The 124,753-nt window shown below is 53.5% G+C and overlaps 1 protein-coding gene across 2 annotated transcripts; it reads right to left on the reverse strand.

Annotated features, from left to right (window-relative positions):
• Positions 1-35,254: 35,254 nt before the first annotated feature.
• FOXP4 (forkhead box P4) lies at positions 35,255-86,412 on the reverse strand. 2 transcript variants are annotated; one of them, XM_079934447.1, is made up of 17 exons: positions 85,796-86,412; positions 67,379-67,613; positions 55,705-55,800; positions 49,547-49,669; positions 48,963-49,049; positions 47,287-47,404; positions 46,949-47,159; positions 46,569-46,673; positions 45,724-45,811; positions 44,585-44,668; positions 44,275-44,446; positions 44,118-44,194; positions 43,223-43,324; positions 39,673-39,794; positions 38,200-38,266; positions 37,635-37,804; positions 35,255-37,196 (listed from the first exon to the last, which is right to left on the reverse strand). In XM_079934447.1, the coding sequence occupies exons 2-17, from the start codon at positions 67,595-67,597 to the stop codon at positions 37,049-37,051; spliced, it is 1,989 nt and encodes a 662-aa protein (XP_079790573.1). In that variant the 5' UTR covers positions 67,598-67,613; positions 85,796-86,412; the 3' UTR covers positions 35,255-37,048. The 2 variants fall into 2 exon arrangements, with proteins under 2 accessions (XP_079790573.1, XP_079790572.1); XM_079934446.1 differs by having other exon boundaries at positions 44,275-44,482.
• Between the last annotated feature and the right edge of the window lie 38,341 nt (positions 86,413-124,753).

Below are 124,753 nucleotides of genomic sequence, written 5' to 3' on the forward strand. Positions count from 1 at the left end.
CGGCTAGTGACCACCTAGCATCCCGTGTCCTAGAGCAGCCCTAATTCCCCCACCTCCACCAGCCGTGCGTGGGAATTTGGTCAGAAACCCAACTTTGGAGGCAAAGAGAGGTTCTCGAGTTCAGCCTTTCTTTTGGCTCCAGACAGGAATCCGAGGCCTTCCAAATTACGGGCGCTCGGGAAAGGGGAGACAGGGAGCCCCTCCCGGCGGGGGCAGCGCGGCGACACATCTGGAATTGTGAGCTGGGTCCCTCCTCAGGGCCGGGGTTAGGAAGGAGCCGTGGCCAGAGAGTCGGGGTGAGGGGAGTTCAGGGACCCTCAGTGTCGCCCAGGGAGCAGGTCCCCGAGGATGGGGGAGGGCATGGAGCCTGCGGCCCGCTGGGTGGGGGTGGGCGGGCCCATGGGATGATCAGGTGGGACCGCCCGCTGTGGTGACAGCTAGACCAAGGACTCCTCGGAGCCGAGTATGGGCTCCCCACCACGAGGGGCCGTGAGCAATTAGGGAGGCGACGGTGGCGCCAGGCCTGTTCTCCCGGTCCCGCCTTCCAGCCTGGGCTTGAAGCTGGGGCTGGGACGCGGGGGCCGAGCTAGGGACTCGGGGCCTCTCCTTGGTGTCCCCCAGTCCCCGCAGTCGCTACTTACGACGCTCGAAGGTCCTCGCGGCGCCGTCGAGGCCAGGACCGCTGTGGTCCCCAGGGCTTTCGCCACCCGAGGCCGCGTCCCCGCGATGAGGCCAGGTGGCTTCGGCCGGAAGTGGGGGGCCCCCCGGGCCGGGAGGAAGGGGTCCGGCTCCCGCGGCCGCGCAGCCTGGTGCGGGGCCCGGCCTGGAACTCCAGGAGCCAGCCCGGATCAGTCTGTTGTATGGAAATTCTGGGGAGCGGGGCGGACTCCCCCTTCCCGGCAAGGGCTGAGTCACTGGGACGCGCCCGCGGGGCTTGGCGACTGCAGCATTCTGACCAGCTTACCTGGGTCCGCGAGCTTGGCCTCATCCGCCGCCAGGAGTGGAAGTGGAAGGGCGTAAGGGGGCGGGGTGGTGGACAGGGTCCCCAGTGCAGTCCCCACCGTCGCTCTCCGTGCTCTCCTGAATGTGGGGCCCCCTCCCTAACCACAGACCCTAGCCCTACACCACTAACCCGCCCCGCCTCCTCCCTGCTTCTCAGTCTCTATCCAGGGCCCCTAAACTCTGGATCGGCCCAGTCTCCCAGCCTTACTGTCCGAAATCAGCTGCTTGGGATCCAAAGTCCTCGGAATCTGGCCCAACACTAATTAATATGTCTGGTTTGTTGGAAATGTAAACTAGTTACATTTAATGCCACATACCGGTTATACAGGTGTGCTCAGTTTGAAAATCCAGCAAGCTGAACATTTAAGGTACGTACCCTTTTTTATATGGCTACCATACTTGAATAAAATGTTTTAAAAAATCAGCACTCATTAAAATCAACATTCTAGGGCAAAACACAGTATGGTGTGATGACCAGGCAAGGGACTCCAGTTCCAGATCCCAACTCCACCGTCCACGTGTTTCCTTGGAGAAGTCCCTTTACCTCTCTGAGCCTCAGGAGGGATGAACATTGGGGCCCTCCGTGTGCAACCTAATAGTTTCATTGTTATCCAGGACCAGGCCTAGGGTGAGGTAAGTGGGGCGTTCCTCTGGGGTGCAAAATTTAGGAAGGTGCCAAGATGAAAAAATGTTTTAATTCAATATTTTTAAAAAGCCAAATCAGCAAATTACAGCCCTGTCAGCCAGCTGCCTATTTTTATTTATTTATTGGCTGTGCCTCACAGCTTGTGAAATCGTTTTTGTTTTTTTAATTTTATTTTATTTAATTTATTTATTTATTTTTGGCTGCATTGGGTCTTCGTTGCTGTGCGCGGGCTTTCTCTAGTTGTGGTGAGCGGGGGCTACTCTTTGTTGCGGTGCGCGAGCTTCTCATTGCGGTGTCTTCTCTTGTTGCGGAGCACGGGGTCTAGGTACGTGGGCTTTAGTAGTTGTGGCACGCAGGCTCAGTAGTCGTGGCTCGCGGGCTCTAGAGCGCAGGCTCAGTAGTTGTGGTGCACGGGCTTAGTTGCTCCGCGGCGTGTGGGATCTTCCTGGACCAGGGCTCGAACCCGTGTCCCCTGCATTGGCAGGCGGATTCTTAACCACTGTGCCACCAGGGAAGTCCCAGCTTGTGAAATCTTAGTTCCCTGACCAAGGATGGAACCAGGGATTGAACCCAGGCCCTCAGCAATGAAAGCTCCGAGTCCTAACCACTGGACCACCAGGGAATTCCCCTGCTGCCTATTTTTATAAATAAAGTTTTATTGGAAACAGGGACAGGATTAGGGTGAAGCCAGTGAGATGGGATCATGCAAGTTCAGGGTTAGATCCTGTCTTTATTTAAAATATTGGCATTTTGTTCATTATAGATTTTTTTGCATTAATTTTGATTTTTAGATATATTGCAGGAAAATATTGTTTACCGAGTACTTACCGAGTAATTGTAATTACCGAGTTTTCTGATGCTCCCTTAAGTTTTGCACCTGAGCCTCACTCACTCTAGGCCTTACACACCTCGCCGTTGTCCCTGGCCTATTCCTGTCTTCTCCTGAAGGACCTGGCTAGGACCCCAGAGTAAATGAGCGGGAGGCTGAAGATGCTTCCACCCCCCTCACCACCCCCCTCAACACCAGGTAGGCTCTGCATTCAAGCCCAGGCCCAGCTTTCCTGGGGCCCACTGATCAGTTCAGAGTCAAATGCAAAGTCCTTACAATGGCCTTCAGGCTCCAAGAGCTGGGCTCGACCTGCCTTCGCCTTCATCTCCCCTCACTCATTTCCTTCCAGCTTGCTGCTCCCTGAGTTTGTGTTTTCAAATTGCCCCATGTGCTTGCCTCAGGGCCTTTGCACTTGCTCTTCCCTCTGCCCAGAATGTGCTTCCCCTAGATATTCACTTGGCCCCCTTCCTTGTTTCCTCTACTTATGTCACCTTCTCAGAGAGGGCATCCCAGACCGTTCACTCTCTGTCCCTTCCCACCACTTGATTATTCTTCATAAACCTTTCACCTCTTGTTGATTAGTAGAATGAAAGCTCCAGGAGAGAGGAGACTTTGCTTTGTCTGCTAGGGTATTCTCTAGAATTGGGTCTGACCCAGAGAGCTCAATAAATATTTCGTTTCACAGATGGAAAACAAGGGGCCAGAGAGGGGAAGGGGCATTAGCAAGTCACGCAGTGAGTTGGTGGCAAAAGCTTACTAAATCCCATGGTTCCAGACTCCCAGCTCAGTGCTGTTTCCTGCCTCCTGGGGCTTATCCTCACCCCCTACCCCCACAGCCCTCCAGACAGCGAAGGGTGACCCTGCACAGCTCTCCTGTACGCTCCCTTCCACACAATGTGATTACAGAGCCTGGCCAGGCTCCAGACCCCGGCGTCCACCCCTCTCCAGTGTCCAGCAGGCAGGCACAGCTCTTCCTGGCTTCCTGTCTGTGGCACAGGGCTGGTCAGTGGCTGGGCTGGGTTCCGCAGCTGGACCATAGCTTTGGTCTCCATACCCTGGAGAATGGGGAGCAGGCCATTGTGGCGCGACCTCCCTGCAGAGGGCTGTGTTGAAGGGGGTGTGTTTGTGTGTAGTGGGGGGAGGGGGATGCTGGATAGGAATCGAACAACTAGATAGGAACACCCTCCATAATGAGCAGAGTGGAGAATGGGGCTGTAATCCCCCCTTCCTCAAGGACATGGCATGCGACCGTGGGAGGGCAGCTCTGGGCCCCAGGCCTGATTCTCTTCTTTTCTTCTATTCTTGGTGATCAGAAGATGGTGGTGTGTCACATTCGGTACACACGAGTTGGGTATGTTCTATATGCCAGCCCCTTGCTGGGTAGTTCTAGATTTGTTGCTTCCTTTCTTTTCTTTTTTTAAAATTTACTTTTTTTAACATCTTTATTGGAGTATAATTGCTTTACAATGTTGTGTTAGTTTCTGCTGTATAACAAAGTGAATCAGCTATACATACACTTATATCCCCATATCCCCTCCCTCTTGCGTCTCCCTCCCATGTTGCTTCCTTTAATACCCACACAGTCCGGAAGGCTATTATCCTCATTTTACAGGTGAGGAAGCTGAGGCGCAGTGAGGTGAAGTGACTTGCCCATGGCCACACAACTAGTATGGGTTGCAGCTGGGACTTGTACCACATCTCTTTTTTTATTTTTTTGGCCGTGCTGTGTGGCATGCAGGATCTTAGTTCCCTGACCAGCGATTGAAGCCATGCCCCCTGCAGTGGAAGCGTGGAGTCTCAACCATTGGACCGCCAGGGAAGTCCCTTGTACCACGTTTCTGAAGCCCACTGCAGTGCTCATTCCAATCCCTGACATGGCCTTTAGCACAGAGAGAGAACTGTGATATTCTTCAGGATGTGTCCCCCACCTCCAAGCTGGCTGCTGGAGATGGAGGCATGGCCCTGGCCCCCCTCCTCTGTCTCATCGGTAATTGGCAGCGTAGAAAGAGTGGGGCTTGGTTTGGTATCGTGGAGACCCAGTTTGCATCCTGGCTCACTCACTTCTACCTGGGTCTGTGATTTGGGGCAAGTCATTTGAACTCTCTGAGCTTCCAGTTCTGTTGTGTAAACCCAGGAGGATGGTTCCCACTTCACAATTGGGAGAAATTAAGTGGGCACCTGGTACAACACCAGAGGCTTCAGTAAATGGTAGCTCCCTTGCCCGGGTCTGCCCTCCCTGACGCTTACCCAGCAGCAAGCAAGGGGAGCCTCACACGGCATGTGTCCAGCACCTTACCTGGTGCTCTATGCGACAGGCACAGTTCACAGCACTTTACACGAATTAACCAGTTTAATAGTCACAACATTAAATATCAATTAATATTAAGTACCAATATTTCCCCCATTTCACAGGTGAGGAAACAGAAGCACAGAGAGGTTCAGCAACTTGCGTAAGCCTCACAGCCTTCCCTTCAGCACCATCTTCCCCGGGGGGGAGGGAGGGGTCTCAGGGCTGATCCTCTACTGGATAGATCCTCTTCATCCCCCAGGGAAGTTAATGAATTCTGAGCTGCTGTTAATCAAGTATAAATGCCCTTAGGCACTGGCCTCCAAACTTCTTTTTTTTAAGTAATTCAACTTTATAACAATTATAAGTAAACCTCTTAAAATTTTCTGGACAGTGCCAGTCTTAAAAGAAAAAAAAGACTTATTTTTTAGAGCAGATTTAGGTTCACAGCAAAATTGAGTGGGAAGTATAGAGAGTTCCCGTGCACCCCCTGCCCTACACATACCCAGCCTCCCCCATCACCCACATGCCCCCCAGAGTGCTACATTTGTTACAACTGATGGATCCGCACTGTCCCATCATTATCACTCAAAGTCCATAGCTAACATTCAGGCTCATTCTTGGCATTGTACATTCTGTGGGTTCTGACAAACATATAACGACATGCATCTACCACTATAGTATCGTACAGAGTATTTTCACTGCCTAAAAATCCTCTGTGCCTCACCTATTCATCCTTCCCTCCCCCTAACCTCTGACAACCACTGATTTTTTTTTTTTTTTTTGGTTGCATTGGGTCTTCGTTGCTGTGCGTGGGCTTTCTCGGGCTTTCTCTGGTTGTGGTGAGTGGGGGCTACTCTTCTTTGCTGTGCGCGGCCTTCTCATTGTGGCGGCTTCTCTTCTTGCGGAGCACGGACTCTAGGCACGCAGGCTTCAGTAGTTGCGGTCTGTGGGCTCAGTAGTTGTGGCTCACGGGCTCTAGAGCGCAGACTCCGTAGTTGTGGCGCACGGGCTTAGTTGCTCCGCGGCATGTGGGATCTTCCTGGACCAGGGATCGAACCCACGTCCCCTGCATTGGCAGGTAGATTCTTAAGCACTGTACCACCAGGGAAGTCCCAACCACTGATATTTTTAACTGTCTCCATAGTTTTACCTTTTCTAGAATGTTGTGTAGTTGGAATCATACATTATGTAGCCTTTTCAGATTGGCTTCTTTCACTTAATAATATATATTTAATGTTCCCCCGGGTCTTTTCATGGCTTGATAGTCCATTTCTTTTTATCACTGAATAATATTCCATTATCTAAATGTACCACAGTTTCTTTATCCATTTTTTTAATTGAAGGGTATCTTGGTTGCTTCCAAGTTTTGACAATTATGAATAAAGCTGCTATAAACATCTGTATGCAGGTTTTTGTTGGACGTAAGTTTTCAGCTCATTTGGGTAAATACCTAGGAGCATGATTGCTGGATTATATGGTAAGAGTACGTTTAATTTTCTGAGAAAGTTCCAAACTGTCTTCCAAAGAGGCCGTACCAGTTTGCATTCCCACCAGCAGTGAATGAGAGTTCCTGTTGCTCCATATCCTTGACGTCAATAGCATTGACGTTGTCAGTGTTTTGGATTCTCGTCATTCTGATAGGTGTGTAGCAGTATCTCATTGTTGCTTTAAACTGCATTTCCCTAATGATATATGAAGTTGAGCATCCTTTCATATGCTTGTTTGTACCTGTATATCATCTTCAGTGACGTGTCTGTTCAGGTCTTTTGCCCTTTTTTTTTTTTTTTTTTTTGCGGTATGCGGGCCTCTCACTGTTGTGGCCTCTCCCGTTGCAGAGCACAGGCTCCGGACGTGCAGGCTCAGCGGCCATGGCTCACGGGCCCAGCCGCTCTGCAGCATGTGGGATCCTCCCGGACCGGGGCACGAACCCGTGTCCCCTGCATCGGCAGGCGGACTCTCAACCACTGCGCCACCAGGGAAGCCCCTTTTGCCCATTTTTAAATTGGGTGGTTCATTTTCTTATTGTTGAATTCTAAGAGTTCTCTGTATATTTTGGGTAACAGTCCTTTATCAGAAACATCTTTTGTGGGACTTCCCTGGTGGCTCAGTGGTTAAGAATCAGCCTGCCAATGCAGGGGACATGGGTTCGATCCCTGGTCTGGGAAGATCCCACATGCCGTGGAGCAACTAAACATTTGCGCCATGACTACTGAGCCCGCGTGCTGCAGCTACTGAAGCCTGTATGCCTAAAGCCCGTGCTCTGCAACAAGAGAAGCCAATCACAATGAGAAGCTCACACATTGCAATGAAGACCCAACGCAGCCCCCAAAAAATAATAAATTAATTTTTTAAAAATAAAAAACTTAAATTTAAAAAAAGATAGGTCTTTTGCAAATATTTTCTCCCAGTTTGTGGCTTGTTTATTCATTCTCTTCAAAGTGCTTTTTGCAGAGCAAAAGTGTTAAATTTTAAGTCCAGCTTATCAATTACTTCTTTCATGGGCCCTGCCTTTTGTATTATATCTAAAAAGTCATTGACAACTGCCAGGTCATCTAGTTTTCTCTTACATCATTTTCTAGGAGTTTTATAGTTTTGTGTTTACATTTAGGTCTGTGATCCACTTTCAGTTAATTTTTGTGAGGACTGTAAGGTCTGTGTCTAGATTATTTTTATTTTTTTGTATGTGGATGTCCAATTGTTCCAGCACCATTTGTTGAAAAAAGTGTCTTTGCTCCATTGGGTTGCCTTTGCTCCTTGGTCAAAGATCAATTGACTCTATTTATGTGAGTATTTCTGGGCTCTCTATTCTGTTCTAATGATCTATTTTTCTATTCTTTGCCAATACCACACTTTCTTGATTACTGTAGCTTTATAGTGAGTCTTAATGTTGGGTAGTGTCAGTTATTCGACTTTGTTTTTCTTCAATAATGTGTTGGGTACTCTGGGTCTTTCACCCCTCCATATACAAACCATTTTTTAACGGCTTTATGAAGATATAATTCACATACCATACAATTTACCCATTTAAAGTGTACGATTTAGTAGGTTTTGGTATATTACATTACTAATTGTTTTAAATTATGGTAAAACATTTATAACATACATTTTTCCATTTTAATAATTTTAAGTGTACAAGTCAGTGGCAGTAATTACATTCAAAATGTTGTGCCACCGTCACCACTATCTATTTCCAAATCTTTTTCATCACTTTAAATAGAAATTTGCAACTGCTAAGCAGTGACTCCCTAGCTTCTTAGCTTGGCCATGACAAAATACCAAAAGCTAGATGGCTTAAAGCAGTAGCAATGTATTGTCTCATGGTTCTGGAGGATAGGAGTCTGAGGTCAAGGTGTCAGCAGAGTCACGCTCTCGCTGACGGCTTTAGGGGAGAATTCTTCCTTGCTTCCTCTAGCTTCTGGTGTTTGCTGGCAATCCTTGGAGTTCCTTGGCTTGTAGATTCATCACTCCAGTCACATGGCCATCCTTTCCCTGTGTCTTCACATCACCTTCCCTCTGTGTATGTCTGTCTCTGTGTCCAAAGGACACCAGTCATACTGGATCAGGGCCAGTTCTAAAATGACCTCATCTTAACCTTGTTCAATTTGCACAGACTCTATTTCCAAATAACATCACATTCTGAGGTACTGGGGGTTAAGACTTCAATGTATCTTTCGTGGGGGGCATAATGTAACCCGTAATGCTCCCCATTCCTCCCTTCCCCCAGCCCCTGGCACTCTGTAATCTACTTTCTGTCTCTATGAATTTGCTTATCCTAGATAAGTGGGATACAATACTTGTCCTTTTGTGTCTGGCTTATTTCACTTAGCATAATATTTTCAAGGTTCATCTATGTGGTAGCGTGGATCAGAACTTCATTCCTTTTTATGGGTGAATAAATAGTCCATTGTATGGATATGCCACGTTTTTTTTTTACCCATTCATGTGTTGATGGACACTTGGGTTGTTTCCATTTTTGGCTACTCTGAATAATGCTACAATGAACATGAGTGTTCAAGCCCTGCTTCCTCTTAAGTATTTTGACAGTGCACCTGTATCAAGTTTTTAAAATTGCCGATGCAGGGGACACGGGCTCGTGCCCCAGTCCGGGAAGATCCCACATGCCGCGGAGCGGCTGGGCCCGTGAGCCATGGCCGCTGAGCCTGCGCGTCCGGAGGCTGTGCTCCGCAAAGGGAGAGGCCACAACAGTGAGAAGCCCGCGTACCGGAAAACAAAACAAAACAAAACAAAATAAAATTGCCCATCAATCCCCATGTGTGTCATTTACTTATAAATTATATACCTGTGCTATTATGTTATATATAGTGTACATAATAAATATGCTTAAAAGTGAAAGGGTGAGACAAAGAGTAAATAGGAATGAATCCAATATAAATGAAGTAAATATAAATAAGTGTTTCTTCGTGAATCCCGTTTTGGAGACAATGCTGTACCGCTCTGCCTGAAAGAATATATGTGATTGACAGATGGCCTTGCCTTAACCTCCTGGTTGTAGCTTTCTCAGGATCTCATATTTCTTTGACAATCTGGTGAAAATTATGGGCACTCTCCAAAAAAACTTCCCTCCAATAAACATAGCATTTCCAATACAAGTTTGGGAGATCCATAGTTTTGTGTTTACATTTAGGTCTGTGATCCACTTTCAGTTAATTTTTAATTAACTAACAGTTAATTAATTAACTGTTAATTAACTAACAGTTAATTTTCAGTTAATTTTTTTCAGTTAATAGAAGCCCAGAAAGCCTCATTTAAGATGACTTGTCTTAATCTGAAGGACTGCTTCAGCGGTGGAATTTCAGATATCTGCATAAGGTGACATTTGAAGGTGGGGAGAAAGAATTTTATTCACCTCCGCAGCCCTGTTTCTGAGTCTATGGGTTTTTTAGGATAGCCTGACATTGCTGAAGAGAACAAACAAAGCAAAATATATGGAGATTGGAGTTGCATCCAATAATCAGAAAGTGCTTCTGAATAGCCGAGAGACTAAAACAGAACTGCAGGTGATGAAGGTGGTGGTAGGAGTGGAAGGGGGGTTGTTGGGTGGGGGTTGTGTATCCTGGCCCCTGAAGATGCCCATGGACCCCCACTGGGGTGATAGACAGTCTGGCTTAAAGTCGCCAAGCTGATGGGTGGGATAATGTCAGATTCTCACTAAGGGGAAAATCACGGCGAGTTTGCATTTGGGTTTCCTTTCTGTTTCGGACCTTGCAGTAATAAGAAGCAAGCCATTTTCACATTCTCATTATCATCTCACTTATTGCCATTCGTATCAATTAGTGTCCAAACAGGAAAACAGAAACCATTCTAGGTGCTTTTAGCAGAAGGGGGTTTAATACTGGGAATTGGTCACAAATGTCTTAGAAGGGAGGAGGTGATGCTCAGAGGCTAGGAAGCTGCTACCATCCCTGGGCTGGAACCCACAAACCCACACTTGGGGTTGAGTAGCCGGAAGTGTTGCCACTGGAACAGCTGCCACTGAGCAGCAAGCAGGGACCCTTCTTGCCCACTGATGCTAAGGAAGTGCCCACCCCAGGTGCCCACGCTGCTGCTGCCAATTCAGAAGTAACCTGCGGAAGCAGAGAACTCTGCTTCTCCCTCCCTCGTGCCTTCCCATCTCTCACCTGTCCCTCCCATTCGCAGAACCTAACTGGAGTTTGGGAAGTGTAGTTTGCTAGCTTCCAGCACCTGCAGAACACAGAAGGGAGGACATGAAGCTGGGAGCCAACAGAGCACCAGCAAGTCACAGCAGCCATTGCAGACTCCACCAGAAACAGACCCATGTGGACCACTGAATTTTCTGTCTCCCCTCCCCTGGGGTGCCCTCCTTAAAGACAGGGTGCTGTTTGTCCACCACACTTTCTCCAGCACCTTGAATGGGGTACCTGCGTCAGTGCTCCATAAAGCTGTTTTCCCTGACCACTTTATCCTCCCACGGAGACAGAGTGAGTGTTCTCTGCTTTCAGTGTATAAAGGAGGCAAGGTCCAGAAAGTCATGACTTGCCCAGAGGGACCCAGCTGCCATGACATGCCTGTCTGACAAGTCTCGGGAAGGTTTTGGGCGAGGACAGGGCTGACTTGGCAGTTGTCGGCGCCCCACTGCCTTCCGGTCTGGCTGCCCAGAGCAAGCTGTGATGTGGATGTCTCTTTCAGGTCTACAAGCGCTCTCAGAGCTGAAGCCAAGAAGGACTGGCTCAGCTGTGACCTCCTCAGGGCTGGGAACTTCCTCCTGCCCCAGGAAATAGGGCATCCTGGCACCTCTCTGCCAAACGGGCCACGCTGGAAGTCAGGTAGGCTAGTCAATGGAGACAGGGGCTGGAAGAGGCAGGAGCGGGACTCTGCGTGGGACCCTCCCTCCTCTGTTCCCCAGGGTGGAGCTCTCCATCGCAGAGTCTCTGCTATACTTAGAGTGACAAGATTTCCCAAACCAAAAATTGGTACATGTGGTTAGACACATATGACTGTCTTTATGAGGAAAATGGGAGAGAGTGTTAGAAATAGGGTCTGTCTCAGGGTTTCTCAATCTTGGCACTCTTGACACTTGGGGGCCAGAGGATTCTTTGTTTTGGGGCTGTCCTGGGCACTGTAAGATGTTTAGCAACATCCCTGACTTCTACCCACTAGATGCCGGTGGCATTCCTCAAGTTGCGACAACTGACAATGTCTCCAGACATTGCCAAGTGTCCCCAGGGCAGGGTAGAGGGAAGCGCTCCAGTTGAAAAGCAATGGTCAGAATTCCCTGGCAGTCCAGTGGTTAGGACTCCATGCTCTCACTGCCAAGGGCCCGGGTTCCATCCCTGACCAGATAATAGGATTCTGTGCGGCGCAGCCAAAAAAAAAAAAAAGCAATGGTCTATCCCCAAAACTCAGGTTGTATCTCTACACTGGACATGGCCAGCGGCCAGGAGATGGTGCCCAGTCTGGCAGAAATATAGTCCTACCCCTTGAGGAGGGAGGCACAATACTGGCCCTAGTCTGAGGGAAGAGACAGATCCTGACCCTGGGGAACTTCTGGACTAATGGGGGAGATTAGACAGCCCCTAGAGAAACAGGAAAACATGGTGGTTAAGAGCATTGAACTTTGAAGCCAGAATCCAGTATTCAAATCCTGGCTCCACCATTAATAGGATAAGTTACCTCTTTGAGCCTCAGTTTCCTTATTTGTATGATGGGGATAATGATGGCACCTATGTTGTAGAGTTCTGTAAAATTATTTATTTGTTTTTATGATCAACTTTATTTTTTAGAAAAGTTTTAGGTTTACAGAAAAATTGAGAAGCTAGTACAGAGTTCCCGTATATCTCATGCCAGTTTTCTCTGTTATTAACATTTGTTATAATTAATAACCCAACACTGATACTTTTTATTATTAACTAAAGCCCATAGTTTATTCAGATTTCCTTAGTTTTACCTAAGGTCTTTTTTCTGTTCCGGGATCCCATCCGGGACAGCTCAGTATATTTTGTTGTCATGGCTCCTTAGGCTCTTCTTGGTTGTGACGGTTTCTCAGACTTTTCTTTTTTTATAAATTTATTTATTTATGGCTGTGTTGGGTCTTTGTTGCTGCGCACGGGCTTTCTGTAGCTATGGCGAGTGGGGGCTGCTCTTCATTGCGGTGCGCAGGCTTCTCATTGCGGTGGCCTCTCTTGTGGAGCACGGACTTTAGGTGCATGGGCTTCAGTAGTTGCGGCACGTGGGCTTCAGTAGTTGTGGCTCACGGGCTCTAGAGCGCAGGCTCAGTCGTTGTGGCGCACGGGCTTAGTTGTTCCGCAGCATCTGGGATCTTCCCAGAACAGGTCTCGAACCGTGCCCCTGCATTGGCAGGCAGATTCTTAACCACTGTGCCACCAGGGAAGCCTTCAGACTTTTCTTGCTTGCGATGACCTTGACAGTTTTTAGGAGCACTAGTCAGGTATATTGCAGGATGCCCTTTTACTGGAATTTGTCTGACTCTTTCTCGTGATTGGACTGGGATCCTAGATTTGAGGAGGAGAAGGTCACAGGGGTAAAGCACCCTTCTCATCGTGTTGTCTCAGTACTACATCCTATCAACATGACGTATGACTGATCACCTGGCTGAGGTGGTGGCTGTCAGCTTTCTCTGCTGTGAAGTCCCTCCCTCTCTCCTGGCTGTGCTCTTGGGAAGGAAGTGGCTGAGCCCAGTCCACGCTTAAGGAGTGGGGTACCTCATAAGGAATTTGTGAAGACTGAATCAGTGCAGAAATACATGCTGCTTAGAACAGTGCCTGGCCTGGGGTAACCCTTCTGAACCATTTGGTGTTATGAGGACGATAGGGAGACCCTCTGAAGAGGAGATTGGATGGTCCCCACACAGAAAACATACTCAGGGCAACTTGGAAGACGGTATGCTGGGTTAGGCAGAATAATGACCCCCTACCCTCCAAAGGTGTCCCAGGAATTTATGAATACGTTGCCTTACATAGCAAAAGGGATTTTGCAGATGTGATTAAAGGTATGGACCTTGAGATGGGGAGATTACTCTGGACCATCCAGGGGAGCCAATCTAATCACATAAATCCTTAAAAGCGGAGAAGCTTTCCTGGCTAAAAGTACAGAGAGAAGGGCTTCCCTGGTGGCGCAGTGGTTGAGAATCCGCCTGCCAATGCAAGGGAAAAGGGTTCGAGTCTTGGTCCGGGAGGATCCCACATGCCGCGGAGCATCTAAGCCCGTGTGCCGCAACTGCTGAGCCAGTGCTCTGGAGCCCGCGAGCCACAACTACTGAGCCAGCGTGCTGCAACTATTGAGGCCCGCGCGCCTGGAGCCCGTGCTCCGCAACCAGGGGGGCCACCGCAATGAGAAGCCCACACACCACGGCGGGGAGTAGCCCCCCCTCGCCACAAATGGAGAGGGCCCGTGCGCAGCCACGAAGACCCAACACAACCAAAAATAAATAAATAAATTTATTAAAAAATAAAAGTACAGAGAGAAGGTACACAAGGTCAGTGGCTTTCGACATGGACGGCAGAGGGTCAGAGAGATGGCGGCATAAGCACTTGACCTACTGTTGCCAGTTTTGAAGGTGGATGGAAGGGCCCCAGGCCCCAGGAAGGCATGCAGCCCTGCCAACGCCTGGAGTTTAGCCCCATGAGACCCGTGTTGGGCCTCCTATCTACAGAACCATAAGGTGATACACCTACAGTATTTAAAGCCGCTGACGTTGGTCAAGACAGCGATAGGAAACTAATACGTGTACCGACAAGCACGGGGCTGGAAGTGGAAATATAGTCCTCGAGCAGAAATTGCTGCTTACCAACTGCAAATGAATCAGCTTTCTGGCCCTCTTACCCTGCGAACTCAGTTCTTCCAGAACAATAACAACAACCACCAAAAAAACATTGGCGCTGATGCTGCCATTTCTTGGGGGCCAGCTGCGCCCCAGGCACTCTGCTGGGGCTTTTAGAATACTGTGTCGTTTAATCTTCACACCGCACCATGCTGTCTCCAAATTTACAGAACAGACAGAGGCAAGGATCTTCTGCCCTTCTTCATTCCTGGGTCAGCTCCCTGCTAATAATTAACTCTTTACAAGTTGGAAGTGGATGTTCAGTAAGTCAAAGTCCCTTTCAATCCAAGGGGTCAATTAGAGGAGATGTGTTTGCTATCTTACAGGCCTTGGTTCAGGGTCCTGGTAGATGTATCAGACATTGCCAGAGCATCTGGAATATCCTGCAGGCATTCATTCATTCATTCAATAAGTATCCATTAAGCACCAAGTATCCCCTGCCCTCTAGAAGCTCCAGCCCGATGAGGGAGAGTGGGCCTTGGACTGGCATAACTGTAACCTGGGCAGAGTAGGGCTGTGGCCTTCAGGAAGCATGTCATAGGTGTTTAACTGGGGAGGAGGCACCAGGATGTGGGAATCCAGGAAGGCTGCAAGGAGGTGGCACGTTTAAGTTGGGTCTTGAAGAATAAGTAGGCTTCACTAAGCAGAGATGATGCCAGTGGCATTCCAGGTAGGACAAAAAGCATGAGCAAAGGCATAGAGGAAGAGAAGTGGAGGCTGTGGGTTAGATCTTTTACTCCTCACAGGGTGCCCATGGAGTAGGTACTATTATTATCCCCACTTTGCAGAAGAATAAACTGAGGTAGAGAGCAGTTAAATGACTTGCCCTGGAACACACCGAGCTTACAAGTGGTGAGAGGGGTGTTTGCAGCCCGGCAGTCTGACTCCAGAGCTCCTGTTTTTGGTCTTTTCATCACGTCCGCTGGGGAAATGCAAGCTTAGCAGGGTGAGCGTAGACGCTCGTGGGCGAGAATGAGTGAGCTTCATTTATCCATTCCCTTTGTCATTCAACAAACATGGATGGAGCACCCACTGGGTGCCAGCTCTGGGTTAGGGGAAACAAGGGGACTCGAGGAGCTCCCATCTGGAGGAGAAGGCAGACATGCAGTTGCTGAATCCCCTCGCTGTACAGTGAGCACCCTGAGAGATGGGCAGAGGAGGGAGTATGGAGGCCAAAGGCCGGCTCCCGGGAAACCTTTTCCAGGAGGATGGGAGATGGAGCAAAGTCAGCGAAGGAGACAGGGCAAAGTGGTCAGAGAGCTTGCAGGAGAGTCAAGGGGGCAAAATCAAGCCCACCCCTGACATCTGCAGGGCCTGGGAAATGCAAATGGCTCCTGGCTCCCAGCCGGCCCCTCCCCCTTTCTTTTCACACTTTCAGCTTGTCCTGCAGAGTGAGGGTCTCCTATTAATGGAACGCATGCACATTCCAACCATAAACCCCAGCTCCGTCTGTGCTCTCCACCTGCAAACAGCTGCCCGGAATTGCCCCTCAGGGCCTGGGCACATGCACCCGTCATGCTTCACCCTCAAGAGGACAAACCAAGGCAGGAAGCCCTTGCAGGCTCTGGAAGTGGGCCTTGAGCTGTTGGGGCAAAGATGCCCAACAATTGGGTACCTGGAGCGTGGCCTAGAAGACAAGTCACGTGCTCCGGGGGTGGGGGGGGCATGCTCTTTGGCCTCATGAACTCCTTATTCTGTCAAGGACTCTGGTTGTCTGGGTCTAAAGGTCACTTTGCAGACAACTATGGAAGCCCTAAGAAGAGGTTTCCTCCGATGTCACATTCTCCAGGGAGGTTGAGTGAACAGGATTAAGAAAAGGCCACTGCCCGAGAAGGTGGCCCTGGGCTTGGTGAGAGCGGAGTCTGTGTAGGGCGGGGTGTGCAGAGATGTGGGGTGAGTGTGAGGTGAGGGATGGGAGGCAGAGAGCACAGAGCTCTCTTTCAAGAAATTTGGCAGAGAAAGGAAATAAAGCCGGAGGAAGGGAGCGTGAGGGGGAGGGAGACGAGAGGGAATGTTTGTGTTCCTTGGTGTTTAGAAGGCAGTAGACAGGAATATGTTTTAGTCGGAGGAAAAAGAGTCTGTGGAAAGAGAGACAGGCTGGGAAATCAGGAGAAAATATGTCCAGGAAGGATCTTTTTAACTCATCAGACAGGGGATATGATGGCCTTAAAAAAAAAAAAAGGAAGGATTCCTCTTTCTCTGAGTGAAGATGGTGGGAGGAGATTGAGAGATTGAGGGAGCCCTAGCTGCGGGGTCTAGATTGTCCCTGAAATAATCCACATTTATCAAACACCCATTCACTATGTGTCGGGCACTGTTTTAGGGGTGCTAAGCATATAAGATCTTACCCATGTCTCACGACAGTCCTTAGAGTCAATACAATTATTGTCCCCTCCATCTGACCATAATGAGAATGGGGGCACCAGGAGGACTAGTAACTGGCCCAAAGTAACACATCTAGTTACTAGTGATCTCAGACTTAGGCAAAGGGGCCTCCGACCAGGGATCTGCAGTTTCAAAGGCTCTGCATGTCACAGCCACGTGGGAAAAGAAATTTACTAACAGAATGAGACTTCAGCCTCTGGCCATCATGAAGTGACAGGGGCTAGGTTTACTCTCCTGCCTTAAAAAACTAGGACTCCGGACAAAATAGCTGAAAAAATGATTTTCAGACTTTGGACAAAGGCAACACGGGACTGGTCCCTGGGGAGAGGGAAACAAATGAGGTGAGCCCTGTAATTAGCCCAGCTCCCCGCCCCCGGCAGCTTCCAGGCTTCAGTGCAGGGAGGAGGGAATGCAAACAGAGCTTGGATGTCTTGCTGATTGAGAAGACAGATTTAGAAAGGTGCTAGAAATTCACAGGCCAGAGTCCCAGGGAAGTGGAGCTGAACATATATCCAGAGATCTGCAGAGGTGTCTCCCTGGGTCCAGCTGAGCACTGATTTGCACACACATGAAAGGAAAGGCTAGGAAGAGAGCCACTGAAGGCAGAGCAATGCCTGGAGCTCACACAGGGCAGGGATTAGTTTGTGTTCCCATCAGGCAGAGTGGAAAGACCTCATAATACACGGGGTATTGAGAACAGTCCTCAGAAGCGTAGCCCCTTAGCAGAGGTCTAAATGAACCTTCGACTAACAGCTACTCTGTATCTGTCCTAAAAATCTTAAAAGCAAGCCTCAAAAGTATACATCTTACTTCAAGTATGTTAGCTATGTGCCAGAACAAAGACCAACCCTGCTTAAAGGAATGCAACGAACTCCTACACCAAACAATGGAAAATTCACGATGTCCAGCATCTAATCAAACTTCAGACCAATGGCCCTCACGAGCATAGATGCAAAAATTCGCAACAAAATTTTAGCAAATCAGATCCGACAATATGGGGGCTTCCCTGGTGGCGCAGTGGTTGAGAGTCCGCCTGCCGATGCAGGGGACACGGGTTCGTGCCCCGGTCCGGGAAGATCCCACATGCCGTGGAGCGGCTGGGCCCGTGAGCCATGGCCGCTGAGCCTGCGTGTCCGGAGCCTGTGCTCCGCAACGGGAGAGGCCACAACAGTGAGAGGCCCGCGAACCACCGCAAAAAAAAAAAAAAAAAAAGAAGAAATCCAACAATATATAAAAAGGGTAATAATACATCATGACAAAGTGGGGTTTATCTCAGGAATGCAAAGTTGGTTTAATGTTTGAAAACCAATCAATTGAACTTGCCATATTAACAAATGAAAAAAGGGAAACCATAGGGTCATTTTAATAGACGTAGAAAAACTGACAAAATCCAACATCCATTCCTGTTAAAAACTTTCAGAAGACTAGGAATAGAAGGGAAAGTTCCTCAGTCTGATAAAGAACATCTAGAAACAGGGAATTCCCTGGTGGTCCAGTGGTTAGGACTTGATGCTTTCACTGCCATGGCCCTGGATTCAATCCCTGGTTGGGGAACTAAGATCCCACAAGATGTGCAGAGGGGCAAAAAAAAAAAAAAAAACCAACTAGAAACAAACAAACAACAACAACAGAAGGACATGCTAACAAGTAGAAAGGTATGACCCACAATCAGGAGAAAAATCAATCAGTAGAAACAGATTTAGAAATGAAGAGATGAAGTAATTAGCAGAGGAAGACACGGAGATAATATAATTGTGCCTCACTCATATGTCTCATGTATTCAAGAAGGTAGAGAAACATATGAACATGATCAGGAGAGAAACAGAAGTTATAAAAAAAATCCAATTGTAATGTCCAGAAGTGAAATATATAATATCTTAAACAAAAAAATACACTGAATGTGATTAAGAACAGATTAGACACTGTAGAAGAAATGATCAGTGAATATGCAGTTACAGCAATAAAGAACACAAAAAGAAGAGGGGGAAAAAAACATAAATAGAACATCAGTGACATTTGAGATACTACCAAGTCATCTAACATATGAGAAATTGGAGACCCAGATTGGGGCAGGGAAATAAAAAATATATATTTCTCCAAAGGAGAAATAATGATAAAAAAATTTTCAGGTTTGATGAAAACTAAAAACAACAGAGCCAAGTGGCTCAATGAACCCAGGCAGAAGAAACATAAAGAAAACCACATAAGAAGACATCATAATCAGATTGCTGAAAACCGGTGAGAAAGGGAAAACTGTAAAAGCAGCCAGAGGGAAAAGAACACATCTCAGACAGAGGAACAAAGAAAAAGAGCGACAGCATATTTCTCGCGAGAAACTGTGCGAGCCATCGGACAATGGGAGACATCCTTAAAGTACTAAAAAAAAAAAAAAAAAAAAGAAAGAAAAGAAAGAAACCATCAACCTAGAATTCTATACTTAGTAAAAATATCTTTCAAAATGAAGGCAACCTACCTAGACTTTCTCAGACCTAGAAAAACTGGGATCTGGAATAGTCAAAGCAAATTTGAAAAGAAGTAGAAAGTAGGAAGACTTATACTGATGTCAAGACTTATTATAAAATTACACAAAATTCAGTGACTTTTATATTTTTCTGTCTGTCATCGTAGAAAAAGCATAGCTCTGTGTACACACGCTTACACGTTTTTGGTTTTAAGGAAGATATATTTGTCAACCTAGGAAGCTGGAACTTTTTTTTTTTTTTTTTTTTTTTCTTTGTGGTACGCGGGCCTCTCACTGCTGTGGCCTCTCCCGTTGCGGAGCACAGGCTCCGGACGCGCAGGCTCAGAAGACATGGCTCACGGGCCCAGCCGCTCTGCGGCATGTGGGATCTTCCTGGACCGGGGCACGAACCCGCGTCCCCTGCATCGGCAGGCGGACTCTCAACCACTGCGCCACCAGGGAAGCCCCTGGAACTTTTTTAATGTAATGGTTTGTTAGCTTTATTTGCAGCTTTTAACTCTCAAGTTATGGAACTGGGGATTCTCCTCTGCACTCTTGCCCTGGGCTGCAAACATGAAATGTGGGACTGTGTCTAGGAGGTGATAGACCCCAGACCTCACCAAAGTGGTCTGACCCCAAGTGCTCCCCACTGCACCATACTGCCTGCCAGTAGAGAACGGGGAGAGTATTGGGGAAGAGTAAAGCACAACTCTATAGCACAGGGAACTCTACTCAATACTCTGTAAAGACCAAGTGGGAAAAGAATCTGAAAGAGAGTAGATATATGTATATGTATAACTGATTCACTTTGCTGTACAGCAGAAAGTAACACAACATTGTAAATCAACTATACTCCAATAAAATTAATTTAAAAAATAAATAAAATAATGGGACTTCCCTGGTGGTCCAGTGGTTGAGAATCCGCACTTCCACTGCAGGGGACATGGGTTCGATCCCTGGCTGGGGAACTGGGATCCCGCGTGCCGTGCGGCATGGCCAAAAGAAAAAAAAATTAAAATAAATAAATAAACAAACTACTGTATTCAAAAATAAATAAATAAATCGATTCCCACTATATTTCAGTAGGGGGGAAAAAAGAATAAAGCACAGAGGAGTTTCTGAAAAAGACCTGTAAAGATGCCAAGGAATGTCTGTGGGAGTGGAATTTAATGTACAGGAGGAAAGTTTAATGGGTGAAGGAGGTAAGGGCGGTGGGGATGCTGAGGGCTTTTCTTCTGGGGACAACAGACTCACTGGAAGTAGGTTTTCAGGAGAGAGCTTGTAGCCTGGAGCTGGGAAGCACTTGGGTTCTGACCACTCTGTTGAGATGATTCTCCTTACTTCAGCCAATGTTCTATTACCCTCAGGAGTGGAAAGCCAGTTCACTTGATGATTGTAAAGATAAATGCATGAGGGCTTCCTTCCCTGGTGGCGCAGTGGTTGGGAATCCGCTTGCCAATGCAGGGGACACGGGTTCAAGCCCTGGCCCGGGGAGATCCCACATGCCGTGGAGCAACTAAGCCCATGCGCCATAACTACTAAGCCTGCACTCTAGAGCCGCGAGCCATAACTACTGAGCCCACGTGCTACAACTACTGAAGCCCACACGCCTAGAGTCCATGCTCCGCAACAAGAGACGCCACCGCAATGAGAAGCCTGTGCAGTGCAACGAAGAATAGTCCCTGCTCGCAGCAACGAAGACCCAACGCAGCCAAAAATAAATAATTTATTAAAATAAATAAATAAATGCATGAGAAACAAAGCAACATACTACGTTCTGGCAAGATACTTTGCCCGCCAGATACCACTAATGCCGGGCCAGCAATAGCTAGCGGTAGAGCGTGTTAGACACAGGCTAGCACTAAGCCAACAGCTTTCTCTTTGATGGTATCAAAAGGATTAAAAAAGACTCAAAGTGCAAAGTTACTTTTTAAAATATATTTTAATTAATTAATTTATTTTTGGCTATGTTTATTTATTTTATTTTGGCTGTGTGTGTGGGCTTTCTCTAGTTGCAGCGAGAGGGGGCTACTCTTCGTTGTGGTGTGTGGGCTTCTTGTTGTGGTGGCTTCTCTTGTTGCAGAGCATGGGCTCTAGGTGCGTGGGCTTCAGTAGTTGTGGCGCTCGTGCTTCAGTAGTTGTGGCACACAGGCTTAGTTGCTCTGCGGCATGTGGGATTTTCCTGGACTAGGGATTGAACCTTTGTCCCTTGCATTGGCAGGCGGATTCTTAACCACTGCGCCACTAGGGAAGTCCCAAGAAAAGTTACTTTTTGCCATCAAATCATCTCTGGGACACCAGTGATACAGCCCGCATCGTCTGGGAAACATTGCTCTGGGCCAGACTCCTGAGGGTGCAAAGCCGAGTGGTCAAGCCAGACTTCCCCATCTACCACTGACCTAACGTTATGTGCTGGTACCTTGTCTCCAAAGACCGCCCCCAACAATCTCTCCCATCTCTGTGCCATGTTGCTCCTCCTACCAGGAGACAGAGGCTATCTCCACTCCCGTGAGTCTGAGCTGGTCTTGGGACTCACCTTGAACAATAGAATGCACCAGAAGTGAAGTGTGCCAGTTCCAGCCCAGGCATGAACTGATGGCTTCTGCCTGGACTCCTTGGGGCCCTGGGCTGCCATGCGAGAAGCCCACTTTGCTGGAGAAGGAGGTCCAGCCACCACAGTTGAACTTCCAGCTGAATGTAACCAAATGAGTGCCCCACTACCGCCACAAGGAGCACAGGTACTGCCCAGCTGAGCCCCCAGAATCATGAGAAGTAAATAGCTGTTCTTTTAAGTCACTATGTTTTGGAGCAGTTTTTACACAACAGTGGGCAACTGACCATATGCCAAGCACCGCCAACAGCCTTACACATGTTATTAATCCTTCCAGCATCCCTGGGAGAAATGTTACCTTTCGCTCCATTTTACGGATGGGAAAACCCAGGCTCAGAAGGGTGACATCACCATGCCCGCAGTCTCACAACTAGAAAGTGCTGGAGTGTAGGCTGGACCTAGTCTGTCCAACTCCAAGATGGGCAGGACAAGGGGCTGGCTGGGAGACCGGGGGAGAACCCGTGTTCCCATGCCAGGAGGGAGAAAGAGGTGCTGCCCAGCTTGCTCTCGTCCAGGACCGTTCTGGTGCCCTGGCCAGAGTGCAGCCGGCTGAGGGGGGCACTGCAAGATGGGACAGGAAGCCAGGTTCTGCACTGGGGGATAACGTGGGGAGAAAGAGGCTCCGTGACCAGGAACTCTTTGACTCAGACGGATCCCAGCCCCCCACCCTGCCTGGGACACCACCAGACTTCACGTGGTCCCAACTGGATACTATCTCTGAGACAGTCTCCTGGCTTGTCCAGCTTGCCAACCCCGGGACCCAGGTGGCCAGTCTCCTGCTACCCAGTGCCCATCCTGTGACGGATACGGGGCTGCCCACTGTGGGCATTTCCCTGGCACAGAGGTCCCGCCTGCCTGTTTGCTGGCATCCTGCCAAATAATCTTTTCATGTCACAAAGTAAACCTGAAATTCCCCTCCCCCCCCTTGATCCTGGATGTTTATATGGCCGAGAGGGGACATTAACGACACTAGTATCTCCTCAGGCCCGTAGAGCCCGCACTGTGATTCCGAGCTGGGTGCCCAGGGGTCCCTCCAGGCATCTGTTTGCATGAATTTACTAACAGACAGGTGGGCATTCCTTGGAGGCCTGGGAAGAGAAGGGATGTTTCTGGTGCCATAGCCTGGGACAGAGCGAGACAGGAGAAGAGTGACGTGAAACCAACAGAGGGGACTGTGGAGTGTCGCTCTCAACCTCCAGTCCACCCTTCTCTGGAGACGTCAGAGAGCTGAAAGCCACATTTCTCAGACCTCGCTGGCAATAGGGATCCGGGTGCAAATTAGTTTCCCCCTAATGTAGGTTTACTGGGTGGTATTTGGAAGCAGCAGTGAACGCCCTTTTGGGCTGCTTTGGCTCCCGGGAAACGTGCAGGAAATGGGCCATTTTTCTGCTACAGCCTCCCAGGGGCCACTCTGTAGCTTCCTGGGTGTTGAGAGGCCGGTTTGGCAGAAGCAGTAGCAGCTTCCTGATCCCTGGATGGCAGCCATGGGGTGTGACCTTGAACTCTGTGCTCCAGTGGGGCCTCAGAGGGAGAAGTCCCTGGTGGGTCCCAGGTAGTCACCTCCTCTCCTGGGAGATGTCGTTCTCCTGACTTGGGCAGGGCCCCACCTTTCTGGTAGGAGCCACATCTCCCTCTGCCTGGACGCTTGTCTTCTCTCTTCTTACTACCTCTCCTCCCTCTTTCAATCCTCTCCCCATGAGAGCAGCTCAGTTTCCAAACTGTCACTTATTCTGTACATTCGAAGGTGCCCCTGGGCTTGCAGGAGGATGGACAAAGAATCCAGAGGTTGACAGTGTAGCCTTGGAGCTGTCACTCACCACCTGAGCCCTGGGGAACACGCCCTTTCTTTTGTGGGCCTTGGTTTTCTAACCTGTAAAATGATAGGGTTGAAATGAAAGTTCCCTCCCAGCTTGAACCTACGATGATCCATTCTACAAACACGTAATTGAGGGTCTGCTGTCTGACAGGTACTGGGCTGGGTGCTGGGGCAACAAGATGAATAGGGCCTGGTTTTTGCAGAGCTCACCTTCTAGAAGACAGGCAGGTGAATAAGCACGGAATTAAACCATAGAGGGCTATGTGCTGTGCCGTGGTTGAAAGAATAGAGCTCTACCAGTCTTGTGAAGAAAACATCAGTGTCCTGGCTCCCTGCCCCCCACCTCCACCCCTCCACCCCACCCCCAGTCCCCCCACTCTCAATTCTTTTAGATGATTCCTTTGAGTTTTAGCATCATACATATCTGTAGAAAAGAGACTTGCATCGCTACTTTTTGACTTTTCAGTTTTTGTTTTTGTTTTTTTTATGGTACACGGGCCTCTCACTGCTGTGGCCTCTCCCGTTATGCGCAGGCTCAGCGGCCATGGCCCACGGGCCCAGCCGCTCCGCGGCACGCGGGATCCTCCCAGACCGGGGCACGAACCCGCGTCCCCTGCATCAGCAGGCGGACTCCCAACCACTGCGCCACCCGGGAAGGCTGACTTTTCACTTTTAAGTGCCAATGAAGTTCTCACTTTATAAGATGTAGATTAAATTCCCTTTTATCCATCCTCCCCATTATAACCTTCCCCAAGAACCCCTTCTCGTCTCCCCATTCTCCCAATATGGTTACATCATCCTCTTGGTTAAATGCGATCTGTGTCTTCATTTTTATGACTGAATGTTATTTACACCTAAACCATGTAGTTAGTATATTATTACTATTTCAACATTTTTTTCTCTCTAGAGTGAGCTGCCCGTTTTTATTTGCTTACTTTTCCTCATACATATTAGTGATTCGATCTCTAAATCTTCCCTGGGAGTGTGGATCTCATCTCAATATGTCCAAATTTTAGGCATTCTGTGCATATCATCTTCTTGAAAAAATCTCTCCCAGAGCCCTTTCCCTTGTCCAGGAGGACCTGCTTGCTCTCTACTCCTGGCACGGATCCTAACCTCTCTCTTATGTTGATTTTCTGCTTTCTTTTTCTTGTGTTTGGGGGAGGGAACACATCCTCCACCCTCCCGCTGTGAGAAACGGTAAATGAGAGTTGCAGTTTGGGGAGAATTTGCATGTCTCAGCATGTTTTTATTTTACAAATTAATAGTTTAGCAGGGTATGGAATTTTAGGTTGGAAAAAAATCTCTTAGAACTTCTATGGCAATGCTCCATCATCTTCTATGACTGTGCTGTTGAACAACCAGTGGTGTTTTGAATCCTGATCCTTTCATGTGACTCATTTTCTCTCTAGAAGTTTGTAGCATCTGTGTCTCCAGTTCTGAAATTCCATGATGCTGTGCTTTGGTGAGGGTACATTTTTATATGCTCATTGGCCTGTTCCGTTTGGAACTCATGTTCATCAATTCTGGGAAAGGTTCTTGAAACACTTTTTAAGGGATTTTCTCTTCTCTGTTTTTTCTGTTTTCCTTCTTTGTTTTTGTTTCTTCCTTTGCTTGCTACAGTTTGGGAGGATATCTTTAACTGCCAGTCTTCCTGTTTAATTTTCATTCCTCTTACGTTTTAAACTTCTGAGACCTCATTTTGTTCTCTGAACGTTCATTTTTATAGCATCTTATTCTCATTTCATGGATGCAATATCACATTTCTCTGAGAATAAATAATTTTTTTTAAAGTTTCTTTCTGTCTGCATAACAATTTCCTCCAAGTTGCTTTCATCTATTTGTTTTGACCTCTGTTTTTCACATTAGATGCTTTCTTTATATGTCTGTGAATCTTTGGGTTTCTGGATTTTTTTTTAGTTTATTTATTTATTTTTGGCTGTGCTGGGTCTTTGTTGCCGCACTCAGGCTTTCTCTAGTTGCAGCGAGTGGGGGCCACTCCTTGTTGCGGTGTGGTGGCTTCTCTTGTTGTGGAGCATGGGCTCTAGGTACATGGGCTTCAGTACTTGCAGCACGTAGGCTCAGTAGTTGCGGCACACGGGCCCTAGGGCTTGTAGGCTTCAGTAGTTGTGGCTCGCGGGCTCTAGAGAGCAGGCTCAGTAGTTGTGGCGCTCGGGCTTAGTTGCTCCACAGCATGTGGGATCTTCCCGGACCAGGGCTTGAACCCATGTCCCCTGCATTGGCAGGCGGATTCTTAACCACTGCGCCACCAGGGAAGTCCCTGTGTTTCTGCTGAAGCATGGAACTCTAAAAGCTTTGCAACTTAGAAACCCTTGATGTCCGAGTCCTTCACCCAGTCCCCTGTAGTGGTCTTGCCTCTCCTACATCAGTGTTTCCTCCAGCCCAAAGGCCGTCCATTTTACTCACTCCAGAATATGCATCTCCCATCATCTACAGTGCTACAGGGAGGGGAAGGGACCTGCCTGCACAGAGCAGGGGAGGGATCTGGAGGACTAACTGCTCCTTAAGCTGACTTTCAACTAGTTTGCTTTTTTTTTTTTAATAGGCTTTATTTTTTAGGGAAGTTTTAGGTTCACAGCAAAATTGGGTAGAAAGTATAGAGCGTTCCCATATACCCCCTGCCCCACACATACCCAGTCTCCCCCGTCATCCACACCCTCAGCCCAGGGGACATTTGTTACAACTGATGGACCTACAGTGACATATCATTGTCCCCAAAAGTCCATAGTTTACATGCAGGGTTCACCCTTGGTGTTGAACATTCCATGGTCCCATTGGGTTGGGACCAATGTATAAAGACAAGTATCAACCATACAGTCTCACAACGAGTATTTTCACTGCCCTAAAAATCCTGTGTTCCATCTATTCATCCCTCCCTCTTCACAGCCCCTGGCAACCACCTACATTTTACTTTTTAAAATTCACCTTTAGGGCTTCCCCGGTGGCGCAGTGGTTGAGAGTCCACCTGCCGATGCAGGGGACACGGGTTCGTGCCCCAGTCCGGGAGGATCCCACATGCCGCGGAGCGGCTGGGCCTGTGAGCCATGGCCGCTGAGCCTGCACGTCCAGAGCCTGTGCTCCGCAACGGGAGAGGCCACAGCAGTGAGAGGCCCGCGTACCGCAAAAAAAAAAAAAAAATTCACCTTTATCCCTAGTTCTAGAGGTAACCAAGGTAACCCATGCCAATCCTCCCCTGAGCTCTGGGCCCTGAGTGTGGAGCGGGGGGAGGCAGGGAGATTGCCTCTCAGCTGCCCTCTTCACTGGCTGAGGACTCAGCTTTCTCTGCCCATCCTCTCTCCAGCTTCTGAAACTTGCTGTTGTCTTCTCCCTTGTTCTTTTTTTTTTTTTTGCTGTGCCGTGCATCTTGCGGGGATCTTAGTTCCCCAACCAGGGATCGAACCCAGGGATCTTGCAGTGAAAGCAGAGGCCTCACCACTGGACTGCCAGGGAATTCCCTCCCTTGTTCTATTCTATTCATTTCTATGAGTCTACACCCTAAAACAAGTCCCTCTGCTGTAGCTTAGCGGGGCTTCAGATGGCTGGAAGGGAAACGCATGAGCCCAACTGGCCACCTTTAATTAGAAGCTGCTCCAGCTGGGTTTTCTGTTGTCACCTCCAATTCGACTTGACCCAGACACCCCTCCCCCACCCGCCCCATCTTCTCCTGCAAAATAAGCTCCTTCTCTTAGGAGATTCTTAGTAGGTTCTGATTTCTGCCAGTGGCTTCCGCTGCTCTGTTACCTAAGGCTTAACACCATAGGGTCCTCTCCGCACCCGTGCGTCCCTTGCCTCCTGTTCATGAAACTAGTCTCCCCTCTGGTGTCCTTCCCATTTCCCCTCCTCTGTTCACAGAGGTGGCCAGATCCAGCGTCTCACACCCAGGCCTGAAGGAACGGCCTGTTACTGATCTCCAAGCATCCTCCCTTCACGTTTAACCTATGAAATGTCTTCAAACAAACTTGCCATGGTCATGTCATTCACGGCTCAAAAATATTTTGTCTAGAGTAAAAAGTGCCAATTTCTGAGTTAGGTAGGGGAGTTTCTACAATATGACTCCTATCTGCCTCTCCTGGCCTCATACTCCTGCTAGGACCGCTGGGCATGGTTACGGCCACTCTGAACACACTGGCCCTTCCTGACTCTGTTCCCTCTGCCTGCACACCTTTCAAGACTCAGCTTAAATGCTGCCTCTGACACAAAGCTTCACAAGTTATCCCGGGGAAGTTGCCAACACCCTCTTCTGTGTTCCCAACCTCAAGTCGAATGTCCTAGTGCCATTTTTCTTTCTTTTTTTTTTTTAAATTAATTTATTTATTTTGGCTGCACCGGGTCTTAGTTGCGGCATGCGGGATCTTTAATTAGGCATGAGGACCTTTAGCTACGGCATGCATGTGGGATCTAGTTCCCTGACCAGGGATCGAACCCGGGCCCCATGCACTGGGAACGCGGAGTCTTACCCACTGGACCACCAGGGGAGTCCTGCATTGCCATTTTTCGGCTTACATATCTGTCTGTCTTTGGGGTTCTCTGAGGGGAGGGACTGTGTCTTATCCATCTTGTACATTCAGGGCTTAGCTGGGTGCCTGGTATACATTGAGTTCTCAATAAATGTTGAATGTATGAATGATTGACTTTATAGTTACACTGCATTATTTGTGTCTATTCTTTTCTATGCTGCTGCCTTCATTATCACCATATTAATAACCCTTTGATAGGAAGATCGTTTTAATAATTAAACTCCCTGCAAGTGTCATTAGAAGGACCTTCTTGGTACCAAAGATTGTTCACAGCAAAAGGGAAGAGAGTATGTTCTTTCTGCATGTTGCCTAGCTTCATTTATTATTTAACTTCTTTACATCTCCGTGTTCTTTCTCCAGCTGCTCTGTAAGCCTCCCGAGGGCAGGGCCTGTGCCTAGCTCTTCCTTCCAGCATTGTCCATAGCACCGAGCACCAGCCTAGGTAGAGAGTAGGGGCTCAGAGAAGATTTGTAGATGGAACGCGTGTGCTCTGAGGTCGGGGAGGATAAGTGGGCCGGTCTGGGGTGACTCTGATGTGGAAGCGAGATCGGGAAGCCCAGCTGGGCCTGGGTCAGGCCTGGGAGGAGGGAGATGGCAAGGACCAGCGTGGACCATGGGAGAAGGCATCTGGGAACAGCCCATCACAGCCAAGTGTTCTTTGGGAAGCAGGGAGGAGAGGGAGATGAGGAAGGAGGGAGAGGGAGGGAGGAGAGGAATCTGTGTGAAGCGAGTGGCAGTGGGGTGGGAGGTGGCCAGTGCAATGGGGGAGGAGCTAAGTGGGTGGGAAGGCCTCCGGGCTCAAGGCCTCAGGGCAATTTCTTCACTCTAGGGGCTGACCAGCCCCGGTCCCCCCACTCCCCTGCCTCCCGTTCGCCTCCGTAGCCCCACTTTGTAGTGTGGGCATCAGAGCCACCTTCAACTTCATTGCTGCTGAATCTTCCCTGCTCCCTCCTCCCCTCCCCTCCCTCCCTCCCCTGGTGAGTCCCATGACCAATTCCAGACTCTCCCTCCCAAAGGGGGCCCCACCCCTCTTCCTGAGCAGCTGTGGTCGAGTCCTGGGGGAGATACTGAGAAAGGAGATGTGAGAAACACCTAAACTGATGGAGCAAGGAGGGTCCACTCACAGGAACTCATGGGAGAATCAACCTGAACCTCTGCTGCCCTCTCCCCACCCCGCTTAAATATGTATCAGAAAACACAAAATCATTACAGCCGAGAAAACTGATAGCAAAACCTTTTCTTGACATTCCATGGCGGTGTCTCCTCCCCTCCACCTCTGGGGTCCTTCTTCTCTCCCTCCCTTTGCTGCTAAACTCAGTGAGAGAGAGATTCCCCCCTCGCCTCTGTTTCTGCTCCACACGGGGACTCCTTCATGCAGCTCTCCTGTGCTCTTCCTCTCCTCGGAAACTATGCTGTCCTAGGGTGCCAGGGGCCTCCTGTTGCCAAGTCCATGTTGGTGTCGGTGGCATGGAGACCGAAGCTGTCTCTGGCCTTGCCTTCCGTGAGCACTGCAGCCCTGCCCCTGCAGAGCCCCTGCCTTGGCCTCGGGACCCCCTCTCACCAGTTCTCCTCCCTCCTTGGCCCCTGACCATCTCTGTCTTCCTTCACAGCCACGCCTCTTGCCCCATGACCAGATGTGGGCCCAGATGTGCTTCACCAAGGTCCACCTCTCCAGCCCCTCTGCACAGGGTCAGCTGGCCATCCTGCCCCTCCCTGCAGGCCCAGTTGAACATCGAACCTCTTCCTTGGCTCTGTCTTGAGCCCAGAGGGGCTGAAAGCATGCGATTTCTTCCTCTGGCCCAGGACCCAAACCTTGGAATCATTCCTCTTTTGTTTTTAAATGAAATATTCCAGCCACACAAAGGTACAGGGAATGATGGAATGAACCCCTGTGTTCCCACCAGCTGGCTCAGGAATAAACCATTATCGATATACTTGAAGCCCCTTGAGTGCCCCTCCTCATCGCATCTCCCCTTCCCCAAAGAGGCAGCCACCATCCTGAATTTGTTATTTATCATTCCTACAAATTCTTTAAATGTTCGCTACATGTGCATGTGCCTTACATGATATATAGCTCTCATATGCATGGCTTTAAGCATTATGTAAATGGCAGCCCTATGTATCTTTCTTCCATCTTCTCCCCTTCAAATGTACCCTGCTGCTGACAAGTAGCTCTGCTGTATCCCTTTTCTCTGCAGTCTAATATTCCATTGTGAAAATGTGCCACGCTTGATGTCTCCCCATCCTGTGAATAGACATTTCAGATAACACTCAGCTGAGGTCATTCTGGACCTCTCTTCTCTCGTGCAGTCACCTGGTCCCAGTTTCTACTCTGTTGTTCAAAAAGCTTCCTGATGTCATTTTCCAAAGCAACCTCCCTATTTGGGACTCCTTCGCCCATCACCTGGACAACCCCAGTAGCCACCTAATGGCCCCCGCAGCCCCAGCTTAGCCCACTCGTCCCACAGCTACTTTCTCCCTGCACCTGATGTCAGTCGGTTCCCCTCTGCTCTAAATCCTCTCCTGAGTGCTGCCCCTGGCCCCCAGCCTGGACTCCCAGCTTGCCTTTGGACCCTCCAACAGTCAGTCACTCCCACTGGCTTTCCAGTATCATCTCCCAGTCCTGCAGCCTCTCTGGCCTTCTTGACTCTCCCCTAAATGCCCTAACCCATCCCGCCCCTGCTTTCTCTAGGTGGTTGCCCCGCTTGCCAGGCTCTCCTGCTGAGCCTTATCTTTCCCTCGAGTCTACTACAGTGCCGTATCCTCTCTGAGAAGCCTCCTCTGAACACCTGTGCAGGCCACAGCATGGCGTGATGGAATCACGGATTTCGCCCCTGCCAAGCTCACTTATGTATTTATTGAAGTACCAGACTGTCCCCCTCTGATGTAAGCTCCTCGGTGACATGGGCCACAAGTTTGAATCTTCATCAGCATCGCTGCTGACAGCGTATCAGGAGGCGTGGGCCCGTCTGCGTGCTTCACATCCACGATTCCATTTAATTCTCCCCTCGATCTCCTGAGCAGTCAGGGATTCTGGTCACCACTTTATAGATAAGGACACTGCACCACAGTTCACGTGCCGGGGGTCTAGCCCAGTGCCAGAGGAGGTGAGTGTGGGGCGGCAATGACAGCGGTGGGCTGGGCTTCTGCCAGTCCACTGGCTTCTCTGCCCCTGCCTTTCTCTCCTCACTCAGCCCTTTGTTTTCTGCCACGTGAACCTTCCCAAAGCTCCATCTAGGTCTCCCTACAAGCTTAGAACGTTTCTCCTCTCCCCGCTTCCTACCCAAGTTTCCCCCTCCCAGCTGCAGCCTCTCTTCCAGGGAGTCCTCCAGGAGTGCACCGGTCCCCTCACCCCCATGGTGATTGGCATCCAAGACCACATTTTGTTAACAGCTATTATGTGCTGTGGGCCTAATATGCACTAGACATGTTTTGATATGCTGTATAATTAGTCTTCTCAACAAGCCAGCAATGATCGCCCCACCCCAGTCTACAGACGAGGAAACTGAAGCCCAGAGAGGTCAAGACGTTTTCCCAAGGCCACAGAGTCAGCAAGTAGCAGAGGCAGGATCTGAACCCCTGCAGGCCCTGAGTTTTCTCCCCTGCAGTCCCCGGCACTTGGCTGATCACCGTCAGTTTCCCAGCCAGAGAACCAGCTCTCTGAGAGCCGAGTCCCGTGCGCCTCTGGTGTCTGCCCACCCGTGTTCCTGCGTTTGGCCTGCTCCTGAGCCCAGGCGGTGCCCTATGGAGACAGTCTGAGTTCCAGGTCTGAGAGCAGGAAGGGCCCTGACCCCTAGCAGGGGTAGAAGCCTTCTACTCAGGGCCAGGAGCTCCAGAATGCCCGCCCCACCCTGCACCCATCTTGCTAATTTGACCCATCTCCCAAAGGTGGCCAGTGCCCCCTCCCCACACCCCCTCCCCGGCCCCTCTTGGGTAGGACAGAGGGCCTTTCAGCCGTGGCTGCCACCGTGACCCCCTTCTTGGGAGGGGCTGTTTTTCTAAACTTTTGAACCTGAGGTGGAGGCAGACCGCAGGCGTGGAGGGGACCTGGGCCTGTGTGATGGGATGTCACTGTGACTACCGTGTGGTATGTGTCCCTGCCCTGGCTGGCCACAGGATAATTGCAGGCTTTCAAGATGGAAGGGACCTCTTGGTGTAAACGTAGCTAGCTAATTAGCAGCACGTGTGTGTGTGTGTGTGTGTGTGTGTGTGTGCGCGCGCGTGTGCGTGTGCGTGTGTGTGTGCGCGCGCGCGCACCTTGTGACTCTGCACCCACTCCCACCCCTGCCCAGGGGCCTCTTTGCCTTCACTGCTCAGACTCACTCCGTTTTCCAGCAGAAGGCCCCCCAGTACCCCCCTACCAGCCTGATTAGTTTTATAGAGCGTTTCAGCCTTCTTTCTCTGGTTCCCTCTGTCCCTTAGTGACATTCCAAGCCCCAACTTACCTCATTCTGCCTAGAGAAGAACAGCATCTGGGGAACTCTGAATTCAGGGCCTGATTCCTGGCTCTGAGGCACTCTGTACCTCAGTTTCCCCTTTGGGAGCCTCCAACAAGGGGTGGGAGGCAAGCCAAAGTGTACAGCGTCGCTAGAAAGCTGAGACTAAGGCACGGAGCCGCTGTCTTCCCTTCCTCCACTGCAAACCAGATTCCTCACTCATAATGCTTCATCTGTTAGCCTCTGAGTCCCTGAGTCTCAGTTTCCTCATCTGTCAAATGGGGATAATAACAACATCTAACTCAGAGCTGTTGTTAGGATTACACAGAATATAGGGCTTCTAGAATAGTGTGTGGTATGCGATAAGAACATTAAATGTTAGTCATTATTGTTACCATTAAAAATCTTTACTGAGTCCATTGTGGCGCGCAGTGTACTAGGCTCCAGAGGCGTCATCTCTCCAGATCCCGCTCATCTCTCTTCTCCTGTTTCTGCTCAGGGTGCTTCATACGTCACAAGTTGGAGGGGGTCTGGAAGCTCCCAAACAGCAGGAGGAACCCTTTTCTGCCCTAGGTTAGAGACTGCTCTCGGGGACATGGGGTGGTAGGGCCGTGGTTGTCACAGGAAGTTGAGCGCCCTCTCCCCACACCCCCACCTCCCATCCTCCCCTGGACGGCAAGTTTGCCCAAAGAGGAGCAGAAGCTCGGCTTTGTCTGAAGCGCCCTCTGCTGGCCATCGGCGAAGGCCTTGGTCAAGGGCAGCGAGTTAAATAGAAGGTTGGGAGAGAGCAGAGCCTTCTGAATGCGAAGGGAAGGGGACTTCTGTCCGATGCACAGCCCACAGTGCCACCTTCTCACCCTCAAAATGCCTGGCTTGGAGTATTTTTTTTTTTTTAACCAGCCTGAGAACAGTTTCCAAAAACAGCTTCTCTCTCCCCTGGTAAATGCTGAAATAGACCAGGGCAAGCAGCCAGCCAGAGCTAACCACCTGCCCCCCAACAGCTGCACAGAACAGGAGGAAGGAGAGCAGCTAGACAGCATGCAGAACTTCCTGACAGCAAAACATGATCGGGGTCGGGATGTGGGAGGTGGTGCTTATTTAGAAGAAGGTAACGAGGTAATGATGGGGAGGAGTGTCCCGCGTGGGATCTGTCAGATCAGAAAGGAAATAATTATGGAGTCTGTACTCAGAAGACGGAGGCCCACAGCAGCCTCCTGTTTCTCAGATCGTAAGACCTTCTTCTCTGCCAACACCTGGGCTAGATCTTCACCCCATGTCCAAATGTACTGACCAGACATTTGCCGGATCCCTGTGGGACGGAATCAAAACAATGGACTCAAGTTTGAAGCAGGAGTTAGATCACTGGAAGGACTGTCCTGGAAGTGAGGCTGGGTGTATCCTTGTCCCTCTAGAGTCTCCCATGTGGGAAGGATGCTCCCAGGGCCAGCCTAGAAAACAAATCTTCTTCCGTGGGTGGAGTAGGGAGTTTGGCAGCCAACACCTCTGGATTTTCTAGAAGGCTGGTGGGTTCCAAGGGGAAGGGGGGGAGGGGAAGCGGCGGCTGCAGTGAAGCTGAGGGTGACTGCTTTATGGCGTTGTAGAGAATGCCGTCGTCCACACCAATTATAGTTCTACCGTACAGAGCCCTGGCGGCCTCCACGGAGGGCAAGGTGGGGCAGATTATTATCAGTGCCACTTGCTCATAGCGTCTGGTGGGCGAGCTGGTGGGTGGACGGTGGGGATTCTGAGCCCCCAGGCTGAGCTCCCCTGGCCTGACCCAGCCGGGCCCCTCCTGAGATGCCCTCTGAAAGGAGGGACAGGGGATTCACCCTGGGCTCTCCAACAATGTCCAGAGGATTAGAGCAGGGGGAGGAGGCAGGGTGGACAGAAAGTGGGGAGAGTGAGACAGGACACAGACGATGGCTGAAAGGAGTAGGAAAGGCCTGAGACCCATAAGTCAGCGGAGACTCCAGCTCCAGCTCCTGCTGGCTCTTTTCTGCTCTACCTCCCTCAAGCTTGGCTTTCGGAAAGTTCCAGCAGTTTGGTGATGTGTGGGGTTACTGATTCCAGTTCTGCTACTTTCTCAACGTCTTCCCCCCTCTCTCCGCACTTCCGCCAAGTACACACACTCCTTCCTTCGCCCTGCTCTGGACGAGGGAGTGTCTGGAAGGTGAACACAGTGCGGGGAGTAGGGGGCTGGCCGATAACCCAGTAATGGCACTGGGGTCTGAGGAAGGCGGAGGGGGCTCCCTTGTTGGGGTGGGGCAGCAGATGGGGAGCCAGGACTTAATGTGGGCTGGTGTGGTGATGCCCCCCACCCTCCCCCTTTAACAGCCTGCCCCTTTTCCTCCCCCAGCTGTCGGGGTCCAGACTGCATGGGCTAGAATAACCTTTTTCGACCTGAGCCCACCAGTGCTATGACGCTGCACACAGGGGTGGGCGAGCATTTCAATGCCCCCCACACACACCTATCCAGGTAGCCCCCAGGAAGACACCGGTGATGGGCCCAGAGGACACCTGGGCATGCGGTCCTGCAGCAGGAACTCTCTCCATCCCCAGAGAAAATCTACTCCCGGATGAAAACATCCAGGCCAGGAACCTGGATTTCAAACCCACGAAGGAACCGGGGCAAGGAGCTGTGACTTTGAGAGAAAACAGGAGAAAGATGGAGAGACCTGGTTTGAAATTTCCGAGAATGCTAAGATGACGGATGGAAAAGGGGGCCAGGCGGAGCAGAGAGGAGCCAGAGCCCTGGCTGGGATGAACGTGGAGGTGTCGGTGCCCGGGGCTCAAGCCCACTCCCGTACTTGCAGGAAGTGCCCCTTCAGGAGCCCCCAGCTGTCCAGAGCCATCCTTGTGCTTTCACGCCCCTGCCCTCCCTCCCCTTGCTGACACACGCAGGGCCCTGTGAATAGAGGACGTTTAATATTTCTGTGCTGGTCAAACAGAACACAGGTGGGGAGTACATAGGGGAGGGGGCGGAGGGCCCCCTGCCTCTTGGGAGGGGTGCCTTGTGAAGGGGTGTATGTGGGGGATTCTTGGGAAATAGTCCAAGGAGTCTTCTCAGCAAAGGGGCCTGGCCTGGGGTGTCATAAGCATCAAATACACCCAGTCCTTGGCCTTAAGTTGGGGTCCCCCATAGGGGGTCTGTGGAGAGTCTCACTTTTCTTCCAGCTCCTTCGCTGGAATCCACACTCCCAGTGTGATGGGGGACTTGGTCCTGGAGAGAGGGGTCTGGAGAGCCCCCAGTAAGCAGCCCAGGGTTGGGAAGAGGGCTCCCGTGCCCACCGCCCAAGGGGCCAAGAACCCCGCGGGGTGCCAAGGGCTGCCCACCTCCTCCCCTCTGCCTGCTTTTCTTCCCCCGGGCCGGGCAAGAGCAGAGGGGAGGTGAGCAGGGCCGCCAACCTCTACTGAGTCCCAGGGTCCTCAGGGTGGGGTGGAGGGAGGCTGGAGAGAGAGGGTCTTGGCCACCAACAGACACTGTAAACTTTGGTTTAAAACAATAACTTAAGTTGGGGAGGGCTTCCAGCCTGGGGCCGGGGTGGGAAGCGGGACGAGCAGGGGGTACGGGAGGCGACAAAGGAAAAAGCCAACAAAAAGTTTTGGTTTTTGCTTCCGGCATAAGAAAGGTCTTTGGTCATCTGTGTAACTGGGGGGTGGGGGCGCAGGGAAGGGGTGCTGAGGGCGGGTGAGGGAAGACTGCGACGGGGCACCTGAAGGCTGGGGTGGGAGTCCTGTCGGGTCACAGCAGCCGCCGTGTTCATCCCACCCGCCCCTCAAGCCTGCTTTCAGCCTGGCCTTTCCCGGGACACAGGCAGGTGCTTCCCGCAGTCCTGGCGCCACCTGGGGCCCCAACTCCAGCCTCAAGGGCAGCTCGGCCGCCTTCAGCGGGTCCACCTCTACGAGTGCACCGGGCACAGGCCTCTGTGGAGGAGGTGGGCACCGGGCCACTCTCCTATGCTCCCTGGCCTGGGGGGCAGCACCCAGCAAACGGGAGTGGAGGCCCAGTTCGGCCTGGGGGGGACCTGGAACCAGGCAGCCCTGCTCCCACGGAGCCCCCAGGGCACTCCACTTGTCCCCCCTCGCCAGCTGTGCCTCTTGATCGGGCACAGCTGAGGGGCAGGTTTTTTCTGGAGCTGCTCTGAGACTTTAGCTGCCCCCAACCCAGGCCAGGGCAGGGGTAGGAGCGGGGGGTGAGCTACTTCTTCACAGTAAGGACAAGAAGGTGGAAGGGAGCACAAATTAGGGAAACGGGGGCCTCTGGCCAGAGAGTACTGCCAGAGCAAGATGGGGGGGCCCTGGGTGTGAGAGGGTGGCTCAGCCCCGCCTGCGGGTCTCCATGGCACTGAGGGGCCCTGCGGGGGCGAGCTGGTGGGGGAGGAGGGCCCTGCTGCTGCTGCTGGTGGTTGGGGGGCGGCGGAGGCGGGATTCGGATGTGGGCGGGGGAGTCTGAGGAGGGGTCTGGGCCCTCCGTGTCCTCTGCCAGTCCCAGACCAGGGGTTCTGTGTCCCCTCGGGGGCGGCCGGTCCCTGCCCCCCCCACTCCGAGCGAGCGTCGTCGTAGGTCAGGTCACCTTGGGAGTTGCTGGCCCAGCCCCCCCATCTGAGTCCTGGAAGTGCCTTGAGGTTGGGCGGGGCGAGGAGTCGGGGTAGGTGGGGCCTGGCTTCCGGGGGAGGGAGGGGTCTCACCCCTGCCCTGCCTGCCCCTAGAGGCCCTTAGGACAGTTCCTCTCCCGGCAGCTCCTCCTCCAGGTCCCTGTCTTCTGGAGGCCCCGAGGTGCTGGGGTTAGGGGGCCCCAGGGGGGGTCCCGGCCGCCTGTCTTCCTCCGCCTCAGCTGGCTCCTCTTTCACCTGCACCTGGTGGCTGTGACAGAAGGGATAATGTGGACACCCTGGAGGTCCTCTCCTGCCGGCCCAGCCCAAAATGCATCCAGGATCTGGGGGCGCAGGGATGTGTCCAGAGTTTGCCTCCCCAGGACCCCCTCATCTCTGAGCCGCTGAGGCCTGACGTTTCAGGTCTGGTCTCCCTTCAAAGGAAAGGAGGTCTTGGGATGAACAGAGATTGCCTTTGGTTGGGAAGGAGAGAGGAAGGGAGATGACAGAGGATGGAGAAGGGAGGGAAATAAAGAGTGTAGGGCGGGGAGGGGAGCAATGAGAAGGAAGAGAGGGGCCACCTGCCCTGGGAAGAGAGCTGTGCTGAAGGCGACAAGATGGGGATCCCAGCTGCAGGGGGAGAAGATTCTGCCTTCCTGATGCTTGCGGGGGGCACGGCTGTGGGCTGGGGTCCATGCCATGGGCTCACCTGTACTGGGGTGGGGAGAGGCGAGGGGGGCTGCTGCTGCCGTTGCTGGGCAGCGGCTCCATGGGGGCGCCCATGTCGTCATGGCTGAGAGGCACGAGGCTGCTGGCGGAGCCAGGGTTCAGCATGCCAGGGCTGTTGAGGAGGGGGAAGCTGCTCTCGGCCAGGGCAGCCTGGAGGGCACAGAGTTGGGGCCTGTCAGCGGGCTCCACCCAGTCAAGTACTGTCCCTTCCCCAGCCCTAGAGAGCCTCCCGTGTGTCCACGGGCTGGCAGATCTCTGGCACCCCCTCCCAAGGCCAGCGCTCCGAAGCTGAGCTGCCTCCCAGCTTTCCTGAGAACCTGGGCCTGACTTCCTCCCTTCCTGGGAGACAGAGGACCCCCACCCCCTGCCCCCGCTGCCACCCCAGATCTGTAAGCCAGGGAAGGGATCACCACTGGCTATGCCAACCTACCCGCTCTGTGCCCCGTCTCTGCCAGGGAGGGTGGGGGAATGTCTCTTCTGAAGACCAGTGTGCTGGAGGGAACGTGAGGGGGTGGGAGGACACTGGGCGGGGACCAGTCCACTACCTGGTAGCTGGCGTTAAGTGCTCCATAACTGAGGCCCGAAATCATGTTCTTCACCAGCGTGGGGCTCCTGGAGGAGAAAGAAGGCAGCGTCTGCTTCATTCATTCGCTTGTTCCTCACTCAGGTCTGGACCCTAACTGAGGGCGTGCTCTATGCCAGGGACTGTCCCATTCATGAATCCTGGGAGGCCAGAGTCGGCTGTGCCCCATCTTATTCAATCCTCCCACTGACCTGGCACATCTGGGACTGAAAGCCCCCTTCACAGGTGAGCTGCCGGGGCTCCTAGGGGCCCTGGAATGTGCCCAGGGTCTCAGGGCTGAGAAGTAGGACCCAGACCCCTTCCAGTGTCTGTCTCCACGTCAGGTGGCCCAGTATTTTCGCTCCAGTCTAGATTTCCCGATGTCTGGCAAGGTCCGAGTGATAACCTCCATAGTCCCCTACTATAAAATCCACTTTCTTGCCATCCTGAATTTTGGGACATCCAATAAGCTGTGTGCTCAGCCTGTCCCCACATGCTCCACACCAAAGGCTTTTCTGCACAAAAAAGTGATTAGGAGTTGGGTCAGGAAAAGCAATGGCTTAAGGCCATCCTTTCACAGTGACTATCCCCAGTTTAGAGGGTGTCTCAGAGAGGTTAAGGAACTGGCCCGAGGTCACACAGCTGGTGAGAAGCAGAGGTGTAATTCGAACCCAGGTCTTCTGATTCCAAGCTGATAAGGGGACAGGAAGATTCCAACCATTGTGCCTGGCACGTGGGGACACTGAGAAGGGAATGGCTTTCCTTTTCGGGTCCCAGCCCTGCCCCAGCACCCACAGCTGTCTGAGGGTAGAGAGGCTCTTGTCTGGGGTGAAGGAATCTTTGAGGGGCACAGGCGCCCACAGAGAGCCATCTAACTTGCTTCAGAGGCCCAAGATGCGCAGGCAAGCCCATGTGGGGTGCTCGGTGCGGGGAGGTGGTGGTGCTGGAAGGGAGGCTGAAAGAGGAAACCTCCCCCAGGTTCCTCAGTTTCCACTGGAAGTGCTACATGGTAGAGGTCAGAGACCCAGCTCTGCCAGGAATCTGCTGTGTGACCACCCTCCAGCCCCTTGTCCTCTCTGGGCCTCCTCTCCCTGTAAAATGAAGAGGGGGGGGGCCTGGAGATCTCACAGACTGGCTCATCCTGCAATAAGATGGGGGAGAGTGGCCCTGGGGATGGCAGCCCCCTCCCCAACGGCCACACTGGCTGCCACCTGCCCACGCCTCGGCTCCGGCCGGGGCTACTTTGGGCTTCTGTCTCTCTCTGGTGCCAGGTTCCCCTCAGCTCCTTCCCTCAGTCAGAAGCAAAAAACAGAAATGCCCTCTTCCTAATCATCTGAGATCCCAGGCTCTCCTGGGCTCCTTCACCCCTTTCCTCCCCCGACCCCCGACCCCACAGTGGGAAGGATCCGGGGCAGAGAGGTACCCTGGAGAGGTCTGGGGGGGTGGGCCCACGTACCCCGTCATCTTTGGTGGTCTCCGCTTCTGGTACTCCCGCTCGTCCACAGTCCACACGGCGCCCTTGACGTTCTCCACGCGCACGAAGCACTTGTGCAGGCTGAGGTTGTGTCGCACTGCATTCTGGGGGCGCAGCGACAAGAAGCAGACGCTCAGAGGTGGCCCCTCCTCCACTTGGGGGAGCACAGACAGGAGGGTCCTCAAGTCCCACCTTCCCCAGCAACAAGCCAGGGGAGGGCTGGGCAGGAGAAGATGCCGCTGGAGCCGAGGGAAGACCCCTCTGGGCCCTTAGAGCCAGGGGCTCCGGCATCCTCACCACCGCCAGCCCGTTGTATTGTCTGCTCCCTTCTCCCTGCCACGTGTTGGAAAACTCTTGTCTACCAAGTGAATGATACCTCGTTAGCGATAATCTGTTTTCTCAACATCGTTAGTCCGATGCATGTAGCTGTTAGGGCTTCTGAGCGGCACGAGACCACACTCAGGTCCTGGCACCTCAGTGAGCCTGGGACACCTTACCTCAGGTGCACACAGAGTTCCCATTAAGCCTTTGAAAGTTTTGGGAATAACTCAGGAAGCCTCACTGCAACCTTCCTTGACCTTGGAGCGTGGGAGCCTTGACTTTGGGCCGTGGCTCAGAACAGACGGCTTACTGAGAGCATGAGGTATACACAGAGGCCTAATACATACTTGTTAACATAAGGAAGCTGAGAGAAAGGAGAGCCTGGGTTTAGTGACTGTACAGCAGGAAGAGGAGGGACAAGTCACCTTGTCGGTCCCGCCTCCTCCCAGCAGGATAACTTCAGGAATTGAGGTCATCCGGTTTGTAGGACACTTGGGTGGGGGCAGGGGTGCTTGGCCCAATTCCCCCCGCACCCCGGGAACCTGGGCTAGGGCCCTAATCCACCCCACCACCGCCCACCATGTGCCTCGCCCTGTCCCCACGCTCTCCTCTCTCAACTTCACAGCCCCAGCCGTCCCTGTCCCTGTTACCTGTCCCCCCTCAGCCTCCCGCACCTCATCTCCATCCTTGTCTCCTCTTTACATTTCTAAACGGGGAGGAAAGCAGGCTGGGCAGGCAGCCCATGCCCCTGGAGATCGATCCCCTCTCCCTTTCTCCCTTCCAACTCTTGCCACTTGCAACTGGCCCGATTTCATTACCAATTTTAATTTGCCTCTAATTAAATCCTGTGTATTTTTCCGACTCGCTTGCTAATCCACGAGGGAGGCGGGCGGCTGGAGTGGAATCTCTTGGAGCGATAATTACAAAGGGCCTAATCACGCCGGGGCTCCTGCCTTGGAATAAATTTGCCCGCATTACGGGGCTCCGATCCTCTGCTTTGCAAATGAGAATGACCCCAATTTCCGAGGATGGCCTCACTGGGGCTTTTTTCCCTCATTTCGAAGCCTGATTCGTGATGAGAGACTAATTCGTTACGCTGAAACATTAACGGCAATTTAAGGGGTCTGGCAGGGGCTGCGTAAACAAAAGGACAGGCCCACAACATGGGCCCTGGGAGGGGACAGACACGGGGGGAGGGCTGGCGAGTACCATCAGCTTGGCAGATGGCAGCTCTGTCCCCGGATGAACGGCAGCTGGCCTGGCCCACGCCAGCTCCCAACCCTTCTGCCCTGGTCTGAAGTGGACAGCATCCCAGGGTGGGGGCCCAAGAGAGTAAAGGAGGAGGAAGGAAAGGAAGCTGAAATAGTTGAGGAGAAGAGGAGGGACCTCAAGGGGCAGATAAACGGGTCGGAAGTGGGGGTGGAAAGAAAATAGAATTGGGAGTAGACAGGGTGCATTTCCCAAGTGACGTGAATGGAAGCTTGGCGGCAAAAAATCCTGAAGGTCAGAGTGGACCGCAAGCTGAAGTGAATTCTGCTGGGCCACAGGGAGGGCGCAGGCAGTGCCCCCAGTGACAGAAGCAACAGCAGAGCACAGTTAAATGGGAAGGTCACTCAATGAGCTGGCTGCTTGCTGGGACCTAGACTAGGGGAGGGGAGATGGAGGTGAAGACCTGGGAGGGAGACACGCCGCTGAGATGACCAACGCTGGGCCACCAGTCGAAGGTGGTATGAAGGCCCAAGGGGGCTGGGCTACAGGAGAGGTGGCTTCATGATGCTCATCGAGGGGTTTAAGAAAGTCACCTAAACTAGCTCCCGACCTCAAGAAAGGAGAGAAGTAGAGATTGCAGAGGGTGATGCAGTTAAGAGAGAACAAGAAAGGAGGGTAGGTGGATGACAGGCACTCTGCCCCCAAGGAGGAGGTTGTCTAGGGCAGTGAGGCTCCACACTGACTCCCCTAAAGGTAGAGGATTAATATACAATATTAAAGTAAAGATTACATAACAATTGTAATGATCCCTAAAGTTTGTACAGGACTCTATCATTTACGAAACGTGGTATCCAAACTGGCCTGCAGGTTGGAGACTGAACCAGGTGGCTCCAAGAAGGCCCTGATGGCTCAGAGAGAGGGCAGGACTGTGGTTGGCAGGAAATGACGTCACTCGCAGCCAATCACAGCAGCTGTCCCAGCCTTGCAGCCTCTTTGCCAAGCTTTGGGAATTGGGCACGGGGATACAGAAGGCCACGGAGCAGTCTCTCCTGCTGCACTTAGCACAGAGAAGGCAGAGAAGGCTGGGCCCTGTACAGACCCCACCTTGTCCTGGTCACTGGTAGGGAGGGGGCCCTAGTGACACTTGTTGAAACCTGGTGGGATCGGGGAGGTAGGCTGTTTAACTGCAGCTTCTGCACTGGCCAGCAGAGGGACTCAAGAGCCAGGGATCCAACTCAGGTCCTGAGATGTGGGGGACTCCTTCCCGGGTGTCCATCCTTTCCCACAGGGCACCCACACTCCCTTCTCCTTCCCCTCACCCCCTCCCACCCTGCTGCACAGAACCTAATATTCTCACCCATCAGACAGCCAGACTCGTACCCCCCATGCTGGCTCTAGAAAAACAAAATGGCTTAGCGTCCCAGCCCACAACTCTTGTGTCCCATTTTCCTAGGTTCCCTCCCTTGTCTGTTTCTGATCCCCCAGGAAAACTCTTATGGCTGAAGGTGTTAAAATGACTAATTGGATGAAGACAATTATCTTCCTGCTACTGATGGCAGAGCTGGGGAGAGTGTGAGCGTTTGTGTTTGTGCCCCAGTGTATTACAGTCCAGGGTCTCGGTCCACCCACGTGTCCAGGCCTGCGAGCCCCCTCCGTCCACCCATCCTGGGCTTCAGAGCATGCGCCTTTAGCCGAGGACTCTGAACCCTGAGGGTCTCCTGTGAATGTAACCCTGGCCTCCCTACCAGGCTCAGGCACTACCGACTCCCGCAGGCCCTACTTCAGGGGGCTGGGGTTTTTGGGCCCATGGGGGGCGCGCTCCAGAGAGGTGGAGGTGGAGGGGCCCAGGGCCCAGGGCCCAGGGCCCAGCCTGGGGCCTGGTGGGGCCACATCTATAGAACTGCCACCCTGAGGGGACTGTTAGGCAACCTTGGTCTCAAAGGGATCTGGAGATGTCCAAGGCCGCCTGGGGCCCTGGCAAGGAGGAACGGGCATGCCTCACCTTCCAGGTGGCCGTGTTTCTCCGGAAATAGGCGAACATCCTGGTGAACCAGTTATAGATCTCATTCAGGGTCAGCTGCCTGTCGGGGGTTTCCAGGATGGCCTGTGGACAAGGAAGAAGTACAGAGACCCTCAGTCTGGGCCTGCAAGGGCCACAGGCCTGTGTGCTCTGCCCCAGCTCCCCTCAGCCTGGCCCCTAACTCATCTGAGAGCAGAGAAGACCCGCTGCGGAAGCATGTGGACAAGACTGGGGGTGCTTGATGGTCCCGAGAGGGGCAGGCTGGTTACAGCCCAGCCAGAGGCCAAAGGGAACACGAGCCTCGAGGGCCGTGCACTTGTGCGAGGAGCACGTGAACTTCTGCTGCAGGGAAAATGGCTCCAAGGGCCCCTGCCCTAGACTGGGAAGGAGAGCAGTATTCTTGGGAGAAAGAGGTCCGGGGGTGGGGACTGTTTGGAATTTATCCTGGTTTTTGTAAAGGGCACCCTAAACATGAGATGGCATGTGGGTGGGTGGGGGGGGGTGTGTGTGTGTGTGTGTGTGTGTGCGCGCGCATCTGAGAGAGACAGACAAAAGGAGACAGACTACAAGTGACCATAAGTCTATCATGGGAGTGTGTGTACGTGGAAATGAGGGTATGGATGACACGGGGTGTAAGTGGCATCAACAGTGTGTGTGCTCCCACAGACAGGCCTGCGTGACCAGCAGGAGGGCTCGGCCGAAGCCCATGTGAGGGGCCGTCTGGCTGAGAAGGAAAACGCAGGTGTGAGTGGGAGAGGACAAGTGTGAGATGGAAAGTTACGTTCTCTGGTCCCGGGACCTTGAGGGAGGGGTGCAGACTGTGTGCCTCCCACCCCCACCCCCACCCCCCGGACTCTGTCTACCTTCCCATGCTCACCTGGCGGATGAGGGAGGCGTAGGTGAAGGGGGGCCGGACGTCGGCGTTCTTGTAGAACTCATGATTCTGGGCCAGCTCTGGGGGAGACAGGCAGAGGCTGAGGCAGCCAGAAGTGGGGTCCGGCTTGGGGAAAGACACCCCTCCCCACGGCCCTTACCTGAGGAGATGGGGGAGCAGAACTTGTCGCTGGTCCTCCGCCGGGCGGGTCCCCCACTGTGCAGGGAGGCAGAGCCGAGGCCAGGGGGCCGTAGGGGGGTGACAGGGGCAGCGGCCGAGGTGGGGGGGTGTACGAGACCATCCGGGAATGAGTCCGCTGCGGAGACGGTCACCTTGGAGAATGAGGAGGAGCCGGGGACTGGGTTCAGCTGTGAGCAACGGGGAGGATGCTGAGACCAGTGCCGACAGGATGAGGGGTCCCGTGGTGGGGCGGGTTCTTGGAGGGCCGCAGGGAGGGGAGAGTCACTCACTGGCTGACTGAAGGGCTTGGGCTCCGAGGGCCGCATGTGCAGATGGGCCATCATGGCCTGCAGCCGCTCGCTCTCCTTGGCGAGCTGTGGAGAGGCGGGAGGTGAGCAGGGGTTGTGCCTGGTGGCGGGGAGGGGGCGGGGGGGGGCAGTCGGGCCCTCCTCCTCCACATACCAAGCCCGTCACCACCATGCGCCCCCACCCTTGGTACCCCAGCTCCCTCCGTCCCTTGCTCCTGGAAGACCTCGGCTTCTCCCTGCCCCTCTGGCCCCTCACACCCGCAAAGCCAGGACTGGGGGCTGCCTGCTCCATGAAGCCCTCCCCGCTTCTCCAGACTGTGTGTCCCCAGCCTAGACCCCCGCACAGCCGCTGCACTCTGGTGGCCCTTCTTCCCAACAGCACACGCCTTGCCTCCCGATCAAGAGCAGAGGCTGTGGCTGAACAACGCCCAAGTTCAGTGGCACCTGTGTGTGAGGGTGCCCTCACGCACTGAATGGAGAGGCAGGAATGGATGAATGATTCATTCACCCCCATTCATAAATTCAATAGATCTTTTACAACCACCCTCTCACGCAGGGAGCTCTGCGAGGTGCCAGAGGGACACGGGTAAACATTGATCGGCTGCCTGATGGCCTGTCCTGAACAGCCTCCTGAGTATCCCGTGCTGCAGAGTGTAGACTCCGGGGCCAGACTGCCCTGGTTCCAATCCCAGCTCTGCCACCCACTGGCTGAGTGATCAGAGGCAAGTTACTTCACCTCTCTATGCCTCTGTTTTCTCTATCTGTAAATTGGGCATAATAATAGTAGCTACCAACCAGATAAGGTTGTTCAGAGGATCCCTTGAGTCACATAGGTATTTAGTAGAGCACAAGGTAAGGGCTCAGTATGTTAGCTATGCACACCATTTTTGTTGTTTGTGTTAGTATGAGTCCCTTCAGGACCTCGCATCAGAGAGGCCCCCAGCCCTGGTTTCCCCCTCAGAATCTGGCTGCCCTCACCTTACAACCATGGTAACGAGGACCTAGAAAGCATTCGATGACCCTTCCATGAGACCCCCCAAATCCCTCCTGGAAAGTCAGTGCTGTGGGTGAGGCAGGGGTGGGAGCCCCCCACGCCCCTCTCCCGCAGCCGGAGGCCACACCTGGATCTCCAGCTGCTGCACCACCTGCATCTGCACGCGGCACTGCGCTGTGCTCCGGTCGTCCAGGGCGTGCTCCGTGTTGAGGTGTCTTCCGGGGGAGGAGGGGGTGGAGAAGAGAAAGTTGGCCCTGGTTCTGCTGTCACCACCCACCCCAACCCACCCTCTAATCCCGCCCACAGCCTGGAAAGCAGACAGACCAAGAGATACAAAGAAGGGAAAGGGATGGGGAAAAAAACAAAAACAAAAACGGGGCATCGGAGGAAGCCGCCTTCTCGTCAGCCTCCTTTGATGTCTTTGCTAAAACCCCAGCTACAGAGAGATCTAACTGCAAATGAACTAATTAAGTAAACCTCTGACGAAGCGTGAAAACAATTTGTTTGACCCTGATGCTGCGAGGGTCTGGGAGACAGTGGAGTTAATCAGTCAGTGACAGAGCCTGGCACAGCTACGGCAGCTGGCTGCCTGCTGCCAGCCGCCTGTCCGCCAGGCCCGAAGGCCGTCACTAGGCCGTCGCTCTCCGGGGCTGGGGCTGGGGGAAGCCGGGGAGGGCGGTGGGGGAAGTCTTCTCCTCCTCCTTACACCCCCAACCTGCTGGGCTCAGCAGCCTGGGGTTGGGGTGGGGAGGCTGCTGGCCCAGGAAATACAGACCGCAGACGGGGTAGGAGTGACCGGGGAGTTGATGGGGGGCAGAGAAGGAACGAGGCCCCCCACCCCGGGGTGAGGATGGCAGGACAGCTGGTGGCTGAAGGCGCAAGAAGTGACAAGCTGGGTGGCAGGCTGGGGGATGAGGGGCCCTGTTAGGGGAGGCAGGCTGGGGGGCAAAGGAGAGTGGGGCTGACACCTACTTGATAAACTGGCCCAGGTCTTCACACAGGGTCTCACAGCCTGGCCACTTGCACTCTCCGTGTCCGTAGAGGGGGTGGGAGCCGGGCGTCTCCTCGTGGGAGGAGCTGGGAGGGCAGGAGGGAGATGGTGGTCAGGGACCCTGAAGACCCCGGCAGCCCTGGGTCCCGCCCAGCCGCAGCTCCCCTACTGATGACGTTTCTGTCCCTAATACAGGTTCCCCAGAGGGCAGGCACAGTTGTGCGTGCCCCGGGAGAGGCAAACCTGCCCATCCCTGAGCTCCACAACCCCACCCCAGCCTCTACCACAGGTGCCAGCCCTCAGGGTCAAGGCCAGTCCCCGGGCAGGTCTGCAGCACCTCCTCCCAGCCGGAGCCCCATACCTGTCTCTCCGAGGTGTGAGCACAGTGGGCTGTCCGTTGGGCAGGGTGTGGTGGGAGAGGGGGGGTGAGACTTTGGGGGGGGCGGCGAACGAGGTAGCGGTGGTGGCCGTGCCGGTGAGGTCCAGCCCCTCCTGCTTAACGCTGTCCTCGGCGGGCTGCCCGGGGGCACCCTCGCCCTTCCACAGCTGGGGCAGGTCCGTCGGGCACACGGCTGCGATGGGAGGGAGAGACAGGGGAGGCTGGCCGGGCCCCAGGAATGCACGGGGCCCCCACCTCACTCCCGGGAGCGGGGACAGCGAGGGCGTGGGGCTGGGGCTGGCTGAGGGGCGGGCACTCACCTTGGCCGGGCTGCAGGCTGACCAGCCCCTGTCTCTGCAGGTTGAGCAGGTGCTGTTGCTGCAGCTGTTGCATTTGCAGGAGCTGCTGCTGGAAGGCCAGCTGCTTGTTCCCCAGGGCCTGGTGGGGGGCCCGAGGGGGCGGGCAGAGAGGGGTACCATCAGCCTCAGGCGTGCCATCTGGCCCCCACCCTGCGGCCGCCCCCTCCCAGGGCCTGTCGGCCCCCGGAGCTGTCGTTGTGGTGTCCGCAGCTGCAGCCTCCCTGCTCCCGGCCCAGCTTCCATAGGGCTGCATGCCTCCTCGCAGGAAACACGCACGCACACACACACACACGCACGCACGCACGCGCGCAGACACACACGGCCAGACCCAGACACGCAGCACGACGCCCTCCCCGCTCCCGCCTCCCTCCTTCCGCTGCTTCGGCTCCCGCACCACAGCTGTGCTCGCCTGGGGGGCGCGGGAGGCTCTCATCACAATGATGGATGAGCCTGTCAGACTCCAGGGGCCACTCCCGCCTGGCGGGCACCCTTCCCACATGCCCGGGGTGCCCCCCTTCCGCTCTGAGGAGGGGGCCTTCTCTCCTCCAGCTCCTCTCCTCTCTTGCTTCTTAGATACAGAGAATCAAGGCGTCTGACGGGACTTTCAAAGATCAGCATCGACAGGTCATCAGGACCCAGGCTAGGGAACAGTCACATCACTGCTGCCCAGGTGCCCGCCGCCTGCCCGCACTTGCTCACTCTGCTCTTAGTGGCTCCCTCTCTCCTGCTCTGGCCCTGCTCCCCCCGCCCCCCCACCCCCAGATTCAGTACTTCACACAAGCACTGACAGTCAGTCTGTCAGCAAGCCTTTTCTGAGCCCCAGGAGCTGAGCCTGTCCCGGGCTCTGGAGGCAGGGATGGCTCAGCCCACCTGCCCTGGAGGTGGGGTGGTGGGCTGGCTATTCAGCCTAGAGACAATGCAGAGAAGGAAGCAAAGAGGAGACCTTTGAGGGGGAGGCTGAGGGCGGGAGGGAATGACTGGGGGTCAGCAGGGCAGCCTCCTGGGAAGAGGCAACTCGAACTTGGCTGTGGTTTGGCCAGCAGGAGGGAAGTGCGTGTCTGGGACACGGGGTGGGGGGCACTGCAGGGCCTGGTATGGAAGCTCAGAAGGCACTGTGGCCCAGATGGGGCAGGGGGTGCAGGCTGGGGAGTTCTCTGGAGATGCAGGGCAGGATGTTACAAGAAGCAACAGAAGTTGGGGCAGGGCTGAGGGGAGGGACTGAAAGATTTTCAGAACCAGGCTAGAGGGCTGAGGTGCTGGGTCACTAACAGACAAGCAGGCAGGAAGAGGGCATGACCACGAGGCAGCCGGTCATGAGTGCGGACCATCCAACACTCACATACCCGTCTACGCGTATGTGCTCAGGTAACACAGGGCTCAGCCCTTCTGCTCTCCTAATCCAACAACACAGAGCGAGGAGAGGAGGTCTGAATGGGGTTGAGGGGAGGTGGTGGAATGTGGGCCTCCATCCCCCCATCCGGTCCCCCAGCCTTTCCTGGTTTTTCTACTATCCCCACAAGACCATTCTGTCCTGACCACTTTGGGACTCCCAGCCCCTGGCTAGGAGAGGGCTGGCGCTGCAGGCGAGGGGCGGGGGTCCTTTGAGGGGCACATCCGGCCCTGCCCGAGCCCCTTACCTCTTTGGGTTGCTGCTTCCCAGCCTGCTGCTGCGTGAGGAGTTGTAAGTGGAGCTGCTCTTGCTGCTTCTTGTAATATTCCTGCAGCTGGGGGTCGACAGCAGGGTGGGAGTGGGTTAGCACAGGCGGGGGACTGCTGACCCCAAAGCAACGGCCAACCCTCTCGTGACTGGGCTGCTGTGAAACAGATGGTCCAGCAGGGAGATGTCTGCTCCGAGAGAGGCTCTCCCAGAGCAGAGCCTGGACGGAGAGGGAGCGGAGAGGGGAGAGGGGAGCCTCCCCCTCCCTTGGTGGGTGAGGATGAAGTACCAGCATGTTCTCTGTCCTCCCCTGGGGTTTGGAGATACAGATGGGGCGCTGTGAGGCCGTACGGGGGTGTGTGGGCGAGGCCTGACCTCTGACCCCTCCCCAGCTGTCCTGGAGGAATGCAGGTCAGTCCGGCCGGAGCGGTCTCTCTGGTTTCTGCCACTGCTTTGGCCTTTGGTGATGTTGGTAGTAAACAGGGTGGGAGTGGGGAGGCCAGTGCCTGGAACACCTCACCCTCCTCTCCCTTATCTCCTGGGCGGCCCCGGGGCCAGACTCACCTGCTGCAGCATGAGCGCCTGCTGCTGCTGGAGCAAGGCCTGCAGCTGTGGGGGCGACAGGATCTGCTGCATCTGCTGGGGGGTGAGCATCTGCGGCGACATCATGGCCACCGACACGGGCACCTGTGAGATTCGGCCGCGTCAGCCCCTCACCTCTGCCCCACCCCGGGGAGGGTCCGCGCCCAAGCCCCTGCCCACAGCAGAGCAGAGCAGCTCCGCAGTGAGCTGCCTGGGCTCACATTCTGGCTCTGCCACCTGCTAGCTGTGCGTCTCTGGACAAGTGACTCACCTCCCTTGTTCTTGGTTTTCTCGTCTCTGAAATGGAAGTAGCGATAGCGCCTGCCTCTTAAGGTCATCACGAGGGCTAATGACTTAGTACTTAGAACAGAGCCTGCAGCGGTTGGACATTATTGCAGGATGTGCTGTCTTTGGTGCACAAAGATTAGACCCCAGCGACACTGGTTAGTAGAACCCATGCTTTGCAGGGTTTCTCCCCCAGTGATGGGGAGGGGCAGCACCTAGCCACTGCTGACTCCAGCTCAGTCTGCTCTGAGAACACGACCCACAAGGTGGGCCTGGCCAGGAGGGCAGCCTGCAGCCATGGATGGGAAGGTTGCAAACTGTAGCCCACATGGCATGAGGACCTGGACTTTGGCCCCTCTCACATGCGTGTCACGTGCTCCAGCACACCTGTCTAGACGGCACACACAGTGACCGGGAGCTGACGCCCAGGGAGCACCGTGACGGCCACCCTGTGTGAGTGTGTACGTGTCATCACCTAACTAGGTCCCAGTGGGGTGGAAAGAACGCCATGCAGAGACGCGGGGAGAGGCGGGCTGCTCCTCCTCGCTCTGCAGTGAACTTGCCAAGTGACCTCCAGCCATTCACTGGCTGTCTCTGAGGTGTCAGTTTCCTCCACCATAAAACAGAGATGCCTCCTTCCAGCAGGAACTTGCAGGATTCTCATAGTAGGGCAGCTGTCTGCCCCCTGCCCTGGGTGAGGCCTCTGTAGGAGGCCCAGAGAATCTAGCTACAGGCAAAAGGTTCAGGGAAAAGCAGTATCATCATTCTTTTCCCAGTTCCCACCTCCCCTGAAACCCCTAGCCTGTGCAGTCATAGCCTGGGTGGTCCAAGCTGCAGCACTGTCTTGATGCCCTGTTTTAGCAGGACAGGTGTCCTGACAGGGCGATCGGCCACCCCCGTCGCACTTCAAGCTCCGTGTGCACAAGTCTGTAATCTCCCGTCTCACTCCCCAGCCCCAGCAGAGCTGGCACACGGCAGGCACTCACCAAGTGTGTGCTCCCCCGTGTGTGCTCCCCCGAGTTGAGTTACCTTCTTGGCAGATCAACCCTGGGGCAGGGAGGGAGGGGTGCCGGTGGGCCAGTCCAGGGGGAGTGTCTTGCAGAGACTTGTCCTGGTCAGGACAGCACAGGTTATGTCCCCAGTGGATTCCTGGGCCCTTTCACCTTCCCCCAGCCCCACAGGCGGGGCAGAAGAGGAGGAGTTGGTTCCATTCAGGATCCCTGGCAGGGGCAAGGCTCAGCCTCAAGCCACCAGTGAGGGCATCCCCAGGCAGGGGAGCAACGGGGGGAAGGGCAGTGGCTCCAGGGACATCGGTAAGTCTCACTGCCCCCACCTCTTCTTGCCCCCCCCTTCACTAGTGGCTGAGCCCCAGCCCTGGGCTCCCCTCCTTTACTGCAGCCATCTCTGTGCAAACATCCCTGGAAGGGGCACCTAGCTTTTTAGCCACGGCCACACCGTGTGAATGAAGGCTCTGAGGGGCCTCTAACGACGAGCCTTAAGCGGCAGCGTTGGGACTCACGTGCAGGTCTGTGTGCTCTGCAGTTCCCTATGTTCCCACATCCCACACCGCCTGTCCCCCCGCCGCTCAGAGCAGGTCTTGAGAAGGGTTAGGAGAGGGTGTGGAAATGGAACCATCCAGGGAGCTCAAGGGTTCGATGAGGCTAGAGATCCCAAGGGCCAACCTCTCTCTTTACAACTGTCTCCTGGGGAGGCTCGGGAAAGCCAGGCTGCAGGGCTCTTCTGGTTCCCACTCTCGGAGGGGCAGGCCATGGCACACATCCAGCCCCCCCTTGCAGAGCCAGCCTGTATCCTTTGCTGGGTGCCCCCGAGGCAGCTGCCTGTCCTTTGACACGGGGGCCCCCAACATGGTGGGGCTCAGAGCCCTGGATTTCTGAGTCAGATGACCCAGGTTCTTGTCCCTGACGCTGACTATCTTTTGAAATTGCCTCACTTTCTGCATCTGCTAACTGGGCTTTGGCACAGCTGCCCTCCCCGCTCCACAGGACTACTCAAGATGATGTTGGTGGCGGCTGACTACATGCCAGGCGTGCCAGGTGCCTGGCTAAGCCCTTTATGTGTATTATCTCCCCGAATCCTCACCGCAGCCCTGGGAGGAGGGTACCATCGTCGTCACCATTTTAGAGGTGAGAAAACCGAGGCCTAGAGGGACAGTGGGGGAAGAAGTAAGTGAAAGTGATTTGTATGGCCATGAAATTCTACACAAATGTAAAGAAAATTACTTTTTAAAACATTCTGGATTTTCCTTTCCCCTTCTTTCCCTCCCCTCCTCCACGAGTGCACCTTAGGCGCGCCAGGGCCCCAACGTTCCGGCCCCAGGGCCATTACGTGGCAAGGGTCACTTGGGGCAAAAGCTCTGGGCCTCCCATGCTCACGGCTGTGAGAACTGAACTAGAGGAGATGGACAGGGCCCCCAGCCGAGGAGACTGAGCCTAGACACCCAGGAGGTCTTTCCAGGCACCAGGGGTGTGAGTCACCGCGAGTGGCCTGCAGGAAAGGATGTGGTATTTCCTTCCTTGGGGCTTTCCTACTTGGAGGCAGGGGAATGGAAGAGATGACCTTGGAAGGCCTCCCCGGCCCCTGCTGCTCCTGCCAGTTGGCTGAGCTGCAGGCTGGAGAGGCGGCTGCGGTAATCTGGATGGATTACCTTGTGTGTACTTGTCTTGAAGGTGGCCCAGCAGGGTCAAGAAAGGTCAGTGAGGTGGCGGCTGCCTGCTATCTCCTGAGCTGGCTGAGCCCATCCCTTCCCCTCACATCCCTTGGGGGTTCTGAGGAGTGAGCTGGAGCTCCCCTGGTGTCCCCACTGACCCCTCACCAGGCTGGGATGTGTCAGGATGGGCACCGTCAGCTAGTCAGCCCAGCGAGGCCCGTGAGTCACCATCTGGAGGGCGGCCAGGGCAGCTAAATGCTTACAAAAGCCCTGGCAGTGTGAGCCCCGGGCAAAATGCCGACAGCTGCCTCCAGCCCCTCCCTCGGGGACCCTGCTCAGGCCTGGAGCTCTCCGACCACCATGTAAATCATCACCGTGGGGCAGACACTAGGTCATTTACAAAATCATCTCATTTTATCCTCACCACCCTAGGGGATAGATGCTGTTATTACCCCCATTTTGCAGATGAGGCAACTCAGGCCCAGAAAGGTTAAGAAACTTGTCCAAAGTCACACAGCTGACAAGGGGCAGAGCCAGGATTTTAACCCAAACAACCAGCTCCAGAACTCACACCTTCCTGCATACACTGTGATGCTGCCGCGTGCTTAGCATAGTAGTGAACTGCAGTCCCCAGTACAGAGCCCTGGCCCGATGGTTCTCTGGGCTTGGCGAGACAGGGGTTCTTGGGGCCATGTCTGAACTTCTCCAGGAGCCTGGAGCCCCAACCCTGGATACCTTCCTTGCCTCTCATCCCCACCCTCAGGTTCATAATCTCCAATGAAGTGGGGCTTCTGACCCCGTATGGGGTCCAGGGCCTAGAAATAGCTTTTCTAAGAACTCAAGGCTGGTGGTGGGAGAGGGGAGAGCATATTTTGTTGATCTGGGGCCTGAATCAAGTGGGTAATGCAGATCGATGGCAGCCTCTTTCCCAGTGGTCCCCAACTCAAGGCAGGATTGCTTGCCCACTCACCTCCCAGCCATGTTCACCACCCCTCTCTTAGAGCCAGCTTCAGAAGAGTTTCTAAAACCATATTAGGTCTCCAGCTCCAGCCTGGAGACTGCCTGGTTTGTCCCTGCGCCTGGGCCCCAGGCAGGGAGAGCTCAGTCACAGAAGGCAGCACAGGTAGCTGGGAGTTTGGGCAGAAGGTTGGCTAGGGCAGGCCCCTTAGCTGTGCCCAGTCTTCGTCTCATCTTCTCAGCCCCCTTGCCATTTCTAGAAGTTCTTCTTGGTGTCTCACCACGATCTTTCTTGCTGCAGCTCCAGCCAGGACTGAGGACTACCTTCTGGTCATTTGCAAGGGAGTTGAACCTAAACTAAGCTCTGGCCTAGTCTCCCCACACACCCAGGGACCCCGATCCCCATACTTAAGAGGTTGAGTTTGGGTCCTTGATGCTGGCACCAAATTGTATCCATCCCAACCCTCAGCCTCGAAATAAGCTTCCTCCGTGTCAGGTACCATCCCTGCTCCTCCCAGCCCATCATACATGGTAAGCACTCTGCAAACGTTGTCAGTTTAGGAAGTACTGAGTAAGTGTTTGTTGAGCGACCCCTCTCGTTTTTTGGGGGTGGGGGTGATCTCCGAAGGAAGACTCCACAGCCTCCTTTCCTTTCTTAATTATTTCAGATCCTACCCTTCTTACCCTGCTGCAAAGTCCTTCTTGATGTCTGACCTCAGTCCCTCCAACCACCATCCAGCTCCCTCCCTCTTACTTGGGTCTGGAGACCCTCTCTGGGCTGGGGAACATTCCTACTGTTCCCCAGCCTACCCTTCCCTGTTCTTAGAAGCGGGTACTAGGCTGGGCCCAGGGTAGAAAATTCAGAACAGATTCAGAACAGTAGCCCGAGGGCCACTTCAGACCCAGGGAGTACATGGGGGGCTCCCGAATTCAAAGAGACCCAGTCCTGACACTACGGGGGCATGAGAGCCTACTACCTCATTCCCGTTAGTGGCTTATCCGAACTGTCCTCCCCTTCCCCGCCCAGGCCACTACCCCTCTTTGCCCAACTCCTCCCCCTGAGGGCTGTCTCATTAGGTTGGAGACTTTTAAAAGAGGGTCACCGCTCAGGCCCCACAACTGTCCTGTCCAGCACCTTCAACTTCTGGAAAGTACTTTCGGAATGTAAGCTTGTTTCACAGAAAACCCAGATGTGCCCCTGGAGCCACAGAGCACTGGAATCTGCCCCAGGACAAACCCAGTCCCGGGTCCTTCTCCGGCCACCCTGTACCCCCTCCCTGCCCTGCTCCTCTCGTCGCCCCACTCCCTCAGCACCCCACCCTTCAGGCTTCAGCGCTTTGCAGATCGGATCGTGCTCACCCTTCCTCCCTTAGATAAACTTCCTTCCAAAGCCCCGCTTAGTCCCCTCCCCAATTTGGAGCCACCACCCCTCTCCCCCCACCCCCCCCAAGAGGGGTGGGGAGGGCGAGGAAGCCCGGCTGCGGGGGGTGGGAGGGGGAGGGGAGCCAGGGAGGGAGGGGAGCTAGGGGGAGGGGAGCGGGCTGCCGGCGGAGCTGTGACCCACCCCGACTCAGACGGCAATTCTCCCAAGTTCTTTGTGACACAAAAGGTAAACAGAAGGCCTGGCTTACCCCCCCCCCACCCCGGCCCCCAACCCCATCTCCCCTCCCCTCCCCCAGCCAGCCAGATGGGCCGGCACGCTGCGGGGAAGGGAGAGGGGGACAAAAAGGGCAGACTGTGCAAAGGAAAACAAAAGAGACACAGAGACACCAAGAGACAGGAAACGTGGGGAGACAGAGAGAGCTGGTGGGTGAGAGACGAGGAGGTGGGGGGAGGGCGTGGTGGTCTCAGCAAGTGAGACAGCCTGGAGGGGAGCAGAGAGGGACGGGCCCAGTGACCCGGAAGTGCCAGGGAGAGGCCCTGGGCGCAGAGCCAGGGAAGAGGAGGCAGGCAGACAGGTACAGAGACAGAGGGCTCAGGCAGACTCAAACTGAGCGACAGACGTGAGGCTTGGTAGAGGAAGGGCTGGGCGGTCAGGTGCAGATGAGAAGGTGGTGTTTCTTCACCTGCCCCTGCAGCGACTGCAATCCCCTCTGGAGAGCCGCCCCCTCCCTGGCACTGGGGATGGGGCCAGAGCAATTCTCCAGCCGGTCCTTCCCCTCCCTCGGTGCCAAGCCCACCCTCCGACCTGGCCCCAGCCCAGCCCAGTACAGCAGGGCATCCTCCTCACCTGCACGGCAGAGGCCGACTGCTTGCTGTCATTGTTCCCTGGGGAGCTCAGGCCCGAGGCCTGCTGCAGCAGGAACTGCCGGGCCACTTGGAGAGCCTGCAAGACAGGGAGGAATCAGTGCTCCGGCTGCCCCAGCAGACGTGGGAGGGCAAGGGTCAGTGCAGGATCCTGGATTCAGGGAGCGTTTGGAGAGAATAAAGGGGAGGAGGTCAGGGTCATGTAGAAGGTCTTGGGGATGAGTGAGAGGGTCACAGGGTCCACCTGGGCTAGGGGATAAGGATAGAGGTAGGAGTCACTGAGAGAAGCTGCCAGGCTTTGGGGATCAGAACCTGTAGGGACTCACTCTGGGACCTGGTGAGGTTTTGTTGGGACTCAATGGGGTCAGCAAATGGGTCAGTGGTCAAAACAAGGACCCAGGAGAAAGTACAGTGGTGGACCCAGCCTATTAATAGTAGGTCCAGTTTGTCGAGCATCTACTATGTGTCAGGCACTTTACAGGCAAAATGTCACTTAATCCTCTCCTGGGAGGGTGTGAGGTAGGGATTATCAGTCCCATTTTGCAGATAAGGAAACGGAAGTTAAGTAATACGCCCAAGGTCACACAGCTAGGAAGCGCCAGAGCCAGGATTTGAGGCCAAGAAGCCTGGCTCCAAGGCCATCTGCCTTACTAGGCGGTCGGTCTGGGGGCTATGGGAGTAGCATTCACTCGGAGTCAGAGCACACGGTTGGGGGGATGAGGGTGGAGTCTCAGGGTCTGAGCGCTACGTGGCTTTATGAGTCAGGGCAGGAGGTCTGGGAGCAGGGCCTTGTGGCACTGGGGGAATTGGATCAAGTCCCGAAGGGAGTGTGTGAGCTATCAGTGAGTTACACTGACTGTAGTGGTCGGGGCTTGGAGGCCACGGTGGCTCAGACTGGACTCTCAGCTGGTGGGATCATGAGAATGGGAGATGCATGGAGTCTGCAGGAGGAGCCTCTCCAGCCAGGCAGTGGGCCTAGGAGGTGGGCGGACGAGCAGTGAGAGGTTGAGTAGGAGAGGTCAGGTAGGAGACAGAGGCCAGGAAGTTCTCTGTAAGGTCAGCCAAGCAAGCCCTCCATCCCCGGCCACTCCAGGTCAGTAAGGGGCTCAGAGGCAGGGGATGTGGGGACCCGTCCTGAATCCACATTTCAGGAGCACAAAATATACCCAGGTTCCTCAAAGATCTCCTTGGGGGCCAGAGCAGTTGTGTCCAGGCCTTTGACAGGGGGGCCTGGCATCAGGCAGACCTGGGTTTGAAGCCCAGTTGTGCCGCCTACCGGTAGTGTGACCTTGGGCAAGTTATCCCCTATCTTTGTGTTCCAGTCTGCTCTGCAAAACTGGGCCACTACCTAACTCTGAAATACGTGCGGGTGGGGGTGGGGTGTTAAAGGACCAATGCCTGGCACTTGGTCGGCATTCGAGGAGCAACGGCTTCCTTCCCTCCCGTATCCTGAATCTCTCACCTCCTCCAGCCTCTCCCCAGCGCACCTATTAAAAGCAACAGGCCACCTGCGGCTTCCTCGCACATCAATCCACACACACTTGTCTGTCCTCACGTGGACTTCCACTCTCCTACCCACCGCGAGCACCACCAAGGCAGACCTATAAGGTGGGACACGGATGCACTCAGAGCCCCCCACCCCGCCACTCAGCAAACACTTAGGGGGCGCCCACTGTACACCAAGCATATATACACACCCCCTTCGCAGCCCTTTCGTTGAATAGCTGAGCCTCCCTGAGGCTTAAACCTAGTTTACCTTAGGACAGTACCTAAATACACCCTGGTGTATCTATGGGAGCGGGTCCCAGGGCAGACCTGGCGTCCAGATTGGCATGCCCCTCACCAGCGCCCCAGATCCCAGGCCTCTTCCACACCCCTCCTCCCCGGGACCTCACACTGGGAGGAGTGGCCCGGGGTTGCTTCTCTTCAAGATTCACATCAGAAAGTAGAAATCTGACCTGAGTCAAGGGCTCTGAGAGGCTGTGGGAGGAGGTGCAGGGTGAAGAAGGGGAAGGAGGTGGCCAGCTGCTCATCCGGAAGGGGCCCTGCCTCTATGTGCCTCGTTTTTAGGGACCGCCCCCCACCCAGGTCTAATGACACGGGCTGGACAGATGCTCTCTGTCCTCCAAAGGTAGAGATGGGGTAGAGGGGTCAGAGATCAGGGGGCAAGGTGGGTGAAGAGGATGGCTCAGAGGGGCTGGCAGCCCAGGTGACCCAGAGGGGATGCTGGTCAGGGTGGGGGGAGGAAGCCCCCCCCCAATCCCTGGTGGGAAGAGGGGAGCCACAGGGGAGGGTTTTCCAGGGGAAGTTGGAGGGAGTCCCGAGCAGTCTCCTGGTGGGGGGAGTGGCCTGGGGGGCTGGATTCTCTCCCCACTGACTCACTTACTTGGTGGTCCCCTGGAGCATGAAATTATAAGATTTACAGGAAAAAAATGACAGGGCCTTGCAATCTCATTCCTGTGAGACCTCCCTGCGACAGGCCCCACCCCTCCCATCACTCTGAGCCTTTCCTCCCCCGTTAGGCCAGGTGACGGGATCAGGTGAGACTCTAGGCCTGGCCAGGTTGTCACCTCCTCTGACCTCCCACCCTTCCCCCCACACTCCTTCCTTCCGCTTCCTACGTGCCAGGGACGGTGCTAGGTGCTGGGGATACAGAGAAACAGAACTTGGCCCTGCCCCAGGGCTCAGGGCCTGTGCTGTGATGAGATGCCCGTCACAGACTGAGGTGGAGATGGACACCAGCACCGGGGCCCAGACCAGGTGGCAACACTGACTGGAGGCTGGAAGGGCAGGCTCACCAAGTGGACAAGAAGGGTGAAGGGTTCAGGGCGTTCCAGGCGCAGCGACCCTCAAACCACAGACGACCGAAATAGCCGGTGAGTCTGGGGGCCTGGAAACCACTTGCAGGGACAGAAAATTGAGCTGTGTTGGAGGTCAGTAGCCAGAGAGGCTGGAGGAGCCCAAGGGGTCTGCTCCTCTAGGCACTTCATTCATTCATCCTTCACTCATTCCTTCATTCACTTTCATGGCCACCCACCTCATACTGGCTTGGAGAAGAAGGGGAGGTGACAGTGGGCAGCACACGCTCATTTCATGGACTTTGCTTACAGCCCAGCCTTGACCCAATTAGGGACTTGGTACCACCTAAAGATCACCCTATAGATGCCCAGGGGTGAGGGTGATGGGCAGACCCTGGGTTTGGGGCCCAATCTCCCCTGCCCAGATGGCCTGGACATGTCACTGACTGCTCAGTGCCCTGTAATGCTATGCCATCCCCCACCCCCATCTGGACCCCTAGCCAGGGATGGTGCTCTGGGAGGAGGGGCGGGGGAGGCCCTCTGGCCTAGGATGTCCTCCTCCAGGGTGGTCACCCAAGGGATCAGGTAGGTCTAAGACTTTCTAAAGCCCCGAGTCACAGTCGCCGCTCTGGCACACCAGGCATGTGTCTGCACTGCCTGCCGTGGCTGGGGCCTGATACACGGGGTTCAGTTTCTCTTCCTTGTGGACCAGATACAGCTTTGAGTAGGAAGAGGCATTGAGAATCCCACCGGGGAGAAGGCATGGGGGTGCTCAGGGCAGAATGGGAAATTGGGAGCCATTTGGCCATTTATACCATATTTTCCTGCTCCCTCCACCCCTCAGACTGAAAACCAAATGCCCAGCTCTGTGGTTTGGGGAATGAAGTCTAGTTTTCCTCTAAAGGAAGCAGTACTGGTCCATTCAGGGCCTGGACCCTGGCCAAAGGGATCTGGGTCCAAATCCTGGCTCCACCAAATACTGAGTGACCTTGGGTAAGTCACATCACTGCTCTGAGCCTCAGTTTCTTCCTGTGTAAAATGGGAATAACCCTGTAGTCAGCTCACAGGTTTGCTGTGAAGAACACATGTGACAGTGTACACTGAGTACTCAGCACAGTGCTGGCAGTGGGTCCTGGATGGACATTAACTCTTGTGATTGTGATTACTGATCTTTCACCTGCCCAGGCAGCTCCTGATCATTTGTCCAGTGCCACCCAGAAGGACTTGTTAACCAAGCCCTTTTCCATCTACACCCACCCCCATTCCCCCTCAAGCCTAAGAACTCAGTCTCGCTAATGAAGCCGAACTCTCCTCCCCCAACCGCCCATTCAGAAGTCATTAGCAGGAGCTTCACAATTAGGAACAAATGGCTTATAACGGATGGCATCCAGGGAGGGCGGCAGGGTTGGAGGGGAATGAAGCTAGTGCTTTGAGGGCAACAGGGAGCTGCTATGAAAAGAAAAACAAGTCTTGGGGCAGATGCATCTCTCATCTGCAGGATGAGACTACACCCTCATTTCTGTCTTGGAGAATTTGGGGGAGGACCAGCATCCTCTCTGTGGAGGCCAGGTGCAGGGCTGTTTACTGGTTCTTTCTCCAGGCTGGAGGATTCCAGGTCTGTGTCGGGGTCCCAGCCTTACTCTGTGCGTCTGGGAGGGCGGGGACGTGGTTCTCAGGGAGAGACAAGACGAAGGGCTGAACTTTGAAAACAGAGAAGCAGAGTCACGCAGGTCACAGACCTGGTGAGCTGGAGTGTTAGAGGGTATCTAGTCTAGTGTTTTCCCAATTGCTGGTCGTGAGCTAATGGTGGGTCATACAATATCAATTTAGAAGGTCAAAAAAAATAGAAAAAAATACACACACACAAACACACACACACACGAAAACATCAGAGTTACTAGGTAAGCGTAGCATTGTTTCGTGAAACTCTTGTGCGCTGCCACTCCAAATAAAAGGCATCGCTTACGGCAGATCTCCAGCAAAAAGGTCTGTGAAACACTTATCTAGTTCACTTTATCGATAAGGAAACGGAGATCCGAAGAGGGGCAGTAAAGCGCCCCAAAGTCACACAGCGGCAGCAGCAGAACCTGAGTCCCCCTGGGCCTGACACGGGGCTCTGCACAGGGACGAGGAGCCAGGAGCTGGGTAGACAGGATGGAGGAACCCCCGCCCCAGCAAACTCTGGTCTAATCCCGATGGTGGTGAAGAGGAACCAAAATAAACAAAACCCAAACTTCTTTTGTCTGCATCTCGCTAATTTTGGCAAAACTGGGATCTCAACTGTCTTGATCATTTCAACTGGGAGCTGGCTCCATTTAGGGGAAGGGGCCCTAGAAGGGTGTGTGGTGGGCCGGCCCACCCCAAACCTGAAAAGCCCTCCCAGGAAGGCCCATCACCTGCCCCCCACCCCCCCGGAATAGGACTTTTGATTCATTTATCTATAATTCAGCGAGTATTTGTGAAGCCCCACAGGGCACTCACACGGTCCTAGACACTGGGGACATGGCGTATTTGCTTTAGTGGAGCTCACGTTCTAATGGGATGAGACAGACCCTACAACGAAGCGAAGCGAGCTGTGAGATGGTGGCCAGCGTTACGCAGAGGACGGCTGGCTGGTTCCTTAGGTTGTGTGGCCAGGGAAGGCCTCTCCGAGGACGCATTTCGGATGAGGGGGCTACTCTTTCAGGGGAGGGTAGTCACGGTTGGAAGGAGCTGGTGCAAGAGCCCGGAGGTGGGCATATAAGGTTGGAGCATCACGAACCAAAAAGGCCAGTGTGGCCAAGCTGAGCGGCCTGAGAAGAAGTCCCAGGGGTCAGCAGCGGCCACATCACTGGGACGATGGCTTTTTATTGCTTCTACACTCAAGGAAAAATTGCTGGAGGATTTTAAGCAGGAATGGATACAATCTCTTGAGAGGAGATACTTAACCCACTGCTAGTAAACAGTAGGTACCTAATAAGTATTTGTTGACTTGAATTAAACAGGAAATGTCTCTCCATCTACCCCTTGAAATACAAGTCCTCTGGGACCAGAGTGTGGAGGGAAGGGGTGCAGGGAGAAGGGTCAGGGGTCAGGGGCCCCCACCACTAAGGGTGCTGACCTGGGGAGATCCAGGTCCTCCACCAGCCAGGCTCTATCCTCCAGCAAAGAGACATAAAAATGAAATTACACAGAGAAGGGGGGCCAGGAGGATGGGGGAGAGGAGACCATAAAACCCCCGAAGTGATTCTACACCTTTTTCCCTTGAAAAAAAAAAAAAGCTTTTTGGAAAAGGCTGTAAATTTTTTTACACCAACCTCGTAAAAATGACATCGGCGCATTCTCAAATTAGAACCATTAAAATGAAAACCAGCAACGCGCAGATACAGACAGGCCCACGTGGGTGGGAGATGCACAGACCGGTTTTAGGACCCCTTCACCGCCAAGCGAGCATCTTGAGAATGCCTCCTCTCCACAGAACAGAATTAACAAATGAACCCAACAGTGCCCCAAAGGGCAAGGCCCTCCCCAGAGGCTCCTTCCTTCCCTCCCTTCGGGCCCCCAGTGGGGAGCAGCCCCAGGCCCATCCAGCCCCTCTGGGCCCAAACCGGCTCCACCAGAAAGGTCCAGCAGTGGCATCTGGGAAGGAGCTGAAATAGTGCGGGGCAGTCGCGGGATGGTGGTGCTTCCCCTCAGAGAGACTCCTCCCAGATGCGTCCCAGTAACTGGAGTTCTCCAGAAGGAGTTCTATTCCCAGGCTTGGGTTCAGCGCCACCCTCACGCTAGCCGTTCCGCAGGGGCTGTAAGTGTGGGGTTTAGAGTGGGGACTGTGGGGGCATGCAGTTCCCTCCCACAGGGGCTCCTCAGAATGAAGGGGCTCCAGTAGGAGAAAACCTAGCTCACCTGCGGAAACACTCACCCCCTTTCCCCAATTCTCCCCAGTCCCCAAACTCCTATCAGTAAGTACAAGAACTCTGGTAATAAAAAGGGGGTGAGAGGGGGAAAAAAGAGGGGGTGTCAGAATTCCACAGCAGAAGGGAAACCTGGGAGCACAGTGGACTTGCTCTTCCCTAGTCCCAAGGAAACAGGGGTCTGAGCAGCCCTTTCCCAGGCCCCAGGCCCTCTCCTTGACCTTTCTCTCCCCTCTTAGGGAAACTTCCTTTTTTGTTGGACTAGGGGGCAGACACACAAAACAGGGTGGCCTTTGGTTTAGTAACCCAGGAAGGGTAAGAGAAGGGGGGTTACGGGCTTCCCTGGTGGCGCAGTGGTTGAGAGTCCGTCTGCTGATGCAGGGGACGCAGGTTCGTGCCCCGATCCGGGAGGATCCCACATGCCGCGGAGCGGCTGGGCCCGTGGGCCATGGCCGCTGGGCCTGCGCATCCGGAGCCTGTGCTCCGCAGCGGGAGAGGCCACAGCGGTGAGAGGCCCGCGTACCACAAAAAAAAAAAAAGAGAAAGAAGGGGGGTTAGGTCCTCTCCCCTGAGGCATCCTCTCAGGACCCTGCCTGTCCCCTTACTACCCGGGCCCACCTCTCACCTGCTCTGTTCCCAAGCAGGAGGGAGAGGTCGGTCGTTTCTAATGCCACCCCACAACTGTCCCGGGTCAGGGACCTCACCCACGGGAACTTTCTAAGTCTCGCCTCTGAGGAGTTCGGGTCCCAGCTCTCCCTCCAGGCCCCCAGTACTTCCTGGGAAGGGGCTCATTCTACGGAAAGAAGAGGGGAGTCTGGAGGGTGTAGGACTAGAGATGAAGAAGCAGAATCTGGGGCAGGAGGGTGGGAGTCCCAAAGACTGAAAAAATGGGCTCCAGATCTGAAGACGAAACGCGTGTGTGAGGTGTCTGGGCTAATTCACCTCTGAAGCCTCCCCTTTCCACCCCATCCCCCTAGAGGAGAGCCAGATGGGGGAGGAGAACAAAAATCTCTTCCATTCTTCTTTCCCCAGCTCCCTGACACTCCCCTCGCTCCATCTCTATGGAGGGGGGTGAGTTAAAAGCCCATGAATGTGCAGAGCCCCCAAACCATTTTGAATCTCCTCACAGGATGTGAACAGGGTGGGATTTGGCCCCAGTTGCCAAGGCAACTGCGGTGGGAGTTCCCAGACGCTAGGCAACCCTCCTGTGACCCCCGCTGACCTGTCACCCCCGCAACCAGAAGACAATAGGAGTGCAGGCTCCGGAGGCCCAGGACGCCTTTCAGCTCAGCCGCAGAGCCGGCAGCCCTGCCCACCCCCACTGTCTGGCCCAGTCCTCCTGGCCCCAAGTCCGGCGAGCATCCAGCCTGGTCCCCAAAACCTCCCCAGGCCCTCACCTCCCCAGAGCTGGCACACACTTCTCCCAGCCCTGGCTGCCCCCATCAGGGATATTTGTGGAGTCTATGGGGAAAGCCCTACACACTGGGAACATTTTCATACAGGTGAAATTAGATTAGGAGAAAATGCAGGGGCGACCTTCAAAGAAAAAAGCCATCCTAGAGGGGAAATGTGCGGCCGGGGGCCACTGAGGAAGGAGACTTTGTCTTGGTGAAGGAAGGGAGGGGGTTGGCGGGCAGCTGGCACGCCTGTTCGGTTCAAGGCATTCTTTAACAGCAGCTGGGGATCACCAACTCCAGCGGGCCAGCAGGGTGCCAGGTGCAAAATAAGGTTCGATGCGTGTTTGCTGAGTGAATGCACGCTCCAGGGCCCACAGCGCTCTCCTCTCCACGCTTCCTTCTCAGGGGTGAGTCTCCAGGAGACTGGAGACCAGATGAAAGCCCCAAGGACAGAGTGGAGGCAGTGTGGCTCTGTCACTCACCAAAAAGAGGGCTGGGAGGAGGGAGCGGGAAGCTGGGGCCTTGACTGCTGAAATGGGGCAGCCAGAGGGGGACCCTCTCTCCAGTCAGACAGAGCCTGGCAGCTGAGCCCTGTCTCCCCTACCCCGCCTCTGTTTAAACAAGCTCCCGGCCTGCTGTTGCATGGAAACAGGCGCCTGCTCTTGTTCCAAAGTGACGTGGCTGCCCTCTTCAGCACTGTTTGTTTCAGCCTAAGTCCTGTCACCAGCCTGACTTCTGACTCGCCCTGTTTATCTCTCTCTCTCCTTTGTCAACTCATTACTCCCAAAGGCCAAGACTGCATTTCCAGGGCTTGTTTATCCAGAGCAGAGGGGCAGGGACTAACAGACCAACCGACAGACGGACAAAGAGGAGCCGCGGAGGCACGAGGAGGGGGGACCCGGGCACTGCCCGAAGACCCACTCACACCCTCTGCCTCTGGAGTGGCCACTTAGAGCCAGGGGCCATTGCTGCTTTTGTTGGTTTGTTTTAAGAGCGCTTTTAGATTGGGAGTGGAGTGCTCTCATTCACTCACCAGCAGTGGTTAATTTAGCACCTACTACGCGCCAGGCCTTGCTGCCTCCATTTCCCTCAGGGGACTGTGAGTGTGGTGGGAGCTGAGCCCTGCACTAGGAACCGGGAGACCTGAGATCTAGCCTTTCCTGTGTCACCTGGACAAGTCAGTGCCACCTCTGGCTGCCCCCTCATTGTGATACGGGAATAATAACACCCATCTCCCCAGGATGGTGAAGCAATTAAAGACCCAAAGCACCAAACAGAGGTAAGGTGTTTGTTTGTCCTCAAAGGACTTCCTGGTGGGGGTCGAGGAGGAGGGGGCACTCGCTGGGCCACGGCCCTCTTTCCTACATTCACTCTACCCCACAAACAGTCAGAGACACTTGTTGGGGGGGGGGGACCAGAAAGTGTTACCCTCAAGCTCCCCCCAAAGCCTCGCTCATATATTGGAGGGAGAAGGACAGCCCACAGGCTGTTTCCTTTTAATTGAAAATTTTGTAATTTTAATTTTGCAGGGTTCTTTTCATAGTTTGGAGCCAAGAAAACCTTTTTTAAGTCTCAAATATTTTCCTTGGCCCCAGGCACTACGCCCATAGTGAGCCCAAATGGATAAAACAGCCCTCCCTCCGCCCGCCTCCAAATCTCCACCCCAGTTTATTTGTGAAACAGATATAGGATTTTCCAGGACTTTGGGATATTCACCAAAACAAACAGGGATAACTGGAACGTGGAATATAGATGGTAGAACGTGGCCTGAGCGCAACGCAGAACAGAGAAACCTGATCGGTACAGACAGTTCTGTCCCTCCCCACCCCACACCTCTCCCCACTTATCCTGATATCTGTGTTCAGTCTTCTCTTTAAATAATTTTTTTCAAGAAACTTTCCAGTTTCAGTATTCCTCCCAGTCCTCCCCCGACAGTCAAAAATTTTCACAGCTCTGTCTGCATAGAGGTGCAGGAGGGGAAGAGTTTTCACCCATACAAAATGGGTGGCCTTAGAGATTTCTGGTGGGGTGTGTTCTTATTTTGATGAAGGGCAGGGTTCTGCCCTTTGACCCTCTGTCCCCCGCAGGTGGTACAGATTCTGTGGGTCTCTTCCCCAGAGAACCTGTTTAGGAGGGCTTGGGAGATACCAGCAAACTCCCAAAGACCATCTCCCTAGAGAAAGGAGACAGGCCCTTACTGCTCAAGTTTCCACTGTTTGCAAGAGGAAGGAATTTTTTAAAGTCCTCAATTCTGTTCACATCCGTACTGACCAGGGATTTTACACCCAAACTGCATCTGATCCTAACAACCCCTGTACTTTAGGTGCCAAGAGGTAAGGGAAGCCCAGGACTGGCCAAGGTTGACAGCTGGGAAGGGGCAGGCTGGGGCTTAACCTGGGTTTGTTCAGTTCCTGCATCAGTGCTGGCTGACCAGCCCAGCGCAGAGCGCGGGGCTGGGCTTCTGACGGTGCTGCTTCCAGTCTGACCTCTAGCTTCAAGAAGTGTGGTGGTAAAGGGCCCCTTAGGGGCTATGGAGTCGGGGAAGGAGCCCCAGGGCAAACCTGGGAGAGAGCATGAGGGCGATGTGGGTACACACACCTGTGTGCACGAGGTGGGGGTGGGGTACGGGCAGGGAGGAACATGCAGTACCCGAATTTTCCACATTCCCAGCAGAGCCCCCAAGGGGCAATGCCACCAGCAGTGATTCAAGGAGCAAAGTCAAATAAGAGGAGCATCCCAAGGCCAGGGCTGGCTGGGCCGGTTCTCCTGAACTTGTCAAGCACGATTCTCCCTTTTTCCCCGGGGTGGGGCCAGGACCTGGGGCCCCTGCTCTGTCATAAGCCAGCTAGGCTTCCCCACCCCCTAAGGCCTCTGGATCCTCAGAGAGGCTGGTCTTGGACTCCTGAACTCTGCAGTTTAGGGTGGGAATGATGAAGGGGAAGAGGGCGGGGGACGCAGACAGGGCTTCCAGTCTGAGCACTGAAAATGGAGGCCTGCCTCTGCCTACTGCTCTGGACCTTTTCCCAGCTGCCTTGACCCTTGGTGCCTGGAAGTTTAATCTCACAGCTAGCCTGCATCAGGGGCCCAGGCAGAGGTGGAGGTGGGGAACATTTCATAATACAAATAAAATGAAGATACCACTGTGCACAGCCCCCCTCCCCCAAAGAGCACACACCTAGAGCAGGGTCTCCCTACCCCAACCCTGTTTGTTAACTTGGCAGGGGTGCGGGAGGAGAGCCCAGGCGCCCACCCACGCAAGACGCACACCCTCAAGCCTGCTGCCCAGGCGTCTGTCTGCCCTTGTGGGCATTTCTGAGGCTGTTCTAAGGTCCATGATCTCAGGGCGGCCAGCCCCACTTCTCTTTCTGGGAGGGCTGCTCTCCCCCTGCCTTAGTGACCACTCGAATGGGAGCGCACACAGGGGATCCCTGCAGGCTGGACCTTCTCAAGAATGTTAAAGTGAGGCTGCGTGGCAGGGAGCGGTGGCCCCCAGGTGGCCAGGGTGTAGTGGGAAGAGGCCTGGCGCCCCTCTCCCCTCTCCTGGGTTGCTGGGAAGAGGCACCAGCGCCTACCTGTTGCTGCTGGAAGTGGAGCAGCTCCGCAGGGCTCATCTCGCCGTTGCTGTCTGGGCCCGCGGCCGCATCCCTGCCTGCGCTGCCTCCGGCGGGGGCCCCGCCACCACTGCCGCCGCCGCCGCCGCCGCCGCCATCCGCCTGCCCGGAGAGGCTGCCCACGCCGTTCTGACCAGACGGAGCCGACCTGATTGTCTCCGAGGCGGATTCCACCATCATGTCGCTCTAGCGGGACCTGGAGGGGGAGGAGAGACACAGGGGAGGGGCTGAGGCTGGACAGGCAGGGCGGGTTCCACCCGGGGAAGCAGGCGGTGCCCCTCAACACCCCATCCCCAAACGACACAACCCCCACCAAGTCCTGGGGCGGCTTCTCCCTCTCAGCTTCCTGGAGGCTGATCCTGGGACCCCTGTTGCGGTGCAGACCCTCCCTCCTAAGGTCACCCTCCGCCCCAGGCAAGGGCAGCTCCAGACTGAATTGGAGGCCGCCCCGTTGCCCCCCTCCCCCACATTTCCTCGAGGAGGCGCTACCCCCCCAACCCCCCCCACACCCAAACCGGTTCAGGCCTCTCCCTCCAGGCTAGTGTGTAGGGCAGAGCGGGGGTGGGGGGGGGTCCTGCAAGGACTTGAAAGCAGGTGAGCTAGTCCCCAGAACCACCATATTGCCCCCCTCCCCGACCCGCCCCCACCCACATGCACCTGTGATGGCCTTTGTGTTTGTTCCCCCCCTAGATGGGGAGTTCCCCTGCTAGGTGGGGAGTTCCCCAAGAGCAGGGCCTCCTTCCCGCACGCCGCCCCCCCCCCACCAACACACACAGCAAAAGCCGCTGCCATTTTCCCAGCAACTATTGGGTGCCAGACCCTCTGCTGGGCCTGGAGCTGTGCAGCGAAGGCAGCTGGTGGTCCGACTTCTCTGACCTTCCATTCTAAGGCCTTCAGACCAGCACCTGGCCCAAAGCAGACACTCAATATTTACTGTCTCTACAGGCAGCAAGATCCCTTCTCACAAGAATTGTGGGAGAATAGTTTTTTGGGGGTTTTAAAAAATGTATTTATTTTTGGCTGCGTTGGGTCTTCGTTACTGCACAAGGGCTTTCTCTAGTTGCGGAGAGTTGGGGCTACTCTTTGTTGCGGTGCGCAGGCTTCTCATTGCAGTGGCTTCTTGCTGCGGAGCACGGGCTCTAAGTGTGCGGGCTTCAGTAGTTGTGGCACGTGGGCTCAGTAGTTGTGGTGCACAGGCTTAGTTGCTCCACAGCGTGTGGGATCTTCCTGGACCAGGGCTCAAACCTGTGTCCCCTGCATTGGCAGGTGGATTCTTAGCCACTGCGCCACCAGGGAAGTCCCGGGAGATGGTTATTATCATCTTGATTTTACAGATGGGAAACTGAGGGTCCAGACAGAGGATTTACCCAAGGCAGAGTCAAGGCCTGAATCCTGTATCTTCCCCCATCTCCCCCAACTGCCTCTCAAGAGTGGCTGAAACATGCTCAGAAAGAGAGAGGGTATGACTGGGATGGTTATGCTTAGCGAGGAGGAGGCTTGGGTTTCCTTCTACAACTCACGGAGGCTGTACTATCTCAGGGGCTCGTACACAGACTACGAAGCAGATGGGGGACTTCAGCATGCAGAGCTGTTCTCAAAGTCTGGGGTCTCCAGCTATCGTCAGATTCACAGCCCCCTGAGAGGAACAAAAGTTTCAGCCAAACAGGTCACAGTTGGTACTCCCCACGGAGCTTTGACAGAAGTCTTAAACTCCCTAAACCTCAGTTTCTTTGTTTGTATAAGTAATTACTCCAAGCCTCTCAGATCCTGTGAGGAGTAAATAAAATAGCACATGCAAACCACCTGGCAGAGTAAGCGCCAATAATGATGTGTCCCTTCTTCACCTGCCCTATTTGTAAGGGTGAACACCCTGGGCTCAGAGAGGTCAAAGACTTGGCCCAGATCACACAGCGATCGGGCTGGAAGCCAGCCAGCGTTCTTTCCTCCCTTCTTGATTACCTTTCGGCCTTGGCAGACCCCACAACCACACGGTGTCCCTGACCCAATAAATAGGTGCAGGAGGGCCTTAATAGAGAAACTGCTGGAAGGATTATTTCCCGAGTTCCTTCTCCGAGGTGGCAGCTCCCCAATTCTCCTTCACTCTTGAAGAACTCTTTCTCCTCACTCTGTTGGGTCACTTGCTGTTTTTGTCCCCGCTGTCAGCAGAGTGGGGAAGATAGCGAGAGTATCTAGGTGTGCGTGGGGGGTTGGGGGGACAGAGCGCCGTGAAAGGCCCGTGGGGAGGCCACTAGTTCACGTGTATGCCATATTGCCCTGCTCTTGTGACTCTAGGTGTCTGTCCCAGTGGACCTGTGTGGCCTCCTGGGTGACCCTGTGCTGCTGGAGTTTGTGCATTTCTCTGTGTTCCCAAGGGCTTGTTGCTCCCCCACCCGCCAGTTGCTGTTCCCAATCCTGGGTTCTGCGAGGAGCTGGGCTAGGGGCAAGGGCAAGGTTGGGGGCAACGGTTCAGAAGAGACTGAGCACTTGGTCTCTGGCCTTAATGGTCGTGTCAGCCCCAGGGCCAGTAGCTACCAAATGATGGATGGGGTGGGCACCGTCCTCCATCCGCCAGAGCACAGGGCTCCAGCCCCTCCCCACAACCGCCCACCCGGACCCCTCCCAGCAGCCCACAGAGCACCTTCCCTCACTCAGGCCTGGGCCCCAGCTACACGAGGGGGATGGGGAGACAGCAGGGGCCGCTCTGCTCTCCCTCTGCCTGACCCTGGCCCTGCTGGGGGTGGAGAGCAGCTGCCTGCCCCGATTCCAAGTCTACTTCCCTGAGATCTGAAAACTCCTGGGCCCCAGGGGACAAAGACCAGAGCCTCAGGGGTGTGTGTGCACAGGAGAAAGGAGAGAGAATCCAGCAGTTTCTTCTCGGGGTAAGGGAGAGTGCCCCCTTCCAACATTCACACACACCATAAAGTTGCTCAGACAGCAAGTTTGGGAAAGGAAGAAAAAAGGAAGGAGGACGCAAACAGAGGTGCCCTTTTCTTTTCTTTTTATTGGGGGGGGCGACAGAGCGACACCCAGTGAACAACGTAATTGCTGCAATGTGGCTGTAATAACAGCTATTCAAGGGCCGGATCATTCATATTAAACAGGGCGAAGCCAGCCTCTCATCTGCATGCTTGAGATTATATGCATTTGAAAAGTCATTTCCGCAGGCTGTACGAACGGCATTAATTCCCACGTGGCGCGCTGCTCTGCCCCCTCCCGGGGCCTTCGCCTCCTTCCAGGCTCGCGCCTGCCTGTCCACCAATACCAACCCAAACCTGCAGGTGGGTGCTCCCAGGACTCTCCTCACCTCTGTCCTGAGACACCTGTCCTCCTGAGGAGGAGCACAGCGGCAGCCTCAAGCCTCCTTGCCTGTCTCTCTGCAGGTGTTGCAACAGCACCGCGGTGCTCCCTGCACTGTGGGTGAGCAGGCTCTGCGTGCCTGGCGCCCGGCCACGTAGGGATGGGGTGGGGTGGAGTGGGGTACTGGAGGCAGGCCTTGATATCCGTGCCCTGCACCCACCACAAGGGTGCGGGCTGGAGGGGGGAAAGGCAGAGTCCGTGGGAGCCTGGACTCTGGCTAGAGAAGGCAGGGGACTGGGTGTCAGGGGGCCTGAGCTCAGTCACAACCAGCTGTGACTTCTCTGTCCTCCTCCTTCTCTGGGCCTCCATTTCCCCATCCCTACATGGAGAAGTGGTCTTGAAGGTCTCTTCTGACTTGGAAGCTCGAGGAGGAAAAACCCCTAGTCAGTATGTACACAAGAAGCCCCCGTGTTCTAGCGGCTGGTGAGAGCCACCGAGGTTCCACTTGAATCACAGCTGTCCCTTTCCCAAAGGGAAATGTATGCCTCAAATTTCCCAATGGGGACCGGGGCTGCCTGCTCTGGTACCGAGGGGGACCCTCCAAGAGCCCCCTCCTCCATTCACTCCCACCCTTCCGCCTCTCTCCACACACTCCTATCCTGCCAATCCGCGCTCCCGCCCCAGGCACCCATTTATTCAGCAAAGAGCTGCTGACTACCTGCAGAAGTGGAGAGGCGCTCTGGGAATGAGACCATCAGGTTTCAAGGGCCAGCTGTGTGACCTTGGGCAAGTCACTGGGCTCATACCAGCAAGTAAGGAGAGGAAATTAGAAGGCCTTTCTAGGATTTGCTAAAATTGAGGCCCACCCCAGCCTTCCCTGCACCCTCTCCTACGCTGCGCTGGGGGCAGAGGCCAAGTCATTTCCTGTGCTCTAGGATTTTTTGTCTGGGGCGCTTGGTCCTGTCCTTGGGTAGGTCCTGGTCTTCCGTCTATCAGGGTTCCCTTGGGGAGCCAGGGCACCTCGGAGTCTTTGGCCAGTACCCCGACGCTCCCGCAGACGACGCCGTCGAAAGGAAGGAAGGGAGGGAGGGAGGGAGGGAGGGAGGAAGAAAGGAAGCAAGCAAGCAAGCAGGGTCAAAGCCACAGCCGCCTCTTCCGCTCCGGGGGAGTCTGCGGGCCGCCGGGGGGGAGGGTGTGTGTGGGGGGTCCCACTTCCCGAGGCTCCTGGCCCTTCGAAGAACGCGGGCTCGCAACGAGGGCCGCCTCAGAACGCGCCCGGGTCCGCCTCTGTCCCCTCCCTGGCCGGAAGTGACGAGTTCCACCTACCTTGGGGCCAAAGGGAGGACCCAAGGGCTAGGGTGCTTTCGGGGGAGGGGAAAAGGACGGGGGAGCCCCACACGCGTAGAAACTTTTTGTGCCTTTTCCGCGGGCCCATATGGTGTACGGAGTATTAATTACCGTAGCTTTTTAATTAACAATCGCTTAATCTGAGCCGTAACATTTGCCACGACACCCTACGCCTCGTTGCGAACCCGCGCCGCCCGCCCTGCCAACTCATCAATTAATTTTTATTGACGTTTTCTTCCCCAAACAGGCACAATACCAGGGTTTTCCAATTAACACCTCCGCGATCTCTAATTAGTGCAATTAACAGACTGATGGATGCCCGGAGTTTACCCGCGAGGGAGGGAGGAAGGGAAGGAGGGAAGGGGCGGGGCAGTCCCCAGCGTGCTCTCTCTCCCGGCGCGCGTCCCGCAGGGCGCACACGTGCATGCGCTCGGCCTGAGATGGGGCGCACCCCCAGCTCTTAGGGGAGCACGGCGGGTGGGGGCGTGACCACAGGTAACCTGTACCCAGAGCAATAGTGGTGATTTGAGTTGAAATAGCAGGCACAGCCCTTTTGGAAACCTAGAACCTAGTTGGAGAGACAGCTGAAAGCCTGAGACTAGAAGTTGGGAGACTGGCTTCTAGCCCCAGCTCTATCACCAACTTGCTGTGTGACTTGGGCCAAGTTAGTTCTCCCCTTTTCTTCTCTGTATGATGGGGAAAACTAGACTAGATGTAACTACCAATTTATAATGCACACCCCTATCAACTTCCAAGAAAGACTGGGAAGCAGACTGCAATAAAAGACAGATAAAGCTACTTAAAATATAGTATCATGGGGTAGTAGGAAGGGAGAATAAATAGGCCAAGATCTTAAGCCAGAGGATCTCACACTTGAGTGCATCAGAATCACCTTGGAGGGCTTGTTAAAATACAGATTCCTGGGCCCCAGGCCTGGAGCTTCTGATTTTAGGTCTCTGGAATGAGCCTGAGAATTCATTTCTAAAAAGTTCCCAGGTGATGCTGATGCTGTCTGTCCAATACAACAGGGCTTCAACGATGAGCACTGGCTTTCGGTTATGAGCTTCCTGGTGGCCAAAACGAGATGATCTACCTCCAAGACCATTAATTCATTCAACATGGATTTAGTGCCCCATTAAGCTAAGCACTGAAGACCTATCTGCAGGAAACTGAAATTCGGTCCTGGACCCCTACAGGCTTACAAAACACAAACAAGCCAGTACAGGTGTCCTGGCTGCTTTGAGGGCAACTGGTAATAATGGAGGTCCTATTCCCCCTCCCTTTTTTTCCTGGGTAAATCTGGCATTTGCCTTTTCGAAGGTTTAGCCACTAGTGGAGTTATGGTCATGAACAAAGTCATTCTTCTCTCTCCTCTGACGCTGGCCAGGAGAATATTTCACCGGCAATGACCCTTCATCCATTCATTGGTTCAACGAATATTTAAGCACTTACCCATGTGCCAGGCTGTGTGTGTGCAGACCTGAAGAGAACAGGGCACAGGCCCTGCTCTCCTGGAGCTAATGTTCCCAGGAGGTGAGGCAGATGATAAATAAGGACACAAACAGATAAGCTCAAATAAAATAAATTCTATCAAATATGAGTGCAGGGAATAAACAGGGGGATCTAATTTACACGGGGACAGGGAAGGCTTCCTTTTAAAATGGCATCTATACTTAGAAAAGAATGAGCAGGTATGGGTCAGGTAAAGTGTACACTGAATGCAGGGGACCAGCATATGCAAACGCCCTTATTTTACAAGAGAAGTCACTGGTTTCAGACTTTCTTCGGAGCAAAACGTCTTTGAAATGGACACATTTCTAGATTATATAAAAAGACACCTAAGTGGGTACCACACAGAACAGAGCATGAGGATGCTCTTTATTTCCTTCTTTCTCTTTCTTTTCCTTTCTTTCTAGCTGTCCTGCTATCAGCTCTTACTTGTGTCAAGGGACGTAAAGCAGAGGGCTTTTCAGAGCAATGAGCACTGGCATTTCAAGTGACTTGGGATACTTCCCAATCTGTCATCCCAAGACCCAGGGATCCCCTTCCCCATTCAGCTCAGGCCCCAAAGGCCCACTGGCTTCAGGCCACCAGGTGAGGGAGGGCTCAGGCAGGAGCCACTTTGGGCCTCAGCCTTTCTTATCAGCCCCTCATTTGGCATCCTACCTGCTGACCCTGCTCTGATCTCTTATTACCTCTGTAATTAGAACATGAGCAGTGAGGTCACCATTCTGAGCCTTGGTTTCCCTGTTTACCATACGAAGCTAATACCAATAACCCTTCCTTTCAGGGTTGCTGTGGTATCAAATAAAATACACTGCCAGAGAAGGTGTTCAGAGAAGGGTATTAACTACAGTTATGGGGACCCAGCAAGTCCAGATCCCATCCCCTCATCCTAGCCTTATGGTTTGGCATTTGAGGAAAGTGAGACAGAATCCAAGGGTTAGAATGTCTCTGTAGCTCCAAAATGGGTCCCCACACCAGAGCAGGGTGATGTGAGTCACATGACCACTTGGTTCTCTGATCAGCCCGGCAGTGTCTCTCCTCAAGCAGATGGGGCTGTCAGAGTTCCAGAACAAGCTCGAACCCTCTCCAGGCCCATGCCCTCCCTGTACTCGGGGACTCTCCCTTGTGTGGGTCAGAGGCTGGCACCCTCGGTTTTCTCCCTAAGACTCCCACTTCAGCCTGAGAGTCTCCCTAAATGACACACTAGGAGCTATCTGGTCCAACTTTAGGGACCATTCAAGGCCTCTTCTTGGCACAAAACTTCCAAGCCCAAGGAGCTAGTGCACGTGGCAGGGTGAGGACACATCTCTAAAAGGCTGCAGCGACCTCTGATGTGGAAGGGGACCCACCATCCTGGGCTGTCTGTTTCAGGTTCGCCCCCAAGTTTGTTTGTTTATTTATTTATGGCTGCGTTGGGTCTTCGTTGCGGTGCGCGGGTTTCTCATGGCAGTGGCTTCTCTTGCTGCGGAGCAAGGGCTCTAGGTGCGTGGGCTTCAGTAGTTGTGGCTTGTGGGCTCTAGAGCACAGGTTCAGTAGTTGTGGCACACAGGCTTAGTTGCTCTGCGGCATGTGGGATCTTCCTGGACCAGGGATCGAACCCGTGTCCCCTGCGTTGGCAGGCGGATTCTTAGCCACTGTGCCACCAGGGAAGTCCTCTCCCCCAAATTTCAATAACTTTATTTTCTAATCATAAAAGTAAGACGTCCTGGTAGAAAAGTATGAAGAAAAAGTAAGGAGACTTATAAGTACCTTATAAGATCCTTTTGGGATCCACCCCTTCCAGTCTCATCCATTTTCGCCCTCTTTGGGCATATAAACATGTAAAACGTGAGCTTGGGCTCATAATCTGTACATGGTTTGAATTTTTCTGTTTTCCCACTCACCACTTATGGTCATAACCATTTCCACATGACATCAAATATTTTAATTAACAGTTTTCAGTGGTCACAGAGTCGTTTGAATGGGCTGTGTGTTCCAGAATTTATTTAGCAAATCCCCTAAAGCTGGATATCCAGGCTGCTGCCTATGTTTTCACTATGACACTAATAAACACCCTCATGTGAACAGAATATTCTCCATTTCTAGTTGCTTAGGATACAGGTTTAGGTGGAATTGCATGTTTTTAAGGCTCTTGATACATCTGTTCCTTGATGTCCATAAAATGTGTGCTGACTTTGCCCTACCTTCAGCAATGCACCCCTGCCCCAGAGGACTCACAAGCCTTTTTTTTTTTAAGCTATCTTCCTGCATTCTCCTCAGCTCCTTCTTCAGAGGATTCTCAGATTCTGCTTATGGTATTGAGAACCCAACACTACCGACCCTGTCAAATCTGGGCACATAGCTGGGTGATGGGCCTCTGCCTGCAACTGACACTGGGCACAGTGGGTACTGGCATTTGGACACACAGAGGGGGATAAAACACAGCCCTTGCTTTGGAGGGGGTGGGTTATAGTTTGGTGGAGAAAGGAAGACATACAGACAAACACAAGTATTTAAAAATACCCATACTGGGACTTCCCTGGCGGTTCAGTGGTTAAGACTCCGATTTCCACCGCAGGGGGCGTGGGCTCAATCCCCTGACAGGGAGCTAAGATCCCACATGCCATGCAGTGGGGCCAAAAATTTAAAAAAAACATACCTAGGTTCCACCCCAGATCAATTTAATTGGATTATCTGGGATCCAGGCATGGATAATTTAAAAAGTTCTTCCAAGTATTCTAAACTTCAAGTACAGCCAGGGTTGAGAACCTCTGCCCTACAAAACACACACAACTTTACAAATGTTAAGTAGATACTGGGGGGTGGCGTGGTTGCTAGCTATGGGTGCCTAGAGGGAGTGGGGGTGCTCCGGGAAGGCTTCCTGTAGGAGGTGACTTCTGAGCTGAGTTTTATGGAAGTGAAGCCTGGGCACACAATTTGTGAATATATTTTAATAACAACCATTCCACTCAGAGTCCTTGAAAGTTCTTTCCCATACCCTGTCACACACAACCTGCACTCTGACAGATGAAGGAACCCATACTTCAAAGATGTTTAGTGATGTATCAAGGTCACTTGGCTGCTAGGAGGTTGAGCCAAACTGAAACCCTATAGCTCTTCTGACTCCCAAACCAGTGCTCTTCCCCAGAATTCCACCTCAGACGTGGCTAGGCCCAGAGGGCGGTCACTCTGGAATTTCCCTGGAATCTGAACCTTTCCCCACCACCATCACCACACCCCAGCGCACTTTCACTGGCTCTGGCCCCAAAATGCTCCCAGCAGGCCCTTGCAAGGTGGCCTCCCTCTACACGCCTTCCAAGTACCATGACCAAAAGGAAGAACTAACAAAAAGAAAAAAAAAAAAAAAGAAAAAAAGAGAACCAAAGATCCCACTCCATCTCATTAAGAAAGTAAACATAAGAGCCATCTAAGTGTCTAATTAAGCTTCTAATTAGTCCCTGCTTGTTACTAATGCAAATTAGATTACTCCGCTTAACTACAGCATGTCCACAACACCCTTGTTAATTGCGGCCTTTTGAAATTAAATTACTCCCTAATTAGCATATCAAAGCCATTGATTCGGAGCTGGGAAAGATGAGGGCAAAAGGAGCCGAATGCCAAGTTTGGTTAATCAGAGACGGCTAATTAAATAGTGCCGTCTTTCGTGGGGGGCCCGCTGGTTAAGAGGTGGGGTACTCATCCCGGGCCCAAGTGGCCATCTGGAGCCTGGTTCTGGTAGTGCCCTTGGCACCAGGGGGCTCCAGCTGGGCTGGGACAGACCAGTAGTCTGGCCTTCTCTGGGGCCCTGGCTGTTCTGCCCAGCCCGCCTCTGGCATGCCCTGGCCCCTTCCTTTGTCTCTCCTGATGATATCTAGGGGTGGCATTCACAGGGATCTTGGGTACCAACTCAGGGGCATCCAAAAAACACACCCATATTCGAATTGCAAGATTCAGCATCCTTCCACATCCCTCTCCCTGTTCCAAGATGAATTCTGGAAAGGTGATTGCTCCCAGTGCTTCTCTAAGCCCCACCTGTGGTGCCATTCTCGGAAGAAAGTCTCCCCATCCCCAACAAAAAGTACATACATTTCGGGGGGGGGCAGGTAAGAGCGTGATGACTTTCACAAAGGGGCTCACCTGGGCAGGGATGGGCTGATTTCAGCTTGGAACAGACCCCTCAAAACACAAGACCCTGTAATTCCCTCCGTGGTAGAAGGAAGGGGAAAAGAAATCACCCACCACCATCAGTTCTTAAGCAGCTATGCAAGAATTAGATTTGGGTCAGGGTGTCCTAAAGGTCTTCTCTGAGCTCTCGTACAGACCCTGCAAAGTCCTTCAGACACATGCCCACCCCCCCAGCTCTTCCTAGAATACTGAGGATGGGCAAAATCTCCATGAAAAAGTTTCCAACTGAGGGCTTCCCTGGTGGCGCAGTGGCTGAGGGTCCGCCTGCCGATGCAGGGGACACGGGTTCGTGCCCCGGTCTGGGAGGATCCCGCGTGCCGCGGAGCGACTGGGCCCGTGAGCCATGGCCGCTGAGCCTGTGCGTCCGGAGCCTGTGCTGCGCTGCGGGAGAGGCCACAGCCCGCACCGCTAAAAAAAAAAAAAAAAAAAAAGTTGCTAACTGAAACACCCTCAGGGGCTAGGCGGGTCCCCAAGCGGGCCAAGTGGGAAGTGGAGGGTACTCAATCCCTGTCTATCTTTACCCCACAGAAATGCAGGCTCCGTGTTTGATAGGGTTTGGGTTTTTCAAAAGCAGCCAAGTGGGGATATTTATGTGAAATTTACCACCGTAATAAACTTTGTGTGAGCCAACAAAACACATAAGGGGTGAAGTCAGTCCATTTGTGACCTCAGCCCTTATGGTCAGCATTCTAGACAGGGAGGTTCCAGTCAGCTGTGTGACCCTGGACAAGTTACATCACCTCTCTGGGCCTGGGGACCTCACCTGTCAAACAAGAACAAGGAGGTATGTGAAATGGCAAAGCACAGTTCCTCAGTCAGGGTCTGGTGACCACCTAGTTCTACTCTGTACCTGCCATAATCCCTTCCCAGACTTCGGATATCTTCTAGAACCTTCTTCCTCCATCTTCCATGCAGAAGGCAGAGTCTGGGCTTCCAGGTGTCCTTGGCAATGCTGAGGGCTTGTTCCTTACAAATGCCTGACATGGCAGCTGGGCAGCTAGGAGGTACACATCTATGCTCTCTGCCCTACATTTAACGGATTAGCCCTGGTGGGTGCAACAGATCTTAAATGCCTCTTCTAAAAAAGACAGAACTTTCACAAGAACAAAATCTTGATGACTGACAGGTCCCTAGCCTGGTCCTTCAGTGTCCCCCTCCCCCAACTAGGGTGTGTATATGTGTGTGTCTGTGTATGTGGCTCTGTCCACAGCTCTCCTTCCCCCAGTTCTCCTCTCCAAGTTTCTCACCAGCAGCCCCCGCAGCACAGAGTCAGGGTCATGGCCAAATTCCCAAAGGGTTTGGTTCTGCTGATTTACCGAGGGATCAACCAGTGCCCAGGGGAAAGGAAACCCCCGCCCCCACCCCCCAGTGCCCAGCTCAAAAGGGTGAATCTCAGGCAGTGCCCAGTCCATGGGTATCCATCCAAACCAAATTGGTCTAAAGGGCCCATAGCAGTGGTTTTATTTTAGAAAACAAGTGAAATTTAAAGCAAAGCAGAAAAAGATAAATGGGGAAGGGGTGAGGCTGTCCTGGTGCGAGGGGGAGGGCGGAATGGTGGTACAAGCGGGCCAAGCTGCAGCCCGCCTCGCTGAGCTCTCTCTCCCAACGAGATTCAATTAATTGATAACAAGAGGCATCAAATTAATTTCTGGAGGATGTGAGATTCTGATGAAGGGAAATCTCGTAGATGGGGATCGGGTGGGAGGCGGCGGGCAGCGCCCCCTCTAATCAGGCTCCGCTGCCTAATTGGGGAGAAGGAGACTTGCCTGGGCCGCTTGGTCGTCTGCCCCACGCTCCACAGCGCCCCTTTCGGGCAGGACACGCGGAGGCAGTGAGCTCCGGATGCGTGGAACAAAGCGGGCCAGTCTCCTCTCACCCAACGCCCAACTCCCTCCTCCCCGCCACCAGCCCACAGCTGCAGGGAAGGGCGGGGGCAGGGAGAGTTGAGTGTGGGTGCTCCCTCACCAACTGCACAGTTATGAAAACCAGAGCCCAGAGAGAAGACTGTCATGCCTAAGGTCACAGAGGGAATGAGGAAGCTGGTAGCAGTGCGCTTACTGGTGCCCCTCAAGGGTGAGTCCCAGACCCATGCGACCCAGATGGGCGAAGTCATCCCCAAGCTCAAGGAGGTCAGCACACAGCGTGGGAGACCCTCCCTGTAGCTAAAAGATAGAGGCCACCCGCTCCCTCTTCCAGAGTTCCCTGGACCCCCAAACCCCAGCATCTTAGGACCGAAGACATCCGGCGTGTGCGCTTCCCCGCACCTCGCAAAGATGTGCTCGCGGAGGCTCAGGGTAACACTGGCCGGGCTAGTAACCCCGAGTGAGTGCCCGCAGCTGGGGGGCAAGGACCGGGAGCCCTGGCTCTGCTGAGAACCCCGGAGGCTTCCTAAAGGAAGGATTCTCCCAAGTGGACCAACTGTGCACCCTCAGCATCCGACCTTCACAAGTGCCTCTGTGCCTCCGGCTCCAACCCAGAGATGTGGACGCCTCCAGAGAGCACTGCGCCCAACCACTTACAGTAGCCGCCGCTCCCTCGGTCTCCTGCAAATCCTGAGCTCCCATCTCTCCCCCAAATTCTCCTCAGCTGCGCCCGCCCTTTTCTTTCAGGGTGTGATACACATCTGCCCAAAGAACCCCCTGAAGGAGTGAAAGGAGGAAGTATATGCTACCCTCTTTTGGACCAAGTTCTTTCGGCCTGGGTCTCCTGGAAGCCTGAGCTCCAGAGCTGGGAAAATGAATCCCAGGGAGCCCGCCCTCCAGCACGCCCGGTTGAAGAAACAAGAACAGAAGCCCCTTCACCAGCCCACGAGCCAGTTTCCCTTCACACAGCTCAGCCCTCCTGGAGGCTCTCAGGGCCAGCACCTGCATCCTGTGCCGGCTGTGGAGTGTGAGGACCGGAGCCTGCCTCCAGTCACCAGAACCTGTGGGAAAGATCCTCCCTGGGGCACTTGCTCCATTTCTGATTTTCCAAGTTGTAAGCGAGCCCCCTCTTATTAAACCTCTTCACCTAGACTCCTGCGGGCCACTGCACACAGCGATGGCTCCACCATGTTTGTGGAATGGAGAGCAGGAGTCCCGGTCTCCATGCCCGGATCCACCCTGCCCTCCTGTCACCACCATTTGTCCCTCCCTCGTTGCCGGGGGGAATTCTGGGTAATTTCCACCCGCTGACCCTGCCTACCTTGAACACATGCAGAGGGTCACTGGTCTACACACCTCACTTTGTTACTGTCTGAGGAAAAACCATCTCCCCTCCCCTCCCTCCCATTTGCACCGTAGCCCAGGTCAGGTGCCATGAGAAAACTCCAAGTAGGAGAGAGGACGTTCCCCATGCCCTGCACCACCAACGACTCCACGCACCCTCAGGTCCCCCCAGCTTGGGAGGCTTCAGCTGGGCAGAGGATGGGGCCTGGGGAGGTGGGCAGAGCTGCTGGGATTTGGGGAACAGGCTGCATGGCTATGACCAGGGCTGGGGAGAAGAAAGGCACCGGGCTGCACTGGAGCAAGGGACAGCCAGGTAAAGATCCTGGGAGGAGTCATCCTGGGACAAGGCACAAAGGAAGGAAGGGCATCAGCCCGGCCCAGGCTTGAGTGGCTCACTCCTTTGAGGGACCAGATGCTCTGGGCACCTTTTGTGCTAGGAGCTCTTCATTTCCAGCTCAGGCAGGCATGCCCCGAGTCCAGGCTCTGCACAGGGCCCACGAAACGCCGTCTCACAAGACCACTGCGTCTGCAAGCCTCAGGGTTTGGAGTAGAGGGTTCCTGCTGTAACCCCAGCAGGGCAGAACTGGCCGTGGGTGAAGGTGTGCATTTCCATGGAGAATCCAGGGAGGCAATGTTGAAAGAGGCGGAAACTTCACACTCAAGGGAAGTTTCTTTTTACTTCTTTAAGATGATCCATCCAGGAGTAGGTCCCAGATTGATCTGAGACTGCCTGCCAAGCTTGTCTTCCATAACGCTGCATAAGCCAGGGTTCCAAACCATAAAAAGTCTCCCTTTTTGGAGAAAGGTGGTGCTGGCCATGTTTCCTCCTCTGTGTTCTAGGGAACTATCCCTCCCATTTTTGCTTCCATGAGCACCTTAGGATGTTGTGGGGAGGGGGGATGACTGGACCTTCCAGGGTCATGTGCAGGTGGGAAATGTCAAGTTCTGAGCCCAGACCTTCCCTTAAAGGGAAGACAGGAGGAGGAAACCCAGCCCTCTCGTTGGAGGGCTGAGGGGGACGCAGGCCTGAGCTTTTGAAGAAGGGATGGGGAGTGGCAGGCCCTCCCATCCCCTCCTTTCTCCCTTCCCCACAGCAGAGGCTCAAGCCCTACCGGTTACACTGGGAGTCCTAGGAGCCCCACATGTTAGTCCCAGCCCTACCACTAACTAACTGTGTGACCTCAGACAAGTTGCTTCTTCTCTCTGGGCTTCATTTTCCAAACCCCTAAAATGGAGATTAATTTCCAGTATTCAGTCCAGCATGTGGCCTGGCGGTGCTGGGAATCTAATAATAAAAGCCACCCCTTGGTCAGTACTACCCTGCGCCACGCACTATGCTAGGTACTTTACGTCTGCTCTTCCGTCCTGCTCCCAACCAGGCTGTAAACGGTTATCATTGACCTACCTTACACATAAGAAAACTGAGGTTCCAATAGCTTAACTAAGTTCTCCAGAGACCCACCACCACTGGCAAGTTCCAAAGGCTTTTCCCCTGTGACCCATGTTCTGCCCTGGGGAGGCCTGAGTTCCTTGCCCTGGGTTCCAGGGTTCTGGAACCAAGTCATAGGAAGTCAGTTCAGCCATCGGAGCCTCAGAATCCTGTCAGAAACAGTGCCTGCCCTGCCTTGGTCTGGGAAGCTGGGAGATTTTGAAAGGAAACTGTGCGGAGCTCCTTGGATGGAAGAAATTATTACTTTGCACAGTTTGGGTTATTAGAAAAGTAAAGACATTGTGCCTGCTTGGGATGGGCACGGAGGGGTCTGTATTTCAGCTGGAGAGACAGGAAAGCCACCAAGGCAGTGGGGCAGCAAAGGATTAGGATGTAGGGAAGGAGGGTGCAGCTACTCCAGGTGTGGAAGATCAGGGAAGCTTTCTTGGGGAGATGGCCCTTCCCCCCTTGCACCTCATACCTTTCCTCTGAAACAGACACGCTGCTCCCACCCTCCTCTCTCTAATGTGATATCTTATCTGCCTCTCCTACCCTGACAATGTGCAGACCCCAGCCTTCACTGCTTGGGCACACCAGTGCCCAGCCTGGGACCTGCCCAGACAGAATAGGGGCTCAGCAAACCTTTGGGGAATTAATGGATTAAAGGATTCCCCCCTCCTTTCCTGCCCCTAAGGAAGAGGTGTGTTTGGAGTAGGGGCCCAGCAGGATATGCACATTCCTGGCAAGAAGGGATCTACCTGCCAGCAGCCAGAAAGGAAGTTTCTGGCTAAAGGCACAGGGAAGGAGGTTGGGGTAGGGATGTCTAGGTGTGAGAAGTGTACCTACACAGAAAGGGACAGGGACAGGTCCTTTTTCAAGTTAGGCCCAACCTGCCCTCCCCCCACCCCCCAGCACTGGTGTCAGGCCTTTCTCCCCGCAGGGCTCACGGGTTCACCAACTCCATAACTCCTGCAAAACCTGCCCAGGACTGGGAGAAGGACAGAAAACCCCACCCAGGGGCCCAGCACTTAGTGCCAGGAGAGAAGGTTCCCATGGTTCCCCCCAGTTTAGTGTCAAGACTGCGATGGGGCTAAGGTAGTGGGGGGGGCATCCAGGAGACATTCACATCTTACAGCGGTCCTGAGGTGGCGGGGAACACTCTCTAGAGCCACCTCCTCCCCTGCCACGTTGCCCCACTGATGAGAGGGGGGAGTGACGCCAAATGGGGAGCCCCACGAGACACAGCCCTGCTTCTGAGAGCCTCAGATCTAAGGGTGCCAGAGCGAGCAAGCTGGCCAGGTGCCCGCAGCACAGTCTCAGGGCCCTCCCTCCCTCCTGCCAGGTGACAAAGAGCCCCAGAACCCAGGCAAGACAAAGTTAAAACAAAAATGAAAACAAAATAAGCCTGTGGATCTCCCATCCCCTGCAGCGGTTTTCTGCCAGGTTGGGCAGGGGTTGTCTGGGGCAAGGCTGTCTGAGGTGGGGGGCTCTCCTTAGGGCAGCTGGGGCCTGGCCCGCTTGTTGGGCCTTCGGCCCCTGCACCCACCCGCTAGCTCACCAGGAGGGTCATCGGCTTGAAATGCCCAGCGCCAGCAGCGCTCCGTCCCAGAAGTGAGCTATTGGGTTCAAATTCTTGGTGTCGAGCTCTCCATTACCCACTGTGCTCCACAATGGGACCGGTCAGACCCTCCCATGGCTACTGGCGGTACAGATGATCCCACAGCTCCTTCCTTCTGGGTGGGAGAAGGGGGCACCCAGGTGAGCCTCCAGCTCCGACCCTAGCTGCCTCTCAAACTGCGCTCCCAAGGCCCTCAATCCCAGACCCAGCACAGTTCGCCCTGGGACAATCCAGGCGTCCGCTTTAACACGGGATGAACATGCTGAAGTTCAAGTGAAAACCCGCATTGGCCAAAATGCTCCTGGGCTTTCTCAGCCACCACGGGGATGACAGCTTCAGACTTGGGTTTTCTCCTCCGGGTACCCCACCTCCAACCCCTGCTCCAGGCTCCGAGGTCAATCAGCAGGGAGACCCGGCGCTGGGGTGCGAGACACGCGGTGATCTCCAGACGCCTTAAACCCCAGGCACGGAGTGAGCGAGGAAATCAGTCAGGCGGGGGATGGCAAGAGAGGCCCGCGGTGCAAAGGGACGAGCCGGGTGTTCTAAGGGCTCAGGGTCTCTGCGCTCCCGTATCCTCTTCCCCTAACCTAGACAGTCCGGGTGAGACGCCGATGTGTTCACGAGGTCGCCCCAGTTGGAAAGAAGGAATCCGCAGCCGTCAGGGCCTCTGACTCAGAATCCGCCTCCCGCGAAATCGCAGAGTCCTTTGCCGGGGACGCCGGGACCCCAGGTCGCTCAGGGCGCCCCGCATTCTAGCGCCTCGAGCTGTAGCTGGGCTCAGCTCAAGTTAGTTAGTTTGGCGTTGATGGGGAGCGCAAGACTCGAGAGCTGCCGAGATGACCGCCTCTCAAAGAGAGGTGTCTGCCAGGAGGCTGTCCAGGGGAGAGGCCACAGTCCTGGATCTGAGGGGGGTCTTGCTTGGTTATCCCGGGGCACTCGTCCCTGGCGGCCTCCGAACCCTGCTGCCGCCTTCTCTCCCCACTACATGGTGAGGCGGGGCTCTCCCCAAATGGGGTGAATGAAGATATCGGCCGGGTCAACCCCCCACCCGCCAGCACCGGCGCACAAAATCACAAGGGGCCGTTTCCAGACGCTCTCAAGTCCCCAAGAAGTTTTCCGCTCTATCTCCCAGCCGACCCAGGTATGGCGGAAAGGCGCTGACTGGCCCCGGAACCTCCGAGGTGCGACCCCAGGCAAACCAAGTCCCCTCCTCACCTAAGGCGACGCGTTGGATAGGACCGCGGTGCCCCCCCCATCTATCTGCCTCCGGCGCGTCTTGGGGAGTCCTGGACAGACTGGGGTTGGGGGAGCCCACTTCACCACTTCCCTCCCCGGCTCAGGAAAGTCCGGGCTGGGAAGTACTCTTTGTCTGACTCGGGGCGGGGGGGTGGTCGCGCCCCCAGACACCCCATTCCTCGCGGCCAGGCCAGGAGGAGGCCGGTCCTAGCTTCTTGGGGGGAGGGCGGGCCTTAGTAGCCTTTCCAGCCCCCCCAACCCCTGCCGACCTCCTCTGCCCGCCCCCCCGGCGCCGCGCCGTAGCCCCCACCTGTTCCCCAGGCAGCTCCGGCCCACGGGGGCCTGAGCCGGGGCGGGGTGGGTGTCGCGGCTGCGCTGGGTCAGGGCGCCGCAGCCGGCCCCGGCTGGAACAAAGTGCGCCGGCCTGGGCCCGGCTCCTCCCGGCGCGTCTCCCGCGGGCAGTTTGCAAACACAAAGTGAGCCAGTGAGCGGGCGAGAGAGTGCGCGAGCGAGGGAGTTGGTCTGGTCGCCGGCCCAGCCCCCACCCGCGTCCCCGAGCTCGGCCAGCCACCTACCTGTCCGGCCCGGCCGCTCCGTGCGGGCTCCGGCCCGTCAACCCGCGCGGGGCATGGGGCTCGCTCCGGTCGCCGCCCGGGCCCGCCGCCGCCCGCTGGGACTGCCCCTCCGCGCCGCTCGGCGCCGCGCAGCTCCCGGGCGTCCTCCCTCCGCGCCGCGCCGGCCGGCCGCCGCGCGCCCTACCCTCGCCGGGGCATCGCACTTTGGGGGCAGCTCGGCTTGCTCCGGCTGTGCTCCTCCTTCCCGATCCTCCCGCGACGCTTGTTCGCTCGCTCGGGCGCCGGGGCTCCGGGACCCCGGCGTCCCCGCCCCCGGCCCAGCCCTGGTTCCGGCCCGGGCTCCTCCCCGCTGCGCCGCCGCCGCCGCCTGCGCCGCGCCCTCCTCGCGGGCTGGGGGCTACGTCCCGGCCGCCGGCCGCACAGTCCGGTCCGCAGGGGCGGCCGGCTCCGGACTCCGAGGGGCTGCGACTGAGCCCGGGCAGCGAGTGGCTGCGAGCGGGCGGCGCGCGGGCGGGGCGGGAGGGGGCGGGGAGGAGGGGGACGGAGGGAGCGCGCGGAGAGCGAAGGAGGAGGGAGCGAGCGAGCGAGCAGCGGAGGGAGGGAGACCAACTTCTAGCGCTACCATAATTCACCTAAAGCAGGTGCAGCAACTTTCACCCTGCCCGGCAGCCAAGTCGTGAGCGAGAGGAGACCACGTGGACCAAACTTTAGGGGAAGAAAAGATGGGGATCTGGGGAGAAGACGTAGGGCTGCGATCCTGTAAAAAGGGGGGGGGGAGGTGGAGAGACCCCAGGGATTCACACTGGCCTTGCGAATCCCTTGGCGCGCTTTGCAAACTCCAGCTTTTCCCTGGAGTCTGGAGGTACGGCCAAGCCCTGCTCCCACACGGTTCATTGGTTCCCGGCGGGCTGCGCCCTATGCAGGGAGTGGCCGGGGGGCCCAGAGCCCGGAGCCGGTGTCCTTCCTCCTCTCCCTTCTGCGCCCCACTGCGTGGGGCTGGGGGTGGGCTCTTGAACCGGGGGGTGGGGGAGGTGGGAAGGCTCCTTCTGGGCTTTGTGAACGGTCACCCCGGGCGCGCGCCGCCTCCCTCTCCGGAAGGGGAATTTCCCATAAAGTGCTCTGCGAACCGGTGAAGAAAGGGCCCAAAGCTGGACCCACGCGGGCAGAGCGGAGTGCAAAGTAGAAGCAATTATCCGGACAAATTAGATTGTAAACAAAACTCAACGTCTTTTGCCTGAGGGCGGGGTAGGGTACGGGGAGGAATCGGAGGGATTGTGGCGGTAGCCAAGGTGTGTATTTGGGTCGGGAGGGGGAAGTCTGGATGAGGAAAGGCCCCAGATCCAAGGAGGGAGGGCTGTGCTGGTAGCAGGCGCCCCACTCAGAGACCCGTGGAAGCCTGAATAAATCCTTCCCCCGCCTTCCACCCCCAAAACATCTCCGGTCTGTTGCAGTGGGGAGGGGTGAGGGACACCTCAGGGGTTGTCAAGGAGTGCCCATGACCAAGGGAGGACCCAGCTGTGGGGGGAGGGCAGGAAGGCCGTGGCTCTAGAAGGCTCTCCTGCCCCAAATCACCCGAGGCAGGTGGAGACGGGCAGACACAGGATGATCCCGTGGAATGTGGGCTGGGGGTGCTTTAGGGATTGGAGCTTAGGGTATGCCAGGGCTGTGGCCTGGGGAGAGAGGATTTCTTGGAGGAGAAGCCTCTCCAATGGGGCTTGGAAGAAAAAGAGAGGAGGCTCCCCCTCGGGTTCTCCATCCCTTATTCCATCCCTTTTCTGTGGGTACAAATAGCCAGAAGGAGCTGTAATGTCAGTGCTATCTGTCCAGGTCTAGATCCTATGTATTGCCCTACACAGGGCAGGTGTGACGGGCATATTCAGCTTCTGCTGGAGTATTTCAAATAGCTAGTGTCAAATTGTTGGGAGGAGGACCCTAAGCACCATTTATGTGGATACCACAGGGTCCTTTCCAGTGTAGCCAGAGCAGAAGCAATAAGAATAAAATAACCACAGCTAACCTTTGAGTCGTACCACATGCCAGGCATAGGACTCATTTCATCTTCACAGTAACCCTATAAGTAGATAGTACTATTACCTCCATTTTCCAAAAAGGTTAAGTCACTGTCCAGGCTTACCCGGCTGGTAAGTGATGAAGCAGGATTTCAACCAGAGCTACTTCTGTGAGGCCTTTAAAGCAGTACTGCCTGCTTGTGGGTGACCTGAGGAGTATAGTTTGGGAGAAAGGAAGCCTTTGGTGGTGTGACTCTATTTATTTTCTATGGAGAGTCAGCGCTGGTGGGAGTCAGGGTGTGTGGACAGGCCTGGGCATGGCCTGGAGTTGGCAGGTTCTTGTGTAAGCCCGGCTGGATTATGACCACGCCATGCCCCTCAGGTCTCCTTTCCATCCATCCTACAGAGGCTTCAGGTCAGGTGAGAACTAGGGACTTTCAATACAAAGGAAGGAATGAGGTGACCTCCAGTGGGCTTCTCTGGCTGGCTGTCATGCCCACTGCATCCTTTACCATCACCTTCCTGCGGCAGCCCTCCATACCTTACACGTGGATTCACGTGCCCAAAGGGATTTCCCTAGGAAATGCTTTGGCTTTCATTTCAGCTTACCCTCATCTCCAGGCCAGTTCAGTTCCCAGCACCCTGTGAGTCACAGTGGGGGGCCCAAGGGAGGCAAAGGATCCTGTCTGGGCCTCACCTAAAGGGCATTTTAATGAGGAAGCAAAGCCTCAACGGGGAGAAGTCTCACAAACAGAATGTTGAGCATAAAACCAAAGAAAGATACAGAGCACACACCCCAAAATTAAAGCAGCCAGTCCAAAGCCCTTCCTTCTGATGCAGGACCTCTAGGAAAAGGTTCAAAAAAGTGGCCCTTGGCTCCTGAACCAGAGTGCCTGGGAACAGGCAGGAGGGTCCTCTTTCTGTCCTTGTTCCTTCAAAAGGTCTAGGCTGTGGTGTGGCAAGAACCGGGACCCATGGCCTGTCCTACTATGGAGGCCATGGTTGAGAGCACAGAGACTGGAGTGAGACAGCTTAGGGTTGAACTTCAGTGTCTGTCACTTACCAACTGTGTGATCCGGGCAAGTTACAGGATGGAGCCAGTCTCCTCATCCACGACATTGGGAGAATGCCTCCTGGGGGGTTGGAAGGGTGACATGAAAAAGCCTGGGCAAAGCATCTAGCTCTGTGACCTGTTCATCAGATACTTTCCATAAACACTCATTTTCCGTTTTGTGAGCTCCAGTTTCCTCACCTAAAAGTGAGAATACCGACTTCACAAAACTGCAAAGCATACATACATCTGCAGCTGATACTTAGTAAGCGCCTGCGGTGTGTCAGGTACTTGATTCACGTGCTACTTGGCTGCACCGCCCCTGGCATAGAGGCTTTTCTCATTTTACAGTGAGGTACTCAAGCTCAGAGAGGTGAGGCAACTTGCCCCAGGTCACACAGCTAGAAGATGGTACAGCAAGGACTAACTCACAGGTCTTCCTGCTCTGAAGAGTTGCCCTTTCCCAGGGTCAGCTGCCTCCCTGTTGTGGGGATACAGTGGGTTAGTGGGTGAGCTTGTTCTTAGTACCAGGCCTGGCACGGGGTGTGTGTGTATGTCCAGAAACATTCGTCAGTCCTTTTATTCCCACAGTCCCAACACATCTAGACCCAGGTATTTTATGTTTCCAGTCATCCGATTCCTTGAATTTTACTTCTTTTCCCTCTTCAAAACCGTTTTTTAAGGGAATTCCCTGGTGGTCCAGTGGTTAAGACTCAGTGCCTTCACTGCCATGGGCCTGGTTGCATCCCTGGTCGGGAAACTAAGATTCCACAAGCCACGTGGCGTGGCCAAAAAAAAAAAAAAAGTCAAAAAAACCAAACCGTTTTTTAGTTAATTAAGGAATAAAACTTTTCCAGCATGATGTAGTGTCTCAACACCTAAGTATATACTAACAGAAATGCATAATGTGTTCACCAAAAGACAGACACTAGAATGGTCTTAGCGGCCATTCCACAAATAACCATCAACAGTGGAATGGGTGAATAAATGCTGGTATTCTCATGCATGGGCTAGTGCTTGGTAATGAGAATGAACAGGCCATTGCCACACAGCAACAGAGAGAAGTCGCACAAACAGAATGTTGAGCATAAAAGCCAGTCGTGAGAGAGAAATTCCACCTATCTGAAATTCAAAAATCGGTCGAATAAAATCGAGGTGTTAGAACTCCGGAGAGTGGCTACTCTAGGCAGGCGAGTAAGTAGGGGTTGTTGGGGGACTGGGAATGTTCTGTAGTTTTTGAATTGGGGATTTGGTTACGTGGGTGTGTTCACTTTGTGACAATTGAGCTGGCGTACCCTTATGATCTGTGCACCTTTCTTTATGCTTTCAAAAAAAAAAAGCCTACAAATTGTTGCTGATAAAGTCAAGAACCTTCCATATCCTTCCCTCCCTTTCTCCATCCTTCCTTTGCCAGAGGTAGCCAGTTTCCAGAAGCTGGGAGGTAGCCTTCCCAAGTAAGTTTTACGCTCTTAAACATTTAGTGTGGCTCGGGGGTCTCGAAATTTTAAATAAAAACTATCCTTCTGCTCCTTGCTTTCACGATTTATTGGTGGTATCATTTACTAAATTTCATGTTGCTGACATTAATCAGGTTTGCTATGTGCATCTCTAGGTCATTCATTGAAAAGGCTTGCGTTCTGTCACATCAGTTCACTGCCATTTCTTGACCCAGCCTCCCAGTGATGGACGGTTGGGTTGTTTCCAATGTTTGGCTATTGTGGTCACACGGCAGTGGGCTTCCTTCTGAGCAGCGTCTCTCCACCCAGCCACCCAGGGCCTTCTGCTTCTCTCTCCTCCTTTGCCTCCTGACCAGTCAAGCTGACCCCCTTTCCTTTTGTGGTTCCTCCACTCTGGCATCTTCTCTCCTCCCCATCTCCCAGCTGCCCCTCCCCACCCTGCTTCCCAACCTTTCTGACTCAGAAAGACCGAGGATCTGTGCTGGGTGGAGGTGGGGGAGGGATGGAAGGGGGTAGCCTCTTTCTTTGCCACAAAGGCCCCTGTTCTCCAAGATAAATGACGATTTTAACAAAGAAATATTTCATTAAGGGTTGGTATCTTAATGAACTGTGCCAGGAACCTCTAAGGCACTCTCCAGACTCTCCCCCTTTTTAAGGGGGGCTCCTACTCTTGAGGGGAGGCTTATCAGTTTACCATATTGCCCTGAGTAGAGGACCATGCAGTGTGGAGAGCTGTCCCTGGGGGCTGTGGAGGAGGGGAGGGCACCCAGGCCTGGGGGTGGGGCCTGGTTACCCCTCTTGGTGGCAGGGGCTGGGCCCTGGGAGATGTTTACAGACCTCACTTTTAGGGCCTCAGAGACTCAGGCCTTGTCCACGGGGTGGTGGGCATGGGACTCCAGGCTGATTGGTGGAAAATCATTCGTTAAGGATCGGGAAATGAACACTAACCTGACAAGCAGTGAACAATTTTCCATCCATTAGAACACAGTGTCTTTGGGTAAAATGAGACCCCCTCCGTGGAGGGATTTCCGAGCAAGGAGAGAGCAGGACACAGGCTGGGATAGGCCAAGAGAGCAGACTCGGCACCCTTTCCCTATCCCATGCATCACACCCAGCCATTCACCGAGGGGGCAGGGGGAGGCCGTGCCCAGGGACAAGGAAAGGCCAAGCAGGGGCACAGAGAGGAGAGCCCCTTCTCCCTTCATGCGGTTCAGCCTTCAAGAGCTACCCGAAGTCATCCTTCCTCAGAAACACGCTTGGATTTAAATCCCAGTTCTGTCGCTTTCTAGCTTGAAACCCTGAAGCAGGAGGGCTTAATCTCAGTTTCTTCAATGGCAGAAGAGGGAGAAAGATGAGGGTCCAGCAGAGGTGGTGAGTGAGTGAGTGTAACACCTGTAGGGTTCTTCCCCTGGCGAGGCATCTCCTAGCTCAGAGCCATGATCATTATCTCTTGATGCTCCAGCCCACTTCCACCTCTTTCCGGCTCCTTCTTAGCTGGCTGGTGTTGATTTTACAATGTGTTGTTGGCTAACTTTTATTTCATAAGCGCCAAGTCACTTTTAATACATTGTATTGTTTGTTCACTGTTTAACCACGTATGCCTCATCTCTCTAACTAGATAATAAACTGAAGTCGGGGCCCATGATTTTAGTCATTTTGGGATTTCCTCTTGCAGCCCAGTGTGCTTTGCACAGTAAATGCATGTTGAATCGGTTTGATTGTAATTTGATGCTTAGTTAAAAAAAATAGCCTGACACCTCAGGGCAAGTTGGTGCCCTGCAGGTAACAGTGAGGGGGGCTGGGGGGGCGGAGTGCGGAGTTTTAGGAGCTATGCAGTAAAACTGTGTCTTCAGTGATTGGAGGGAAAGAGCTGGGGGTCAAGGTGGGGACTTGGATGGAAAATGGGACAAGGCAGCACCCTCACTCCCTCGGGGCTGCCGCCTCCTGCCAGAGGGCTGTGCCCCCCATTCTTCTCATGACTGCTCCCTGCACGTTTTCTGCTTGTCCACGGGGGATACCTTCAGAGCTCTGCGCTCAACAAGGGAAGCGTTCCTTCCTCAGGGAACCTGGAAGGCCTGCGTTTTGGGGTCTCGGCCAGTGGCACTGGAGGGTGAGGTAGGATGCGAAGGAGGAAAGTCAAAGCCAAGGTGGCCTCACACTGGAAATAGCTACCACCTATTGAGCACCTGCTGTATACCAGGCACTTCTCATATGTATCTCTGATCTCCACAGTAGTCCTAATGTTTGATTCTTTTGTTTGTTTATTTTTAAAGAGAAGGCAGTGCCCGAAATGGCAGAGGCAATCGATGTAGGGTGGATATAAGGGGAGAGAAGAGAGAGTCTTTATGTGTCTCTGATTGTGTGTGGTGTCTGGCAAGGCCTGTGGAGTGGGGCTCACACATTTCCTGGGCTCCTTCACACTGGTTTGAGTCCGTTCCGTGCTGGGCCTGGACTCCAGCGCCCACCTCCTTCCCAGTTCTCCTGCACCCTCTCTTCTTTCTGGCCTTCTCTCTTCCAGATCCCTCTGCCCTTGACCCCTGGCCCTCCAGCCCCAAAGACCTCTCTCATGGTTGCTGGGTAGCAGGAAGTCCCTGGAACCAGGCATCTGAAGGCTGGAGTGAGGCTGGATCTTGATTAGAGAAGAACCAACTGTTAAGCACTCTTCATTCATGACGTCATTTCATGACGTCATTTCACCTCCCACCAGCCCTCTGAGATGATATAGCAGATGCTGTGAGTGCCCTGTCTGTGTGCCCTCAACCTGACCACTTATACCCCTAAGGCTTCCAATCACCTACCTGCCTATCTTTGCCTGGGGGCTTCCTCTGGGCTTTGGACTCTGCTTTGTCACTATTGGGAGACCAGAAGTGCTGGGGAATTAACACCATCCAGGAGAGCCCCGCACCCATGACTGATGAGCATTGGTGTGTAAATAATTGAGGTGTGTGCTCTCCATGCGCTCACAGGGTTTCCCCAGCAGGACTGAGCCACCCCAGGAGCCAGCTTGATAACCAACTCGATCGCTTTCCTTCCTTCCCTTATCTTATTTCCCCACTTCTCTCCTGGTGTTTCCTTTACCTCCTCCATCAACCATGGGTACTGGAATCGTTGTCTCAGGGCCTGCTTCTGGAGGAACCCAGCCTAAGTCAGGTGGGTACCGTTCTCATCCTCATTTTACAGATGAAAAGACCAAAGCTCCGCGACGTTGAAACTCACACACAGTTCCACAATTATGTAAGCGGAGTGCCTGCATTCACACCCTGGCTTGTTAGACGGCAGAATGTCCACTTCATCGCTCTCCCGGACGCCTTCTTGAAGGCCCTTCCCCCTCTGCCCCCAGAGTCTTGTTCAAGGCCATTGCCCCTGGTTTCCTGCCTTGAGAGGTGAGAGATGCAGAGCAGGGTGGGTCGGGCGTACACTGGCCGGAAGTGGGGGGTGTTTACAGGTCACCCAGCTCTCCCCGCCTCCCCGTGGGTCCCAGGCCAGTAGTCAGAGCCAGTTCTTGGATCTCAGACAGAAAGAGAAGCAATGACCACCCACAGGACTGGACATAGGATGAACAGAAAAAAGTGAATGCTACTCGGAGTGCTGGAGAAGGAGAGGACAGAGTCAGGGGTACCCGGAGGGATGGACTCGGGGCTGAGGAATCTGTCCAAGCCTTTGCGTTGTACGAGGGCCTGTGATCAGACTTCCCCGCGTGCAGCCAGGGCGAGAGCTAGGAGAGGATTTCTTGATAGTGGAGTTTGCTCAGACTTGGGCTCTGGAAAGTCCCCTTCTGGGAACCTCAGGCCCAGGGGAGAAATCGGCCAGCATCTTCTATGAGTGTGGAGGTGGGCACAGCGTGGGGATGACCTGACCCCCTCAAAGACAAAAGTTACACGGAGAGAACATCTTGCCATTTTCTACTTGGTTGGTTTTCACGACATCTTTGACTTAGTTTATGTTCTCTTAGAAGCAGACTCTGACGCAAGGATTCAAGCATGAGTTGGGAGTGGGAAAGTGGGGGGCTGGGCGGGGGTGTGGGTGGGCGGGAGGCCCACATAGGGAGTGTTAGCATGTACTGTGAGTGAGAGGGGCGCAGGCCTGCTGGCGAACCCCAGAATATGTTTGAGGCATGCCTCAAGTTGTCCATATGATGGGGGCAAGGAAGCTGGGGTATTTATCCACCAACTCCCTCTTTGCCATTGGTGGAGGGCTGCTTCCAGGCACATTAACTCTCCAGCGCTTCCAGCTTGTCCTGAGTCTAGCCAAGGGCACCTCCATGGCCAGAGGAAAAAAAAAAAAAAGAAAGAAAAAAAAAAGAACCCTCAGGCAAAGGGTAGGTGTTGGCAGTAAGCAGCCTTCTCCGTTTGGAGGTAAGTGCCGAGAGGCGTCGGCAGGACGCCAGCACCTGCCACACTCTGCCGTCCTCCTTGACTTCTCCTTTCCACGTGCCCTTGTGAGCTTGTGTCATCTCCCTCTTAAAGGCTTCGGGTTCCCAAGCCTTCAGCCTTGACCCATGGCTCTCCTCAAGCTACATGTCCTCTTGGACAATCCCATGTACTCTCATGGGTTTAACTAGCATCTGTGAGTTGGTCCAAGTACCATCACTTTCTTGGACCTCGCTCCCACCCCCATGTCTGTGACCCTCCAGTGATGGCATAGCTAACATGTCCCAGACCCAAGTCATTCAATATCATCTGTATCCAAAGACGTGCCCCAGCTCTGCCCTTTCTCCTCAGTGTGGCATCACGATCCACCCAGTCATGTAGAAACTATTGGAAGTCGCCCTTGACTCTCCCTAGCCCTTTCTTTCAGATCCAATCAGTCACCAAGTCCCGTGGATGTGGTTTCTAAAATATTTCTCAGTTATTCCCTCCTCTCCATCCCCATTCCTACTGCCGTTGGCTGGACCCGCATCATCTTCTACCCGGGTTATTCCAGTAGCCTCCTAACTGACTCCCATTTCCAACCTGATCCCCTCCCCGTACCTCCTTCCAGTCCATCCTCCACAGTGGTCAAAGAGTTCCACCTACAGTGCCAACTTGAACTTGTCATGCTTTGTTCAAGACCCATTCCCACAGGGCCAATTTCAAGTATGCCGGTCTGGTACACAGAGCACAAGGTATCCTTTCTTGAACCTTCGATTCCATCCCTGGCCACTCCCAGCTCTGCCGCTTCTGTCTTTTGGCGTGTGCTGTGCTTTTTCCTCTCATGCGGTGTCCTCTGCTTGGAATACCTGTTCTTCCACTTGCTTTCACAGTTGACTCGAAGACCCAGCTTAGATGACACCTCTCCTCAGACGTTTTCCTTGAATGCTCCGAGCTGGGTTAGGCACTCTTCTTTTGTGCTCTTGTATTGGTGCAAGCATCAAAAAATTCACTGCAAATGGACTTAAATAACAATAGTAATAGATTGACTTGTGTAACTGAAACATCAAGGGGTAGGGCTTGCTACAGGTGATGTGTGATCTAGGGGCTTAAAAAAATGATGCCGTTGCGGTCTCTGCATTGCTCACTCTGCCTTACCCTGGGTGGGCTTCAGAGTCCTTGGAGGCAGTCCTATAGCTTCAGACTCACATTCTGCCCAGTTCAGTCCAATGAACTGTTCAAGCAAATGCTGGCTTGTTGGGACCTGTCTAGGGATTTGCTTGCCCCTCTCCAGACCAATCAGAATGTCCAAGGGCTTAGGACGTTTTACTTCAGCAGTTGGCAAACTCTGGCCGACTTTTTTCTGTAATGGCAGAGTTCAGTAGTGGAGGCAAAAGACCAGCAAACTTGTTTTGTAAAGGGATAGATAGTACATGTTTTAGGCTTTGTGGGCTGAGGCAAGATCAAGGTTATTATGTAGTGACAAGAGATATTATGCATAACAAGACAGAAAACAAATTTCCACAAAATTTTTATTGATGGAATTACAATAATAATTGAGTACATTTTTTTTTTTTGATAATAAAAGGTCTACTAATGAGAAGAATGGGATTTTTTTGGTAAGGGTGGGAGGGATAACATTTTGCTTAATTGGAGTTCAAAGTTAATGCTCCTTGCCATCAGATCGATGACAAATGTTCATCTATAAAAATTATTCTTAAAAAAGATAAAATTATTCTTGGCACTTCCTGGTGGTCCAGTGGTTAAGACTCTGCGTTCCCAATGCAGGGGGCCTGGGTTTGATCCCTGGTCGGGGAACGAGATCCCTCACGCATGCTGCAATTAAGAAGCCCAACTGAGAGTTCTCATGCTGCAACTCAGAAGTCCGCATGCTGCAACTAATGACCCCCATGCCGCAGTGAAGATCCTGCGTCTTGGTACAGCCAAAATAAATAAATAAATATCTTTAAAAAATTGTTCTTAGTTCACAGACCATACAATAACAGGCAGGATTTGGTCCGGGGGCCATAGTTTGCAGACTCCTCCCCTGAATTATATCAAACCATTATCAAGCTAAGGCAAGAGACTGTGGGGAGCTGGAGAAGGAGACGGCAAACCACCCTGATGGTGGAGATGATATCAGTTCCAGAGGGCCTTGGATGTGGAGCTGCCTGTGTGACACACCATTCAGAGTCAGGCTGTGGGGGCATTTTATCAGACATGTCTTTATAAGACAAACTCACGTCCATTAGGCCTCCTAATCCTGACGCCATCCCTGTAACATAGGCAGGGCAAGGGTGGTTGTACCCTTTTTACAGAGGGGAAAAGAGGCTCAGAGAAAAGTGACTTGTCTGAGGTTTCCCAGCAAGGCCTCTCTGGGATATGTTTGAGGATATTCTAAGGCATGGGCTTTGGGACGCGTGCTTTGCTGAGTGAGTAATTGAACAGTGTTGGCATCCCCTGGTTGGAGGGCAGAGGCTGGGCCAGCAGGAGTAAAGGCTGGTCTGGACATGTCCTAGGAGGCTAGGTCTGCGGCAGGCTCTGTGATATCCAGTGGTCCACTGGGATGGGCGTGGTCAACACAGGTGCTCAAGAACCCAGCTCTGTTTCAAGAACATCTGGGCTTAGGTCTGTCTCCCAAGCAGGACAGGTGGTACCAGCTCAGTACCCCTGAGCTAGGCTTCAGGTAAGAATGCCCGGGACACAAACAACGAATTTGACCCCTCACCTTATGGCCTCCAGCCTCCAGGTCTGGCCTCATCTCAGTCCCTGATGAGCGCTCTCATCCTGCGGGCCAGGGTGGGGTTTATAGATTTTGGTTTTGGCCGTACTACAGAGGATGTGGGATCTTAGTTCCCTGACCAGGGATCGAACCTGCGCCCCCTGCATTGGAAGCACAGTCTTAACCACTGGACATCCCAGGAAATCCCTAGGGTGGAGTTTAAACTTTGATGTTGGGATGACCCCAGGGTGGGGGCAGCTTGTGGGCAGCCCTCAGCAGGACTGTCTCAGCCCTCCTCCAGGGCTGACCTGGCCTCAGGCAGGGCTGCCCAAGGTCACAGAAGGGTCTGGGGGTGGGCAGAGGCAGCCAGAGGTGAAGGATGGTTGCTGGGGTCTTTTCCAGGATGATGATATAGGGATACCAAGTGTGTGAGCGCAGGTACAAACACACACACACTGATCTCACAGACTTATTTACGCACTCCCATAGGCAGATGGTCACACCTACGCCTATCTTCACTACCAGGATCTCACACACACACACACACACACACACACACACACACACACTCTAATGGTTTCCTACACTTATTTACACACACCCAAGCTCACACCCCATGTTCATACACACCAGTATTAGTTTCCTAGGGCTGCTGTAACAAAGTACCACACACTGGATGGTTGAAAACAACAGAACTTGGTTATTGTCTCACTGTTTGGGAGTCTAGAAGTCCAAAACCAAGGTTCTGTCTGAGACCTGTAGGGGTGGATCCTTCCTTGCTACCTGCTAACTTCTGACAGCCTCAGGCATTCCTTGGCTTGGAGGTGCCTCGCTCCAATCTCTGCCTCCATCTTCACGTGGACATGTGTTTCTGTGTTTCCACATGGACATCTTTTTTTTTCTTTTTTTTAAAACCTCTTTATTGGGGTATAATTGCTTTACAATGGTGTATTAGTTTCCGCCGTATAACAAAGTGAATCAGCTATACATATACATATATCCCCATGTCCCCTCCCTCTTGCGTCTCCCTCCCACCCTCGCTATCCCACCCCTCTAGGTGGTCACAAAGCACCGAGCTGATCTCCCTGTGCTATGCAGCTGCTTCCCACTAGCTATCTGTTTTACATTTGGTGGTGTATATATGTCCACGCCACTCTCTCACTTCATCCCAGCTTGGCCTTCCCCCTCCCCACGTCCTCAAGTCCATTCTCCACGTCTGTGTCTTCCATACGGACATCTTTTTATCAGGACACTAGTCATTGTGTGAGGGGCCAGCTTACTCCAGTACAGCCTCATCTGAACTGATTACACGTGCAATGACCCTATGTCCAAGTAAGGTCATATTCTGTGGTACTGGGAGTTAGGACTTCAGTGTATCTTTTTGGGCAGGGACACATTTGACCCTTGACAACACCTTATGGCCATAAAAATCTCACATGTGCCTATCATACTCCCACAGTGACACGCAGATGTATACACTCAAAGTCACACAGACACATGTTCACACGTTCTTGTAGTCACAAAATCGCACATACCGACATATGCCACCAGGATCACACACCCACACCCACACGTACGCTCACAGACACTCCCTCTCCTTCAGTCTCCCCGTCTTACACACGGCACCGCACCCGTCACAGTGACTCCTTCACATGCCCGCGTGCCCCAGCCTGTCTCCCACACATCGTCCCCCTCACCCCTGCCACGCTCAGAGCCCACCCCGTGAGGGTCATGCTCGAGGCCCACACTTGGCTTGTACCTCTCACACCCTCTCCACCCACAGTCTCTCCCCTTCTGACTCCTTCTCCATCCAGCCCACCGGGTGCCCAAGCTACCCTCAGGGCGGGGAGGCAGCAGCCAGCCTGGAGGGCACCCTGCCCCACCCCAGCCGGGGCACCAGGTGAAGAGCCCCTTGATGGCTGGGATGAGGCGCCTCCCACAAGCCTTCTCCATCGTAGACTCCCACCCTTCCTTCCCTGCGGCGGACAGACAGATGGACACATGCACACGCGCTCTCACGCTCACCCCCGCGCCCCTCTGGCAGCCCCACGGCAGCAGTCTGTTCCTCATTATGGGCCAATGCGCCTGTTTACTCACCCAGCTGGATATGGTTAGAGAGTGATAAATAATGAAAGAGAAAACAGGCTTTTCCCCTCTGTGGCTTCTATTTATGTAACATGTGTCACAGCTCACTCACAGACTTTGTTTCGGAGCTGGTTGCAGGAAACAGTTTATTTTTTCCGGACAGTGGCTTGGGAGGCGGGGTGGGGGGGCCGGGGTTTGGGTTTCTGATCTCACGCCCATGGGAGTTTCGGGATCTGGTTCCCAGAGTCCTCTTCCTCTGGTGCCTCCCCTCCCTGGCTGCCCCCGACAGCGACAGCTCTGGGGCAGACATCACAGTTCAAGGCTGCCTTAGAACCGGGTTTTCTGACTCCACCGATCTGGAAGGAGTCGGGGTGGTTGGGGCCCCCTCCCAGCTGCCTGTGAAACCCCTCAAACAGAGGGGCTTGTTTTAAGAGCCTCACAGCTCGAGGCCAGGACTCCCTGAGAGGAGTAGGTGCAACAAGGGGCTTCCCAGGTAGCCTGCACCTGTAAGGTGGGAGGGAGCAAAGGGATTCCTTCTATAAAATATGAATAATAGATCCACGCCTTGTGTCCACGTAGCACTTCCGCGTCCGTGGTCTCAGCTGTTCCTTCCCAGGTGCGAGATTGAGGAACAGGGATCGGGGGGACTGGCTTTGGTCTGCTCAGCTGGTTGTGAAGAGCCAGGACTTCAAACTCACCCATCCCACTGTCCCTCCTCTCCCAGGGCGCCTCCCTCAGAGGAGTTCTGGTCAACTTAACATACACTAAGGCAGGTGGGAGTAGTTACAAGGGTGTGGGGACTTGGAATGCAGGGGATATGAGTTGTCAGAGAAGTGAGAGGGCCCCCCTCCTGTCCTTCCCCCAACACTAAGGTGGGCATCCTTTGAGGGACGCTCCATGGGGGGAAGAAGCAGCAGGAAGTGGTCCTGCTTCCCAACCCCCAGTGCAAAGAGGGCCTTGGGAAGTTTAAAGACAACCTGTCCCCTTGGAGCCTGTCTCTTGCCGGGGCAGGGAGCCCATGCCTTGTTTGACATGCAGCCTCAGTAGGGTCCCAGGTCACCTGCTGAGGAAACCCCCGAGGCACCTACCTCTAAGGAAGGCAGAGTCTACTGTGGAGGATGGACTGGGAAGCCCCCAACTCCAGCAGACTCTGCCTGTGTGTGTGTACAGGTGACATGGGATCAGTCCTGCCTGGTGGCCTCAGGGATTCTTTCGGGGACTGTCCCACAGGGATCTCCTGGCTGGTGGGAGAAGCGGACACATTCCTAAGACAAGGACTTTTGAACACTGTCTGACAAGCATAAGAAGACACAGTGAACAGTGGAGGATTCCTGGACTGAATGTCAATTTTATGACATAGTATGAGTGTGTTTCATGTTTGGTAATTACAATCATTGCTGCTTTTGTCGTGGTCATCCATTTACAATGCCTGGTGTCAGTTTATCTCTTGCAAAAATAAAATACAGTGTGTGTGTGTGTGTGTGTGTGTGTGTGTGTGTGGAAAAAAAAAAAAGAAGACACAGTGAAGACTCAGTGAAAAAGAGAAAAAGCACGAAGGAGGTGGTTTTCAAATTTAATGGGTGTCAGGGTCACAAGGGAGCTTATCAAATGCTGATGCCTAGGCTTGCCCTTGGGTGTTAATTCAACAGGTGGAGAGCATCCAGGAATCGGCATGGTTGACAAGGTCTTGGGAATTCTGAGACGGGTGGTTTCCCAAAGGCTTGGAGACAGTAGAGCCCTCAGTGGGCTCCGGAGGCACCCCCCTGCCCCCCAAAATGAGAAGGAAGCATTATGGTCAGGAGGAAATCTGACTTTCCCCAAAGAGTGGGAATAAACTGGTCAGAAGAATGATAAAATTGGTTTGGTTGGAAAAAGGGAGAGAGGAAGGGAGGGAGGGAGGGAGGAAGGAAGGAAGAAGGGAAATGAGCATTTACCCACACCAGTTAGGTACCAAACACAGTTATATGACAATTGGATCTGTCTGCTTTGACTTTTTGACATCTATACCCATGTCTGAAACCTAAAACACTGTCAACATTTTATTCTTATTACCAGGGAATGCTGACACAGAAACACCCACCTTACCCTGAGTCAAAACTTTTCGTATCAGCCAAGCAGTTTGCACGCCTTTGAGCACACACTACAGAGCAGGCAGTTTTAAATGCTTTATATATGTATATGTAGTTTGATATTTACGGCACCACAGCCCTGACAGGCAATAATATTCCCATTTTACTGAGGAGGACACCAAGGCTCAGAGACTTATCTAAGGCCACCCAGCTATGCAAATCCTGGCCATAGGAAGAGTTAGTGGTCTTTTCACTGCTCTGGGGAGGACTCCTGTTGGGGAGCTAGAGTAACTTAATCCAGAACCTGCTTTGCAGCCCTCTCTCCAAGACTCCCTCCCTCCCCCCTCTCCCTCCCCCCTCCCCCCGGAGGAATGGGGAGGTGACCTCTCTGCTACTCCTGCAGGTCCTTGCCTTTGGGGCCCTATGGACCCTCACAAAGCCCACCCAGCCTGCATCCCAGCCTCAGAGCTTTCTGCCTGCAGGCAAATGCCCAGGACAGGAAGCTAAGGCCCCCGGGGGCTCTGGTATTTAGTCCTGGGAGCACTTGAGGTTCTGAGGGGGTCCCAGGAGAGAGCGGCCATGTGAGGGGGGCTCAGGAGCACCCCTGCCTAGGTTTCCAGGAGCCCGCTGCATCCCTGTCTCCCTGGCAGGATGGGTGTGTCACAAGCTAGAGAGGGGGAGTGTCGGGTAGGGGCAGGGCTGGCCAGAGCCCCTGCCCTGGGCGTGTGTTCAGGCTGCAGGCGAAGCTTGATTTCAAACTTAGGGACTCACGGCAGTTTCCCAGGGGTCCTGCCCAGACCGCCCCCCACAAACATTCACCTGCACACACACATGCTCTCAGGTGATTCCACTGCACTCAGGGCCCCTCTTCATGAAGACCCAGACGAAGCTCTGGCCTCTGATGTCCCCTGTGGACAGTGACATAAATAGTAAAAATCAACCTAAACCCCACAGGCTCTGCACACCTTGTCTCTAAACTTCACATTGATCCTGCAAGGAAGCTTTTATTATAACCACCCCCTAACCTTAGACATGAGAAAAACGGGGCTCAGAAAAGCCAAGTGACTGGCCTGAGGCCACACAGCCAGTATGTGACAGAGCAGGACTGGGATTCGGATGCTTCCTCCCTATTGCCGGGCTGCCATTCCTGTTTCTCTCCCAGCACCTGGCACCCAGTTCGCATTCAGGAAGTCAACCCATTCAGGTGCCTACGTGGGTTTTCTTTCACACACGGTCAGCACAGGCCCCAGCTGCCCCTTTCTCCAAACCCACCCTGAGCTGTGATCTCATGGCAAACTCAGAAAATCGCAGACCCCTCTGCTTCTGCTACAGCCAGAACTAGCACCAGCCTGAATTCCCTGGGTTCCAGACTCAGTTTCCCTCTGCCTCTCAGGTCCACAATCCTGAGCAAGGCTCCCCCTGCTTTGAGGAGACCGCCAGCCCTGCCCCAGGTCTGCCCCTCACTCTGGAAGCCTCCGGCCGCCTCCACCCTCCCCTCTTCCTCGGAAGCGGCAGGCCTGGCACTGCCCCCCTGCAGCCCCCTCTTCCCACGGCCCCCTGGGAGCCCGGGCTTTGCTTGAGGGCAGCGAGAGAAGCCGGCTGTAACAGAGAAACCTCGGGCTCCCCTTTAGGAGTCCCCGGAGGAGGCAGATCTGAGGAAAGGCTGCCAAGAAGGCGCCTGCAGCAACGTCAGCTTGAGAACAACCTGGCTGACAGGATGCTGAGCGGGGATTAAGGTCGGGATCAGGGAAGCCAGGAAAATGAAGGCAAGTTCCCCGCTCCCCTTCCTGCTGCCACCGCGGCCTCCTCCGCTGCTGGGTTTGTCTTCTTGCTTGTTCTCTGGGAAAGTGGGTGGAGAGGGAAGTGGGCAGGGGTGAGGCAGGGAGGTGGGGGGGGAGGACAGGGGGAGAGGTGGAGACGGGTAGGCAGGGGACAGGAGGCGACTATTCTCTGGTCGTCAGGACTCAGTGAAGGGCTGGGCAGAGACATGGTGGTCCTCGCCTGGGACCCTTCCCTGCCGATTGTCCCCAGTTGGTCCTGGGGCAGCTGTTAACCCTCCCCCGTGTGCAGAGCCTGTCCTGAGTGTTGGTGGCAGGACCCGTGAGGACAGAATTGTTCTTACTCTGAGAGAGGCTCCCAGGCCAACATGGCAGATGTGGTACAGCCTCCAGAAAGGGGACAGGCCTGTTTCCACCTGCCTACAAATGCAAGCTCTCTGTTCTACGGAAAGGCCTTCACTCCGACCTGCCTCGTCACTGAACTGTCACGAGAGCCTGGCCAAATGGGCTACTGAGTTCCGGGTCAGCCACTGCAACAGAATTCTAGTGAAGCCTCAGACCCTTGCCTTGTCACTGGCGGGGTTAAGAGCGTGGCCTCTGGTCTCAGATGGCATGGGTTTGAATTGCGGCTCTGCCACTGGTTTGCTGTGTGACCATCAGCTAAACTCTCTACGCCTTGGTGGCAGAAAATGGTAGCGTCCCCTCCTAAGGCTGTTAAGATGAAGGGAGTGAACACACGAGCAGTGCTTGGGGTAGGGCCTGCCACAGGGGATGGATGTGGTAAGGGCAGTCGCATTTATTTTGGGGGCAGGAATAATAGTGATAATCCAAAGTCAATCACCCAAAAGCTTCCTGGAGGAAGGGACTGCGTACTCTGATTTTGGAGGCCGAGGCTTGACAAGGAGTGAACGGACGAGTGAATTGGGGGTGAGGGACAGAGCCCCTGTTTGCCTGGCGAGTATGGGGCCTGAGGGGGGCGGGGATTTAAGGATGTGTCTGGAGAGAGGTAGAAAGGGCTTGTTTTCCGGGAGACCCACTCCTGGCCAGTCTTTCTCCAAAGTTCTTGCTCTAACTAGGGGTAACATGACTACTCTCTCCCAGTCCTGCCAAGGGCGAACCTGGGGTGCAAAGACCATGAAAAGACGCTGTTGATCACCGTGACCTTTCCAGAATGGGGCATATTTCAGAAACCCAAGCCATTCAGAGAAGTTTCCAGTTGTACCTGTGTTCTCTGGACCTGGTGAGGGACAAGACAAATAGAGAAACATGCAGAGACTACAAACCTGGTGGCAGATGGTCCCAGTGGGTTGGGTTCCAGCTCTGCCACTGACCAACTGTGTGACTTGGAGCAAGTCAATTAGCCTCTCTGGGCTGGTCTGTGACACGGGATAAAGATTCATACAGGAAGAGAGGAGGGCTCGTTCCTGGCCTCCTCCAGGGCTTCAACTACAGGGCCCACGCTGGCCCACGCTGCAGTTCCTCTTGGGGTTCCTCAGCCCCTCTCCCCATCTCTGGGCGCCCTGGCTGCAGGCTGGGTGTAGAGAAGGGTCTGGGTAGGAGTGAGAGCTTGGGATGGGTACCAGTAATTGAGGAAAGGGTCTGCTGAGTCTGAGCTCTGGGGGAAAGCACTGGGCCAGGGGGCCTGGTCTCTGCAGGGCTGGGTGGGGAGCTCCAGGTTGGGGATTTCATCTCTAGGGGACTGGTTTCTGGAGAATGTAATTTCAAAAACTTCTTGTTTTAAAAAAAACAACCTGTCAATAAAATTTATCCCACCACTCAGAAATAACCGTGGCAAGATTTTCCGGTACCTCCTAGTTTTTTAAAGTACACACACACACACTCAGAATCACACACACTCATGAACATTTACACATCTGTTCACACTCGTATACTCACACACGCATTCACACACTCACACGTTTACACACATATGTGTATTTATTATAGCACAATGCACTTGATGTACCTATATCTCAAAAAATGTAGAAATGCATCGGGGAATCATGAATACATTTGCGAAATACAGTTTCGTAAAACTGGTTTCTTCATTAAATAAAATATTGAGAAACTTTCCCCCATGTCATTGAATATTCTCCTGCAGCATCCTTTAAAATGACTGCACATAGGGCTTCCCTGGTGGCGCAGTGATTGAGAGTCCGCCTGCCGATGCAGGAGACGCAGGTTCGTGCCCCGGTCTGGGAGGATCCCACATGCCGTGGAGCGGCTGGGCCCGTGAGCCATGGCCGCTGAGCCTGCGTGTCCGGAGCCTGTGCTCCGCAATGGGAGGGGCCACAACAGTGAGAGGCCCGTGTACTGCAAATAAATAAATAAATAAATAATAAATAAATTAAATAAAATAAATAAAATGACTGCACAGGACTTCCCTGGTGGCACAGAGGTTAAGTATCTGCCTGCCAACGCAGGGGACATGGGTTCGAGCCCTGGTCCAGGAAGATCCCACATGCCTTGGAGCCACTAAGCCCTTGCACCACAACTACTGAGCCTGCGCTCTAAGATCCCGCGAGCCACAACTAGTGAAGCCTGCCCGCCACAACTACTGAACCCATGCGCTGCAACTACTGAAGCCTGTGAGCCTAGAGCCCGTGCTCCGCAACAAGAGAAGCTACAGCAATGAGAAGCCTGCACATGGCAATGAAGAGTAGCCCCCTCTCGCCGCAACTAGAGGAAGCCCGCACGCAGCAACGAAGACCCAACACAGCCAAAAAACAAATAAATAAAATAAATAAATTTATTTAAAAAATAAAATGACCGCACAGTGCTCCATCTCCTGAGTGTGTTGTAAGGCATATACTTCCATCCATCCTCAAATTTTGGTCGTCCAGAATGTTTCTAGATGTTTGCTATTATAAGCAACACTGCAACAAACATCATTGTAGAGAAATTCTTGAGGGGGTGGCTAACTCTGCAATTGTTTATTGGTCTGTCTCCCCGCAGGCCAGAGTGTGAGACTTTCCAGGGCCGGCTCTACATCCTATTCGCAAACCTCACTCCCGGTTCCTCGTAGACATCCAGTAATTGTTGAATTGCATTGCATTTCTGGAGCTTGTGCTCTGGACTGAGGGACTGGGATGGTGGGCTGATCAAGAGGGAGCCCACCTTCCCTGCTAGAACACTCAGGGCTCCCCAGCGCCCTATGTTGGGTCCGCCAACTTCTAGGAAAAAAATCATTTCCGAGCCCAGAGCCACTGTCCATCCCGGAGCCTCGCTGAACTGCCTCCCTTTATCTTCCTGGGCAAACCTAACTTGCCTCGCCCTGCACACCCCCCTACATCTGACTCATTTGAGTCCTTTTGTTGTGTCTTCAAGCTGAAGGCCTAGCCGACAGAGCCCTTTCACCTGCTCATTACTACTGGAGTAATGTGGTAACTTGCTGGGCTCCCCATGAAGCAGCCCCCTCTCTGGCCCCCATTTCTCACAGCACAGCCCCTTGGCCCCTGGGAAGTGCCCACAGGGCACACCTCAGCCCTGCCCCCTGCTCTGCCCGCCACCTCCCGAGGCACCAAGGAGCCTTTGTCTCTTCCACCCCGCTGGCTCTGGGCAGATGCTGTCATTCTTCCTAGTACAGATTTGTAGAATTATGGATTTTGGAGCTGACACCCAGATCCCCATTTCTCAATGGGTCTTTAAAATGAATGAGAGGTAAGAGACAAAAATGGAGAGATAAAACTTACTAATTTAATTTCCCCCCTCAAGCGTCCATGCCCCCAACCTCCTGCAGTTTTCTCTTTTTTATTTTCTCTTTCCCTCCCTCTTCTTTTTCTCCCTCTTCCCCCTTTCTCTCTTCTCTCTTTCAGCTCCGACACTCTCTCCCACCCTCCTGTCCTCATTTCCCCTCCTCTCCCCTTCTTTTTTAAGTTTTTTTTTCTTTTAACTTTCAAGGTCATTCCGGACTCCTGACGCCGCCAGTCCCTTGGTGAGACGTGAGCGCCATTGGCGTCTGTGGCCTCTGTTTCCGTGGCAACCCAGTAACCATTAATTTTCAATTAAAGGAGACAAAAAGCTCGATGACAGCTCCAGGTCTGCTGAAGATGTCAAGAATCTGTATTAATATACAGCAAGAGAGCATAATTGTGTGTCCATCTTCCAGAGCAGCGAAAAATGGAGGGATAATTACCAGCTCGAAAGCCACTCTGTAATTTAGTTCTTACTGTCACCACAGCCCTACACATTAGCATAAATTAAAAGCAGAGTTTATTGTTATCAAAGTGCATTGATATCGCCAGACCCGCTTTCTTCCTTTTAACTGTTTGTCGTGGGTGAGTGACTCCCCAACTCTCTCAGGGTCTCCCTGGGGTGCGGAGAAGTTCCAGCGCAGGGGCTACCGAGGTACGGATGCTGGATCTGAAGGTCTTGGTCATTTCTGCCATCCTCCCTTGGGGTGGATGGGGGCAAGGCTCAGGGCATCGCCCCTCTGGCGGGGTCTGGGTCTCGGGTGGGGAACTTGGGTAGTGATTTGCCTCCCACGTGTGAGTGCTTTGGTTTGCCCGAGGGCCCTCTAGCTCTTTCCGGAGGGGGCTGCTGCCCATCTTGGCATCCCCTTTCAGTGCCTAGTGCGGCGCAGGGCAGGTGATGTGTGCTCAAAGCCAGCCTGTGAAAACAAAGTGAAGGTCGAGGGGTCTCCTTTCCTGGGGTAGATGTCAGCGGGGGCCCTTCCTGCTTCCCCAGTTCAGGCTGTGAATTTCCCAGCTCAGTGTGGAGATGCTCCTGGCTCTGGTCCAGTTCCCACTGGCCACTCAGGGCCCCAGGTCCCAGTGGGGCCCCTCTGGATGCCCCTCCCCTTGCTGCTGGGCCATCCGTTACCACGCCCTCCCCTCGCCTGGGTCCTGCCTCCTTGCAGACTCAGCTCTAAGTAGCTACAGTGCCTGGAAGTGCCTCGCTGCCAGGGTGCCAGTGACAGCAACAGAAATCATGAATTTCTGTGAATGGGGGATGCGGGGTTTTCTTGTATTCTATCCAGAGAGAGCTGTCCTTCAGAGGGGAATTGAGTGTAATTACCCTTAAGGGAGCGATCCTTACACAGTCAGTCACAACACTGACCTCCTGGCTGAGATCTGACAGTAAAATTACAGGCTGTGTACTCAACAGAAGGGGCATCCTCCTTTTTTGGGGGGCGGAGGCGGGAAGGAAGGAGGAGGAGGGGAAGGAGATACAGAGGCTTTGAAAAGAAAAGTGCTGGCTTCCAGCTGCCAGGAGAGCGGGTTCTCCTAGGCAAGGCATTGTGGGGCAGGGAGAGATGTCCAGAGATTCCCCCTTTACTTCCGCTGGTCCTGAGGGGGTGTTAGAGTGGACATTTCGGCCCTTTAAATCTCTGAGCCGTGCGTGGTCTGTGATCTTCGCTAAAGTTAATCTTATTGTAGGTTAGGGTTTAGAGGATACTAGAATTTATTCACTAAACCACCCACACATGTTTCCCCAAACACATCTATCTGTCCCTTGGTCTCTCTCCTGGGGCCTGAATTTCCACTATTCCTCCTATCTTTGAGTTAATACATCCTAGATCCTGTTAAACTGCCCCTGGGTTATTTACTTGGCAGGACTAACATGCTAATCTGTGACCACTCCAAATTTAGCATGGATTTATCTGTCACACATGCTGGCCTGTCACATGGTAGAACCCTAAACCCTAAGGACGCAGGTCAGGCAAGTTTTCACAAGGTAATAGAGAAAGTCCGCTTTGTGGGCAGATCGCTATAGACTGTAAAGCCAGGGAAGGAATGGAAATAGATCCCCAAATCTCCTAGCTGAGAGGGACCCCCAAACCAGCAGATCCAAACTCCTCTCAGTGCAGGGGTCCCCTCTGCTCCACTTCTCTCCAACTCTAAAGAGGTCCATTCTGCACTAAACACCACCGACTCCTGGAAAATTCCTCCTGAGTAGAGTGCAAATCTGTTTCCTATCTTCCCTTTGGAGCGGAGGGACGAATCTAAACTTTCTCCAGTGGGACAGCCTTTAGCTACATGGACACAATGTCCAACATCTTCTCCTTCACTTCTGGGACCCAGTGGGCCCATCACCATCCAGCTCACCCTCCCATGGAAGAGCCGAAAAGGAATCTCAAAGGACGAAGGAAGACCTGAAACACTAGTCCAGCGTTTACTGAGCATCTACTACTTTCCAGGCACAAACACCCACCGCACTTCCTTTCATCCTGTCTAGTGAGGAGTGGATATGTTATTCCCATTTTACTGTAGAAGAAAAAAAAGACCCAGGAAGCTGCAAGTCACTCGCCCCAGATGACCCAGTGGCAGAGGGGCAGAGCCACGATGGGAACCCAGACTCCTGATCCCGGTGAGGCTTTCTTTGAGCATCCAGCTGCCTTTGCCCCCAGCCCCAGCAAGCACCCCGAACTCTGTCATTGCTCTGCCTGTCTCCCCACCTCCAAGATGCTTCGCTCCAGGGATGCCTTCTCTCCTCTCTCCTTGGCAGGGAGAAGGAATTCCAGGGGAAATCCATCTCGAGTCCTGCTTCCTCCCTGAAAGCTCCCCTGCCCTCAGTAACTGCGTTAATGACAGCACCAGCAATTATTTACGACCGCAGGACCACGCTCCAGAGCTTGTAATGTTCTAAAGGAGGGCATTTCATTCAATTCCCCAGGCATTCTCCCTGGCTGCAGGTTCTACCTGGACCCCTCTCCCCTCTGAGATCTGTGTCTCCTTCAAGACCACCTTCTCAGTGATGCCAGCCCTAACCATCCTTTCCCAGTTCCTTGTACCCCGCTCCGTCTCTTCCCACAGTTCCTATCGCCTTTTAACACAGTATATAATTTGTTCATCATTAGGCTCGTTGCCTATTTTCCTCCACTTTCACCTCCCAAAGGGCAGCAACTTTGTTTATTTTGTCTACTGTTGTGTCCCAGCACTTAGAACCCTGCCTGGTAAAAAGCAGGTGACCGATGCGTATTTGTCAAATGGGTGGGAGGAATACTTAAAAGCCAGGCGTGTTAGTTTTACAACGAAGAGGAACTAGGGCTCTAATTATGGGTTACGTGGCTTGTCCAAGGTCACAGAGCTGGTGGTACCTAGATCCAAGCCCTCATTCATTTGGGACTGCGGAGTATGGGGCTCTAAGTCGGGCCTGGTGGGCAGGGGGGAGAGCAGCTGGTTTCCTGGGGGATTTCTGCCTGCACACCCACTGGCGGGTCCTTCTGGGTCCCCCTTCCCTCCTTCCTCTTCCTGCGGCTCCTTTCAGCACCTCTCCCAAGCCCCAGCTGGGGAGGGGCTTGCAGGTGCAGTCTGACTGGATTCCCTCCCCTGAGGACTGGTCCCTGCCTGGCCTGGAGTCCACACCCAGGGGCCCTGGGCGCCCCTGGGCGCCCCTGGGAGGCCCCCATTCTGGTCTCTGAGTGGCTCCTCTCCCTGGGATGTGAATCTGGGCCCCAGAGTGGCCACACAGAACATACATCTTAAACAAACACTTCTCCTTGCTGTTTATCTCCCTGGCCTTTAAACAAACTCTTTCAGAGGTTTCTGCTGATAGGAGAGATTTACTGAAAACCATTCCTTGCTTAAAAGCTCTGGGTTTATGCTACTGGGGCGGAGGCACGTGGTCTATCCTCCGGACCACGTGTTTATCCTCCAGGCCTTGATAGACGAGAAACACAGACTAATCTTTATGGAAAAGAAAGTAGGAAAAGCAGGAAAGGGGAGGGGTGGAGACTGAGGGAGAAGTTCGGTTCTTGTCTTTGACTCCAGGAGGCCGTGGCAGATCTAGTACCGCAGCACCCATCACACTGCAGCCCGAGGGGGCAGGGTGCGGCGCCCGGCAGGGTGGGGCTCCCTTGAACTTTGGACGGAAGGCCCTTGGGCAGGTGAGCCTCTTCTGGGGCCCCCAGCCCCGGACAGAGGCCCGAGTGGGCCTCCCCTAGTTGGAGGAGGTGAGGGCAGGGACGCAGGGCAGCAGTCACATGACAATATTTAATCTTGGATTCGACCAACATTTAGGAAGCACCTAGTGTGTGCTGGGACCTGGGCTTACAGAGTTGAGTAATCGTTAACCTCTACCTCAGCGTTTCTGTCGGCCTGGCGCTGTTCTAAATCGCTTAGCTGAATTAACTCACTAACTACAGCAGGCCTAGAAGTAGATCCTGTAATTATCCTAGTTTTGCAGATGGGGAAACCAAGGCACAGAGAGATTACTGAGCCACACCCCAGAGGTTTTGGTTTAATAGGGGTGCAGTCCGGGCAACATATTCTAAAATATACCCCGAGCAGAGAGCTACTGTTATAGAGATGGACGTACTCCTTGCCCCCTCCTCGTCTTCCCAGTAGCATAGCATTTCATCAGTTCTAAGGTACACACATCTTTGACATCTGAGATATGTCTCACAATCCACTGACAGCAATATTTTTTAGTGGAACATAAAGTAATGGTGCATCTTACAATCTTAGGTTTGAGAAAGTATAGAAATAGAGAACGAATCTCTACGCCTGTGGGCACGGGCTGGTTGGGTTGCATACATTTTCTCATTACTCTACTTCCCAAAGCTTTGAGACACATCTTGTGAGCACCTCTGATGAGAAAATAGAGGCACCAGGAATTTACTAACTTGCCTAAGACCAAATTCAAACTGTGGATTTGAATCCACAATTAAATGGCCTAATATTTATTCCTGACCCTTGAAGGCTGCTTTATACTTTTCAAGCTGTCTTCACATTTATTTTGTCCACTGAAGAGGAAAGACTGAGTGGCCTTGTAAGTTACACACCTGACTTCTCAGCCTGTAAATGTGAAAGACCCATGGGAGGTTTTCTTGTTTTTGTTTTTAAACCTACCTGGGCTTTTGTAGATAGAAGCTGCTCCTAAGAGGAGAATGGGGCCAGGGAAGTGGGCCAGGGCAGAGGCCCTGGGCAGGGGCGGATGTCATTGCAAAGACTCGGCTGACTTCCGTCTGTGCTTTGTTTGTGAAGTGAAGGGGCTATTGCGGCAGGTGGGGACGGGAACGCAGGTAGGAATTTCCACCCCTTCCCGGGCCTGCGCTCAGACCGGAAGCCACTGCCCCTCCTCCGTGTTTACACTTGGCAGGCCACACCCCTCAGGATGGCACAGACTGACACCCCTTCCCTCATCCGCCTGCTCTGAGCCAAAAGCCTTTCCCAGCACCCTGAAAGTACTTTTCAGCACCTGAGCCTTGTCCTGGGCTGGGCTTCCAGGGAAGAAAGGGGGAGAATGTGATGGGGAGGTTAGAGGTGGGGTGAGGTAAGATGAGGAGGTAGGGGGTGGTCCAAGCTAGGACAAAGTTATGTGATTGTCTTGCACTCATCACCTTTCTTTTTGTATTATTTTTTTATATTGGGACACCCAGTCTCTAAAACCTTCCCTCCCCACCTAGCAGTTCTTGCTCTTAAGATACGTCATTCACAACAAGGTAAACGTGATCGAGAGCAGCTTCCAAAGCCACCCTTTCGAGAGAGAAGTGCATTTGGGCAACGGCCTCTTTGTCCATTCATTCTCTGATTTACTCAACAATTTCCTTGGACATTCCTGGGGACCCTCCATCCCATCTGAAAGCCTTATCTGGGCCATCTCTGAGCTGTTTGGTGGGCTACTGTCCAAGTTTGGGCTTTGCCAGTAATGACACCCCTACCCTCTTATACAACATCTAGGTATATTGGCAGAAACCCAAGCTCTCTTTTTCACAATACAGTGAAAGAAAAGGTAATTCACTCTCACGAAAAAAAGTTTGGGGGACTTTGCTTTAAATAAACAAGGTGGTGCTTTACCCCAACGTTCATTGCAGCACTATTTACAATAGCCAAGACATGGAAGCAAACTTAATGTCCATTGATAGATGAATAAAGAAGATGTGAGATATATATATATATATATATATATATATATATATATATATATATATATATATATATATATATATATATATATATATATATATAATGGAATATTACTCAGCCATAAAAAGGAATGAAATAATGCCATTTGCAGCAACGTGGATGGAACTAGAGATTATCATACTAAGTGAAGTAAGCCAGACAGAGAAATATCATATGATATTGCTTGTATGTGGAAACTAAAAAAAAAAAAAAAAATGCAAATGAACTTATTTACAAAATAGAAATAGACTCATAGACATAGAAAACAAACTTATAGTTACCAAACAGGAAAGAGGGGGAGGGGTAAATTAGGGGTTTGGGATTAACATATACACATTACTATATAAAAAATAGATAACCAGCAAGGACATATAGCACAGGGAATTATACTCAATATTTTGTAATAACCTGTAAGGGAAAAGCGTCTGAAAAAGAACATATATCTCTATCTCTATCTATCTATCTATCTGTCTATCTATCTATATAAATGAATCACTTTGCTGTATACCTGAAACTAACAAAACATTGTAAATCAACTATTCTTCAATTAAAAAGAAAAAGGATGGTGCTTTAATAGGACATTTCCAGGTATCAACCAATCAGTCTATTTAGTTTGGTCGTTGCGCTGAGTTTCTTAGGGCAGTTGGGCAGGAGCCCATCCAGGACATCAGACCCTGGATGGAATTTCCAAAGGGGGCCACTGTCAATCAGGGATTCGTTTTTCTCTCTCTGTCCTCAGGAGAGAAAGAGCTGACTGTGAGCTATTAGGAGAAGACTCTGAGCTCAGAGCTGGAAGAGACCCAAAGAATCCTCTAGTCTAGTTTATAGAAGCTAGAGTGGCTTAAAAGTAGTACAGCCTTTTAATAAACTTAATTTACGCTGAAACCCCAAATATAAAACAACTAGGAGTTGTAGCTCTAGTTGAAGTGGGAAGCTGGATCCTACATACTCTGTTTCCCCAGTTACCTTTTCAGTGGTCCAAAGCTCCCCCATGGAGTCCCAAAGCTTGAAATACACACATATTGGGTTGGTCAAAAATTCATTCGGCGTTTTTCCATAAGATGTTATGGAAAAACTCATCTGAACTTTTTGGCCAACCCAATAGAATCCACTGAGCTAGTTCAGTGATCCATGTTACAGACAAGTAAACTGAGTCAGAGCATGACGGGGAAGATGGTGGCCCCTAATGAGGGTCCTCCACCTCCATGGTCTGCTTTGGGTTCACGTTCATTCCCTAAATCATGATGTGTTTTCCTTTCCAACTTGGCCTGCAAAATCCTACCTGCCGTCAGCCTCAGCTCAAAGGCCACCTCCTCACGGGGCAGTCCCCAGTTCTCTCATGCAGTTCTGGCTCCATGCCCAACCCCGTGGGTGTTCCCAGAGCTGGCTGCTTCTGCAACTCTCTAAGGGTCAACTTCCCTTGCATTTCTGCTCATGAAGCAGGTCTTTTCTCCTTCACCAGACCGTTGAGCTCTCTGAGGTCAGGGCGTCTTTTTCATTTCAAGCATCCAGCCCGTGAGTAGGTGTGCAGTCACACTGAAGCTGTTGACATGTTTTCTGGGGTGAAGGTGAGATGCTTTGCCCATGGTTGTGGGAGGGTCTGCCTACTGGACAGCCCTAGTTCTCATCAACTCAGCTGGGGAAGGCCTTGAGTTTGATTAGACGGTTACATGGAGAACTGAATTAGGGTGGGGGAGGGACAGCCTTTAGAGCTTGTGGGAAGGGTCCTTACTGTCCTGAACTGGACCCTTTCCCACCCCCCAGAAGATGGGGAGCAGAAAACCGGGTAGGGGAAGAGAAGCCAGGGCCCCTACACCTCCCGCCATCACTGGTTTCCCTCTTCTCTGGCATTTTAAGAGCTCAGACTCAAACCCTTCAAGGGCTTTTGAAACAATTAGATTTGCAAGTGCCCAGCACTCAGTCTAATTGCTTAAAAGCCACTTCAGGCTCCAACTGACCCAGAGTAAAGCCTGGGGAGTGGGCAGGGGGGAGGGGAGACCCGAGACACTCTGTCGCCTTGCTTCCCAGGCCTTTCTTGGCGACCAAGGTCTGCAGCAGGGGTGAGGCCGAAAAGGGACCTCCGATTGTCCCCAGGTAGCAGAGCAACTGAAATTTCCCTGTCCTTTCCCCAGCCCTTGCCTCCAGGGAACTCCTCACATCTAATCCTTCTCTCACACACCTTCTCATGCAAATCCCAGCAGGGCAGGTGTGTTTATGACCAATTTTCAGAGTTCAGACTAACCCAAGGTAAGGAGGCCCAGAAGGGTCAGACAACAACTCTGGGGGTATCTGACTCAAAGCTGATGCTGTTCCTCTGGGATCTTCTGCTATAGGGGCACGAGGGGCTTTTGCAACCTCTAAGTCAGTTCCACCTCTCCACGCTTTTCTGATTACTCTTCCCCCAGATTCTGGTTTTTATACAAAATTCTTCTCTCTGGCTCAAGATCCCACAATGCTCCATATCAGATAGGGTCAAATATTCCCTGCAGCCTTTGCGCCCGCATAATTTGGCCCACATCACCTTAATGCCATCCCACCCCTGTGCCTTTTCACATGCTGTGCTCTTGCCCTGCACTCCTCCGCCATCCAACGGAGACATCTATTTACGTGCCCATCATCAGGCTCAGCAGTGGGGACGCTGGGACGAATAAGTCATGGGCCCCGCTTTCAGGATGACACATTCTAGGTAGAACATAGAAATATGAACAGATGAATTTCTTTGCCAAAAATTTGTTCAGGTCCTACTATGTGCCAGATGCTGCCCTAGGCTCTAGGGACACAAACAAAACAGATAAAGTTCCCATTCTCACGGACCTTATACGGTGGAAGAAGAAACAGCAGCAACGTGTAAGCAGAGAGATATGTAAACTGCGGGATGGAGATTCCTGAGTGAAGGGAAACAAAACAGGGGGAAGAGAAGGATCTTGGAGGTGGGGCCATTTGAGCAGAGACCTGAGCGGAGGGAGGGAGCAGCTTGTGCAAAGTTCCTGAGGCAGGGCTGCTGTCCGTGTGTTCAAGGAGGAGCAAGAGGCCAGTGTAACTGGAGAAGAATGAGTGAGGGATGGCAGGGAGAGATAAACTGGGAGATTGGGATTGACATACACACAATACTATATATAAAATAGATAGCAAATACTATATATAAAATACTATATATAAAATAGATAGCCTAAATGGGAAAGAATGTAAAAACAGAGTGGGTGTATGTATATGTGGGTGTATGTATATGTGTAACTGATTCACTTTGCTGTATACCTGAAATGAACACAACATTGTAAATCAACTATACTCCAATAAAAATTAAAAAAAGAATGAGTGAGGGAAAGAGATGAGATGAATCAGAGGGAACAGGGGCCGGATCATGACAGGGGCTGTAGATTCAGCAAGGACTTTGGATTCTAGAATGAGATGGGACCATTGGGGATATTGAGCGGGGAGTAATATGAACAAATATGTTTTTTTTTTTGTTTTTTGCGGTACGCGGGCCTCTCACTGTTGTGGCCTCTCCCGTAGCAGAGCACAGGCTCCGGACGTGCGAGCTCAGCAGCCATGGCTCACGGGCCCAGCCACTCCGCGGCATGTGGGATCTTCCCGGACCGGGGCACGAACCCGCGTCCCCTGCATCGGCAGGCGGACTCTCAACCACTGCGCCACCAGGGAAGCCCAAATATATGTTTTAAAAGGCTCACTTTGGCTGCTGATGGAGAGCAGCCTGGAGTGGAGGCAGTAGGAGAAGTAGGGAGACTAGTTAGGAGGCTACTGCAATAGTCCAGCAAGAGCTGGTGATGGTTGGGGTATTGGGAAGTAGTCAGATTAGAGATCATTATAATACAGTGTAGACACTCTGTTATGAGAGCACAAGTCAAGGATCGCTAGAGGTTTGATCACAGAGCTGAATCTTAAATGAGGAGGAATTGGTCCAGACAAGAGATGGGAGATAGGCTAGAGGGGACAGGAAGTGCTGAGGTGCTAGCTTCACACGTTGTGAGGAGCTGGGAGCAGGTAGACAGGCCAGAGCATCATTTAGAGTCAGGGAGTGGTGTAGCCTGGGGCTGGAGAGCTGGAGAGGATGAAGAGCTGGATACCAAGCGTGAGAGCCTAGTTGAAAAGTTTGGGTTTCCTTCAGCGGGCGGCAGGAAGCCACCAAGGGTGTCAAGCCTGACCGCTTCCCCATCCAATTTGTGCTGGACAAAGGTCATTCTGAATATGGAGGGCGGGGAGGGGCAGGACTGGGGGCTGGGAGGCCAGTTAGGAGGCTGACCTGGTGACAGATGGGAGTGGCCTGGACCACAGGAGCCCGGATGGAAAGTTGCCAGGATGTTCAGGCGATGGCTGATTGGATAAAAAGGCATAGAAAACGAAGAACAAAGAGTGATCCTTGATCAGCTCCTGTGCCCTTAGACTGGGATGAGGGCCCCCTCCCTTAGGGCCCTTCTCACAGGGCAAGAAGTCTATAGAGCCCACCGGGACCGCCCTCCTTCCAGATCACTCTCCAGATACCCAGGCCCCCTAAATTCTCACGTGCAGGGTCTGTGCAGGCTGCCTCCCCAGGTCCACCCTCCAGGGTGAAGGTGCCGGGGCTGCAGGCTGCATGGGGGATTACGCAGAGATTGGGCCTGCAGACTGGGGTGGCCGAGTGGTGCTCCCAAAGCCCTTCCCAGCTGAAGGTGAAGCTGAGGATGGGAAGGGAGGGGAGGCTGGCTGGGGGCGGGGGCTGGGGGAGCACAGAGGCCCAATCTCCCTGCACTGTCCTGAACAGAACTCCAAGAAGCCTGGGAACTCTAAATTTCAACCTGGCCTTCCAGATCTTTAGAAAGTATATGTGTCAGCCTGGGAGAATAGAACATATTTTATTTAACAGTTTGTTAACTTGATTTATAACTTTTAAATATTTAGACATATGGAATGTGGGCCTCCACTTGTACTTTTGCCTGGTCCAGGAGGGGTGAGTGGAAAACTCCCCAGGGCCAGGATTACGTCTTATTTGCCTTGTTCACCCTCCCTCCTCCGTCCCCCATCCCCGGGCCCCTGGGCCTTGGTAATTTCCATCCAACTGGAAAGAGAATCAGATCCCGGCCTGATAGTGAGATATGTGGGCTTGCTGTGGCCCCAGGGGGGAAAGGTTGGTCAGGCAACTGCAGAGGCCTTTGGATGGTGTGGCCTGGGCAGGGATCGGGGAGGACACGGACTGGGACCCAGGGGTTAGGAGAAGGGACTCCAGGCACAGATGGCCCCGTTCACAGCCCACCTCTGCTCTTTAGGATTGCGTGGTTCGTGTAGGACAGGATAATGAAGATGATCCCTAATTACCCCCACCTCACAGGGTATTCGGGGAAGATGCAGTGAGCATCTGGCGTGTAGTTAGTGCTGTCAAACATTTGTTATTACTCTCACATAAAATGGTCCCTTTGAGGGAACTTTTAAACCAAGCTAAGGGGCAGCTCCTGGCACATCAAGGAAGGAGTCAAAGTTGGTTTTCGTGCCAGATCTTTTTCTTCCCACTTTCGAAGTTCCCCATGGGGAGTCACTCAGTGATCGGGCTGTGCCTCCCCCTAGCCCCCTCTAGCGACCCCCCACAAAAGCTATCTGCTACTTCCTCAAGCTCCACCTTCTCCATCCTCCCGTTCCCTGGAAGCCTGGCCAAGAAATTCACTTGCACACATCTTGCGGGATCTCAGTGAAACCCCGGAATCCTAACCACTAGGCCACCAGGGAACACCGCACTTGCAAATCCTTGAGGCTGTAGTTCACAGGAAGATGTCAGTGGGTGAGAATGGGCCCAGCACTGTGCTGAGTGCCCTAAACTCACCATCTCATTTAATCCTTTTAGATAATCCTAGAAACTCTGTTCCAGATGTTAGGATCCCTATTTTTTACATGGGGAGACTGGGGCAGAGAGAGGTTAAGCAACTGGGTCAGGATTTCTCAGCAAATAAGTTACAGAGCCAGGACCAGCAACTAAGAACGAGTGGCTGGAGTCCACTCTCTTTCCCAGGAGGAATCCAGCCTTATTTGGGGCTCCTGTGATACTCCTGCGGAATAGAGTTTAGACCCTCTGGAGACAAGGCCCTGTCCCAATAGAGACACTTTGAAGATGGGAGGATTGCAGGCACTTAGCAGGCTGATGGCGGGCTGAAGATCTGGTTTGTCAGGGAGAGGAAGTTCTTTTGTTTTCCTTCAGATTATAGTTGAGGACCTTCCAGGCAAAAAACAAGCAAACAAAATAACCCTCTCTTTTCAAGGGACAAGGGCTATGGGTGGGTCTGGAAAGAAAGGTACTTTGTGATTTGGAAATTCTGAGACAGAGGCTTTTTGGGGCAGTACGGTTTCTAGTTAGAGGGGATTCTATAGGGACAAGGAGCTGCTCCTTCTCCTCTGCAACCCTGGTGACTTGGGCTCCTTGGAAAGTTGCCCAATTTGGGGAGCAAAAGCCCATGAAGAGATACTCAGCCATCACTTGCTTGTCAAGTGGAGATAGCGACATTTGATTCTGGCCCCTGCCCTCAAGAGCTTACAATCTCATAGGACGATGGATACACACACTGCGGGAGCTTCACATGGAAAGAGCACCAGCTGAGGCCTGCCATCTGGCCCTGATGTGAGCCTACTGTGTGACCTTGGGCAAGTCACTTGCCCTCTCTGATCTTGGTTTCTCATCCATAAAATGAGAAAGTTAGTATTGATCACTGGGTGAAACCTTTTTTTCCCTTTTAACCATGGGACCTGGAGTTCTAATGCCATTCAGCACTGGACTCTGGTGCGAACAGCAGAGCTCCTCTGCTTCTGAGAGGTAGGGAAACCACACTCTACCTTCTTTCTCTTCTTTTCCAGGGCAGCTCTAAGTGTCTCTGATGGTAAGGCCTGAACCACATTGAGAAACCTCAGGAACAGCCTCATGAAGGAAGTCAGGTGGACTTGAAGGCTAGAAGGATTCTGATGGGTGGAGGTGTGCGAAGGGCACACCAGGCAGGAGGCAGGATGTGAGAAAAGATGCAGAGACAGGGAAGGGCAAGGTTGACACAGGTGCGACCAGCCTGGCTGGAATGGAGGAGATATACATGAAAGGAGGTGAAAAGCGCCGCCTAAGAAAGAGGTTCCCAGGTGGCATCCATGGGAACTTCACAGGTGCATCAAGGGGTAAAGATGATTTCCGCCACAAGTGGGAACACACGTCCAGGTTCCTTCCTACAGAAGGGTGGGGTATACCCTGCTGCCAGGGCGAGGGTAAGAACCAGCATCCAGGAAGTAGTAATAACAATGGTATCTACTTCAGAGCGTCGTTCAGAGGGTGAAATGAGTTAGTGTACGGAGCTGTGTCTGGCATATGGGGAATGTTGCGTAAGCCTTTGTTAAACATGGTCAGACCGGGGAGGACCCTGAGGTCGCCAAAGTTGTGCATCTTTTCTGGCCTCTGACCTAGCATTGGTAGTGATGGCTTAGAGTAGTGATGGCTTAGAATTTCTCCAGCTTCAGTGCTCGCCCATGATGGTGATTCTGCGACATGTGTGCGCACGCACGTGTGCACGCGTAGGGTAGGGAGCGTAGCCGCAGGTGTCTGGCCACTCCCTGATACACACGCACACACGTTCCCTTCCTCATTCCTTTCTCTGTTGCTGGTTTGCTCCTGGCCATCCCACCCTCCAGTGCCCCCGATTTCCTTCCCACCCTTGCCCCAAGCCCACACCTCGCTCCCAGCCTCCTCCCTCCCCTCTCCTGGAGCCCCTGGCCCGCCACTCACCATAAATCTGTAACTCTGGAGGGTGCGTGTATGGGGTGGGGTGGGGGCCGTGGTGGAAAGGCAGCAAACCAAACCACCCCCAGCTAATGAAAACGGCGATAAATCTCTGTCCGTCAGGTTTGTTGTGAGCACAAACATTGCCAAACAAGGGCCCAGATGGCCTGCAGGCCCTCCTCCCCACCGTCTTTAGAGCTTTAAATGGAAATGGTTGCTCTTACATCTATTTACTACTTGGAAACGGGGCGGGGGGATGCCTGAGTCCAGGAGTGCTTGGCCACGAAACAGGGTTGGGCCAGGTGGGAACCCTCTGTGCCCCACACCTGAGCAGGCCTCCTCTGGCCAGTCCCCTACCTCCTCTGCCCCTGCTCCTGGAGAGAGCTCGGGGTGAGCTCCCTTTGACACAGGCCAGCTGTGGGGAGTGGGGAGGAAGAGGCTGCCTTCACAGCCCGGCCTCAACCTGCTCCAATCCCCAGACACACATCCCGGGGCAGCCAGACCCAGCTCCTCTCTGTTGTTTCCAAAGTTCTTCACCCCCTGCCCAGAACTTTCCTTCCTTTCCATCCGGTCAGTTTGAAGCCTACCCTATCTTTCAAGCCCAAGCCAAGCCCCACCTCCTCCAGGAAGTCTCCCCGGCCCTAGTCCTCCTGGACCTCTCTGGGCTCATTCCTACAGCCTTGCCCACTGGGAGCTGCCCAGCGCGGTCATTACTGGAGGTGGACAGGTCTGGGTGTACAGTACAGCTGGGCTTTACCGCTGAGCAGAGGGACCTGGGGCAGGTTAATGCACCAGCCTCAGTTTCTTACTCTGTAAAATAGGTATAATTATGGCACAGTTGTGAGGAGTAAGTGAGGTGAGTATAGTATGTGCTTATAAAGTGAGGGGCATGAGGGGCACAGTCCAAGAGCGCCGTGTCAGCGTTTATTACTGGTGCTACCCACACTGGACAGCACACTTCCCTGTGCCCTGTCTTTTCACAGAGACATGCATATGTGCATGTGCGTGTAGGCATGTGTGTTTGTGTGTGTCTGTCTGTCTTAGTTTGGGTCCCCTGAAAACAGACTCTGAGACAAAAACTTGAGTGCAGGTGGTTTATTTGGAAGGTGGTCCCTGGAGGCCGGAGGTGGGGAAAGGGGAGGTGAGACAGGCTGGGGAGGGGGAAGAGCCAATGAAGGGCGGGGTGGTTAAGGAAGAGTGGGGGCTTGCTAAAGCACGGTGACGATACCTCACAGAATTGTCCTACACAGGTCGGGGCAGCTGGGGTATTTTTCCACCCACTCCTGCCCCTCATTAGTGAAAGTTGTCCCTGGCATTTCCCAGCTGTCCTGTGGGCTGAGTAAACCTCGAGTGGGCCCTGCACAGCAGAAACTGTGCAGGTGAGAAGCAGAAAGCTTCCTTGGGTTGGACAATTCCAGGCTCACTGTCCCCTTGCCACCACAGCTTCAGATGAACTAAGAGGCAGGCCTAGGGGATACGGGGTGAGGTACCAAAGGCATCCTCTGCTGAACTCTCCACTTTTCTATCCCTACAGCCTCCAGCACAGTATTTTGCACACAGCAGGCACAACATAATTATTTACGGACCAAAAGGAGGTTTGGGCTAAGGGATGGGAAAACCTGGAATCTCCCCACTTTTCAGTTTTTTACTCAGTGTGTGAGGCTGAGCAAGACACATGACCACTCTGGGCCCCAATCTGCTCCTTCTGTGACGTGGCCCCATTCTCCGCTTATCCTATAGTCCTGCTGTGATGAGCTGGAATGGTCTCTGGGGGCTGCTCAGAACAGGAAAGGTGTGGCTTATGATTCTTATGATGATGATGATGATGTGGGATAGGGGAGGTTCCCCAATCCAAGTCAGAGGTGTCCAGTGGCATGTTATTCACACATACCCTATGGTCAAAGCACACAGGTGTGTTCCCCTGGCCCTACTGGGATGCCTCCTGTCTCTTCCTAGCCTGTGACAACTCCAGATATAAAGGATCAAGAAAGAAAAGACCAAAGGACTTTGAATTCCTGACTCCTCTGTGGAAAAAAAAAAAACCCAAAGGGGCTTCCCTGGTGGCGCAGTGGTTGAGAGTCCGCCTGCCGATGCAGGGGACGCGGGTTCGTGCCCCGGTCTGGGAGGATCCCACATGCCGCGGAGCGGCTGGGCCCGTGAGCCATGGCCGCTGAGCCCGCGCGTCTGGAGCCTGTGCTCCGCAACAGGAGAGGCCACAACAGTGAGAGGCCCGCGTACCGCAAAAAAATCAGAAAACAAAAAAACAGAAAACCCCCAAAGGGAGCCAAGGGGGTCCAAAGGGATGCTCTGTGGGTCCTCATTTCTAGGTCACCAGGTGGGTTTACCAATGGCTGGTGAATGTAGAAACCATTTAGGGCAGAAGTTCTTCACTTGGGGGGTCTTGGAATCCCTAAGACGCCCATGGATAAGTTTTAGGAGTTGCTAAATCTCTTGAAAACACTTGTAAAATGGAGTGTGTGAGTATATGCACATGAACTGCTCTACGCCGGTGCTCTGGAACTTCCAGTAACTTCTCAAAGGAGTCTGACCCAAGGAGAGTAGATTTGCTCTACCCCAGATCTCCCATGTCAAAGGGGGAAGACACTGAGGCCAAGACAGGGGACGTGAACTGCCAGGTGACACATGTGGAGCCGAAGAAGCCCAAGGTCCCTAACCCCATGGGGCTGTGTGGATCGGTTAGGTCTGCACAACCAGAAACGCGGGCCTGGCTTCCCAGGAGGCTGTGCTAGAGCCCATGGCATAGCGCAGTCTCTCCTTGAGCCTGGGGACACAACTCAAAGGCATGATGTCATCACTATTCCCTGGCGATGAGGGTGGGTGCTGAGGTCTGTTTCCATGGAAAACAGAACAAGAGAAAACCAACCAAAAATGGAAAGAAAAGGAGCCCCCTATTACTGAGAAGCTTGGGTACATTGGCGGGCCTCAGTTTCCAGAGGTGGAAATGGAAATGATAGTCCTTCCTCTCTAAGTTGTGGTAAAGAGTAAAAGAGACCAAGAGAGTGGAAACGGCTTACAAAAAGGCAAGCTGTACACAAACACTAGTAACAATTCTCACAGCAGAGGTCCCGTGAGCACCTGTTTTGCTGCTGGGAGGAAACTGTATACCACCTGAATGACCCAATTCTGGACAACTCTGAAATTCTCCTGCAGGCCCTTGCAGCCTGATGTCAGAGCAAGAGCCCTGGTTTCAGAGTCAAACCTGAATCTGCACCCCAGTTCCATCTCCTGTGAATGAGTGTTACCTTGGACAAATCACTCAGCCTCTTTGGGTCTCAGATTGTCCATCTGCAAAGTGGAGACACACATCTACCTGATGGGGACATTATGAGGATTTGATGAGTCAGTGTAAATGAAAATGTAAATGAAAATACCTGTAACCGTGACTGGCACTTAATAAGTGCTCAATAAACATTTGCTAGTTTGTTCCTGTTCTTTGACAGTTAGCAACTTTGCATAGTTTCTTTGTTCACTACTAAGTCTCTGTCTCTGTCTCCCCCACGTCTTCTCCACTCAAATGTAAACTCTGCAGCATAAGGACATGCCTGTCTTGTTTACAGTTGTATTCCCCAAGCCTGGCACACAGCGTGCAACAGATATTTGTTAAATGAATGAATGGAAGTAGCAAAGCACGTTCTTAAGGATGGGAAGGAACTCTGACAATGTGAGAACACTCATCAGTCTGGACCAGCCCCAAGAGGGACCCGGAGCTGTGCCAAGAGCTGTATTAAGGATCAAGAGAGTTGGCTTCCGGTCCCAATTCTGCCACTTAACTGCTGAGCCACCTCGGACAAGTTGCCGCACTCTCTGGGCCTCTCTGTGCTCTCTCCAAAGCATGGG

The sequence above is a fragment of the Stenella coeruleoalba genome, assembly GCF_951394435.1.
Source record: "Stenella coeruleoalba genome assembly, chromosome: 10".
Taxonomy (NCBI): Eukaryota; Metazoa; Chordata; class Mammalia; order Artiodactyla; family Delphinidae; genus Stenella; species Stenella coeruleoalba.

Coding starts and splice junctions, on each gene's coding strand:
- FOXP4 (XM_079934446.1), bottom strand. CDS start 67,597: ATGATGGTGGAATCCGCCTCGGAGACAATCAGGTCGGCTCCGTCTGGT. Junction 49,670..55,704: donor AGTCGGCCTCTGCCGTGCAG/GTGAGGAGGATG, acceptor CGAATCTCACAG/GTGCCCGTGTCGGTGGCCAT. Junction 37,197..37,634: donor CTCTCCCCACCCCAGTACAG/GTGAGCCCATGG, acceptor CTTCTGTCACAG/CCACCAGGTGCAGGTGAAAG.